The 113,589-nt window shown below is 36.1% G+C and overlaps 4 protein-coding genes across 4 annotated transcripts; 3 read left to right on the forward strand and 1 right to left on the reverse strand.

Moving 5' to 3' along the window:
- The first annotated feature begins 24,298 nt into the window (after positions 1 to 24,298).
- Positions 24,299 to 38,106, forward strand: LOC126818466 (tetratricopeptide repeat protein 4). The gene is made up of 12 exons (XM_050545893.2): positions 24,299 to 24,392; positions 28,492 to 28,700; positions 29,066 to 29,174; positions 29,323 to 29,484; positions 30,161 to 30,238; positions 30,623 to 30,690; positions 31,352 to 31,408; positions 31,960 to 32,046; positions 32,177 to 32,382; positions 32,639 to 32,729; positions 34,227 to 34,309; positions 38,007 to 38,106. Exons 2-12 carry the CDS (start codon positions 28,521 to 28,523, stop codon positions 38,101 to 38,103), a joined length of 1,218 nt encoding a protein of 405 aa, XP_050401850.2. The 5' UTR covers positions 24,299 to 24,392; positions 28,492 to 28,520; the 3' UTR covers positions 38,104 to 38,106.
- Positions 34,381 to 38,106, forward strand: LOC126818467 (protein phosphatase 1 regulatory subunit 42-like). The gene has a single exon (XM_050545895.2). It carries the CDS (start codon positions 36,141 to 36,143, stop codon positions 37,128 to 37,130), a length of 990 nt encoding a protein of 329 aa, XP_050401852.1. The 5' UTR covers positions 34,381 to 36,140; the 3' UTR covers positions 37,131 to 38,106.
- Positions 38,107 to 43,133: 5,027 nt separating this feature from the next.
- LOC126818474 (glutathione peroxidase-like) lies at positions 43,134 to 54,920 on the reverse strand. The gene is made up of 6 exons (XM_050545918.2): positions 54,769 to 54,920; positions 49,041 to 49,141; positions 48,302 to 48,449; positions 46,336 to 46,484; positions 45,266 to 45,350; positions 43,134 to 44,941 (listed from the first exon to the last, which is right to left on the reverse strand). Exons 1-6 carry the CDS (start codon positions 54,865 to 54,867, stop codon positions 44,903 to 44,905), a joined length of 621 nt encoding a protein of 206 aa, XP_050401875.1. The 5' UTR covers positions 54,868 to 54,920; the 3' UTR covers positions 43,134 to 44,902.
- Positions 54,921 to 55,124: 204 nt separating this feature from the next.
- LOC126818473 (DNA-directed RNA polymerases I, II, and III subunit RPABC1) lies at positions 55,125 to 86,291 on the forward strand. Its single transcript, XM_050545917.2, has 8 exons — positions 55,125 to 55,311; positions 57,483 to 57,571; positions 58,203 to 58,264; positions 58,808 to 58,947; positions 60,261 to 60,341; positions 60,718 to 60,776; positions 61,313 to 61,391; positions 85,178 to 86,291. The coding sequence occupies exons 1-8, from the start codon at positions 55,252 to 55,254 to the stop codon at positions 85,241 to 85,243; spliced, it is 636 nt and encodes a 211-aa protein (XP_050401874.1). The 5' UTR covers positions 55,125 to 55,251; the 3' UTR covers positions 85,244 to 86,291.
- The last annotated feature ends 27,298 nt before the right edge of the window (positions 86,292 to 113,589 follow it).

Raw genomic sequence — 113,589 nt, forward strand, 5'->3', positions numbered from 1 at the left:
ACGATCGAAACTAATTGATACTTTATGAACACATGACACAGACAGTACTCATATAACCAGACTGATTCCAGGGCGAATTGTAAGGTCATTAAGTTTTTAGGGGGTCTATTATTAGTTTACAGAGTAAAATTTCGGATTTACGCAAATATTTCCGAAGCGGCATTGCCTATTATATCAGTTAACTACATATACCGCCAGATTCAAAAATTCAATCGCCAAAATTATATTTTTATCGCAATTAGTAGAAATGGCGAGCGATAGATTATTTTAAAGGCAATTTGCTGAAAATTTCATTGAAATTGATCCACTATGAACCGAGAACTAAGCGATTGAAATTTCTACCTAGCATCGATCATCATTACTAAAGTCAGTACGATAAACAGCATAGTCTCGATTATGCATTTAATCGTTAAATCGTGAAGGAAAGTTATATAGTAAATCGGCTCATTCATAATTCACTAAAGGTCGCAAGCTAGAGATGCCACCTGGTCTGGATAAGTTAATTAATGTCTAATTAATAATTTCTAAAGTAAGGCCTGCAATAGACAGATTTAGTTCTTGCATAATGTATGTTTAATATCAATAGAATTTGACATTGTCGGCGATATCAATTCAGTGGAAGCGAACGATAAATAAAGCTAATTCACACACTTACCCAGACACACACACGCACTCAATCACACACATAATTTGACACGATATTAACGTATTTTGTTAGCATATTGATATTATATAGAGTACACGGTGCATGTGTTTCTAGCCTTAATTTTAATTGTTTGGCCTATAATGACATGGCGCTGCGTCGTAGCAAGGTGAAAAGAACTTCTTCACAGTGACATATTCAGAAAGAAACACGTTCCACGATTGCTAACTCTCAGTTAGCTCATTACACAATTTCTGGAAGTGCACCAACACTTTCGTATGTTATAAGGGGTGTCCGAGCCATTGGCACCCCACCTGACGATGTGGCGGCTGATTTTGCATGATGACTGTGACCCCGTGGGTTGCATTAAAACAATAATTATATCATCGGGGGGGGGGGGGTCTCTTCAAAAACTGTTGGGTTTGGTTAAACATGCTAGAGTTAATGTGAAGCATATATTATATCTGAGCAACAGTATCTGGTTGAGCAAAGAAATATAAGATAATGAAGATCGGAATTTTCCAATATCGTAAATAAAAACTCATTGAAAACACGTGTGGTTTTTTTCATTTGAGAGGATGCACAAATACTTTAACCCCATGACGCAGAGAGCTTCATTGTGCCCCCTACAGCTTCGACTTCAAAATTTATTCGGTATGAACTTTCATGTATCATGGTCCACCAGAACAATGTCATCGCTATTCCCAAACGTCATTATCTGGCCATAGCCAAAAAGGAAAACCCTAACGGCTTTTGGCAGGTTTTGGCCTACAACAGTTTATCTGTCATCTACTTACCGTCGTCAATTGACACCGTTTAATGTACATGTGCTGTACTTTTGATTTCGTTGAGTAAAATATTGACGTCATCTTTAACGTAATCATCCAGTTCCTAGATTACAGACAGAGAGGGACGCGTAGAAAGGTAGCCGCGGATAGGACAAGATGACGCTAAGTATTCATGCCGTGGGATTTTTTTATCTCAAAAGATACCCAGTAACCTCCATGTTTTTGTTGTCGCTGTTACCACACGTCATGTTTGTAACAGACATCAATAGTTTGATGATCAGCTCAGAAGAAAAACAACTTTGACATTAAAACAAGGCTTTGGGCAGAAACCACGAAACCAAGACGACATGAAAAGAACCTAGCGGCCATCTTGAGATCAGCAAGAATGTTAAATGTCGTTTGTTGTCCTGTTTTCTCTCTGATCGTTCATTAACATCATCCCGCTGTCATAATGTCATAAAAACATCCAATGACATCATCCATACATCTTAAGGGTGGTATCGTTATAAACTGAAATGATATTTACTCCTCTAATTGCCGTACATATTTCATTCGAATTTGTATTGTGTGGTGGTCACGGCGAATCAGTGATTAAGAGGCCGGCTAAATAACCAGGTGGTGCCGGGTTCGATCTCTAAAATTTTTAAATTTTCCGGCGTAGTTTTCCCTTATCAATGGTGCAGGGCGTGGTGGTGGTTTAGTTGGTCCGATAGGTCGAAAATCTCAAGTCCGAACAAACATCAATTGCTCTACAAGCAAACTTTGCCCCATAGCACATTGTATGGCGTATGCCCATCTTGAATATCCCGGTGTTGGTGCCGAAAAGTCGGCCAGTAAACCATTCATTCATTTATTTGTATCCAGTCGAAAATTATAACAAGAGCCCAATCAAAAGATTTTACCCAACACTTAGAGATGGCGTTTTTTTTTTATATCGCATGCAGAAGTGACAACATATGAAGTATTAAACAACTGGTTTAACTTCTTAGATTAGGATTTGAACAGCAGAAATGAGGAGAGAGAGAGAGAGAGAGAAATGGGGTTTAACGTCCACTCGACACAAACTAGGTCATTTCGGGACTAACATATGGTTCAATTTTATTTCCATAATTCGCTTGCGCGTAGGGGTCTTTAGCAGTGGGAGGAAACCGGAGGACCCGGAGAAAACCCACGAGGTTGGACAGGCGACCCTACTCCTTGTCACGTACCACCGGGGATTCGAAACCACGCCAGTTGACTCAATGACAGACTTAATGATACAGCGCGCACTTGCTAACCACTAAGCCATACAACCCCCCAGAAATGAGGAACTTATACCATTATATAATGAAATTATACAACAATGCCACCTTCTAGACCGAATAGGTAGTCCACCCATTACATATTGTGCACTTGAATGGATAAACAAACCAAAGAGTTTGGTGTGTAGTATTTCTGGCCTGTAGAATCAAATGAGATTTTCAAATACAAAATTACAATCATATAGAATGAACTATCATTATACAAGTCTCTCATTCATCAACTGAAATTGACATAAAAATTGTCAGTTCACTTCATCATATCCCGGGAAGCATTATTATATAAGGCATGCTACAGTATGATAGATTTCAATAAACTTCCAGGTACTGAATAAAGTATTCCTATATTGTGCTAATTTTACACTAATAATCTCGATAGCCGCGGTGGCGCTGTGGCTAAGGCGCTGGCTTTGGTACCCGTAGGTCTCGAGTTCGCTCCCGGTGGACGAGAAAGTTCATCGGGAGCTTTGTCAATGATGCAGGGCTGAAGGCCTGACGTGGATGAAAAACCGAGGTCCTAATTACACTTTGGCGGCCACGTAAAAGAACCCTTGACAATTTGGTAGATCGTAGCGCCGCACAATTTCCCTCCCAACCCGTTTCAATTATCCCGAATGGAGCTTAAAAGGGGCTTTAAACCCCATTTTATTTCATTTTCAATTCTGTTCGTAGTTGTACTAATGTTCATGTAAATACTCAACAACAAAAGATATTGTTATGCACGAGATAATGACGCAATGTAGCCTTATGATCGACATCTCCAACATGCATAACCAATCATAAGTTAGCCAACCATCTTATTCACACCGATCAAAATACAGTAACATATCTTCATATTGCGTGTATCTTATTTCATTTACATATTGCGTAATCTGTTATTTGCATTATAATACCATGTGCATATATAATGATTTATCTCCTTTAGTGTGAACATTATACATGTATAGAGATATAGAAATGGGGTTTAACGTCAACTCGACACAAACTATACGGTCCAAAACGGGACTTGGTTTAAATTCATTTCAATAGTTCGCTTACGTGTAGAACTCTTTAGCAGCGGGGGAAACCGGAGGACTCGGGGAAAACCCACAAGGTTGGACAGGCGACACTACACCTTGTCACGTACAACCGGGAAATCGAAACCACGCCAGTTGACTCAATAGCAGACCTAATTATACAACGCGCACGCGTTAACCAATCGGCCATCCACCGCCCCCCCCCCCATTGTGTAAATATAGATAGCATGTCTACAATTAAAATCTTTGCAATCACAAATTCTCGAAGTTTGAATTCCAGTTTCACATATTTCAGAACACAAAAACTTTCGGTATTAAATCCATAAATCTATTTTCTAAAATTAAGCCACGTACATTTATAATTATTTGTGCTCATATTGATAACATGTCTAAAATTAGGATTTACGCAATGACAAATTACAGAAACTTAAATTGAATTAAAGAACGAAAAATTAAATTCGCGAAATTCCAAATAGTTTATGTAAGTCTTAAAATATGTAACGGTAATGAATAACCATAAACAAAAGTAATGCGTTACATTTCATAAATAATTTTACATTCCAGTGGAACATAGTTTTTTGTTCTTTAATTTAATAGAAGAAACTAATTTGACCAATTTTTCCTCAATGTACATTCTCTGGATTAATGTATGAAATGTCTATGCCTCGGATTTATGAGCGCATATAATTTGGATACAGGGGCGGATACAGTAATGTTTGCAGGAAGGGGTTTGTCAATGCATGATGCCTTAATTTTTCTTTTGAATTAATAGGATCTGATGATAAAGGATAAAGCACACGATTGTGACACGTTTCTCATAAAAAATGTTGTTTTACATTTTTTGTTATGCAGCTGAGCTGAGCAGGTAGTGGTGGTGGTGGTGGTGTGTGTGGGTGTGTGTGTGTGGGGGGGGGGGCTACCTGCCCCCTTTGGATCCGCCTCTGAGATGAAATAAACTTCAAATTCTGACCGCGTCAAAATGATTTATAAACCAGGAAAAAGACCACTGCCTGTAACATTTCATGATCTAATACCGGAATAAATGAAGGACGAAGTACGAGAGAACCAGGAAGAAGCGGCTACTGCCTAACACAACCAACAACTACTAAAAGCAGAATATAGTTATCTGCACGAATGAATATTCATAAATTATTCATGTCATAAAAGTCTATGTTGATGGAACATAAAAATTATTGTATAATAAAAATCCATATAGAAACAGTAATTATATTATCTGTGATCAACAAATACAAAGATGATAAAATCCCTGCAGATATGGTGTGGAGGGGGTGGCCGAATGGTTAGAGCGTGGGCGTTGTATCATAAGCATTGAGTCATCTGACCTGGTTTTGATTGCCCGGTTGCACATGACAAGGAGTGGGGTCGCCTGTCCAACCTCCGGTTTCCTCCCACTGCTAAAAGACCCCTACGCGCAAGCGGATTATTGAAATAAAATTGAACCTTATGTTAGTCCCGAAATGACCTAGTTTGTTTCGAGTGGACGTTAAACCCCTCTCTCTCTCTCTCTCTCTCTCTCTCTCTCTCTCTCTCTGCAGATAAGATGAAAGAAATGTTTTCCGGTAAGCGGCGTTTCGCTCCTGCGTCCAGTGGAAACCATGCTGGAGATTCAAATGACGATAGTTGTTTTGGATTGCAGTCTGCAATTGCTTGTACTGCAAAAAAACTTTCAAACTTTGTATTTTTTTTATCTCATTACTGACATCATGGTGTTTTACTGTAATCTTGTGCAATATAACAAAAGAAGTCCAAGTAACATATGGGAGCCGCTTTGGTTCGGTGAGTATGGAGTTGGCTCGCTAACCTGGGGCTCCCGTGTCCGGCGTGGTTCCCCCTTGTCAGTGGTGCACGTAAAATATCCCTTGGCAGACGGAATTCGATATAAGAGTAGGCCGTAGCGCGGATGTCCGGGCAAAATTTCTCCATAATAACACACTGGATACTTCTTCCTTAGCCTAGTCAGAGCAGAACAGGAGGATGTTAAACACCATTTCATTTCCCAGTAATATAGACCCAACGAAGGCTGGCTGTACGTAATATAATAATTGTATAAAGTCACTTGAGATTGGTTTCGGTTATAGATGTCATGGAATCCAGATCCTATCATTCATATCTGTTGTTTTCAACTAGTTATCTTTAGACTTAGTTTTGACAATCGCCTTCATAACAGGATCTGATAGCATCTCCAATTCAGTAATTTAGAGATTTGATTGACGGCCTATGCGACCTATTTCAAAACCAGTAGACTCCTGTTGAAAAACACGGTCGTCAATTTTGTTTATGAAACTTTCCGGTGGGAATATCATTTTTCCAAAAATGGTCGCAAACATTGTAAATTCTTTCATAGTTCATTTTGTAAAAGACCAAACACCATCACTGGACGATAGAAAGTTTGAAATAGTCTATCCACCAAAATTTCGTACAACTCATCCCTAATCCCAACAGGTGATTCCATCCTCATGGGGTTTCTTCGGATCCTCCGGTTTCCTCCCACTGCTAAAGACCCTTACGCGCAAGCGAATTATTGAAATAAAGTTGAACCATGTGTTGGTCCCGAAATGAGCTGGTTTGTGTCGAGTGGACGTTAAACTCCATTTCTCTCTCTCTCCAACAAGTGATTATTTTGGTGTGCGAAAAGGAATTGTAGCAATGTATTTGAAATAGTGTCTTAATATGCGAGTTGGTGTTACCACCGTGATCCCATAATAGTTAACAAGATATCGGATCCCATTCTAGATCCCCGTAGCGTAAATAGTCACAAAATTAAGCTCCAGTACGGGTTCCGACACCCTTATTCTAAAGTTTACACGTATACATGAATAATACAACCGTATATATTTATTGCGAGAATTGTTTCAGTTCCCAAGGGAGGTAATACCACACGGTTAATTGCCTTTCATTAAATGGTAATATAAAGAGAAGTAATGCGGAATTTGTGCCGAAGAAAAATTATAGACGAGTTGATAGCAGTGGAAATTATACTTGGGAGAATGCTATGAATCCACAACTAGTTGTGTAGAGACAGAACGCAATATCCCCCGTAGAATTGAAGAATTGATTATGCATTTGCTATAAGCGGATTCTGTGTTGGTTTATTTTTTGTTCCGTTAAATTGTGTTATTTTGTTCAAGGAAGCAGTGAGAGAAAACGCAATAAGACTTTTTTTTATTATAAGGTAAAACTGCTGCACCAGTTCACGCAACTTGCCATTTAGCCATTTCGCTTCACTAAGCTTTCGTGGAAGATCACAAGATTTGAGGTGTTTAAAGGCCGGAATTTAAAGCTAAAAGTAAGATAAATATGAACCAATTTGTCAAGATGTTATGAAATCAATATTTCCAGAATAAACCCTGTGATGCCGAATCTACATGCAAGTGTTATAGTGAATCTTTGTATTCAGTTTTGGTTAAAGAAGCAATTGACCAATGTCCGAAGTGATATCGCACTAATGTGTCAAGTCTTTCGACTATTTGAGCAGTGACGGATCATGGCGAGGGCAACAAAGCAAATGCCCAGGTCCGGCGATTTGGTGGCAAATAAATTATGTTTTTTTATATTTTGTAGAATTGTAGAAAAAACATAATGAATACCCATTTCGCAAAAATCGTGAAACAAAATGGACCTTTTTCGATGAGTTTTGAAATTATTAGGCGAGGAAAAAAATTAATATCAACGATTCCACGTTCGGTTGGTTAGCAGCGGGAATTTGATATCAGAAATGTTTCCATAATCCGAAACCCGAAATATTATTTCTGGTTGACAGGTAGCGGTCTTGTTAACTGTCCAATATTCCGTCGCGTCCCCGTTTATCCGTTTCGACCGCCGTTTATCCGGTTCACCCCCCCCCCCATAAATATGGTCTCTCCTCTGTATGCCCCCCCCCCACCTCCCCCAAATAATTTTAGAAAATACAAAAAAGTATTTATGATATGTTTCGGTAATCTACACCTTCTTCGTTGATTAATTCCCACTCAGTCATAGACTTGCATGTTGTAGAGTCGGATTGATTCTTACCAACCCCATCCTGCTGTAACCTATAAAAAAATAACACGTGAACCACTTGCTCCTCAAAGTTTTTGGGTATAGGTTCAACGCGGCGAGAATAGTCATTTACTTTGATACAATTACTGCGTTCGGTCGACAAGGCTCTCTTTGTTCGGATAAGCTGGTGATTTGGCGACGAACAGTATCTGGTCAGTTCTATTTATCGCGACGACCAGTGTCTGAAATACGGCCAAGAAGACCCCCCCCCCCCCTCATATAACTAAATCGTAATGAAATGTTTTGCTTCTGAACTGGGCTAATGAAGACGGGCATACGCCATACAGAGTGCTATGGGGAAAATTTTGCACGGGCAGCGGCGCTACGGCCTACTCTTATTTCGAATTCCAACTGCCAAGGGATCTTTTACGTGCACGCCAATTTGTACACGGGACCTCGGTTTTTCGTCCCATCCGAACGACTAGACAGCTGTCCTTGTCAGGCCCTCCGTCCTGCATCACTGACAAGGGGAAACCACGCCGGAAAATAACTAAATCGTATTTCGGCCTTATTCCCACACGACTGGTAGCTATGCGGAACTATTAATTGTGACTAAGTTTGCAATAAAACACTAGTTTACAGAACACGTTGTATAATCCGTGCACACTAATGATCAATAATTAATATCAATGAATTAATTTGATTGCCAATGTTATTAACTAGGGTGATATTTGGTTCCGGATCGTTGGGGTATTGACGCGATTCAATTGTCTATAGATTCGGACGCCAGCTTTAATGGGCAGACGAACTGTAAATGCGTACTAACGATAGAACTGGAACCTTCAGTCATTTATTATAGATTCATGGGCATTGATCGATTAATGATAACACGATTATTATTATTGTGTCATGTAATGGGTGAAGGTGACAGTTGGAGGATATTAAGGGACTAGACGATGTGCTATGAATTATTGAACGTATGTTTCCATTGCGTAAGAATTCAAACGCAACTGATAACACCATTGTTAATAATCATGTCGCTTACATCATTTATATTATATATAGGTAATTTTATTCATGAAATACACATCCAGACAAGTAGGACCTTAAACCACATTTCATTTTGAATTACATATATAGGCTATGGGGGCATGTTCTATAATCTATGTGTATGTACTGGGTGGGGACAGGGGCTATAACAACAAGTAAATGAACAAAACAATATAGATTATTTACTGGAGTCTCGAGATATATATATATATGTATCTGTATCCGGTCAGATGCACTGGAGAGTGTATAATTGATTGACATGTAGGCTATTTCAAAAATGTCTTAGTCTGTATCCTTTTGCGCCTGTTGTATAATATGTCTGAATATTTATATAGTCAGAGAGCGCTGCCCTAATCAGAAATTAAAACCCTAATCACCTTATACCCACAACGACAGCTCTAAATACCGTCCTTTGCAACTAACCACATACCTTTTTGCTTTAAGTTGACCGCGATATCATAACCATGGAAGCAGACGTTCACATCAACTAATTCTTTATTCGTTATTACCGTCTGTGCTTTTCACTCTGACAGTCTGAGTTTCCGGCCCGAATATCCAGACGTCTAGTCAAGTTCTCGGGGCTCAGATCGGTTATTTAAATACTATAATGTAGATATACTATTCAAAAAAAGTAGGGGATATTTGATTTTGGGGGCATAATACTAAAATATGCAAATGACTACGAAAAAAGTCACTATAGAACCTAACAGAAAAAACATTTCCAGTTACATGTGACGCCCAAACGCACCAATAGCTACCGCATGGAATGCAGGTGATGCTTGGGATCATCATGGGGGTCCAACCCAAGATTTGCACGACTCTGACTTTGAATGTTACAGTCATTGTGGCACTGAATTCCAGGGTGGAAACATCAGTTTAATTGTTTTAGTGACCAGAAAACAAATTTTGATATGCGTCGGCTTACCCAAAATGAAAGGTTACGTGCCCTTGGCATGCTACAGATCGGCACAACACAGGCGGTTGTGGCGCGGACGATGAATGTTTCTCAGTCTGTCATAAGCAGGCTATGGTCCAGATACCGTGATACACAATCTGTACAGGACAGACCACGCTCAGGTCGACCAAGGGCGACAACTCAAGCCCAGGATCGATTTATCCGTACCTTGGCCTTGAGAAATCGTGTCATCACAGCAAATCAGATCAGCGCTCGTCTTCAAACAGACACTGGTGTGAGAGTGAGTGGCCAGACGATTCGGAATCGACTGCATAGGGGTCACCTTCGCGCCCGACGTCCTCGCGTGATCCCTTGTTTGAGAGATCATCACATTCAGGCAAGACGTCGTTGGTGTAGGGATCGTCAACACTGGGATAATCGACGCTGGAGCAATGTGATGTTTTCAGATGAGTCAAGGTTCACTGTTGATTTTTTTGACAGACGTAGGAGGGTGTGGCGTCGTCGAAACGAGCGCTTCCAAGACGTTAACGTCATCAGACATGATCGATTTGGGGGTGGTTCTGTTATGGTGTGGGGAGGCATCACTGTTGCTGGAAGAACGGCTTTACATGTTGTTGCAGGGCGTGTTACAGGCCAGTACTACCGGGACAACATCTTGGCAGTCCATGTTGTGCCGTTCGCACGACGTCATGGCCGCCGTTTCATCTTCCAGGATGACAACGCAAGATGTCACAGGGCCAGGATCGTTACAGGTTACCTCCAACAACAGAACATCACCACATTACCTTGGCGAGCACTGAGTCCCGACCTCTCCCCCATCGAGCATGTCTGGGACATGCTTGGACAGAGGTTACGTCAACGTCAACAACGTCCTGCCAATGTCCAAGAACTTGCTGCTGCGTTGCAACAGGAATGGGACAATCTGGACCAAAATGACCTTAGACGTCTCATTAGGAGTATGCCACGTCGGATCAATGCTTGTTTGGCAAACAGAGGAGGATTTACCCGTTACTGACTTGGTTGTGATGCTGTGGTAACTTTGCTGTTTGACCCCGGGTATCATTTTACCCTTATAATGGTCAGTCTGTGCCTTACTTAGTCTAACGATCATTTGGAATAAATCGATGAATGTGAACTTCATTTCATTTTGTCATTTGTTTCTTCGTCAGTTTCATTAGGTGACTTTAATAACACTTAAAAATCAAATATCCCCTACTTTTTTTGAATAGTATAGTTCGTCGTCTAGCCCATGTCACATGCTACCTTAACTCCTACACACAACATGTCTTCTTCTGAATAATTATTCTAACACTTCAATTGGCCTAACACATAATATTACCTCTGTTCAACACTGTTATTGGTATCTAAAATAGTAGGTATCTAACTAACCTTTATAAGTGAGGGATTTTATTTTTGGTTCAAGTGTTCGCGTTAAAGAGGCAAGGTTGATTTGTCGGGGTTTTTTAAAATGTGATTTGGCTATATATATTTACTTGTAATTGCCGAAACATACGCGTTTCAGCGTTCAGTGTAAGTATTACACAATTTTGTTTTACCGGTTTTCAAGTGTAGTGGTCACTCCTGAAAACTAGGTAGGTGCGTCTATAGTTATTCTAAATATGAAATTCTTTAATATTAATAACATGTATGTTCTTACTGAAAGCGGCACATATGACATGATTTCCCCTTTACTGTTTGATAATCTAGATGTCTAAGTTGGGTTACAATAATCAGGGGAACTCACAGTGTTTAGCTATCAGCACATGGAATTGTGTTAAAGGGGACCTTCACTTTAAACCGGTTTCTAAATACTGATGCACATTTACATACAATTTATGTCCCATTAAGGAATAAAGAAATTAATGAATTCGGAAATTAAATTAAATGGGGTTTTACATCTTACTTTTCTGCACAAACCCGAAAACAAGCATTCTTCATGTAGTCTAGGAAGCCACGGTGGCTTGCTGGATAAAACGTTGGAAGTTCTGTTGAATGTATATTGACATACACATATGATCGGACTATTATCACCAAATCACAGTGACAGGTTGTTCGGATGGAACAAAAAGATTGGGTCCCTCGTACAAGATGGCGTGCACGTAAATCAACCAATGACATTTGAAGTTCGAAATACATTCCAGATATTTTCCCCTCATTTGCGGTGTTGATTTGCTGCACTTGTTTATTGCCGTTTTTTTTCTGACGCTATTCATTATTCTATTTTAATATTACTATGTTGAACAATGCAATTGACCATGGAACTGTCAATATCCGAGAAAAAAAAATGTCGAAATTTTCCTAATTGACACTCAGCATTTGGATATTATAACAAAATGTACTAACTCACCGCGTTTTATGTTTAATTCTGTTTGAATAACGCGCGTAATAAAATATTTTCAAACGTTGTTCATGGCGTAATTATATTGTAATTTGTTAACTTGTCGATAATTTCAACGGTACAGCAGAGCCTCGGGATTTTCCAGCGTTGGCTCGCTAACCTGGAGGTCGCGTGTTCGATCCCTGCATTGGCCGAGAAAGTTTATCGGGATCTTCCGGCGTGATTCCCCCAGCTAGGACATAAGGCCTAGCTAGGGAAACGCATAGCCATTCGGATGGGACGTAAAACCGAGGTCCCGTGTACACATTGGCGTTGCACGTAAAAGATCCCTTGGCAGTTGGAATTCGATATAAGAGTAGGCCGTATGGCGTATGTCCGTCTTTATTAGCCCAGAACAGAACAGTTAAACCCAATTTCATTTCAACTGGGGTGATGAAGACGGGCATGCGTCATACTGTATGCAATGACGGCAGTCGACTAGGCAATGGCGGATTACCCATATACCGCATGTAGCATATATAAATTGTATAAACGTCCGAGTGCAAATATTCAAATAAATTTATTTATTTTAGAACATAACTATTTTTGGGAGTGATGGGGCTCGAAAGGCGACTCAATTTACTTACGTGCGCCAGGGCTAAGTCATAATCCGGCACAGCAACTAGGTACTGAAAAATAACAAGTAAATACGAGACTTGAGCTCATCTAACTAAAGTGCATTTCAAGAGTCGATTGACAAACAGAAAAATGAGTAGGCCTATCAAGTATTACGGAAGATAGGCCTACTAATTGTAGGCCGGTAGGGGGAGGTTCCGAAATTTCCTGAATCGACAATGGCCGCTGTATATAAATGAGTATTTTGGGGAATACTAATCCTAACCCTAACCCGTTTAAGAGGGGTAAAAGGTAAATTTGATCCAAGTTCAGTCTTCTAAATAGGGTTAGGGTTAGTATTCCTCAAAATATTCATTTATAAAAAGCGGCCATTGTGGACTCCGGAAATTTCAGAACCGCCCCAACCAGCCTACAATTAGCAACTCCCAATTATTACAGAACGTTTCAACTAACTGGTTAATAGGAGGTTTGACAATCTGGCTGTCGGACTACCAATTTAAGGTAAATTGGACTAATTGGTTACCGGTCTGAGACGTTGGGCAGTAGGTCAGACCTAATCGAAAATAAAATAAAACGGTGATTGCAGTCAGCGTCAAGTGACAGTAACGATGATAACATGGTGAGTAAAGGAAAAAAATGGACTGCTCCGACTCGTGGTATTAAAAAATTCAACATTGACCGATCGGTTAACCTAAATTATCAACTTCATGATGGATCGGGCTGTAAAAAGCGGAACGAAATGTGGAATATAATGGTTGTCGATATGAGCAGAAAATGAAGATAGATGGAGTTTTTATGTAAATAACGAGTTTTACTAAAGTCATTACTGAACAAAACCAAATGAAATGTTTAAAATCAACGCTATTCAGGAATACTGTGATGTTTTTTTTTCTTCTTAAAGCCTCTCTTATTGGGTGTTGCAATGATGCTTCTAAACAGCACATTTTTTAAAATCAGTATTTGGACGTTATTTTGTGTAACACGTTTAGTTTATTCGATGAACGACTAGAAAAATGGTTTTGTCCAATATTATCAATGATTTAATAAATATTTTGATTTTTTGCACGTTTTAGAAATAGAAGATAAATCGGGGACTATTCTATTCTGGGTTAGAAATTTAACAGTATTATCAAATAATTATAATACTTCAACGCTATTAATGATTTCTGCTCCGAAGAGAGAGAAGTGGGGTTTAACGTCCACTCGACACAAACTAGGTTATTTCGGGACTAACATATGGTACGATTTTATTTCAATAATTCGCTTGCGCGTAAGGATTTAGCAGTGTGAGGAAACCGGAGTACCCGGAGAAAACGCACGAGGTTGGACAGGCGACCCTACTCCCTGTCACGCACAATTGGGGAATCGACACCACGCTATTTGACTCAATGACAGGCCTTATGATACAACGCTCACGCACTAACCATTCGCCCCCCCCACCTCTGCTTCGAAGAAAAGTACAAGTCGTTGAATGAAACTATCAGGGCATGAATAAACCGATAAGACAAAGGACTGGTACATATACATTCCAAGACAAATTCGGAAATCATAGCTTAGACTCTTTGTACATTGTTATGACCCTTCTCACTTAAAAGCATTGTCCTTAATGTTATTGCTTAAAGATGATGCATTTTGTAAGAGCTAAATCGGTCTAATGCTGATTAGCCTTAAATGTTATATAAATCATTAATTAGACATTTATTCACATACCAAACCCATAATCAACTCTCTAGAACATCGAATGATTTGGTTTTCCATGGATTTAAACACTATTGCAAGTTTATAATTGAATTAAAAATGAATAATCGAGACTTTGATTATTACCGTAACAACGGTAGCAATGACAATCAAAGGTAGCAATGACAATCGAGACTACAACTTTCTTCAAACTCTCACAACACTGCTCAGAATGAAGTAATTTGACTGAAATTTTCAATATACTCCCTTTTCATTATTTATATTTTAACTATTAATGCGACAACTGTCGGTATTTTTTTCATCTAAATCTTACATAATGCATCTTTAAAAAATGGGAGATGAATTCACGATGATTTTTTCTTTCAGACCACTATTCAATAGCATTATACTATCTTGTAGCCATTCAACAAACATGGCCAGAGCAACCACCACATTGTCTAGAAAACGGTAAATTTGCCTCAAAGTTAACATTGTCCTAAACTAATCTAAATCAAGATTCTCATTTGCTCTCTAGAATGCATGCTCTAAATGCACGGACAACAAAAAGGTCCCTGAGCATTTAGTAATCAAACGAGTTAGCGTCAGTTATGGTTAAAAATCAATATTGCAGACTCAGGTCAATGGGCTGAGCAAACCAATTATCAAAAGTGTATAACAAAGAATATTGTGGACTTGTGGTCTCTATATACGATGTTGGCAAGATTTCGTCAATGAAGGGTGGTAACTGATAGTGTACTTGTTAGAAATGATCTGATCTGAAAACATCTGAAGACATTATACCTTCAATGGACTTTGATGCTATCAGTAGTGACTATATCAGTCATAAAGTTTAGGGAAAGAGCTAAACACTTGGAACTATACGAAACTAGCCCATCGGCATATCGCTAAGTGAAGCGTTACTTGAAAAGACTGTATTTATAATTTTGAAATAAAACAGGATTCGTATGATAAGTGTTGTTTTTCAACCATGATATGTAATTTAACTTTCCTTTCGATATCGGGGGATTTGGGCTAATGGTTAGCATGTGCGCTCTGTATCATAACGTCTGTCATTGAGTCAACTGGCGTGGTTTCGATTCCCCGTTTGTACGTGACAAGCAGTAGGGTCGCTTGTCCATCCTCGTGGGTTTTCTCCGGGTCCTCTGGTAATCTCCTACTGCTAAAGACCCCTACGCGCAAGCGAATTATTAATGAAATTGAACCATGTGTTGGTCGAGTGGACGTTAAACCCCATTTATCTCTCTCTCTTTTCGATATCGTCCCCAACCGATAGTTATATAAGTCGAGCATCAACCCCTCCCCCCCTCGCCCGTAAGTGGTGCAGGACGGGGTGGGTTGGGCTGGAAAGAACGAAAAACAGAGGTCCCGTGTACGCGGTTTCGTGTACGGACAAGAACAGTTGGAATTCTAAGCGCACTGCATGGTGTATGCCCGTTACATTAGGTCGGTTGGTGCTGATCAGTAGGAAATGAAATGAAATGGGGTTTAACGTCCTACTCTTCTTCTCTGACTGGGTTAAGTAAGACGGGCATACGCCTTATAGTGTGCTATGAGCAAATTTTTTCCCGGAGAGCGGCGCTACGGCCTACACTTATTTCGTCCATCCGAATTACTAGACAGCTGTCCTTATCAGGCCCTCCAAGATCAATAGGACGTTCAACCCCTTTTCATTTCATTTAGTACGACAAAGGAATATATCTTCACATTTTTCCGCTTGGACCATTTCTATGTATTGAATTAATCTTGCCGCGAATGTCCCCAGGTTACAATCATAATCTTGTCTGTTTAAACTATGGATATTGTATATTATAAGTTAACAAGCTTCCTAGAAAAATAATTACTGTATCAAAAGATGCAACCATATCAGAATTCCAAATTCTTGTTTAGCTATAATTTTCATTGTATTCTCTGATCTTTGCTGCGGGCAAATATCCCAGTTTGTCTTCCGTGAATTATTTTACGCCTTATATGACGAAATACATATATACAAACATATATATGAAAATTAAAATGTTGAGGAAAGAACAACAGTATTATGCGTCTAGTGCTTTCAGTTTCATCCGAACATCTTCAGGCCTTTAATACATATTCTCCATTAATAATTATATCTCATGTACCATTTTTGGACCAGCACTTTTAGGCCCCAACCGCTACCCATCTTCCTCTTGTTTTTCTAATTGGGGGCGATGCCCTTCCAAAAGGGCTAAGTCTCCGTCAATTCAACCAGTTCTAGGCTGGTAGAAGATCCCCCAACCTGGGAAAAAAATCCGAAACAAATGATTATTGCTTTTTTTATAAGGAGGTATGTACATAGTACTCCAAGAAAAAAATCCACTGCATCCCACGTACCTTGGGAAACGTAGTCGCGTTTATCCAGCTGCTTTCCCTTTGTGGTGATGGATCCTGTCTTGTTTAAGTTCTTTGGGGGTCCATGTTCTCCTTTAGTATGGTTGTTGGGTTGCATGGGAATGATATTGCAGATTTGGTGTCGTAGTTAGTCGACTTTACCCCATGGTGCTGACTGGCGTGGTCTCTTCTCAATACTGGCGATATAATCATCTTGGTTCTTAGGTTTGGTTTTGGGTACACACTTGAGTTCGCGTGACAATACAGAGATATGGTCAGATTGATAATATGTTCATGCTGAGGTGTTGTTAGCAGGTGAGTTTTAGTTGGTTGATCTTATTGGTTCTCTGGCTTTTCACAAGAGTGTATAGCTTGTCATTGGCTTCAATCTGTTGCAGAGAATGTTATAATTATGTATCAGAAGTTAATGTAGAAGCATGCTGGACTTCAGATAATTTGAAAATACACTACTTTTCATTCCTTAATAAGGACGAGAAAATCCTCAACGAAACGTCACCAGAAATTAACATCTTACTAACTTGTGATTTAAATGTAATGTGACATAAGGTAATTCAAGGTCAGTGAGCAGTTGGGATTCTTCTGCCCAGGGTTCATGACCAGTATCATTAAGGTCACCAGGAGATGCAGTGCTATGATCAGATAAAAGGTGACGGTGAGCGAGGTGAGACAGTTATTGTTTGGAACGGTCCGATTTACATCCTGTACGCTCCGCAAGACAGGGGTGCTTCATGGCGGGTAATGCTTTGTAGTGGCTATTTATGATTCGTTGGGATATGTTGGTGGTTTTCAGTTTCAGATACATTTTATACGTTAGTCATGTACACTAGCTTTTGGAGCAATTAGATTTCTGGCTGGGGTACCCCACCACTGAAAAGTTATGGCCATTGTCATTCTTATGCTCAGCATTTTGCAACATATTTCGTGGCTCATCTGGCTTAGCCTTTGGTGTGGGGCAATTAGGAACTTCTGAATGGGACGATAGGAATATTTTCCCAATACTAACCAATATTATTGAAGTATTATGTTAGTATTTCACAAGATGTGACCCAAAACAAAGCTCTTGCTCCAATAAAAAATTCAGCAAATATATCCAAGTACAAAGCTATAACATGGTTTAGCTTTCTCTCTCAGGGTTAACAGAGTGTGTGAATTACGTAATATCTAAGTTTATGAATATTCATTTATGGTAATTTTACAATTTAGATAACACAACAGACTTGGTAATAAATTTATCGTGTCCATAACATTTGCTTAGAATATATTGTTGAATAAATATGGTGCATTGCGTTCACACGTGCATTAATTAAACATACATTATGCAAGAGCTAAATCTGCTATTTGCAGGTCTTTCTTTAGGCCTGAAATGTTATCTAAATTATTAATTAGGCATTAATTAACTTATCCAGACCAAAATCAACTCTCGGTGGTATCGTTAGCCTGCAATATTTACTGGATTAATGACCCGGTCTGCTGCTTCTGATTAAATCATAAAATGGATAACTGAAACTATTCTACCGACTTTAGTAATGATGGTCGAGGCTAGACCCAAAATTAAATCGCTAAATACTCGATTTAGAGTGGATCAATTTGACTGAAATTTTCAGCAAATTCCCTTTACCTTATCTAGTTTTTAACTATTATAGTGAGAACTACCAGCTCTTTATCTCCCATAATGTATCTTTAATTCGAATTAAAATTTAAAAGACAGGACCTCAGGAGTAAGAGTATGCATCCCGTGGTATTTCTACTTTATGTACTAAGCAACAATTTTTATGTAAATCTCAGGCATTAACAATCTAGAGGTTCTCCATTGTCCTCGACGGAATTCTAAACTGGACACACTATGAGCTGAGTACCAGCAGTTATTTTTTTTTTAAATATGTATTCTAGTAATATGATACGTCATAACGGAGAAATAAATACATCTGTTTTCAAAAGATATTTAATAATTTAATAGTAAGTCATCTAATTTACTTAAGACTCCACTTTACAGAATATGTAGAAAGGATAGTGTATAGGTCATGTTTGTTTGGTCTGGAAAACTGACTCAATGACTATTATCAAAGGTAGAGAATGAGAAAATTAAATTGGGGTTCGTCTATACAGAATAGTACGTGGTAGATCTATGCTATTGCTGGAGCTTTTGCGTTGACTAAATCCATGGCGTGTAATCCTCCGTAAAAGAAATTATGATAAACTGGTCTTTACTAGTTTATGGAACATGTTTGCTTGGGACTGCAATGTCAATCTCTTAAGTTTACGGGGCACTATATAGAAAAAATTGATTTCAACTTGCTAGTTTTCCAATATTACTGTTTCCTCCATCGGTTCGTTCCAAATCTTACACAGTGAAGGAATATTGTCTCGTGAACAAACACAGAATAACACGCGCCAGTTGGATGTCTCTATTCTTTGTCTCCATGCATGCATGGCCCAGTGAGGTTTTCAAGGATTTCAATTCAAAATGCTACAATCAATTCGCAAACGTATTGTAGTCTAAACTTTAAAAATAAATAATTATTTCATCATAAAGGAAATTGTAACGCTTTAAACATATTTTATTACTGAGTTAGAGTTTTGGCTCCTTTAAATATAGACATAGACTTCGGTACATAATGAAGTACAAATTATAATGTACACGTTGTCATTATGATTAATAAAATATATGCTTATATTGTCGCATATATCGATCATAATTTAAGCCATCATAATGATGAACGTTACAAAATCCCATCTATGGTAATTTGAAGAAACATTGTTTGATTTACATCGCGTATGGCTCTATTCTTTGGAACCTTAAAATAAACGAAATGGGTCAAAGGGCACCGCATATTAATGTAATATGAATGTATATAAAGTGCTTTATATTCAATTTTTCAAAATTTTGTTGTAATTTCTAATCAATTATGTTCGGTGAGATACGCGAACAATCCGATTTTTTAATGTTCAATATGTCTTAAATATTTGATATTAGTATCCTGTATTGTCATAACAAGATAACAATATCAGTATTGATTAAAATGTACAAACGTTGGTTTTTATTTCCTGTTTTTAATTTCGAAAATGGAAAATATTTAACTTCAATGCATCACGGGAATCAAGTTTGATGACAAATTGCCTTTAACATTCCCAAATTGGCGTTGATATTAAAAAGTTTCCAAGTCTCTCTTAGCTCTTCATCAAGTAAGACCTGGCGATAATAATCTTAATCCCAAACTTTCTATGGTTCACAAACTGAACTAATGATTACCAAGTATCGTTTTTAAACCGAAAGGCGCTCCGGGCACAGGGTTTTTAGCGTTAATCGCGATTCGTTTTTGTATTGTTATGGACATTCTGGAATGTTTTGGTTTAATGACTAACTTTAAAAGGATAGTTAAGAAGAAGGAAGTTAGTTAAAGAGAAAAAAAAAGAATCCAGGAAGCTAAAATGGGACAGATTTGTGGAACGTACAATTAACTGTTTTTTTTAAGTGTGTAATATTTGTTGTGTGACTTTGAAATGTTAAATCGGTCTTAAAAGAAAACATTATATCACTGTTCGTGAGGCTAATTATTTGAGGGCAGAATATTCTTGTCTTTTTTTCTCTAGATACTGGATGCCTCTTTAAGTTATTACACATCATTGTACCCAAACTTCCTCTAATACAGAAAACTCTAGTCACGTCGTCTGCAAGTCAATTGACGTCTACGAGAATTATTGCCCGTGGTAAGCTCGCGCCATGACGTCTTGCTGGCAGTTCCTGGCAATCAGCTGACCGTTTGTAAGAAATCAATGAAATAAGAAAGGGAAGTCTAGAATTGTGTTGTACTACACGTCTTGGATAAAATGGAATCAATGCACGAATAGAAAGCATTTTCTCCCAAATGCTCATTTAGTCAATAAATTGAATTAAATTTTGTGTGTAGGAAGGAAACTCTTAGTATTGAAGGAGTCAAATATATTTATGTTCTGTATCCATGTGTATTGATCTAGTTAAATATAGGTATTAGCACACAATTAACGTGATTATAGGTACGAGTCAATCAGGTTTAACTAAGATGTCAATTACGTTTCAGTTTATTTTTTAACATCTGACAAATTGTCTTAGTAAATGGTATTCAGATCACGAGGGGTTCGTTTTGTGGTGAATAATGGGAATTTTAAAAAAATAATTATTTAAAAGAGGATCTGATGGGTTTGGCGGGTAGTCTGCCATATCACCAGAGGTGAAAGCGAGCGTAAACTACTAGTAGTAATAGTGTTATGTGTTTTAGTATTAATATATAAGAGTTTATTTCCATATAGTCCGGTAAACATAATAAATGACCTAGAACAAATTGCAACAGAATTTTTCTCGACGGAATCTGGTGGAGGGGTCCCTGAAGGTCTTCCAAACAAAAATCGTCCAAAATAAATAAAAATAGGTTTTCGAGTAGTTAGCATAAATCCAAAATGGCGACCATTGGCACCTTAAAAAAACTCCAATATCTCGGGAACGGTTGTGTTGGGGGGTGTTAATGTATTACGAGTAGATAGGAAAGTGGTACAGATGACTCAGAAAAACATAGCTAAATGACGTCCCTGTGACGTCATACCGTCATACGGCCAACAATTAGCATAAATCCAATATGGCCGTCATTAATTAAAACTCCGATATCTCGGGAATGGTTGAGTTTAAGGGATGTAAATTTATTACACGTAGATATAGGAAAGTGCTACCAAAGAACTAGAAAAACAATGCCAAGTGACGTCCTTGTGACGTCATAAGTCATACGGCCAACAATTAGAATAAATCCAAAATAAAAAGATAGTTTTTCGAGTAATTAGCATAAATCCATTATGGCCGCCACTGGCACCTTAAAACTCCATATCTCGGGAATGATTTATAGGGTGTAAATATATTAGAGTACACTGTAAATAATATTTGTGTATTTTTACCGTAAATTGACAGGCAGAAAGTTGCCAGTAAATTGACTGTATTTTAACACTGACTTGTAAATTTACACCTAAGTGGTAGATTTGGATTTACAAAAAAACAGCAACCGAATGACTAGACATGTATTTTGTCCGAATCAGTGGCGACCCCATTCCAGAAACCATCATCATCTGTCATTATTTAAAGATCAAAATGAGGAAACACGTCGTGGTCGAGAGAGAGGAAAGACGGTTGGCAATGTGAAGAAGCTGTATAGATCAGAGATTCATTCGCTTTTCATGAAAACAACATTTTTTCAAAAGTTTTAGAGCAGCCCGTCACGACCTCGTGTGAAAAGTACTCTGCGATCCCAGCTGGTGTGGCGACCCCGAGGTTGGGAACCCAGAGTCTAAATAGTTCCAGTTCAGTGAATGTACATATATAGTTTTTGTTTCATCCCGTTTCACTAAGTTAGTGGTGATTATTGTATCCTGTTAAAAGTATATATTTTGACAGGTCAGTGGCAATTAGTTTAAACAGATGATAATTCAACTCCGTAAGAGTCATTCTGGGGTCAATTCAGAAATCGAACTGGACTAAATTCAGAATCCGAACTGGACTGAATGGAGAAACTCAGAATTTAAGGTCATATATTTAAAATATATATTCTGGTTAATGTAGCTAAATCGCTAATATTAATTTAGGACCTAGAAATTGACCCAAATGGGTCGCAACGCATATAATAATGTATTATGAATGCATATAAACTGATTTTACATTCCATCGTTACTGTTTTACTGCCATTTCTAATCAGGTATGGCAATCAAATGGCAATCTCTAGCGTCTGGTTATTCCAGTCTACACCGATAGAATGCTCTCCAGGTAAGAATATGCCGTCGCCGTTTGGCATGACATGTGGAATATGTCTAGCCTCGTTTTTGTTACAAATGGCGCTGAAACGCATTATGGTACGCGATTCGTGTACCACTGGTAAAATGTTTATTTTGTCTTAAATATTGGATATAAGAAGCCCATCTTTTCCAGGAAAGATCACAACATCAATGTTGATTTAAATTGACACATAATTGTGTTTTCAATGTCGAAGACTTTGAATGATACTGAGTTAGAGACATGGCTACTTTAACAGATAATCCCGTGTCACTTAAAATGGGTCACATGACCGGTTTTGATTTCAAAAAATAAAACAGTCGAATTGATTACCGCACGTAATATTTTTTTAACCAGGTTACAGAAAGTAGCGCTATAAAAAATTGAATGAATCCGAAACAATGCTGGATAATAATACATTTCCAAAAACAGCATGAGATAAATGTAGTGCTTTAAAATGTGATGTTATGAGAAGTCATTTAGCCCAGTAGTGATCCTTTAACAAAATAAAAACATTTCTTAATATATACTGTGCTACCAGGCCCCTGGATCAATTTGGTTGATAGTATATGTATGTTTGTTGTTTGTTACTTGCAGGCAATGTCTGTATATTCATTATTTATCATGTCTGCGGGTTTGTCTTATGGATGTTTTCGTATGTGTGGTGCCATCCTCATGCGTTTATTATTAGCCATCAAGGTGACCAAAATGTAACTATCGCTCGAAAACTAAATATAGCCAGCTGTTTTCTCTCCGCGTTCCATGTACGCGTTGATGAGCGACTTTTTCGCTGGCGTTTTTCTATTGTGAAGTGTGCGCATGCGGATGTTTACGTTCTGGCTCACGAACACGGGTTCTCTTCCACTAAGTTCCTGATAATTCAGCTTGCAAATGGTGATGTTATTATAAATAGGCGGCGACTAAGCGTAAACAATGTCATGATCCATGCAGGACAGAGAAATCCTCACGTTTAGAGTCATTTACGTGGGATCCCACAAACTTTTCATCGATTTCTTCTGTACACATGGAAATACATGGAAAGCGGACTTCCTAATGCAAACTGTAGCGGAGAGCGTTCTTTTTGCCACTCTAGTGAATCGCAAACCACCCGCTTTCCACTAAGAGACATATATTAAAATTGTCTCTACCCATCGGGACTTCCCCCCCCCCCCCCAAGTAAATTTTTCAAAAGTATTAATTTTTACAAGGCTAAGAACAATACTATTAAGATTATAACATCTGTTTTGCTTAATTTCTTTCAAACAAATTTATCCAACAAAAAAATAATTGTCCTTTAATCTCTGGAGGTCCTACTACAGCTGACGAAGGGCCCTACTAAAATCCCTAAGGCCACCTAAGGCAGTCATTAATATTTTCGACGGTCAGAAAGTGCAAGTCGTGCGGTATTTTACACTACTCTCAAATTAGAACCCTCCATCTTCGCACACTCACACTGCAACTGCAAGGCGTTTAGGCTACCCGTCATCATTAGTCCAATTGGTGCAGAAGTGGGCGTTAAACCCAATTTCATTTGTTATCGACAGATTTTGACAACGAGATCACCAGTATCTAAACCCAAGGGAAAGAACTCTTAATCTCAAAATTTTCAGAAGAACTGCCCAAACCCCCCGTCCCTCAGGTCCTTCGGAACCAGTCGCCACCATTCGTCGAGCCCTTAATCCGCCCTGACTGGCTATTTCTCTAAATGAGAGGGTAAAGAGGTTGCTGACGGCTAATACCAGTCAAAGGGAAATAACTCCAATTAACGAGTTACCTCCACTTCATCACCGGAAGTTGTAATATCAAAATCAAAACATTCTGGAAGCAAGACACACGTGGAGTAGTGACAGTTGTAAACTGTTTATATTACTTTTTGTTTGTAAGTTTTAAAATATATTCCGGTAAATACAAATGAAGGAATGATTATTTGACAGACTGTGTTCTCTCTTTACTTTGTATTTTAAAATATTAAGTCATGATTACCCTTTCCTTTACCAGCAGTAAAAGATAAATAAAGCCAAAGGGGCCTACCCTAGGACTACTCTAATTATAATAATAGCTAGAATAATTGTTCAATGGCATTTAGTAATTGGATAGAGCAACTTGTGTATTTAAGGTCACGTTTTAAAGAGTATTTTGTCCTTTGTCTGTTGTTTTGTAACCTTGCTGTTTCGTACTTAGTTCATCAATCATTCGTACCTCACATGAGGCCATGAGCCGTTTCGTACTTCACTTCGTACCTCAAATTGATTCGTATTTTTTCCTATGTTGTTGAAATCAGTTAAAAGAAATTGAAATAAAGGTGAAACGATTTGATCAAATCCAACGGCTACGCTAAATTTATAAAAGTGGCTGCTGAGCCTTAATTAGAATATGCACGAGATTAGTTTGTTTTCCTAAACGCAGTGGATATTTAACCGTATACGGCACTTTATTTTATTTATTTACTATTTTGCCGTACGCTTCCGTTTAACATGCGCAGTTCTCTGACATAAACCCATAACCCTAACCCAAAACCTAACCCAACAGTTCTATTCGTTCTTTGTCTAACATTGGCTTGATGCTATCGATAATGGTGCGATGAGTGGTATAGTGTATCTTGATTTTAGCAAAGCATTTGATCTCATTGATCATAAGCTTATTATTGAAAAACTTCATCTTTATCGATTTGATAATAATTCACAAATTTTGATTGAATCATATCTTGACTCACGGAAGCAAAAAGTATGTTTAGGATCAATTACCTCCTCAATTACTACAGTCAAATGCGGGGTTCCACAAGGTTCGATCCTGGGTCCTCTCCTATTCCTAATTTTTATAAATGATCTCCCACTCAATATTGAATCAAGTCAGATAGATTTGTTTGCTGATGACAGTACCCTGCATTGTTCACACAAAGATATTTTATCCATCGCCAAAAATCTCCAAAATGATCTCTATTTGGTTGCTGAATGGTGTGAAAACAATGGGATGGTAATCAATCCTTCGAAAACAAAATCAATGCTGATTTCAACAAAACACAAAAGAAATCAGAAAAACCTAACTTTATCTCTCCATGGTGAGAAAATTGAGACGGTTACTACCGCAAAATTACTTGGAATTCAAATTGACCAAGACCTTAATTGGGAAGCACAGATAGCAGATATGTCTAAAAAACTTGCATCAAAAATATTTCTCCTAAATAAGATAAAAGATCATTTACCTTACGAGACAAGAATTTTGTTTTATAACAGTTACATACTACCAATATTTGATTATTGCTCTATTATTTGGGGAAATGCTACCAAAAGTAGATTAGACATTCTTTAAAATTACAAAAGAGGGCAGCAAGAGCTATTCTTGATGCACCGATTGAAACTCCGTCCACCTCTTTATTTACTAAACTCGGTTGGCTTACCCTTACACAGAGGATTCTTTACAATAAAATTGTCTTATCATTCAAAATTATTACATTTAATACTCCACTTTATCTAAATTTCCATTTTATTGAAAAATCTCTTGTTTCCAAAATGGATATCTTGCTCCGTTCACAGACCAGTAAATCTCTTTTTCTTCAAAAATGCAAAACGGAATCCATGAAACGTACTTTTCATTATTCTGCATGTCTTTTATGGAACAATCTGCCTTTTGACATAAAGATGTGTAAAAATGTTGAAAATTTTAAGATTAAACTGAAAACTCATCTATTTTGCACACTGTAGGAACCATAATATTCAACTGATGACATACTTATTATTTTTAACTTGCAACTGCATTCTATTTTATTTTGTGTGTAATTATAGTGTTCTTCCTATATTCTACTTGTATAATGTATATGTTTTGTAGTTTGGGAGTGACTTATCAAACTTCCCACTTTAAAATGCTATTGCATTTCTAATGATTTTAAATTTATCCTGATATTACATGTATATATGTCTTTGTAGTTTAGGAGGGACCTATGGAAGATTAGTTTTTTTTTTTTGCAAACTAAATATGTTGCCTCATTAAATAAAGTTTTTATTATTATTATTATTATTATTGCTTCTTTTTCCGTTTCTTATAAAGGAACGAAATAGCCATACTTGAATTTCTATGGTAGAAACTGGAGAATTATTTTTGAAAGAAAATAAGATAATAAATGTAAATTGTAGAAAAGCATTTAGAATATTATTCTATTTTGGTCGAGGGCGCATTTCTGCGGATTTTGGTTTTTAATTTAAGTACTAAGACTGTCAGTGGTTTATGTTTTTCCCGTAAAATCGTGCTTCTGCGCCGAACTTGAAAGACGACTTGCCAAAATGGTGGAATATATCTACTTTCCGCCATTTTGAATCAGAAACGATGTACGGTAAAATAGCGGAAGTAGATACTTTGCCGTATACGGTTAAATATCCACTTCATTTCCTAAATGACCTTAAAATTGAAATAAAGGTGAAATATAATTAAATGATTTGATCAAATCCAACAGCTGCGCTAAATTTATAAAAATGGCTGCCGAATGAGCATTACCTACGATGATTTAATAACAAAAAGTGAATTGTATGGATTGAAAAAAAAATTAGAAATTTCCATATTGATATTACACAGCCTGCCCAATAGTAGTAATTCACACACAAAGGATATATTTAAACTAAAATTGCTTTAGCATTCCACTAAATTTACATCGGTTACAATCGAAAGCCATTTTCATGCAATTGGGTTTCAAAATCAGAATTACCCCGTGATATAACCGTAATACGGTCCATGATATAACAGATCAAAGAAACGCGTACGCCCATCTTCACACGTAGGCACCTTTTGGAGACTGGCTGTGTTCTATTTTTAGGCTCAAATAACCCAACCGTATCAGAAACCATGCAGTTCCACCTTACAGTGAGTTAAATTGATTTGAGGTTTATTATGTAATGAATAAAATACATTACGTGTCGCATTTTGGAATTCTTAGTATATTCAATTTTCAATCGTTTTTAACCGCTTTAACAACCCTCAATCAATTATCACAATCACAACTCATTCAGCAGAATGGGTTCAATAATCAACACCGGATTGTATACTTTTTCAATCGTTTTTTAAACTGCTTTAACAATCACCAATCAATTGTCATCAATAATCACAACTCACTGAGCTGAATGGGGGATCACGTGGCTAAGTGGGTAAGACGCTAGCTCGCTAGCCTGGAGGTCGGGTGTTCGATCCCTGCATTGGCCGAGAAAGTTCATCCAGATTTTCCGGCGTGGTTCTCCCTTGTCAGTGATGCAGGACGGAGGGGCTGACAAGGAAAGCTGTCTAGTCGTTCGGATGGGACGAAAAACCGAGGTCCCGTGTACACATTGGCGTGCACGTAAAAGATCCCTTGGCAGTTGGAATTCGATATAAGAGTAGGCCGTAGTGCCCTGTCCGGGCAAAATTTCCCTCATAGCACACTGTATGGCGTATGCCCGTCTTCATTAGCCCAGGTTAGGAGCAGAACAGTAGGACGTTAAACTCCATTTCATTTCATTTCATTTACTGAGCTGAATGGGTTCGATAATCAACACCAGGTTATAGTTTATTATTTCAATTTCTTTCAACAACATATAGATTTATTTTAATTTCTTTCAATTTATTTCCACAACATTTAGGAAAAGGTACGAATCAATTTGAGGTACAAATCATGTGTGTAGTTATAAATTTAGCGCAGCCGTTGGATTTACGAAAAAGAACTAATCAATTTGAGGTACAAATCTCGTGAATATTCTAATTCTGGTTAAACATATTCAATTTCTTTCAACTGATTTCAACAACATAGGAAAATTTACGAATCAATTTGAGGTACGAAGTGAGGCACGAATGAACTAAGTACGAAACAGCCAGGATACGAAACAGCCTGCACCCTTGTCCTTATATCAAGCTAAAACAAACCAAGACATTTATGGGACAAATATAATAATATAGACAAATTATAAGAACAGTCCAACATTCCAGTGATATGAATTTTGCAAAAATTGCTTTATCCTTAGGTTTAGTGCTTGTTATAAAAACTAACAAAATGAGTTCAGGTTCAACGAAACCAGTGAAGAAAGTTTTAACGGATGAGGAGAGAGTAGCCATGTGTAAAAAAATGGATGAAGATCTGGACATATTTATTGAAGAGATGAAAGCTAAACACAAGGAAAAAATGAAAGATCAACCACCAGAAAAAGAAAAGTCTATAGACGAGATAATTGAGGTATAGGTTTATAATTTTATGTAAGTGGAATATAATTTAATTTTAAAAGAAGTCGTTAGGTCAGTGCAGTCTACTAACTCACTAAAGGTAAATGTCCATTTATGTGAAATTGTTTGGTTAGAAAATTTGGACACTTAATGTCAGAATCGATGTGCAAACAGAGAAATGATTGTAGTGAAGACAAGGATTTGTGTGTTATATGGAATAAAACAGTTCTTGTTTCCAAATTATTGAACAATATTCCTTGATAACTGGAATTTGATCCATACTATGATGGGTTTTTTTAAGTATGCATTTTAGTATATGATCTTTGAATATCATATCTCAGATTACCATGTCATTTTATGTACATTATGTATTAACAGGAATTAGAACGTCATCCAGCATTTGCAAAAGAGATTGATTTATCCAAACCTTTAACTACAGAAGTCGAAGGGTTGATGGCTTTAAAATATGAATGTGAAGATCCAACAGGTAATGTAATTATATACGTCATTATAAGCTTTATCATTGAGTTGAGTGGGGTGGTTCCCATTCCCTAAAGATAAATGAATACAAGCTAAAATTTGACTAAGACATAAAGATTGTACAATAATACACATCAGTATTTTTCTATTTGTAGCACGAGCTGATAATTATAGAGAAGATGGTAATGATAATTTTAAAAAGAAGCGTTATAGAATAGCTATATCTAATTATACAGAAGGTATAACATCTAACTGTCCTGATCGTCAACTTAACGCAGTTCTATATACAAATAGAGCAGCAGCACAGTTCCGTTTAGGTATGTCCATTTATAAGTACTAAAAGTCATTAAATTAAAGGGGAATTATGGGAGATTAGGTAAAGAGTTGGCAGTTCTCGCTATAATAGTTAAAAAGATAGATAACGTAAATAAAATATGCTGACAATTTCAGTTAAATTGCTCCACTCTGAACCGAGATATTAGCCTTTAAATTTTAGGCTAACCTCAATCATCATTACTAAAGTCGGTACGATAAAAAACAATGTGCGTTTAATTATTCTTCACAAAATGTATTCCAATCCGCTAAATATTGCAGGCTAGCGATGGCATCGAGAGTTGATTATGGTCTGGTTAAGTTAATTAATGTCTAAATAATAATCTAGATAACATTTCAGGCCTAAAGAAAGACCTGTAATATACAGATTTAGCTCTTGCATAATGTAGGTTTAGTAACCTGCATCAATAACCTTACAATCTGGCCGTATTACAGAGGCAAACATATTAATCATGTAAAGAATAAATTTTATATTCAAGCTAAGGTTGTCTATATGACCCCTGTATGTAAACATCTCAGATAGATAATATTGCAAGTCAATTTATCAGACATAATGGTTCAACTTTCTGGTAAATATTAGAACTTTTAGGTGATTTCCCTATTCTATTGTTATTGGAGTTTTTTTTAACCTTATTTTAATCTTGTGTACATGTAATTCAGGTAATTACAGATCAGCATTCAATGATTGTATATTTGCCAGGAAGTATAAAGTTGATCATATGAAGGCTATTCTAAAAGGTAGGTAATTTATTCATATTTCATTTTAAGTGTGAAATGTATAATTTAGGATTTTTAACAGAGATATTAAATATATATTATTGAAAAAAGTTCAATTATCTGTACATCATTAGAGCGACAGAATGGTAATAAACATTTGATTGAACTGTAAGGAAACACCAATTTCATTTTGTGTTCTTGGGGAAAACCTGTTAAATTATTTCTTATTCTTCAGGAAAAACACTAATTTAAAAAAATAAAAGTACTTATTGCTTTTACTTCCAGATATTTAAGTTTTCAATTGCCTGAAAATTGCAGAGGAGAGTACTTTAATTATATCCCTCGGATAATAGTTAAATGTTATGGGTTTTATTCTTAACATATTTATGTTTTTGTTGTTTCTAGGTATGAATTGTTGTTTAGAGATGAAGAAATATGATGATTGTATAAAATGGTGTGATACAGCTTTATTGGTAAGTGTCCTACAGTAACTGTTAGAAGACTAATCAAACCCTTGGATCCCAATAACCATTGAAAATTCAGTTATTTTGTAGTATCAAAAATACTCTAAATTTGTTAAATCCCTCTGATGTGATGTCATCATAAGATTCACAAACTTCATATTCTTTTTTCCCTTGAAACTTGGCAGCAGTGTTCAATTGGGCTTAAGGAGTTACGTCACTGTTTGCATTCAAATTCATGAACTCTTGTGAATTTAATATACATTTGTGAGTCCCCACCCTATTCATATGGTTTTAAATTCATTGAATCTTATGAGCATGATATTAAAGCCCATCTCACCATAAGAAACAACTCTTATGAATTTCAGGTTTCAGGAAGAAGAGGAGCTTGATCGAAATTTAATATATTTTGATGGAATATTTTAGAATTATCCCCCTGTTTACATTCAAATTCCTGAAATCACAACGCAAGGAAGAGTTATTTTCCCATTCCCATGTTTACTTTTAAGGCTTAGTACAAAGTTCTTACCATAATAATGAAAATAGATTTACCATGGACAACTTTGTTGCAAGTGGTCATTCTGGGCCAGGAAATACAATGTCTGTATAAGCTCTGTAACTAGTTAACTTATTAGGACAACAATATTTCATAATTCTTTTTTTATTTTTATAGATGGATCCTGATGATAAAGATGTCCTTGACACCAGGTCAAAAGCTGAAAGATTAAAGGTAAAGATTAAGATTCATTAAGCTTTGTATATTTTTGTCTAAAGATTAAAATGGATAAAATGATCAATCTGATTAAAAAAACAGATTTATATTTTGTTTCGTTTATTTTTTTTTTTATACTTTCGATGGCCTCCACTACATGAAGATCTGACCGGTTGTAGTGGGAGGTTGTGCCAGGAGTCACATGAGCGGCCCACAGTTCCGTGCACAGCATGCTAAGAATTCGCCGCAACATACCATTTCTATGGCTCATCCCTCAGATCAACCGTAACTTGGGTTATTTAACAACTCTTCCAAATCCTAGTGTTGTAAAGACAAGTAAAACAAAATTTTGAACTATAAACAAATGAAACGAAATAGGATCTGTGTTTTAATCAGATTGTAAAATGACTTCAATATGACACATGGTTTTCTCTTGTTTTTAAAGAGACTGGTGCACATGTGAGTTACTGAAATAAAGTAAAGATTACTATTTGATAGTTTTGAAATGACCTGGTTATTTTGAGTGGATGTTAAACCTCATTTTATTTCTTTCTCTCTGTCTATTATAGAAATTAAAAGAGCTTGAAAATCGTAAACAAGCTGCTAAAGAAAGAAAAGAGGAAGCTGAGGAGAAGAAACTTATAGAATTGATTCAGGTACATACATAGGGTACTAAGATAACTGGTTGGATATAGGTTGCTATTGACAACAAATAATTATTAACAGTGGTTATTCTTCTTTGTCCGGTCTTGGGTAATACCAATTAATTTTTGTATTGAATTTCAGAAAAAAGGTGTAAAGATTGCAGGGTTAGACAAATTAAAAAAAGAAACAAAATTATCACCCCTGGTATTAGCCAACATAGAATCCCATCATCCAGCTGGTGCTAAAGTGAAAGTAGATGAGGATAATAATTTACATTGGCCAGTTCTATTTTTTTATCCAGAATATTCACAGACAGATTTTATAGAAGCATTTAATGAAACAAATACGTAAGTCTGTTTACACAAGTTTCCACAAACAAAGTCTCAATTATCCATTTTTATGTTAAATTATTCATCACAAAATGTATTCAAATCCACTAAATATCGCAGGCTAACGATGGCATCGAGAGTTGATTATAGTCTGGATATGTTAATTAATTTTTAATAATTCAGATAGTATTCCCGGTCTAAAGAAACAACCTGCAGTAGGCAGATTTAGCTCTTGCGAGATCGGGCAAATTATTTATGATTATTTTTATTGTAGGTTTGCTGATAATATTTTACACATGTTTGGTGAAGAGGTACAACCACCATCTTGGGACACAGATAATAAATATAAACCTGAATCTATACAAGTAGGTGTATCTACATGTTACATATAATAGTTTTTCTACGCAGATTTTGGTTTTCACCCATGAAATACAGTATTGTCAAGGGACATGTCCAGTTATTCAAGATGTCATGGTATGAGGAGAATTGTCGTCCAATATTAATAAACACATACCATTTTAGTCTTTAATCGAACAAATTTCTTATATTCACCTTTAGATATGTATTTATTTAAAGTGCCCTAGAGAAGTCAGACTGGCTGAATGTTCAGCACTATAGAAAATAATTATTATTATTATTAAAGCGTATGGACCTGGCTTATTGAAAGTTACTCTCATATCATCATGCTTTACAGCGTAAAAACTGAGTGATTTGATGATATACAATCTGATTAAAACACAGATCCTATTTTCTTGTCTTTTTTTTTATATTTCCTAATTTCGTCTTACTTGTCTTTACAACACTAGGATCTGGAAGAGTTGTTATATAACCCGCGTTCTGGTTGATGTGAAGGATTAGCCAATGCAACTGTCTGTTGCAGCGAATTCTTGGCGTGTGATGCACGGAATTGTGGGTATCCTATTAGAAACATCAACGCTGATTGGTTAATCAAAAGTCGTGTGTATGACCCCTGACGCGACCTCCCACTACAATGATCAGATATTCATGTAGCATCGAAAGTATAGATCTGTATTTTAATCAGATTGTATATATATTATACAGATTAACACGTATTCAAACTATTTTATCTATCAAAGGTTTTCTTCAATTATCAAAACATTTTAATCTCAAGAAAACTACCACATGTGGCTAGAATCTATTTTAAGCTTCTTTGTCACATGACTTAATTATGCGAGAATCAATTTTCAGCTGGTATTTATTGGTTGTGGTCCATTTACCATAAATATCGAAGCATAAGTAAATTCTTGGATTATCTTCTGCCAACTTCTGTTTCCATCGTTTAATCAGAGCGTCAACTCCTACCGGACATTATTTTAGCCATTAGATCAACACATAAGAAGGCCTCCTTATGTCACCCAAGCAGACAGCCTGTCGATTACATTTTTGTCCTGTTGGCGACCGATGGGTGCTTTTCAGGGTATCCAGTATTTTTCTATTAAGATTGTCTCTAAATTCCATATATCCCATATATGCCATACTTTTATTGGGAATTATTTACCCTATAAATACTTTCACTGGAAGGTATCTTCAAATAAACTAGTGCAAAAATTATTTTCAAGATATTTTTATTAGATATTATTATTATCCCACAAAATATAATGGCAATATATGGGATGGGGCCCTTGCGAATTGCTTTACTAGAGGGAATACAACACATATATACACCATTAGTCTACAGATTGTGTTGTATACAGATTGTGTTATTAATGAAAATGTAGATTTTTGTTCTAATGATCTCCCCTTCCCTTTAAAAACCATGAAGATAGCTCTTTATAAGATAGCTTTTCAATAATTTGTTTAGCAAATACATGCTTCTAATATTTTTCTTTTTTTTTTAAAAGATATTCTTTGAGAATCGAGAAGAAGAGAAGGTTTATCCAGTAGATATTAACTCAACCTTGGCTAAAACCATGTTACATAAAAAGTAAGACTCTATTTTTCAGCACCTCTGCTCCACTGAATCAAATTTCTCCAAAACTTCCATTTATCAGTTAGACCTATGGTGATTTGATGAATGCAGCTAACTGGGATGTCCAAGGTATAATCTCGGAGAGGGAAATTGGGGTTTAACGTCCACTCGACACAAACTAGGTCATTTCGGGTCTAACATATGGTTCAATTTTATTTCAATAATTCGCTTGCGCATAGGGGTCTGTCAAAAAAAAAAAAAATTAAATGATCGTGAATACTACCTTACAATTGACTTGAAATGTTTTGTATACACTTTCAACCTAAATATAACCATATTGCCAGTTACCAGTCAGTACACCTCTTGTCTGCAGGTGCTTGTTTAAGGATCCTCCCGCTGCTCCCCACCCCTCCCCCCCAAAACAAATAATAAGCCCAAGTAAGCACACCTAAAGTCCACAAAAAAGCAATAAAATGAATAACAATCATAAAATCACATGAACTTTACGGTCAACGTGGATAAAAATTCTTTAGGGCAAGGTAACGATCAGCTAACAGCTATATAGGCAATATGATCTATATTCTACCGTTTTACCATAGTGCTCAGTGTTATTTTATCCATTTTTATATGCCCTCAATGGCTTCTGGACGCTCTAGAGGCTAAAGTTAATATTCAATTGACTTTAAATTAATACACAGTGTTTTAGGTCATGAGATGCAGAAGCCTATTGATCTTCAACAATTTCCAATGATTACTCCGTCTTCAATTTGTCAGTGGGAGCAGAACAGTAGGACGTTAAATCCCATTTCATTTCCGATAATTACTGCCAGATTGACTTTAAACTATACACAGTGTTTATGTTCATGAGACGATGAAGCCTATTGATTTTCAACGATTGCCAATAATTACTGCCAAAGTTATGGTCCTTGAACACTTTGAAATAACTTGTGAACTAAAGTTTGCGGTCATGAGAGGAAGAAGTCTACTGATTTTCAAGGATTTCTGATAATTATTGCTAGAATAAAATATTTGACAACCCTTGTTGACTGAGTGGACAACTTAGCTGCTGTGGGCGTATGTTTCGTTGTCTGTCAACCTATCTTGTATTTTGTTTTATTTTATGGACATGCATTGTGGGGTTGGATTGTGAGTGGTGCCCTAGATTCCCCCCACCCCCATTAAGAACTTCTAGATCATCTAGGCATACTGTTTGTTGTATGTATTAGTTTCCAAGTTGACAATATTGAAAGAGATTGGACAGTGTATATTATCTGTTTATTTGTTGGGGGGGGGGAAACTTTTTTTAAATTTTGAAATAGCCTGTGACTTGTTTTGTTGTTTGAGGTGTGTGTGCCTGATAATCCGATAATTAATAAAATGACAGGTTGAAGGGAGGTAACTCCATTTTTAATGCATAAAAAAATGGCCAAAAAGTAGAAAGGGGAGCAGTTAGTTATTATTTATTTTAATAATGAATAAATATTACTAAACAGTGCTATTTGTATGATCCGTACAATGTCAGTAATGTAAGTTTACCTCTTTAATATAAATGCATCCTAGTTTTTGCTTTACTGAAGAATAACATTGATTAGTGAGTTATCCCCTGCAGGCATTATGGACTGGCCCCTTTCTACTTCCTGTTTGTGTTAGAAACCGTGCTGTGTGTTTTTGTTGTTTCATGAGTTGATTATTATATGGATCTATGAAGCAAGGGGCAAGGAAGGCATTTAATTAAACGAAAGAAACAGGGCAACGTTTTCTTAGACTGTTTTAAATTATTGAGTACCAACTGCTAAAGATTCTAGACTGTATTCTGTAAGATTGTCCTATCTATTACGTCATCAAAATGGTTAAACTTACCACAGAACTTATGACAAGAGGTACTTCAGGCCATAACAAGAAAAACAGAGAAGAAACACAAAGTCACTATTTAGAACGTCTAACACATCTATATTTAGAAGAAAGGGGAATAGATGATGTAGGAGAAGAACTGGGTTTATGTAGAAATTTAGTCGCTTTATATCTTTATGACAATCAACTTTCAAGAATACCAAAACTTAGCCAAAATCCAAACTTAACCCATCTTTATCTTCAAAATAACAACATAAGAAAAATGGAGTGTTTATCCAGTCTTCGAGATCTTTCCAAATTATATATAGGTGGAAATGCAATTACTGTTTTAGAGGGTATCGAAAATCTAAAGAATTTACAAGAATTACATGTTGAGAATCAGCAGTTGCCATCTGGGGAAAAATTACTGTTTGAACCGAGGTCTTTAAAGACTATTGTATCATATGTTCAAGTGCTGAATGTTTCTGGTAATAATCTTGACAGTATAAAAGAACTCGAAAAAGCTGTTAATTTACGTCAACTTATGGCAAGTGATAACAATATTACAGATATGAAAGAGTTGTCTCATGTTTTAAGTAATTTGACAAAAATATGGCGATTAGAGTTGATAGGGAATCCTGTTTGTCACAAATCAAAATACAGAGACAAAATCATTGTCATGTGCAGAAAACTAGAATTATTAGATAGCAAGGAGATAACAGATACATCTAGACAGTTTCTACATAATTGGCAGGCATCTAAAGATGCCCAGAAAAGAAAGAAAGAAGAAATGAATAAACAAGAATTACCTGATGTATTGTATTCAGATCTTCCACCTGTAAAAGGTCCACCCATGCATGCCACTATACCTGGTTATATTATGCCAGGATTACCGAGAAAACAGTTCGAACAACTACTGGTGAAGAAAAGTACGTCTGATAATCTTATTGCAAATGAAACACAATTCGGACTAAATAAAATACCCAGAGCAAAGGTTTTCCCCTAGAATAAACAGTTGAGAGAGTGGAATGTGTGAAGGGAACAAAAACTACAGAACTGAAAGTATATGTACTAATCGCAAGGTCATTAATCACTGTAATGTTGCAGATATTAAAATTGCATGTAACCGTTGGTGATATATCAAAACTTATAAACCATATAATATATATAACTGTTTTCTGTGTTATTACTGTGGAGTTTAAGATCATCTATATTTACTAATTTCAAATACTGATGAAACCAAATTCAGAACAGATTTTCATATGTGCTACTTATATTCACTGTGAAGAAGATATTGTTAAAAAATAATCAAGTTGGGATGCCATGTCATTTATCCTCTACATTCTCCAACAAAATATAAATATTAGCATTTATACAATAAATTGAAGTTTATTAACTGGAAGTCTTTTGACAATCGGGATGTTCCAGTCTAAGTTGTTACAGTGTGTGTTGTGTTGGTTATCTGGTTGTTGTGTGCTCTGACAATTTTATTCAGTTTGTGTGTTAAAAATATGCCCCTCCCACCCAAATAATACAGTAGCAATTTGTATTGTTCTATTCCAAGTCTTGGTTCAGTGATGTTGTTTTTATTACCATAGAGAATTATAGGGTAAACTATTTTGTGAGAACTTACGGATTGTGACAACTTATGGATTGTTTTGTTTTGTTTTTACTAACAGGACACAGACTCATTCAAAGTACATGTAATAGTAGGACAAATACATTTATTAAATGTGTGTGTTTTTTGTCTGTAGTCTCGACCCAAGTTCTTGTGTTGGTATATTATTATTCAAAGTGGCACAACTGCGAAGTGAAAACCGTATTGCTTATTATAAATATTGTTAATTTATTATTTGTGTAATTATTCATTATTTATTTTCAGATTCTATGTGCATGGTGGAACTCCATATTTTATTATAGTTGTGAGAGGATCAAAATATTATGATGAATTTTTAAAACGATATAAAATTGCTTCATAATCATTATATTGTTTTGTTTTTACACATCGGTGTCATCTTGGTCATGGTAGGAAACGAGACAGTATTTATTTATACCAGGTAATTGGGTCATTCCACGTCAAGTGAACACACTTTTATGACACCGTGCCTCGGATTTTGACCTAACTTGCAGGGATTGATGTCCAGCCTGAAAGAAAACACTATACCATGTTTTGGGTCATTTGGCCTAATGGAACCCATTTTAGGGGTCACCAAAGATTTGGGTCATTCGACTGACTTCGCAGCTTCTACCAGCCATAACTCAACACACAGTTGTTCAATCTTGATCAAAATACTCAGCAGACTGAGCCCTTTCATTTGACGTAAGGCATGATGTTCTGCGATGATTTTTTTAGGAAAACATCTTTTTGTGTAACCTTTGATCTTGACCCATTACCAGGATCACAAATCGATCAGGTCATTTTTTTGCCCAAATACACACCACAAATCAGAGTGGGATCTCCATGGGAACACGGTCAAAATGATCACCAAACATGCCATCCAGTTCAGCTCTCACATAGGTGCCAACTCGTCATATACTAATTAATTCGACAATAGGCCCACTGTAACATCCCAGCTACGATAACTTTCTGGGCCCATTGATCCAACTCTGAGTTCCCATCATACCAGTCCCATGAACTCCCAGTCTCGTGCTTCCAAGTGCTACAAATGATACGATTCCAGGCCACAGAAGCTCTCATTGCGCTCACGGTAGGCAGGCAGGACTATGGGCATTATCCACACCATAATAGCTTTCACGCAAATGAAGCGATGCCGCCACCCATATGAAGTGTGGATGACACTAAACCGAGACATGCTCGAAGTGAAAAATTTGATATCTGAAGTATCATTTCTATCACACTTCCGTAACAACACTTCAAATTTTCAATGAAATAAAGAAGGCAGCAATGATATTGAAGTGAGGAAGAAGCCATGCCAAATATGCAAATTAGGCTACTTCCAAGTGTTCACTTCAGTGTTTTGCCTAATTCAACCCAGTGTTTATCGGGTGTTTTCCGTTTGCACCATTCACCAAAACGTGAAGCTGTCAAGCTGATGATGGCTGAATGGAAGATGAATGAAATAGCGAACTGGAAACGTGCAGAGATGCCATCGCTAAAGTACTCTGTTGATTCCCCGTTACCTTTAAGGCTTTGTTCAACTTCCGGAAGTGCCAAGTCTGTCGTGATAGTGTGTCTAGCCTGCAAACAGAACTAATGGAGGCCTACGATGACCACGCTGTTGATGAAGTATAATTCTAGCAGTGGACAACGACGGATAGGTCGCAACTTCACACGGTGACTATGCATTTGGAGGAATTTGTCGAAAACGTTTCTGAAAAAGTCACCAGACAACTAGACGGGGAATTTGTGGTTATCAGAGACTTTTCGGAAAACTTTTCTTTTCAGTAGTGCAGGACACGGCCCAAGGCTACCACTGGAATAATGCGCAGGCTACAATCCACCCGTATATATTACTACTAGAAGTGGTCCCACTACTGATGTCTTCCGCCTCACTGCAGCCACAGTAGTGGCTCGTCCTACAGAGTTCCTTTGCGCAAGATTTTTAATCAAATGACTAAGGATAAACGGAGAGAGAGAGAGATAGAAATGGGGTTTAACGTCCATTCGACACAAACTAGGTCATTTCGGGACTAACATATGGTTTATTTTTTTTATTTCAATAATTCGCTTGCACGTAGGGGTCTTTAGCAGTGGGGGGGGGGGATGGAGGACCCGGGGAAAACACACGTGGTTGGACAGGCGAACCTACTTCTTGTCACGTGCAACCGGGGATTCGAAACCACGCCAGTTGACTCAATGATGAGGATGAACGGATTGAGGCTGTAGCCTAACCTCCCATTATTCATCGGAAATTCAACTGGCTACGTACGTCACTGCCAAATATGGCAGACATTGGTGGCTGGGTTATATAACGGAATTCCGGCAGGTAACCGGGGAAATTAGGATTAACTTTATCATTATTATGGATCCCAGATGAATGGTACGAGTAGATAAATCGGACATATATACTGTTATCAGTCGAACAGAGACAGGATGCACCTACCCTATAGACTTTCTAAAAGTGAAATGACCGAATCAAGTAAAGCTCTGTCAAAGAGACTGTAGTGGTATGTTCCCTTTAAAGGGACAATAACACTCTTGCTGGCTTGAAAGCTCCAGAAAATAAATAATATCTCTAAGTACTAGATGTTTAAGTGTCCTACCTGTTGTGTAAATTATCCATTACATCCTATTTTACTTGTCCAGAGGGTTCGAAAATATTTTTAAATCGAAGTTTCATTTGAAAAGGTTTACGTTAGACGTTTCAAACCATTATGTTGAATTTTTCTAAATTTTTAAATAAAGTGTGTTAAGATGAAATTTGTATCATCAATTACTTGAAATATTCTAAAATAGTACAATTTGTTGACCAGAATAAAGATTGGGACATATTATTCAGCTACAATAAGAGTGGTAAAAATTGAGCCTTTAAATACCTTAAGGCCTATAACTGTCTAGATGTCATGAATATGTATAACTGGTGCACGCGCACATCCGGGTACTTGACGACGGATTGTCGTCGCATGGTACGAAGCAAAATAAACGTCTATCTACAAGACAAGTCTACATTGTCGTATCATCTATCGCTAGCCACCATGGGCAGCACTAACACAACAGAGACATTGATTACAATATTGTTCTCTTGTGGTCAAAACAAATAACTATTATGTGACGGCTTTAACAGAGAGCATGTAGGGGTACCCATCTTTGGTGATCATTTTGACCGTGTTCCCATGAAGATCCCACTCTGATTTGTGGTGTGTATGACGATTATATAGGATATGTCATTTTGGGGCAAAATAATGGCCTGATCGATTTGTGATCCTGGTAGAGGGTCAAGGTCAAAGGTCACACAAAAAGATGTTTTTCGGAAAAATCTCAGAACATCGTGCCTTAAATTACATCAAATGAGAAAGGGTTCATTCCGCTGCGTATTTTGATATCAATATCATCGAGCTGAGTTATGGCTGATACGATGATAGAAGTTTCGAAGTCAGTCGGATAGCCCAAATCTTTGGTGACCCATAAAATGGGTCCCATCAGGCCCCATGACCCAAAACTTGGGACAATGTTTTCTTTCCAGGTGAACAACAATACCTGCAAGTTAGGTCAAAATCGGTGACATAGTTAGTATCATAAAAGTATATGTAGCTTACATTTGACGTGGATTGTCCCAATTGTTCTTTACTCGTTTTGTGCAAGTGTTGTTAAATCCACTTTAGTTATAATACCTGTATTTCATGTAAATCCACCATGTAGTTTATAAAGTGCATATAATTTTATTATAAAGAGTAAGTCTGAAGGAGTTTTTAAAATGTGGGAGTGAATCACAGTTGAACTGGCAAAGCAGGCAGGTATTAATGTACATTGTCATCGAGGTTACGGACAAGAAAAATAAATCTTTGTTCTATTTAGTATGGCTGATTCTTGTTGAAAAGGTGCAACTCTGAACTTTACTTAATAGACTGTTGTGTTCATGATGTGTCCTAACTCCCCTGGAAAGTGATGTAATGATAGGTTGCCAGTGTCGGCAAAACATAAAAATTATGCATCCATTAAGAATTGCTTTTGTGGGCATAATTCGAACAATTGTCTGATGTGAAATATTTAATATATTTTTATTACCAAAATGAACTCTTTAATACACCATCAAAATTATAGAGTTCACATCACGATCCTGTTTGTCTTGACAGCAGTTTTACTACCAACATACAACAGCCATTAAGCTACCCACATCATCTGAGAAACCATCACATTTCAATGATCAGCTAATTAACTTAAAATCCCATTAGTGTTGTAGGATCGACTTCTGTCAGTACAAGCCCTAAAACCACCAACATATCCCGTCATGTCAGCAAATATTGAATAGAAGGATGGAGTTTAATATCCACTCAACACAAACTAGGTCATTTTTGTATCCATGTGGTTTATGTTTATTTCAATAATTTGCTTGCTCACTAATGTCTTAAGCAGTGGAAACCTGCAAGATTAAACAAGAGACCCTAATCATTGTCAAGTACAAGCCTGGGGCTGAAACCACAACACTAGATTCAATGATTTACAGAGCATGCGTTAAGTCAGCCCACCTCCCTTGAAAGGATACAAGTTACCATAATTGTACAGATAACTTGGATTTATATTAACAGCATTTTTTGGAAATGAAATGGAGTTTAAAGTCCTACTGTTCTGCTCCGAACTGGGCTAATAAAGACGGGCATGCACCATGCAGTGTGCTATGAGGGAAATTTTGCCCGGGCAGCGGCACTATCGCCTACTCTTATATCGAATTCCAACTGCCAGGAGATCTTTTACGTGCATTGCAATATATACACAGGACCTCGGTTTTTCGTCCCATTCGAACGACTAGACAGCTGTCCTTGTCAGGCCCTCCGTTCTACATCACTAACAAGGGGGAACCACGTCGGGAAATCTGGATAAACTTTCTTGGCCAATGCAGGGATTGAACACCCGACCTCCAGGCTAGTGAGCCAGCATCTTACCCACTTAGCCACCGTGACCCCTAACAGCATTTGGACATTTGATACTATATGTACCTGGTAATGCATTCATATCTGGAGAGAGAGAGAAATGGGGTTTAACATCCACTTGGCACAAACTAGGTCATTTGGGGACTAACATATGGTTTAATTTTATTTCAATAATTAGCTTGCACATAGGGGTCTATAGCAGTGGGAGAAAACTGGAGGACCCGGAGAAAACCCACGAGGTTGGACAGACAACCCTTCTCCTTGTCACGTACAACCGGGGATTCAAAACCAGGCCAGTTGACTCAATGACAGGCCTCATGATACAGCGCGCACGTGCTAACCATTCGGCCATCCAAACACACACACACACACACCCCCGCCGCATTCATATCTGGAACAATTATTGCTATATATCTCATGATATACTAGAAGGAAAAAAATCAACAAAACCCTTTAATCAAAAGAGAATAAAATCTGTGAAATTTATTGAAAAGATATAAAAGGGGTCCCCATTTCACTACTAAACCAGTTTCATCAGCCTTAAAAGGTTGATTTTAATGTGGTAACAACTGAAATTATTTTATTTCTTGTCCCACAAGTGAAAATATTAACAACATCCATAAACAGAACAAAATATAAAACAAACAGATTTTACTAACATGTTTACAACCTTTCCTCAATTATTTGTATATTTAAATATTTTAAATTATCGGGAGTGAAAGAAAATATCAAAGTTAAAATGAGACCAATTGGCTATCAAAATCACATCAGTGTATAATTTTCTGTCTTTGGTGCAAACAAATAAAATAGTTTCAAACAAATAAAATAGTTTATGTACCATATATTATATATATGACACATATAATAAGAAATATATAAGAACGATCAACATAATTTTCCAGCTATCTTAAAAGGAATGAAACCCTAGATTAGAGCTACATATTAAATAGTGAGAATAGTAATGAAATCGAGAAAATTTAACCTTCAACTGATGTGTAAATTTGTTATGTCTGCACAGAATGAAGATAACTACCAAATACAGCTATAGTCCTGAATCCCGATATCCTCATATGTATTGCTTATGTCGGTTTCATTTTTTTTTACAATAACATTTTGGGGTTTACATAAATTTAAATGATCACAATACTTTTCATTATACAAGCATAACATAATACATCAATTACAATTAAATTATTTGTAAGTAATGACATTTTTGGTATTTATTTGAGTAATATATAAATATGCAAGCATAAATAGTTAAATGGATTGAATCTACCTTCACATAATATTTCTACACATTAAAATTTACTAGACACAAAATCATCAATCGAGATCCGTAATACAAATTAAAACTAATGATGTTAATAAGATCCAGACTGCAGATCGGGCCTGAAGATATCCACCCCCCATTCTCTACGACAAACAGTTAATTTGCACGTCATTAGACCATCGGGATTTCTCCATCCTCAGCAAGGTTTCGGAGCAATCCGTCATCAATACTGTCCGTCACAGTTGTGGTTCATATCTTCAGGTCAAAGGTCATATTACAGAAAGTGTTCCCAAAAAATCAGATTGTTTTGGAATTTATAACTATTTAAATTACAGATGTGACCTCATCCTTTGATGTTGGCGTACCATTATTTCAAATAATGGTACAGGCAATATGCCATACTAGATTATTTATATGTATTTCATTGAAAGGCACATGCTGGATAGTGTCTGTATTTTAAGTTTTTTAATGGTCTTGTGCAAGACAATGCGTAATAGAGATATACCACTCGTGCAAAATCAATATATTACTTAATGTCTCACACTCGACCATTAAACTAAACTACACTTAATATTGTAAAAGTCCTTGTGAAATTCATTTCATATCATTTTAATTGGACCTTATAAACAGTGAAGTGTATAAACATGATGTTATATCACATTATTGTATCAAAAATATGCATAAAATCGAGTTTAAAAATTAGAGACTATGGAAGACCAAACTAATATAGTTATGTTATTGTAACGTGTAGTTGGGTGTTCCATAGTTTCATTCACTAACCCATATATGGCACTTGAAAACAAAGAGCCACTTAAATACAAACTACATGTAAGAAATGCCCTTATATAATAACAATCTTTTAGTTTATTATTTCTAAAATGTCTGTTTCCATGGTAACATAAAAATAAAAAACACTGTGTGTAATATATCCTATCATTCTACAATCCTGATTTAACACATCACTTTTCAAAATACTCCAACATATCTTTTTCTATGGACTGAAAAAAAAAAAAAAAAAAAAAAAATCAATAGCCATATGCTACAGAGATAATGAATACATTATTTATTACCCATATATCTAATACCAAGATACAGTGTAACCTTGGATTTGTTTTGTCAATTTAATGCTAATTGCTTATCATACAAATCATCCAACCATGAAATGATTTTAATGAAGCTCATTATTTAATGACACAGATGTTAAAATTTTAATTAAATGCAGTTGATTTGTTACCCCTGATAGTCTCAGGAAATTAATTCAAATACCATATTAATTTAACATTAATTCTACACTCCATATGTAAATAAATTACAGTACTTACGTTCGGTTCAACATTTGGTGCATATCTTTTAACTGGTTTGCCAGCTTTATCAACTAAAAATTTACTAAAATTCCATTTTATAAAGCTGAAAAATAAAAGAAGACTTGTATTCGATGTTTCAAAGATATTGGAATCGTCAAATGCAGTAGCGTTTAGAAAATCTGTGGGTTAGCTGGTATTTTAAACAGATAATCTATAATTCTATTTGGCCTGCCGAGAAATGGCCCAGAATTATTATTATTGTACATTTTTATAGCACACAACTTCCACGACTAAATGCTAACATGTGCTTTACAAAATATGGTACAGAAATTAAATACAAATAAGACATCCATGTAAAGATTGAAATCAACATAAAAACATATAAATTTCATTAATGAATTACATGTATGGTTATTGTCTTTTTATAACACAACATGTGATTAGATATTAGATTTCGAGATAAAGATCTTTTACATACTGTATACCTTTGCTATAGAACCAGTAGATATTACTCAAAATTATAGATACTTTCAAAAATAAACAAACACACATTTTTGTGACTTTCACCACAATCTAAATAACCGATGTTACAAAAACAAAAAATGCTCTGGGACATATTTTTGTCATCAAAGACCCAACATCACAACCTATTTATTTATCTTGTCTCGCACTTGTGAAATAAGTCCAGCCATTGAAACCAGAATAGCTCATTACGTGGTCTCAACTAAGACTGTTTTCCGGAAAATAAGTGGTTATTTTGCAAGCAACACCTTTTCTGACCATGGACGAAAAAGTCGACATTGCATTTTAATCATCTTACCCAACTCACATCAACCATCTCACATATCCCGCAATGTTGGTAATTATTCCATCAACATTCTCACATATTCCGTACTGTTCTACAATGTTGCCAATTATTTTATCCCAAATGTTCCCAAATTTTGGAAAATAAATACTCAGATATGAAATGTCTTAACAGTAAACACAACTATGACCCTCTTTAGCACAATCATTGGGATAATTCTCATCATGTTCTTAAGAATTCAAAAAAAAATGACTAGGATACATCCCCTATATTGTTGACTTACTTTCCAAAAAATCCTTTCTGTTCATTTTTCAGGTATTTAAATAATGGATGTGCATCATCCCCATTAACATTAATTTTACTAAACATGTCGAATTGAACTCCATATTTTCCTGTGGCAAATTTTTTAATTTCTTCATCAGTGCCGGGTTCCTGAAATGAATGAATAATTTGTATTAATTCCTTAAATTAATGCCTAGAATTTTTTTTTATCAAAGATTACAATATTCACTGTATTCATTGAAGCAATCTGATTAAAATACAGATCTATATTTCGTTTCGTTTTTTTATAACTTCGATGGCCTACACTACATGTATATGAAGATCTGACAAGGGGTCGTACGAACGGCTTTTGACCCTATGACGTCAGACATTGATTAATCAATCAGCGTTGCCGTCTCTAGTGGTTTACCCACAGTTCCGTGCATGGCACGCCAAGAAGTCGCCTTAACAGACTGTTTCATTGGCTTATCCCTCACTTCAACCAAAACGCCGGTAATATAACAACTCTTCCAGATCCTAGTGTAGTAAAGACAAGTAAAACAAAATTTAAAACTATAAAAAACGAAATAGAATCTGTGTTTTAATCAGATTGTCATAACCTTCTGGCTCAATGTTCCAATATACTGGTTTTGTTCATAAGACCGTTAACAACATTTTCTTAGGTTAAAAAATAAACGCAAAATACATTGTAGGCCTATGAGTGTCATTAAAGTGCAGCAGCTAGAGCTCACTTTGAAATCATTTTTTTTTTAAATGCATACATGTAATCAAAGACTTACATGTACTGAGTACCGATATTAAATAGCACTAGAGACTTACATGTACTACATATAGCATCAGAGACTTACATATGTACTAGAAACCGGTAATACATATAGCATCAGAGACTTACATGTACCAGATACTGGTAATATATATAGCATCAGAGACTTGCATGTACTAGATACCGGTAATACATATAGCATCAGAGACTTACATGTACTAGATACTTGTAATACATATAGCACCAAAGACTTACATGTACTAGATACCGGTAATACATATAGCATTAGAGACTTGCATACTGGTAATACATATACTGGTAATACATATAGCCACAGAGACTTACAATGTACTTAGGTACTGTTAATACTGAATACATATACTAAATACATATACTGGTAATACATATAGCCACAGAGACTTACAATGTACTTAGGTACTGTTAATACTGAATAAACTTAATTTAGTATTTATTCTGTCAAACCAGACTGCAAACTGTATTATCTCTTTTTTTATAGATAAACATTTTGATAATATCTTCTGTTATCTGTGTTACATGTTCAGACCTCAACATTGAAACTGATCTCCACAGCTGCCTTCCCAATGTAGATAACTGACAATCACTAATTAATTTATCTTTTGATAAAGCATCTAACAATCATATTGTTTATCACTCTCTATAACTAAAAGCGGGTTATGATCAAACTTCTATTAGTCAAGGTATTGATATAATGAATCTTTACACTAAGTCTCTGTCAATAAAATTGATAATCTCTACTTATCCTCAAGTAGAAAATGTTCTTCATCTAACTCAGTCAAGGCATTCATCTAATGAATTAAGAGAGAAATGGGTTTGACATGCACTCAACACAAACTAGATCATTTCGGGATTAACATATGGTTCAATTTTATTTCAATAAATCGCTTGTGCGCAGGGGTCTTTAGCAATGGGAGGAAACCGGCGGAGGACCCAGAGAAAACCCATGAGGTTGGACAGGCGACCCACTCCTTGTCATGTACAACCAGAGAATCGAAACCATGCCAGTTGACTCAATGACAGACCTTATGATGCAACGCGCATGCGCTAACCATTCAACTGCACCAGAGCTGAACATCTTACCTCAATTAGAAGCAAAGTGATTGTGTTCCAAAAAGTGTACATGTATCTTTAATTTTACATAGTGTATATTCCAAACTGTCCTCACCTGTCCTCCAAATTGATTACATGGGAAGCCTAGGATCCTCAGACCATGAGATTCAGCATACTTGACGTGCAAAGCCTGTAGCTGTGTATAGTTTTTTTCGGTAAAACCTCATTTAGAGGCTACGTTTACCACCAGGCAAACATGACCCCTGAAATTAGAAAACATTCACCAATTAGATCCTTATTACAGCCAATCGAATGTCTTCCAGTTTTTTCTTTCATACTATAAAAAAAAATAAACCAAAAGGCAACCATTAGGATTCCAGTCAAGCTACAAAATATAGTAAATTGTACTAATCTGGGGCCTGTTTCACAAAATTTTAACTAAGATAAAATCCAAATCTTAATAATTTGATTGGATAATATTAGATTGATTTTAATGCTTAGCCAATCAAAATTGAAGTATCTACTAAAATTTGGATTTTATCTTTAGTTAAGATTTCGAGAAACAGGGCCCTGATTGTTTAATTAAGGATATTAAACTGATTTTAAATACAGAAAACAGAACCATTAAATCCACAGTCAATCCTGTAATACTAATAGACAGATAGAATTATAATTCAAGGATTTACTTATTCAATAGGTTGGAGGGAATTATGTGTTTTTGTTGATATTAATTATCAAAATCTATACATTTCTAATTTCCAAGTTTGTTGAAAACAGGATTGTTTATTTAGTATAGCTGATATCTGTCTGTAAATCAAGACAAAAAAAAAGTATTATAATAAATATTTAAATACCTATATTTTTCTAAATCGACTTCATTTCCATCAATGTCTGTAGCCTTAAATTCATATATTGATTTGGCTTCCTTCCAAAAAATTTTATTGTCTGAGGCTGCCTGCAAATACACATGTTAAAGTTTATGAATACCTATATTACAAAAATAAATCTGCAGTTGAGAGTCAAGAGGTTCTCATTAAAATTGTTAGCCTCATTTCTACATAGCTTGTTGGCATGAATACATGTTCTAGCTGAATGTTGTTAGAAGTCAGCTATCCAGTCTCGAGACTAACAGATGAGGCCTGGTTGCGCAGGTTTAAGACTTTGAGGAATGGAATGCAGGGATCAACATCCTTAAGCCATTTTACAAGAAAGACATAACTAAGGCCATTTTATAAGAAAGACATAACTAAGGCCATTTTATAAGAAACACATAACTAAGGCCATTTTATAAGAAACACATAATTTAGGTCATTTTATTTGACAAACATACAGTAATTGTAATTTCTGTTACATGTACAAAGTGGGGAGGGAGAGAGACTTTGCCCAAAATTTTATACCCAAATTGGTCTACATGTTTACATCTAGATTAAAGTCCCACCTTGAGTCATAGTCCACCTGTCACAGGCAAGAATTTTTGCAGGAGGGGGTATGCCAGGTTCCTGTTAAGGTAATTTGACAGTTAGTTGACAATGCATGATGCCATCATCATCTCCAAATTTTGTAGGCATACATACACACTGAGCTTTTTAAAGAGAGAAATCCAACACCCCATTTGACCTCAGTTTGTATTATGAATTAATAGGATCACATTGCAATTCATTTTCATTGATGCAAAGCATTAATTGTGATATCACATACATGTATGTCTATGTCATTATCTTGCGCATTGAATATGCCCATCCCATTCCACCATCTTATGATAAAGGATAAAGCACACGACCGTGACACGTTTCTCATAAAAGTGTTGTTTTATAAAAAAAATTTATGTAGCTCAGCAGGGCGGTTTGGAGCCCCCAAACCCCATCTGAAGACAATGTTCGGCTCAAATCAGACTTTATCAACTAGACACAATTCCTATGGTACATGCCCTTTTGTCATATTTTTTATTTTATCTGTAATGCATGATTGGCACATTGTTAACAAATACAATGGTGTTTGACATTTTGGCAGAGTGCAACTAAAATAACTTTCCATGTATTTCTATGCCTAAAATAAATGCTATACAACTGAATGACTAATCTATTTAAATATGTGTCCAAGACTCAGACTAAAGTGAACATCCGGGTCACCTTGTGCTAGATAAACTAGTTTAAAGATTCGGTAATCACTCACAATAATGAAACTTCTTTTTGGCTTCCTGCATAAGTTTTATGCATTCGTCTGCTTCACCGTAAGGGAAACTAAATAGATGTAAGTTTTAATTATAAATGGACTGGGGGGGGGGGGGTCTGGCTGAAAAGTTCTAAGCCTAGAAACTGTAGAAAGTCGATGGTTTCCATTTATTTTTCGACATACTTTTGCCAACCATGTTGCAATGCCTGGATGCCGGTCAGGAAGAAATTTTCTTCAGCCACCCTAAAAAAAGTTGTTCACTGACAATATGTTGAGTGGTCATTCGTTGATAAGACATCACCATGTCGTGCTCCCGGGTGATTGTTTTCTTTAATGGTTGCTGTTTGATAGCCTTCCAGGACGCTGGTCATCGTCATGGCTCTTTGCCACACTTAATTCCACAGCCAACTTCTTTACTGTGGAAAAGGGGCATCATCACCTAAAGTGGAGACCATGTCGGCATGTATTGGTGTTGGGGTTAGTCCTTTCAGTTGCAGATACTTGAGAACTGCCCTATAGACAGTTTTGTCCATTTCTGGTGATTTCAATGGGCAGGGTCATTAGATGGTCTGATACGAAGAGAATATTATTACTATGGTTGCAGTTCTTATGTCTATGATTCATTCAGTGATTGTAATTGTTGGTGGTAAAAGTATATTTCAACCCAATTGATCTATCCTTTTCAGACTTAGAACTTTTCAGCCAGTTCTTGTTCATTGTATTTGCCGAGATCACTAAAATAATTTTTATAGGATTCAGACAGTTTCTTGTGCCAAATGAATGGGAAATGGGGTATCAAATTTTAGTATACAAATAAATGTATACAATTGTAAAATATGCTGAAAAGTTCGAAAAAATTCTGCAGAGAAGTAAACAAATACCACTACATGTAATTGTAATACTGTAAATGTACATAATCAGTCTTGTGCCATTAATTTTGCACTTTCCATCAATAACTAATCTATTTAGAAATGTCCACTGCCACTCTAATTAATGTAAGATTTTTATATGGTGCGACAATAAAGGCACCCCCACATGACTCATGTTACCATGTGTACATGTACAAGTACACAATGTATTAATACGGATATGCTATATTTATTAAGGTGGATAATATATGTATGTCAACTACATTATGAAAGGTCATGAATGAATACAAACAGTTATACTGGGTACACCCTTAATAGCATCATTATCAATTCTAGACATTCGCTTACTAAAAGTCCTTTGAATACAATCTTTACTATGTATTAAGGGGAGTGACCTATATTCATTGATGAGAAATGCCAAGTCATAATATTATATTGACCAATATAGATAAATACTGGACAAAGGATTTTACTATGCCCTTTGGTACTCAGATTTGTTGACAGAGCAAACACGTGTCTCAGTATCGTAACTTAGTACAATTAACACAATCATTATACTGTATACTACTATGACTACTTTTAATTTCAATGGTGTAACTGAAAAACAACACCAAGTTCTATTTAAAAAGTATAATATTGCTTTTTAAGCTTCAAATACATGTACATAGGTTTCATGTACCATGTTTGTGTTAGTGTGATTGTGAATACTAGTTTGATGACAGAGTACTAACATGATTTAAATTAAAATATCTATATATTTACAATCCAAAGTCCAAAGCTTTTAGTATAGAACACTACCATCATGTTTACATTCAGTTTTTTTTTAGCTCTGGAAGGGACTACAGGTTGTCTCTCCACCAATCTGCCTGTTATTTTGATATTCCAGAGGGTTTTTTTAAAATTTTATTTAAACTTTAAGACATTTGATTGAAATATAGTAATACCGTACTTAGCACACTGCCATACTGCTAGCAGTGTTTCATTTGATTAGACCTAATAGAGGGATTTCTCAGGCCAGTGCTTCAGGAATATGGTACACTGCTTGATTATGTCAATTTTCTACTGATTGATGGCCCTACTTGTTGACTTTATTAAAATCAATGGTAATTATTTTTTCGGAAATTTTCAGGTTCCGGTATTTGATTGAAATTCAATTTAGAAGGCTATCGGTACATTGTTTTACATACCAGTAAATACAATGAAAGTTCAGTTTTACATATTAATCTATTTCATCTATACGGGCCGCATCTGTATAACTTATAAGCTTACTTATTCGGATCAATTCAAAGAAATGTATTCATCATAGTATCAATCTCTTATAAGTTATAGATAATGGCATTGAAAAATTGTAGGAGCCGGTCAGGATGTAGTCATAACGGCCCTATGCCATAACGGCCAAAAACAGGTTTGGTCAAAACGGCCCTACTTTAGTCATAACGGCCAAACAGTTTGGTAATAACGGCCCAAAAATTTGGTCATAACGGCCAAACATTTTTAATTTAATGAAAAACAATATATCTGAGCAAATATATTGATGTTTAAAGATTGGTGAAAATTGGTAAAAACATACAAACGTCCGTGTATATCAAAAGTCTCCTTAAAATTGGTTTAACACACAAAATAAAAAGTCCTTGCATATTAAAAAGTCAATTTAAAGCACACTTATAAAATCGCTGTCATGAGAAAAAGGGCGGGTCATCTTCTCCCTTTGTCATAATAAAAACACGTTAAAAAAGGAGGTTCTATGGCGCCATCAGTGCGGATAGAAAAAAAATGCTTGCTTTACGTGGATGACATAAGCCACTCAAGAGCTGTGGATATTGCCTTTAATTAGTAGATGAAAATGGATATATACATGTACATATATGTCAAGAAGTCTTCAACTGGGAGACAGGAAAACAAAACATCAAGTGGTGCTACTGTTACATGTATACAAACCATGTGTCCTGAAGAATTTGTCAGTGGAAAAATAGCCCATAACCACCCAAGCCAACCGGCAAATTACATGCTGTAATTCAAAGGAAAGAGGTGAGTACTAATTAATCAACTGATTGGATAATCCCTAATTAGGTACTTCACACCCTCTGATCTGATTAGGTAATATATGATAAACATTAACCATTTATTTTTTATCAAATAAAGGTATGAGAAATGGCCATCTCCAATCCATTCAGACCAGCCAGGGTAATATTTGAAGAAGTAGCAAATAAAATTTTAGAAGAAGATTAGCCAATTTACTTCTGCCACTCCAATCTGCTCTGATGTTTGAGGGGAAATATTTGATAAAAAAAAATAGAAAAGAAAGACAAGATGAAATTTTCAATTCGTGGAACAAGTACAAAGAAGGTAGTATCAGTGTGTCGATGCTGCTAGGGATATGTACCAGAGTTCATGGTCCAGTAGTGTAAAGAAGATATACAATGTAATATCTATATTTCATGTTTTTTTAATGTACTGTATTAAATTAATGTTTATGTAATGTATGTATTTATATTATCTATTTTGCAATAAATGTTGTTTTGTTTGTGTATTAAATTAATGTTTATGTACATGTAATGTATGTATTTATATTATCTATTGCTTAAAAAGAACTTTCACTTGTTTAAAGCGAAAGCTCGAGAATTCCTTCATTCTCTTCCATGTAAACTTTTTGCATTAATAATTTAATGTAGTTTTTGGAGTGGATACCCATGTTTGATCCATATGTACATGTACAGTAGTATACTATTACTACCCTTACCCTACAAATTGAATAAGGTTCAAAGCCCACACTGACATGTAATACTGTGCATATGTACAATGTAACAGAACATAATTGTCACAAACCCAACTTAGATAGATACGGGTGGCTACTGTTACTTAATAGGTAAGAGAGAGAGCGAAATGGGGTTTAACGTCCACTCGACACAAAGTAGGTCATTTCGGGACTAACATGTGGTTTAATTTTATTTCAATAATTTGCTTGCGCGTAGGGGTCTTTTAGCAGTGGGAGGAAACCGGAGGACCCGGAGAAAACCCACGAGGTTGGACAGACGACCCTACTCCTTGTCACGTACAACTGGGGATTCGAAACCACGCCAGTTGACTCAATGACAGGCCGTATGATAACCATTCGGCCACACAACCCCCCACTTAATAGGTAAAGATTAATGTTTGTAACTTAATGTATGGAAGCAATTTCTGGTACATAATTATTGATTTAACAATATTTAGCAGTCAGTCACTACAGAGATTTCAATGTAAATGTATGAAATTTGAGGTGTGTATTGAACATAATAATAATAATAATATTCATGATATTGTTCAAAACATTTTTTAAAGATATAAGTGATAATGTCTCTTTAACTTACCGGTAAGTCTGGAACTGTGAAATTTATTTACTACACTTTGACAGTAAATTGTTTAAAAAAAACAACAATAATGGTACATTTTAGTTCAAAGTTGTAAAAAAAGTTAAGTAAATAGAGTCTAGATAACTGAAATGGCAGAAAATGTAATTAACAAAAAAAGCACTGAACAAGAAACACGCGCGTTTACCTACCATGACGGCTGTACAATAAAGACCAACAACAGAACTACTTGACACAGCAGTCAGCCGACCTACTGAATTCCACAAACTTTTATTCAGCCGTGTCAACATAATTCTAGTTTATCACGTCCTTCAAAATTAACATTGAAGGACATCAACGGCTACAGTCTGGATAAATGAATCTACAGTCGTCGATTTTTTTACTTGCCACAGTTTCCCATTTATGATTATGGGCGCGGAACTTACATAACTGTTTGAATTTGATAGGAATGAAAATTTTCGTCGTCAAGTATTTTTTCATGTCAAACAACGAAAGTAAAAAGAGATAATTTTAATTGGGCTGTTCGTGGAACATTTTAATACGTAACTATAGTTTGGAAAACGTCTGATAAACACTTCCGGTTTTGTTATTTATTTTTAATTCACGTGTTTTATTTCCAGTTTTTGTGAAATAGAACTAGGCCTACTTGTCCAGGAAGAACAGGTTTTCAGAAGATGGAACAAGATGAACAGGACACGTATAAACTCTGGAGAATCAGAAAAACGATAATGCAGGTAGATTGGATAAGACACTACTAGTCTACTGCCCATATCTTCACACTCACACAGGATTGATAATTTAGATTGTAAACAACAACTTCAAAAATAAAATCATCCCATCACACACAACTACTGTTTGCCTCAAAGTCAAAAAACGATCATTAAACTTTGTGTTTTTCCCTGTTGCATTAAATCCTCTGCACAATTTACAGTAGCTCATTCTCTAACTCAATAGTAAGTGCAGGAGGACCGCACTAGTACCGTACATGCAAAACAAAAATTTACAAGATAAACCTGCGGACAAGACAGAAAATAGACATTGCACCAAATAAACAAATATCAAATCAAGTGAATGGATCCGGGTGTCAGCGGTAAGCGTCCACTGCGTAGTACAGTCCCGGGCCTGTAGTGACACAGACTTCACTCAAATTTGTAAACAGTCAGGATAAACCTGCGGACAAGACAGAAAATAGACATTGTACCAAATAGACAAATATCAAATCAAGTGAATGGATCCGGGGTTTAGCCATAAGCATCTAATTCGCTGTACAGTCTCGGGCTTGTAGTGACACAGACTTCACTCAAATTTGAAAACAATCAGGAATACAAAAATCATCCAAATTCTTCAACATTAAAAACACAAATTATTTGTCAATCGGCCGCCTATAATAATAAATAAATTTTTATTAAAATCAAGTTATTTCACCTGAACAATTTATGAATTATTTATTGTCATTGATGTAAACGACCGCAAAAATTACCTGTGCGGTGGTCAAGGCTCTACACAGCATTTTGAACTTACTTGTGCAAACATAAGTAAATTTTCAAAACCACTAGCCAAACAAAATTTTCAGTTGCCAAGTCTGAAGATTAGAATAATTTGTCGTATGATATAGCTAAATATATTGTGAACATACATAACTCGTCGTCCTATAATAATAATAAAAAAAGATGTTTTAAACATTTTTTTCCAACTGGGACTCACTGCGAGACTAAGACGGCGGTTGGCGAAGCTTGTAATTTTGCTTGTTTGGGTGGTGTAGCGTCAGTAGCATGACTATCATCATTTTTCCCCAACTGAGACTCACAGCGAGACGAAGTTACTTTACTAGTAAAGTAAGACGATATAGGTTTGATTCGTCTGCTAGCCATGCTGTCAGCTGTCTCGCAAACTTCCGATAAATACAGCGCATGCGCAATGAGAATTTCCTCGCAGAGGACAATGAGATTGACCCAATTTCAAACCAGGAAAGTAACAAGAGTGACATTTGACTGGGATCATTGCCGATTACGTTATCTTTACGGAGAAAAGTTCAGATAGCTATAGTGTTAATTGGGGACTTCAAGATATATGTTCACTCGCCAGAAACCTAGCATTTATAAATATCTGGTCGCCATTGTCAAAATTCACTCGCAAATGCGAGTGTTTCAGTCGCATTGTAGAGCCTTGGCGGTGGTTGTACCTTAGTGTGTGTGTGTTTTTAGTTTTAAATTATAAATTATAGTAAAAACAGCACCGATTGAATGTAAATCAGTTTATATACATTCATATAACATTATTATATGCATTGTGACCCATTTGGGTCCATTTCTAGGTCCCAGATATTAGCAATTTAGCTCCTTTAAATATCCCCACAAACAATTAACAAAACAGTTATTTTTCTAACAATGATAATTTTTTTCACAGCAAAACTTCTATCTAGTATCTAATGTACAGTATGGCATTCACAATGTAGCCATTATGGAGTACAAGTCATGTATTACAACGTTTTGGTCCTGTAACATTTTGGACACAAGCAACTGGTTAGACTCTTTTTGATATCGGTTTAGACTAAATTGCAAATTTTACTTGTTGAGCCCAAAATGTGAGTCCGAAATGTCACGGAATGGAAACGTCATGTAATCGCCAATACGTGATAATGATTTACCTGCAGTGGGAAGCTAGTTAAGTTGTCCACAATCAAATTCGTCTACAGTTACATGTAAGTTGTCCACAAGCACACTGTATTGTGTATGCCCGTCTTCATAAGCCCAGTCGGTGCAGGGAAGTAGGAAATTTAAGCCCATTTGATTTTCATTTACATGTACATTCATCCCTGAGTAGTTTTTCAATTAACACAGTTGAATCATGAAGATAAATGTAATACATGTTAACTTATAATTCTATATATGATAAATACTTTCAGCTTTGTCATGATCGAGGATATTTAGTGACACAAGATGAATTGGATCAAACATTAGATGAATTTAAAACACAGTTTGGTGATAAACCCAGGTAAGAGATTTCTGTTACGATTAAATTAGAAATAAAAACAAATATTCTGTACAAATGATAATTACCTTAGGTTACATGCACTATACACAAACAGACACCTTAGATAGGTGTACTCGCTAGGGGTAAGGAGACATAATTTATAGATGACACTATAGAGCAACAGTCCCACATGAACTCATTGTTTACCTTACTGCATTGTTTTTCTGTACATTAATTACGCTCTGATGTGTTAAAAAGGTTAGTTTTTGTCGTTGAAATGGAATATAATCCCGATACACCGAAATACGATTCTCTTACCAGCGATAAGGACACAGGGAACCAAGTTTTTACTAGCGACGGCTGGTGGGAATTCTTTCAGCGAGGACGCCCATTGTAAGCGATTAGATAAGAAAACTACATAAGCACTTAATGTACATGTACATGTATTGAACTATACAGGGTAACAAACGTTATTTTTAACTTAGCGAGGGGATAAATTTGTCTTCAGATATTAAATATTTATTTTAAATTTTGTGAAAATCTTTGTGAATTCTGTTAAAAATTTCAGTTCAAGTAAAATGTACTTAAGAGGCTGTTATCTCCAACCTGTTGAGTTATAAATTTAATTCTTCATGTCATATTATCTTTACAGTGAAAGAAAACCAAGTCGAAGTGATCTGATTGTTTTAGTTGCTCACAATGATGATCCTACAGGTACATGATAGTTTTAGAAATTGTAATCTGATAGGTTAATTAATTGAAACTTAAAATTCAATGGATGTATTTTAATAAAACCAGGAATATATTTCCCCCCATTGGTACTTGTTTTGGATCCCAGTGCTGTGTGGAAATACCAGAGATAATATAAATTAATTGTCAACCAGGGCTTGTGTGTACGTAAAAGAACCCTTGGCAATTGGAATTTGATGAAGAGTAGGCTATATATACACCTTGACCATCTGGGAAAAATTCCCCTCATAGCCCAAGTAGCACACTCCATTGCGTATGCTGAACTTCATTAACCCAGTTGGTGCAGAAAGGTAGGACGTTAAACCCTAATCATTTCTTTACTCCTTTCCATTTCAAGTGAAATGTAGGGCCCTCGAAATTCATTCCCACAAGCATTGCTTTTTGAAATTACATTTGTGCAACTTTATATATGCATCATGCAGTTGGGCCCAGGTAATATAATTTTTTACATTATTTTTATTTTGAATTCTATTTTATTTATTGTTCTAAAATTATTTTTTTACACAGATCAGATGTTTGTCTTTTTCCCCGATGAACCAAAAGTTGGAATAAAAACAATAAAAACTTACTGTCAGAGAATGCAGGAAGAAAATATATCTCGAGCTATTATAGTGGTACAACTTGGAATGACACCTTCTGCAAAACAGGTAAAGTTTGCAACTGATATTATTATTTATTCCAGATGTTGAAAAACCAATGTTATAAACCATAGTAATTGTTATCATAAATAGTGTTTTATTTGATTTATTCCCAACATTCATAAGGCCATACAAAAAAAAATATTCTAGTTCTCAGAAAATCTGTAGCATGAGGAAGGTTTTTATTTTTGTGTCTTTATTTTGTGAAAGGATCACTACTTGGCTAAATGACTTCTACACACATCAGATTGTTGTGAGAGAGAGAGAGAGAAATAGGGTTTACCGTCCACTCGACACAAACTAGGTCATTTCGAGACTAACATATGGTTTAATTTTATTTCAATAATTCGCTTGCGCATAGGGGTCTTTTAGCAGTGGGAGGAAACCGGAGGACCTGGAGAAAACCCACGAGGTTGGACAGGCGACCCTGCTCCTTGTCACGTACAACCGGGGATTCAAAACCACGCCAGTCGACTCAATGACAGACCTTATGATGCAACGCGCATGCGCTAACCATTCAGCCATCCAACCCCCCTCAGATTGTTGTGTATAGGAAAGTATGCTTATCCAGTATCATTTATGATTATCATCAGGGTTTTGTATTATATTTTGGGGGGTTTAAGTCGATACTTTTTTCCGCGGAAGTTGGGCCTTCGTCTGGATGGAGGTAAAAAAATCAACTTAAAAAATGCCAAGTGATATTGTTTGCTACATATTAGCACTTGTATGGCAAAGTCACGCACAGTGTTTTGACTTTTGCTATTGTTATTCCACACGTTTTTGCTAATCTACACGTTTTCATCTCAGCACGACTATTCTATTGATGGAGGTCGGAAAAACAGTAAATATGACGATTCGACTTATACTCTACATCGACTTAAAATACGCTTGATAAATGAGACTATGGATACATTCTAATTTTTTAGAGCTAGTTCCTGTAACCGGAATAAATTATTGATGTGTGGCAATAAATGAGCCTGCTTTTAATTTTGGAAATAAAAGCAGGTCATGCGGTGGCACAGTATTATCTGAGAACCAGACTATTTTTTTGAATATGGCCTAATCTTTAAGTGTAACATTTTTATGCAATTATAATATTGTTATAACAAAGAATTTTTTATGATGTGAACTATTTAGCTGATAAACAAACATTAGAAATAATTTATTTTAAAAATAAAGAGGGTGCACAAAGTGATCAGAACTAGGAGTACAGATGACTGGGGCACATGTAGAAAAGAATTTTGTCTGCACCTGAATATGGTAATTTTATATAGAGAATCATTCAGATGACTTTTATACTGAAATCTCAACATTTTTTTCAGTCTCTTGTAGAAATGGCACCTAAGTATATTTTAGAACAATTTATAGAAGCTGAGTTATTAGTTAATATTACAGAACACATGGTAAGATTGTATGAATTAAATATAATTTATGATATTCTAAAAAATACAAAGAATTTTATGCTCAGCATTTACACACAAAGAATAATTCACCTATCTTTCAATTTGATTTTATTAAAACTTTTGTATTCTGTATATATGTTGGGGTTTTTTATGATCGAAATTAAGATGGGGAAATTGAAATGGGCTTGCATCTGTTTTGTTTCTAGAGCATATCTAATAAACCATTGAATAAAGATATCTTTGTGAAACTTTGTACACATATTACCCTATTACAGTAGTCCTACCATTTGCTAAATTCTCTGAATACTACTTTAAGAGTTTCCATGGAAACAGTAATTTTATTATGTATAAATATATTTCTTTTATATAATTTTAGTTGGTACCTGAACATGTGGTCATGACATCAGAAGAGAAAGCTGAATTACTTGTTCGATAGTATCCTTTAATAAACATATCAGTATTCAAGTTTCTATTAGAAGATTATAATTAAGCAAAAAATATATTTGACATAATAATAATTTAATTCATTTAATAGTGTGACTTAATTCCAACTACCACTTGAAGTTGACAGTGAATTCTTATAGATATGATAATTGTTGACAATTTTTCTTTATTTTTAAACTTTTATTACTCTTGAGTATGAATGAATGAATGGTAACTTATGATTAGCTTTAACACTCTGCATCATATATTGTTTAAGGTTTTTTTCATTGCATTCTTTCTTTTAGAAAAATAACTTGATATTCTCAAAGCAACCCAAATTTAGTTATGTGTAATTGGTCTGATCAACATCCTATATAGAGTTATGTCCCTTTAATGTATGGTTGCATGTATCAGATTTCTTTATACTCTCAAGTAATGTTATTATAGCTCAATTAATATATATCCTGCATATTTAATTATTTAAAATTATATACATGGATAAATGCATTTATTACCAACTAATCATATAAACCTTAACCATGGATCAGTAAATTAAAGGAAGCCATGATTCCCCGTATACAGTGTGGTGATCCAGTAGCCAGATATTTTGGTTTAAAACGAGGGCAGGTAAAATCTAATTTATTCCATCAAAAATTACATTTTAAGTCCTGGGGCATGTTTCATAAAATTTTAGCTAAGATAAAATCCAAATTTTAGTAAATTGATTGGATAATATTAGATTGATTTTAGTGTTTAGCCAATCAAAATTGAAGTATCTACTACAATTTGGATTTTATCTTTAGTTAAGATTTTCGAGAAACAGGGCACAGATGCACCATTTTAAGCAATAGTAATCATTTACAAACGACAATATGGTGAAAAATGAATCTCTAATAGAACTATCAGTCCAATAATGGTCTAATTCCGTTCAGTATATGCAGAGATATGTAGAATTGAAATTTCATTGATCTTTGTTGTAAGGCCGCCGCCATTTTGTTGTTTACGAAAAATTAATAATAGGTATGTTAAATTGAATGCAAGCTGGGACATTGTCTAGCACTGGTATTTTGATTTTGTTTGCTTAATAAAAAGTTAAACAATATTAGCTTGGATCAGGCTGTTAGAAATACGATATTTTAGCGACAAATGCCATCGATGCATCATTCTTCGTCATTGTTATTAGCTTGTCAAAAATCTAGAACAAAATAAACTTCTAATAGATCTTGTCAGAATATTTATATTCGCCTCGCATAGTCATTATTGTTTTTACCTGTGTGCATCAACCATCCACAAATTGTGGAGAACATGGTAGACTTCTTGACAGATTATTTTATTAGATTAAAACTTTACCTCTTCTCATTTGAGGAGTTCACATGCTGCACATATTTTTATTGAACTTTGGTATTGCGCTTACAGCAATTGTTTTTTGGCTTGTATTACAACTTATAACAAAAACAAATGTATTTTTTAAAGATACATTGCATTTTGATGCTTATGAATGTGAAAGTTGAAAAATTCTATGGATTATTTAAAGTTTGCTCAATTGTTCATTTAGTGATATGAAAAAAGTTGCATCTTTAATGTTCAGTTGAATGTTTTTGGTGATATTGTTTCATTACATAGGTGGAATACCTGTTTAGAAACTTACATCTCAAGTTTTGAGGTTCTCTTACTTCTATACACTCATAATTTCGTATATTTATTTGATTGTTGTCCTTATCTGTTTGTTAACCCATCTGATGGTCACTCCACACTTTCTTGAACTTGTGTTGTAGAACTTACTTTCTGTAAGATTATTTTAAAGGTACATTAGTTAAGAGTTTAATAAAGAGTTGTCCATTCTTGCTATAATAACTCAAAAATAGATGATAAAAAAAGAAAATATTGAAAATTTCAGTCAAATTACTTTATTTTGAACAGAGTTATCACTGTTGGAAGTTTGGACTAGAAATAGGCATCGACTGTATACGCACCGTCTACGACAATTGCCGATTGTTTGATTGACAGACGATAACTCCACCCACATATTCTCAATTATCAAGTAACATTCTCAATGGCAATGGTACCCTCGCTTGGCAGGCCTTTCATCACCAGTTTCTAGTAGTGACATCAGTGACTTAACGGTAAATGTTAGCTTGGTCAGCCATTTATTGATTTAATTTTGAATGGACGACTGTTAGTTTAAATCCAAGCTGTTTCCAAGCCATCTGAGGGTCTACAGAGTTAATTTTCAGCTTGTCATGTAAATAAAGGTCTAATTAATAATTTCTATAACACGTGAAACCTAAATAAAGACTTACAATAGGCAGATTTAGCTCTTGCATAATGTATGTTTTAGGAATTGTTGATATGCTCAATTTTGAGCATTTTCACAAAATTACACCTCATTGTTATAATTGTTAATCGAAATATACCATCCCACTCTTTTGAATCAGTGGTGCAGGATGGAGGGTCCCATGTACACATTGGCATGCACGTGAAAGATCCCTTGGTGGTTGCAATTTGATATAAGAGTCGAATTACCTGAGATGGTCCAAGAGCCAATAAAATAATCTCTTTTGGGTGTCAATGACAGAGAATACTACTATGCTAATAGCAAGTGTGGGGGGACTGCACCTCACACAATTGCACAAAACAAATCTACGGACAAGACAGGATACGTAGAAATCACAAACAAACGTACATATCGGATTAAGTGAATGGATCACGTCTGCTGAATTATGTGACGTAAAAGACGGTAGTTTGCCAAATGACATCAAGAGTTAAATGTAATAAAAACCAACAATTAAAAGGGCGATAATCCAGATAAGACAATGCCAAAAGGTTAATAAACTATCAATTTAGGAACTAATCAGAATTATTCAACTATGTAATTTCACAAGATATAATAAGTAATACACCTATAAGAAATGCACACTAACTAGGTATGTTGAAGAAATCAAACTATAAAAGTGTATTTATATAACGGTGATTATCCAGATAGAATTAGGAAACTGCAGAAAATTGAAATATAATTATTCAATTAGATCATTACCCAATATGTAATCAGTTATATACTTATAAGAAATGTCAAACTTGGTATGTTGAAGAAATAGAAGTTTCGAAATTTCTTTTAAAATACGTAATTGTATTCTGCCTTTGGCAGTGCTGGGGTTTATTATATTGTAGGATTCTGTTCTTGACCTATTTTCATGAAATCCTTGGGAATTTTTTATATTGGGGAGAAGAAAATTCCTGTGGATTTTAAGTGTTTTCTAAACTGTTATAGAAATATAAAAGTTGTTGTCTGACTGATATCCTAGTTAGGCAGCTGGTGAGCGCAAGTTTTCTTGCTTGGCAAGCTATATTTACATTATAAAATTAGAAATCTTTAGAGGGACTAGTAATCTCTATGAAATAGTTCAAAACACAGGTGGGCATATGTTGTTGCCTGGCAAATTCCTAATGGAGAAAGACCCATCCAGAATATAAAATTTTAGTTGTACCTGTTAAAATGTCACTCATTAATAAACCAGTATCTGACTTTTTGAACTTGGTGTCGGCATAATCAAAAATATCAATAAAAACTATGACAGGCACCAAAAGAAATATGGCTTACAAAGCCTGAATTTTTGTCTAAGTCTGTGACAGGTGCCTTATTTCATGGCATGGGTAACACATGTTTGTAGATATTGATTTATTGGAAGAGTTCATAGATCTACACAAAAATATATATAAATGTTTTAATTTTTATAATAATGCAAGACAATAGAACTGTGTACTCATGTAGGCAGGTCTATTAGGGTTGTATTGTGTTGTTATTTTGCTTGTCAACTTATTGGAATAATATGATACCTGTATATTGATGAGACAACAGGTGTTTGTATATTTAGTATGTTTGTTTTATTATTCATTGTTGTATGTATTGAATTTCAATAACATTCGTCACCTACACTGATGGTTGTTTTAATAGGGAATTGGACATAAACTAGAGAATATTAGTTTGTAGTGGAAAAAACACTAATACATTTGATAAGGGGGTCTTTGTTTGGTTATACTTCTTTTTACAAACAGAAAGGCTTCTAAATACATCACTGTTTCAGATAAGTTTGCTAATGTGTGTTAAACTAACTTATAAAGATCAAGTTTCAATTATTTCTTGCAAAATATTGACATAACTGAGCCTACCATATGTATTATATCTTTAATGCTTTTGTCTGACTTAAACTCTATAGTGTCAATTGTTAGACTGCCCCAGGATCAAAAATATATCCAAATATTTCGATAATTATGCAATCATACATGTATACAGTATATATACATTGAAATCATATGTGACAATTCAGAGCCACCACATATGTATGATTGGTTGCATGGCAACCTATCTTCATGCGAAGATTCAGTTACCTATTGTACTGACTGTTCTCCAACTGATTGACTGATTTGAACTATCTATATATAAAGCATTATAGGCGAGTACGACAAGTCAACAATGGTTTTAGATACTGTCTGAAAAAAGAGAGAGAGAGAGATTAATGTCCACTCGACACAAACTAGGTCATTTTGGGACTGACATGGTTCAATTTTATTTCCATAATTTGCTCGTGCATAGGGGTTTTTAGCAGTGAGAGGAAACTGGAGGACCTGGAGAAAACCCAAGAGGTTGGACAGCCTGTCGTTTAAACACATTACACGTTGATCGAAGTTTAACTCATTTCTGAGATTAACCAAGCATTGGGCAACATATGGTAGACCTGTATACCACTATTATTAAACCAGCCAAACATACAGTTTTATGTGTTATTTAACCCCTTTACCCTCTGTTTAAACTAACATCATTCTCTAATACACCAATAATCTCCTACTTAACATATTAATAACTTCCAAAACTTAAATATATAGCCAAATCATTGATTGGTCAGTTCAAATCCAGGCAATGTGTATAAAAATAAATACAACCGTTAAAGCCTTAAGATAAATCGAACACCCGTGTGCCGTTCATACCCTTGAGGTATATGTAGCTCCGCCCCCCAGTGATCTCTAATCCCCAACTTTTTGTCTTCTATTGTCCAGCCTCTATTATTACTTTATTGACCTTTATAGAGATGAAACAGTTGATCCAACCCTTAAATCCCCATAAACTCCCTCGGGCTAAACACAATAATAGTTAAATAACTCTGCTATTTCTCGCCAACCCAACTCTAACAATTTTTGTCGAATCTCATTTACTAGTTCTTGATCCTATAATAGTAGTGATTATTGGGGTGTAGATTTTGTCGCCTCGAGATGTAACTGTCTTTAAAGGGTGTAAATTAGGGATTTCAAGTCTTCAGATGGAGGAAATGAGATGAAGGCACAATTGAAACTGTTTTTATACAAATGTCCATCTGTCACGTCCACACTTAAAAATTAAAACAAATTGATGAAAGATTGAACTCGGAAAATTAGTTTTTCTCTTTGTGGAGAAAAGACCCTCCACTGGTTGACTCTTGAAAACACAAATCTCTCACAAAAGAAAAGAAACTTTAAACAATACATTAAATACTGAATTCGAAGAATTAGTTTTCTATTCATTAATTTGAATATTCTCTTTGCTTGAAGTAATTAAACTTCCTTCATTTAAGTCAACATGAACATATTGATGTGTTGATCATCTGATGTACTCAGATTGGTTATTTAACAATTAATTAAGAAAAAAAAATATATTGTCAATGGTAGATAATCTCCCAGCTTGGATTCATTTAGATTAAAATGAAAGAGACTAATGTGGTTCAATTTTATTTCAATAATTTGCTTGCGCGTAGAGGTCTTTAGCAGTGGGAGGAACCGGGGAAAACCCACAAGGTTGGCGAGGCACACCAGTTGACTCAATGACAGACCTTATGATACACCGTGCATGCACTAACAATTCGGCCATCCAACCCAAGATTTAAAAAGAAGGCGGTCAAGAGATTTTAGTGAAGATTATAGGTAGTGCTAGCTTATTTGACATTTCGGTTCTGCCTTTTATATTAAGCACTGCTACATGTACATATAGGTTACATAGTTACAGGCATAATAATAAAGTCATTCTCTCTAACCCACTCCAATGCAGACTCAGTGAGTCTGTGGATGGAAATTCCTACATCTTCTCCCTACAAAAACTACATGGCTGTCTCACCTAGTGCGCACATTCTATTAATTATATATTCTCAGATTCGCAGTCATTAATTATTCTATTGTCTAATTATGATGTAATTAATCATGTGATAGGTCACTCATGCCAAATATGAAATGGTAACTTTCCTATCACATGTTTTTAGACACAGAATCTATCCTTGAACTTAGAGCCCTTTTCCTGTTATTCTCGCAAAACAGTATTTTATAAACAATTTAATTTGCATTTTAACTAAACTCATACCATAGCTAATATACTGATAATAGAGAATACAAATAAAACATATGTATATATCAAATTATAACTCATGTCCTCTGGTGCACTTATATTCGTCTAATACAATTTCGCATAAATTATCAAATAGTATTACAACAATAGAATCCATATCTCTCCACTTGTAGACTTAATAAAGATTTGTTAAATGGAATATTGTTTTTATTATAAACTAACCAAGTTTACTTTAGACAAGTGCTTGGAAATTTTCTTCCATCTGAACTATTTGTCAATAACCAATATAACAACTATGTCTGGATTTCTCATTTCTTATGACAAAGGCAGCCACTGTGGATCAATGAGTTCTGCGCTGGATGACTAACAAGGAGGTCCTCCTGGCATATGCGTTTGTGTCGGGAGTAGGGGTGCGCGGAGGTGGGGGCAGATTTAGTGGACAAACATAATGTGAAAATAAATTTCATATCTTTTAGTCATTCTTTTAGTCAGTCTTATGACAAAGGCAGCCACTGTGGATCAATGAGTTCTGCACTGGATGACTAACAAGGAGGTCCTCCTGGCATATGCGTTTGTGTCGGGAGTAGGGGTGCGCGGAGGTGGGGGCAGATTTAGTGGACAAACATAATGTGAAAATAAATTTCATATCTTTTAGTCAGTCTTTTAGTCAGGGAGCCACTGTGGATCAATGAGTTCTGCGCTGGATGACTAACAAGGAGGTCCTCCTGGCATATGCGTTCGTGTTGGGAGTAGGGGTGCACAGAGGTGGGGGCAGATTTAGTGGACAAACATAATGTGAAAATAAATTTCATATCTTTTAGTCAGCAAAAAAAATGTTTTTGGCGGAAAAGAGTACAATGTACATTGAAAGCCTGTTGTCTGGAAAGAATTACCCTCATAGCACACAACATTGTGTATGTCCATTAAACCCCATTTCATTTATGACAAAAGCCTCAGGATCTTTCTTTTTCAGTCTTTCTTTGCCCTATGCCCTACTATGGTAGTTACATGTGCCCTGTAGTCAACTACCTTTGGGCACTTATTTTTGAGGTTGTATGTCTACATGTTCTACTGCACGTTTGGTTATTTAATGTCAAATGAGACCAGGACATTGACCATTGATGTCAAATGACCATTAGTGCCATCTTTATTTTTAACATGATCATCCAGGCAGTTTATACTAAAAACATGATTAGTAGAGCAACCAGTGTGGATATTTCTAGACCAGAATAATATGTTCTGATCCAGGAAAACGGTGATCTTAAGTTGGGAATAATTTACAGAAATATTTCAGGCTTGTTTGTAGGGATTTTAATAGGTTCCATAAATAGTTGAATTATTTCCCTATGCAAACCAATTTGTTTCTATTTTCAGACAAAAAATACCTTATTTTTAGAAATTCTATTTTGAAATTTAATTTTTATTAGCTTGGCATTTGCAGGGTTATTTAGATCTCGCTGACAGTTTAAAATTTAGGCTGTCTTTAAAACCTTGGCAAACTCCAATATTGTAAAAGTTGAATCTGTAAGGGGATATCAAGTCATAAGTGGTCCCTTTCCGTTGAATATGTTGATATTTTGTTTTTGTTCTTGTTTTCTTAATTAGATGTTAATCAACTAATCTGAGCACATTTTAATGTGGAATGAGCCTTTATAAAAATTCTATATTGTCCGAAACATGCAAATGACAATCAGTAGCTTGCAGTTAAGACATTTCTATGAAACATATGGCCCCAATTGTCTTCTTCAAATTAAGTTTAAGAGGACCAAAGTTTTAGAAAATAAAATAAATTGATCCTATGGTACTGAATTCAGTTTAATTTTATGACGTGCTTAACTAGACTGTGAATTGTTGCAAAATTGAATAGATGGTGCGATAATAGGTACAACAGCAGGACTATCTAATTGTTGGTCTACTACATCTTTCTCGTTAAAATAAACTAACTAATAAATCATCATCTATTTTATCATTATAACACTCATTCTGATTGGCTAGTCTGGGTGATAAATCAGTGTCTAATCTATTGTGATTGGTCAGCCTTCAGGCACATCCAGCCTATTATTATCATCGTTCACTTTCAGACTCTGTGTTTAATATTGGACTCAGAAGACAAAGGACAAGGGTTGTTAAATTACCCCCCTTGTTGGTTTTCTTGGTGTGTCTTGTATATGAAGTAGCATTGACCATTTAGAACCTGGTATTATTGTAATCCTGGGTAGAATAGTATCTTTGTTGGATACTTTCTGGCTAATATCCTATATAGGGGACTTACGGGACTATAGGGGTTAACAGATTTGAAAAGGTCAATTTAAAAGCTGATACCAATGGACAGGCGTTTTTTTTAACCTTTCAAGCACAAGAAGACTATATTTAATGGTCTTAAATTTTGAGAAATAAAATGGCTTTGTTCCATTTGGTTTCCCGTTGTCAGTGGTGCAGGACGGAGGGCCTGACAAGGACAGCTGTCTAGTCATTTGGATGGGATAAAAAACTTAAGGAACCATGTATACATTGGCGTGCACTTAAAAGATCCCTTGGCAGTTGGAATTCGATATAAGTGTTGGCCATAGTGCTGCTGTCTGGACAAAATTGTCGTCATAACAGTGTATGGCGTACGCTTATCTTCATTAATGCAGATGGAGCAGAACAGTAGGACGTTAAACCCAATTTTAATTTATTTCCATTTTGAAAAGGGGGGTTGGTTGGCCGAATGGTTAGCATGTACGCGCTGTATCATAAGGCCTGTCATTGAGTCAACTGGCGTGGTTTCGAATCCCCGATTGTACGTGACAAGGAGTAGGGTCGCCTGCCCAACGTCCTGGGTTTTCACCGGGTCCTCCGGTTTCCTCCCACTGCTAAAGACGCCTACGCGCAAGTGAATTATTGAAATAAAATTAAACCATACTTTAGTCCCGAAATGACCTAGTTTATGTCGAGTGGATGTTAAACCCAATTTATCTCTCTCTCCATGTGGAAAAAATGGTTGTACAGTACATTTTGAAATAAAATTAAACCATATGTTAGTCCCGAAATGACCTAGTTTGTGTCGAGTGGACGTTAAACCCCATTTCTCTCTCTCTCTTTCCATTTGGAAAAAATGGTTGTACAGTACATGCAATCTAAAACTCGCTTTATTATTATTAAAATATTTCTACTTGAATGTTACTGCCATCATATTCAAGCTATGATATTTCACAGGAACAATCTGTTGTGTCAGTTAGCCCTAGCTTGAATAGAGCAGACCGATGTGCCAGGTGCCAGTTACGCCAGATCAAATTTCGGTTATGAAAAAAAAAATCCTGGTTTCTGCATCTTGTGTCTCCATGACAGTCGATCTCGTGATCCAACATGTATAAATTTTTCAAGACCGGTGTAAAAACAGCCATCAATCAATAGTATATCTAAAAGTCTAAATGAAAATTGCTTTTAATTTTGATTTTGGCTTCTGCTGTGAGATCTGAAATACTGGTACTGAATTAACTGTTTGATTTTGGTGACTGTGTCAAAAAAAATTTTGTCCAATATTGGTGTTGAATAATTTTTGGGATTCATTCAACACTTGTAACAGTTCACAGAACAGTGGGAATTGTGTGATCAAAATACTCATTTTGGGTGTCTTCCATCACCGATTTCCAAAAAATCGAGCCATTATTTAATGCACTAAAAATACTATGAGACATGCTGTGATGGTCTCAAATCTTTAAGTGTGGCACTGCAGTGTAGTAGGGGTGGATTTGACATCTAGAATTCTAAAAACTGTTGCCAACCAGACAGACCATTGCTGTTTAAATATTTATATTATCGGGTATATGAAACCAACCAATTTATTTGAACAGTAATTTTTGTCTCCTCTGATCGATCACGCAAGACACGACATAAAAATTACTGTAAGTAGGGCCCGTTCAGTCAACTCTGCAGGTTGTTTATTGACAGTCATTAAGTCATAATTTTATCAAATTACTGTCGTCTGGTGCCTGCAGAGTTATTCCCAATTCACTCATTGAACTTTTCACCCTTTACAGACTGTAATAAAAAAAATGTAAAATTCATGAATAAGTTCAGCTATGGTTAGCATTTTGTAATGATTTGTCTGCTAGCATTATATACTGTTCAGACGCTTATTTTTAAACCAGTTCAAAATCGCCAGGGTTTTTAAGACAGAATCATGTTGTGTTCACACATACTATAATCGATACCAGTTTAACTATTCTGACCTCTTCGGTCGGCGCTTATAGTTAACTACTCACAAGTAGCTTCATATTCTTTATGCGGTTATTGCACTCTTGATAACACTGCCTGACCCCGATATTTTCCCAGGAATGTAACTTATTGCGTACTGCACATGCTCAAAGCAAGCTGGAGCCGTGAGATTTAAGCCAACCCATTCAGACGGCCAAGATGAACCAGTTTGAAATAAAAAGCCTTCTCAAAGACAGGTTGCGAGCTGGGTTTTTTAAACTGGTTTATTTGCCCCACATTTGTGTTCAGACAACAAAGTTAAACTGGTTTAATGATCCCCGGGGTTTTTAAACCAGTTCAACTTAAGTGTCTGAACAGGCTATTAGATTCTTTGCATCTCACATCAAAAATGTTTGACTTACGTCAGTGTAACTTACTTTCAGTCCATGAATTAATTTAGGTTATTAAGGGCTATTTTTGTATGTAGAAATTAACAGTTTTCTGCCACACTAAACCCATTTGGTTTGATTCGGTAAAATTCACTTAAATTTCAAATTATAATAATCAGGTGCCATAAAAAGAACACTCAGTGTTTAATATCAAGTAATCAGAATACTTAAAAATGATTTATATGCCAAACTGTCAACTATAATATAAGGATGGCAAGTTTCCATGGAAACAAATTATGAGAAAAAAGGTTAGTCAATGATGTATATTGTTTATGCATGGAGATGAAATTTGATCTTAAAATCTATAGTCAGTACTCTGGGGGGCTTTTTTTAAAAAATGTAAATCATTTTTATCAGAGAGACAATACATTGATCAGAATTTCCATATTCATGGTAAAAGATGGCTTTGTGATAAAATTCTATACAGTGATGAAGTTTAAAATTTATACCAAAATGCAATCATTGTTAGAATTTCTATAGAAGGCATCTGGTTTTCGAGATGGTGTTTGTGTTTTGGGATTTGTTATAAAGTACTAATTATACCATGGAAATTATTTGTTTGACCCAAAATCATTAATATATTATCGGGATAATTAAGACTGTGACAAATAAGCTTGGAATCCTTTTATAATGACAGAAATATTATTGAGTAATAAACCATGCATTCAACCAAAAACCTAGATATTATGCTACCTCAATACTGATTCTTTCCAAAATCCTCTATGAATTGAGCAGTTTCCTGGTTGTGACGTACATTATATAAATCACAAACAAAAACGTCCTTTCACACACCTTCCAAAATCTAGATAGTGATGATAGCATGAACTTTTATACGAATGTCAGTTGTGTAGGACAGAGGGCGAGGCACGGGGCAACATATAGTCCTTCGGATGGGAGTAAACTGAGGTCTTGTTTACACATTGGTGCTCACGTAAAAGAACACTTGACAACTGGAATTCAAAATAAGAGTAGACCATAGAGCTGCATTCCGGGCAAAATTTCCCTCATACTTATAGCACACTATGGCATATGCCCGTCTTCATTAGCCCATTCCTGATTTTCCGGCGTGGTTTCCCCTTGTCAGTGATGCAGGACGGAGTTCCTGACAAGGACAGCTGTCTAGTCGTTCGGATGGGACGAAAAACCGAGGTCCCGTGTACACATTGCCATGCACGTAAAAGATCCCTTGGCAGTTGGAATTCGATATAAGAGTAGGCCATAGTGCCGCTGCCCGGGATAAATTTCGATCATAGCACATTGTATGGTGTATGTGTTATGGAGCTGGGGGCAGTTTCACAAAGCAACTTACGATGAAAAATTTGCGTAAGTTTATCGTAACGTAAACTTACGTAAAAATCGCGTTTCACTAAAATTCTTAACTTACGAAATTCGTAACTTTTATCGTAAAGTCTACGGCAACTCTCACCTTGTCGTAAGTTGGAATTTTTTTCGTATCTTTGACAAAATGGCCGCCTTGTTACTTTATGCGGATCGGCAACTTCGACGAGAGAGAATATTCTGGGATAGATTAAACCCTCTTGACACCCATACCGATGAGTAGTTAGTTTCGCGGTACAGACTTGATCGGACCAATATATTACATCTTATTAACTGTATTATTATTAATAATGATGATATCGAAACCGCAACTTACCGATCGAAATCCTTGTCATCACCTGTACAAGTCCTGATTGCATTACGATACTATGCCACAGGTAGCTTCCAAAAACTCATTGCTGATGCACATGGGATGAGTGTACCATCAGTGTCTAGAGTAATTTATCGTGTTTCACGAGCAATAACAACCTGTGTTGACGATAAATTATCAATAAATTTCCCCTATTCCATGGAAGATATCAATTCTACAAAGGAAGGTTTTCACCAAATAGCAGGCTTCCCAAATGTAGTGGGAACGATTGATGGTACACAAGTTGCCATCATAGCACCATCGGGAGAAAATGAGCCGCGGTTCGTCTGCAGGAAAGGGTTTCATTCCATTAATGTTCAAGCAACAGCTGATTCTAAACTCAGGTAAACGTACGAATTATCGTCTTGTTTTAACTTTAAGCTTCAACATGACACGCGATAAGGGGAAAGCGATAAGGGGACTCGTCGTAAAATTACATAGTTCACTGCATAGTTCCTTCAGAATCCCATAATTCTGTTCAACCCCCTTAATTAAAACACCGAGAGCTGCCGGGTTCCAATTTTGTTTTCGCCTTTTTGGTTCCATTTCGGCTTTTGGCAGACTTACAGACGACGTATGGTACTATGTCACGCGCTATGACGTAGCAAACAAAAACAAGTAAACAACAGGCATGAAAATAGCATTTTATTCATAAATACACCGCTAAATCTTAGCATATATATAAGGAATATATCATTTCGTCGTTTATGTTTCAAAAGGTAAGGATCAAATCAAACATAACGGCTATAATGCCTACATTGTCAACATTCAGTCCGTGGGAATGTTTACAGAAGTGTGAATGAAGTGACGCAACATGACGTCGTATTTACGAAAAAAGATATGAGAAAAAGTTAAGAAAAAACTTACGCCGGCCTTTGTGAAACCGGCTTAAATAATTCGTATCTTTTTCGTAAGTTTTTCTTAACGTAGTTTTTTTTCTTAAAGTTACGAACTTTTGTGAAACTGCCCCCAGATCAGTAGGACATTAAACCCCATTTCATTTCATTTCATTAGCCCATTCCACTCTTTTTACATTACAAGTTCTCTAGTTTTAGGTTGTTTTTCCACTTCAAATATACTGTATCGTCACCTAGCTTGTTCAGGTATGCAAAGTATATGGTTAGTCAACTAAATCTTTGTAGCGATGAAAACCCTTGGTACAAAAGATTACCTGAAATGCTTCAAGAGCCAATAAAATAATGTCTTTTGGGTTCAGAACATTATGAGTATGACATAAAAAAACCCATTCATTTTATTGAAGTGCATTATGTTATATTGAGAGAAAGATAGTAATGAATATATTGATCATTGCTGTCAATTCACTTTATTCTCAGCAAAGTTATGAATGTTTGATGTTTTGACAAAAAAATGGCCAATTGATAGTTCATATTTGCGATTGTCAAGTACCATGGTCCAGATTTTAAACAAAATCTCAATCCTTCAATTTAAAGTCTCTCTGTGAGTGGCAGACATATTATCATTTAGCAGAGGTCTGGCATGTTTTCAACATTGTATAATCCATTCAATATCGAAGCCATTTGATGGTCAACAGAGTTGATTATGGGCTAGTCAATGTGAATGAATATCTAAATTTTATGTAACATTTGGAGCCAGAAAAAACCCTGCAATAGGCATATTTAGCTCTTCATTAATGCCTTAATACAGTGGTTCTCAACTTTTTTGCCAACGGCACACCTTGGAACACATGAAAAAATAGCTGCACACCTGGCTAAATATATGAAAAATATTTGGATTTTGCAAAATAAAAACATGGTACATGTAAGTCAGATGGAAATCAACTGTAGACAGAGACTAGTCATAGATACATAGAATGACTCAAACTAAATAAAGAAAAACACAGCTATGAACTTATCAGTAGACACCAGTGAATACTCAATTGGGATCACATGGTTTTTCACATTTTGTTAGTGTGCCGTTCAAAATTTCGCGGCACACATAGGAAAACCTTGCGCAACACTGGTTGAGAATCACTGCCTTAATAATTTAAGAATACATTCAGGACATCCTCAAACTCCATTTTGTTTTGTTTCTCTTTCCGTGTTTGTGTGGGATGCAATTTTTCTTCACTTACTGTAAGATATGTCTTCTTAAATATAAAACAACTGGAATTTGAAATAAGAGTAGGCCGTAGCACCGCTGTCTGGGCAAAATTTCCCTTATAGCACACTGCATGGCGCATGCCCGTCTACATTAGCCCTGATGCAAAACTGTAGGACATAAAACCACATTTCATTTCATTTCTTAAATATTTATACTTTATTAATGGTTAAACATACATTATTACAGGTCTTTCTTTAGGCGTTAAATGTTATTTAAATTATAATTAACTCTCGCTGCCATCGGATGCCTGCGATATTTAGTGGATTCATATACGTTTTCTGGAGGATGCAGTTACCGTAAAAATGGATAATCGAGACTTTGATTGTTATCGTAACAACAGTAGTAATGATGATCGAGGCTAGTCTACATGTATAATTCTATGCTAACCAGAGTGAAGTAATTTAAAGGAGCTAAATCGCTAATATTTGGAATCTAGAAATTGATACAAATGGGTTGCAACGCATATAATAATGTAACAAGAATGTATATAAACTGATTTGCATTCAATAGTTTCTGTTTTTACTCTAATTTCTAATCAGTTATGTTCGGCGAAATACGCCAGAAGTCTCAATCGAATTGAAATCTCTAGTGTCTGGTTATTCAAGTCTACACCGATAGTATTTATTGCGCATGCTCTCCAGGAAAGAATATGATGTCACCGTTTGACATGACTTGTTGAATATGCTTAGCCTAGTTTTCCGAGTTCCTTGTTACAAATGGCGCTGAAACGCATTATGGTACACGATTCGTGTACCAATGGTAAAATGTTTATTTTGTCTTAAATATTAGATATCAGAAGCCCATTTTTTACCAGTAAGATCACAACATCAATGTTGATTTAAATTGACAAATAATTTGTGTTTTGAATGTTGAAGATTTTGGATGATATTGAGTAAGAGAGTTAGCTACTTTAACTGAAATTTTCAGCATGTTCTCTTTTCATTATCTAGTTTTGAACTATTATTGTAGCGAGAACTGTCAACTCTTTATCTAATCTTCCCTAATGCCATTTTAGATAAAGGTTTTATTATTAATACACAATTAGTTTAGGAAGAATTAATTTAAATTAATCCCGCACCTGGCAATAAACCCAGGTTAAGTTTTTATTGGCATATTTACTATATATACTTTATATATAAATGGCTATATTCTTAATTTATAAACTAATCTTAATCTTTGGGTTCATGTCTACATTTAGCACAAAATAATCTGTTTACTAACATAATGGAAGTATAATATACATGTATATTAGATATTGATCAGGAATAAGCTGTTGGGATGGTCGCAGTCGCACCTACCCACTTACCTGTTATTGGATTGGACGGGCGTATATACTAATGTTAACACGCAAGAGTATAACTTTATGTGGGATTAGCTGCCGACTGTTTATTTGTCATAATTGTATTTAAAAAAAATATATTGTTATACACTCTGCATTGCATGAAACTTCTATTTACATATGTATTTCTCTGACAGCTTTTTGAAATAATCATCTAGTGAAAAATTACTTTTTGGGGCACAATAACTGTCCTAATTATGCTAAATGGTTCAAACTTGGTGTAGGTGTTTGTTAGGCGAATGTCTTGATGGAGGTCGAAGATTTTCTGCTTAGGGTAAGCAGAGATAAGCAATTTGATTGGTTGATGCTTTGAGACATGAAAACTTTGGTTCTTATTAAGTGAGAGTGATGGAACTTGGTGTATAGTTTCATGACATCAATACCTTGAGTAAGTTCGATAATGAGCATTTTCTGCCTGACAAGGACAGCTGTCTAGTCATTACAATGGGAAGTAAAACCCAGGTCCTGTGTACACATTGACAGTTGGAATTCAATATAAGAGTAGGCTGTAGCCTTGCTGTTCAGGCAAAATTTCCCTCATATCACACTGTATGGCATATGCCCATCTTCACTAGCCCTGTCGGAGTATAACAGTAGGACGTTAGACCCCATTTCATTTTCATTTCATATAATTAAGTGATGAAACTTGGTGTATAGTTTCATTACATAAATACCATGACTTAAATTCGATAATGAGCATTTTCTGCTCAAGGTAAGTAGAGCGATAAGCAATTTGATTGTTCAAGACTTTGGAATACCCCCCTTCGAATTCAGCTAGAGTGTTCAAACTTGGTGTAGGTGTTTATTAGGTCAATGCCTTGACGTAGTTCGAAGATGGGCATTTTCTGCTTAGACTAAGCAGAGATAAGCAATTTGATTGGTTGATGCTTTGAGACATGATAACTTTGGTTCTTATTAAGTTAGAGTGATGAAACTTGGTGTATAGTTTCATTACACCAATACCTCAACTATCTTCGATAATGAGCATTTATCAGAGCGATAAGCAATTTGATTGGTCGTAACTTTGGAGCTCGATAACTTTAATTCTAATTGAGTGAGTATGATTAAACTTTGTGTATATTTTCATTACCTCAATACCTTGACTAAGTTTGATGATATCATTTTCTGCTTAGTCTGAAGTAGACTTTAGTCACAATAACTCTACTTCTAATTGAGGTAGAATGTTAAAACTTGGTGTACATGTATGTGTCTATCAGGTGAATGCCTTGACAGAGTTTGATCATGCGCATTTTCCACTAAGGCTAAGCAGAGATAAGCAATTTGATTGATTAAGCCTTTGGAACACGGTTACTTTGGTTCTAATTCAGAATATAGATTCATTATATCAACACCTTGAAGAAGTTAAGTTCAATGATGAGAATTTTCTTCTTAGGCTAAGTAACAATAAGCAATTTGATTGGTCATGGCTTTGGAGCATAACAACTCTGCTTTTAATTGTTTAAACTTGGTTTAAATGTTTATTAGGGGCCTAAAAGGTACAATCTATACAATTGTTTGACAAGGTGAAGACTTAAGATAAAACGAAACAGAAAATAGAATGGGGAGCCATGGTGGCTAAGTGGGTGAGTGTAGTAATATGGATGGGGGATTTGTGCTAAAGAACACATATCTATAATAATATCTTGATTAATTATTCTCCATTATCAGTATATTAGCTATGGTATGAGTTTATTAAAGACGCAAATTAAATTATTTATGAAATATTGTGAGAATAACAGGAAAAGGGATTTAAATTCAAGGATATATTCTATGAGTTTATTTAAATTGCAAATTAAATTGTTTATGAAATATTGTGAGAATAACAGGAAAATAGGTCTAAGTTTAAGGATAGATTCTATGTCTAAAAACACATGATCGGAAAATTACCATTTTATATTTGGCATTAGTGACCTACATGTATCACATGATTAATTACATGATAATTAGCCAATAGAATAATTAATGGGTGTGAATCTCAGAATATATAATTAATAGAATGTGCGTTCTAGATGAGAAAGTCATGTAGTTCTTGTAGGTATGGGGGGTTGGATGGCCGAATGGTTAGCACGTGCACGCTGTATCATAAGGTCTGTCATTGAGTGAACTGGCGTGGTTTTGATTCCGTGGTTGTACGTGACAAGGAGTAGGGTCACCTATCCAACCTCGTGGGTTTTCTCTGAGTCCTCCAAGCACCAAGCACCATCACTGAACGAGAGAAAGTTTGAAATAGTCTATCCACCAAAATTTCTTACAACTCATTCCTAATCCCAACACGTGATTCCAACCTCATGGGTTTTCTTCGGGTCCTCCGATTTCCGCCCACTACTAAAGATCCCAATGTGCAAGCGAACTATCCAAATAAAATTCAACCATGTGTTAGTCCCAAAATGACCTAGTTTGTGTCGAGTGGACTTTAAACCCCCCTCTCTCTTGTAGGGAGGAGATGTATGAATTTCCATCAGCAGACTCGCTGAGTCTGCATGGGAGCGGGTTAGAGAGAATGACTTTATATTATGCTTGTAACTATGTAACGTGTATGTAGCAGTATTTAATATAAAATGTAGAACCAAAATGCGGTATTTGTTTTTCCCGTTGATGATATCATTTAAGATGCATTATATTCAATCACAATGTGAAACTGTCACTAACATGGGATGTCAGAGTGGCATTTAAAGATCCGTCCTACCAGTTAGGGAATTACATATGCGACAAGAAACAATACTAGACGATCAAGGGCTGTTCCAAAATATGTAGTAAGAAACGATGCATGGGTTATACGGTGACCGGTTTAGCGTCTTCAGCTCTCCACGTCTGACAGACAACCCATGCTGCTACAGTAAGAAGCTGGCTCGCTAGTCTGGAGGTCGCGTGTTCAATCCCTGCATTGGCCGAGAAAGTTCATCAGGATTTTCCGACATGGTTTCCCCTTGTCAGTGGTGCAGGACAGCTGTCTAGTCGTTCGGATGGGACGGAAAACCCAAGGACCCATGTAAACATTGGCGAGCACAGAAAAGATCCCTAGGCAGTTGGAATTCAATATAGCACACTATATGGCGTAGCCCGTCTTCATTATTTCAGTCGGCACAGAACAGCAGGACGTTAAACCCCATTTCATTTCATTTTCATTTCAGAAAATATAATGAAGAGAAATAATGATCCTATATGGCAGGACTATATTGATTCTATTGATGCATATATATTTCATTTTCATTATCTGGGTTTTGTATGTGGATCAATGAATAAACCAGGGTAGAAATATTAACCTGTATGACAATATTCAATTCAAACTTACATCATTTAATAACTGAACAAACTAATTATAAAACTTAATTTATATTAAAGCTACAATTTCATATTTTTAAGTTGTATTTTTAAAATTTATTAAAATAAAGCCTTAAAATAGTTGGTATCCATAAACAGTCCTACCTTGTTAAAGAATAATCCTATTAATCCTATCATTTTCAACTTCAAATTCCAAAGTTTGAACATAGCTAATGCATGGAGGCAATGGAAAACAAGGGAGGTAATTGTGTTATTATTTCCTGTGTCAATGATTTTTAAGGGTGGGAAATGATGCCCATGGTCGTATAATAGTGAGTTGATAACCTATTGAGCAAAAGACATAGAAATAATTATGTTTTGACTTTCTTGGAAAATATGAAATTCTCGCTTTAAAGGGGCATTATGTAAGATTTAGATAAAGAGCTGGCCGTTCTTGCTATAATATTTTTGAGTGAAGATATCAATGGTTATAGATGTGTGCATTGATCGTAACCATCGTACTGGTCGTTCTTGCTATAATATTTCTGAACGAAGATATCAATGGTTGTAGATGTGTGCATTGATTGTAACCACCGTACTGGTCATTCGAGTCATAGGCTTGTTTCTACATTTTTGATATAAATCATTAAATGGCCAAACCTTTCTAATCTATTTAATAACGGAGGTATTTGATGGCATCGAGAGTTGATTATGGTCTTGTCAAGTTAAGAAATGTCTAATTACTCTAATTGATAATTTATATATAACATTTAAGACCCACAGAAAGATCTGCAATTTAGCTCTTTACATAATGCCTTTTTAATAATATTATAATAATATTATACAAAGCTGCTTATTTGATACGTGACTTGAGATAAATTCTACAATGCCTTCTCAATGCATGTTGGTTTTAATACTTGAAATGAGTTACTTGTATTTTAATATTCCGTGAATGGTGATTAATTCTACAGTAAAAAATGTTTTTTAAGTCAAAGCCTATGCTGGAAATTTGCATTGATTGAAAGCAATCTACGCAGAACTTATTTCTATAAGCCATTTATACTTTTATATAAAACCATCTGTAATAAATCTATTGTATTATTTGATTTGATGACATGATTGATTGTCAAATGATAATTAAATGTGGTATCATGATGTGGATTAAACAACTGAAAAGAATAAAAAAAATTAATCTGGAATTGTCTTGTTGAGCTTAGTGCTCAAAGAGCAATTGCAGTATTTCAAAAAGAATAAAATATGGCCTCAATAAGTTGTGTTATGTCATTTACATTTACACATATAGAATTAATATAAACGAAAGACTGTAGTTTTTGTTGGTTTTTTTTTTTGTTTTACAAGGACGCCAATCGCTAGATCTGACATGTTTTTATACACCTACATTTTCATGCGGACAGATTATTCTGTCGCCCCTGTTTATCCGTCCGTCCTGTCGATATTCGTGCATATCGGATTGTAACTTCCTGAATTATGCCCCTTGATTTTACGGAAAATTGCTTTTTGTTTAGCTTGTTCTCTATCCATCTCTTGCAAAATGTGGGCGTATCCTTCCTGGCATCCGTAGGTTCTTAAAGCTGTGGTTGTCCAGATCGCATGAACTTAATGGTCAATCAAATTGCCTGTATTAGTCTGCATAGTTGTGTTTTGCTTTGAATTTTTAAAAACCAAACATACAAGAATGTCTCATATTGGGTAAATTTGACTGGTATGATATAGCTAGGATTGAAAGTACAGTAGATTACAATCTAGATGGAGGTATGCAGCCCTTATGTTTAATATTGTTTATTAATACTTCATTTTGTTTCGGTCACATTTGCCAGAGAAAGTTACCAGTGGGGGGAATTTATCTTTTACTTCATTTACATATGCTATTGCCATAAAATTAGAATTTCAAAATTTTTAGTTAAAGAAGCTAAATCGCTAATATTTGGGACCTAGAAATAGACACAATTCGATCGAAACGCATATAATAATGTAATATGAATGTATTTAAACTGATTTACATTCAATCGTTTCCGTTTTTACTCTTAATTTCAAATCAGTTATGTTAGGCGAAATACGCCAGAAGTCTCAATCGAATGGCAATCATAGTATTTATTACACATAAGAATATGAGGTCCCTTATTACAAATGGTGCTGAAACACATTATGGTACATGATTCGTGTACCAATGGTAAATTGTTTATTTTGTCTTAAATATTGAATATCAGAAGCCCATCTTTTCCCGGTAAGATCACAACATCAATGTTGATTTAAATTGAAAAATAATTCGTGTTTTCAATGTTGAAGACTTTGGATGATATTGAGTTAGAGACATATAAACACTAAAATATATTGATCAAAATTTTGAAGTGAAAGCCCTGGTTCCCTCTCTTTAAATTTTACCTATATGTCATGACCTAGTAGACCAGGTTGTTATATGCAGTAATTGATTAACTATTGTACTCTTTACGGTTATTCTTATCTGGGTGATGGCAGCATATTGTATTGACATAGCCATTATACAAATTCATATTATAATCTTATACTTGTAGACAATCGATTGAATTGACATATCATAGTGAGATATATGTTGGTTTCTGCATATTAACATAGTGACTGAAATATCATTACTTATTTATTATACACATCGATCAGAGACAAAGAACATAAAATGGGCTTGCACACAGAGAATATACTTTTGATCAATTCCTTTACACAATTCATATGGAAAACCAAAGACATACAAATATGTCCGCTTTCAAAACTTCTGATGTCTATTATATTAGTTTCTATTAATTTTTATCTCATCTTGCAGGGGCAGATCCAGGATTTTCAGAAAGGGGGTTGGGGGGCGTAGCCCGGCCCTCAGTGGGTGGACTGACGGGCAATCAACCAAATCACCAACCGGTTTGTTTCGGAGTAAATTACGATGGGGATCACTACCATTTTAAATTTTTTTGTTCTCCTTTCCCGCGAGAATATATGGAGCAAAAAATTGGTCGCCACCGCAAAAAAATAGGGGTGGGGCGTGCGCCTGTCATGTGCAATCATGTGGAATATTAAAACACTAAATATGTAGCACTGATTCCAGACTGATTATAGAACCAATCGAGCCACATCATTGATCAAAGATTAATAAGGGTAAAATTTTAATCAGCTCGCTCTAATTATTTTACATACATGGTTACATCTGTTGTTTTGCATCCATAACCACAACTAAGAAACATTGCCATTTTGTATTATGTACATTAAGGACAGAATTACTGATTGATTTTGTTCAAACCCTGTGGGGTTGTTCATTAAGAGACGAAGAAGAACCCCTATCGAGTTACGAATTTTACTGAATTATATTTCCGTTCACGTATATACTTTAATGGTTGAAGCTTGTGAACAAATACAGGAAAAACGTCTTAATAGAGGTTGTTCAGTTAAAGATCTGAAAATTAATTAGTTGCAATGGATACATATTTATATTCCAGAGTAGAATAGTTATAGTAAGATTTAAGAGCATCTTGCCTTAAGATAATCCAAGTACTTATATTACGCAATAAGTTGGCCAATTAAATTCCCAGTATCAAAATGTTCTGCCGGTGTTAGTACTTTTTAAAATGTCAAAATAAAAGTTCTTTCTTTAAATATGTCCCCAGGTATATAACCCACAAATCTTTTATAGATTTTTATTATAGGAGAGTGAAGGGCTAGACTAGGGGGGTCTTGAAACCAGTAACCATTCATTATTCAATTAATTAGATGTTAAGGATCTACGCAGTTTCCTTCAGGGATAGGCCTGTAAGGAACAAAGGATTTGATTGGCTTGTATCATTCCCCAGAGGGGGTCATTATGCTATATCTGTATTTTGATTGGTTGAGATGATGTCGCCTAGGGAGACAGGTTTGATAAATACAGATGTCAATGTCTCCTAGTTTGGTTGTTAAACTATAATTTACTTTAAGCTACAATATAACTTGAGACTTAATGAATGTATATGTCATTGCATGACCTGCAAAATGACGCACAAAATATAAAGTACATTTAATATACGGAAACCTAATTCAAATAGGATTGTGTGAAATATTAGCTTTGTTACCAAGATTGAATTGATTTAAACAACATTCTAACTATATATTTTAAATATTATGCAAAATGACGCACAAATTTTAAAATACATTTAATATATGGAAACCTAATTTAAATTGGATTATGTTAAATATTAGCTTTGTTACTAAGATTGAATTGATCTAAACTACACCCTAGCTATATGTTTTGAATATTATGGTTAACTTCAATCTGTTTGAAATACAGATCTATATTTTGTTTAATTTTTTTTTTATACTTTCGATGGCCTCTACTACATGAAGATCAATAGGAGTTGTAGTGGGAGGTAGCGTCAGGGGGGCATACAAGCGACTTTTGGCCCTATGACTTTACCCACAGTTTCGTGCACAGCTCGCCAAGAACTCACCGTAACAGATCGTTTCATTGGCTAATTCCTCACATCAACCAGAAGGCCTGTTATTTAACAACTCTTCCAGATCCTAGTGTTGCGAAGACAAGTAAAACGAAATTTTGAACTATAAAAAATGAAATGGAACAGGAACTGTGTTTTAATCAGATTGGGTTAACTTTAAAGATGTGTTAAAAAGATGTGACCTAAAATCGCTGATTGCAGTTTGCATTTTGTGGACAATATGGAATTTAGATGGCTTAAACCATACTATAATGTACTCACACATATAACATATACTGAACGGAATTTAGCCATGTTTGGACTGATGTTCCATTTAGAGATCCAACTTTCACAATATCGCATTTTCTGATGTCTGAGTGATATCATGACATTCAGATTCCAAAAGGACTTCATGTACCACAAAGCTGTATGTAGATGAGTGTGTTTGAATTGCCTGATTACCTTAAAAAGTCTGGCAAAGCTGTTTGTTGATGTACATGTAAGCCAACATTTGGATTATCTGCCATTTTAGTTTTTGTAATGTGTAATATTGTATATGTTTCAGGTTGTTAAGATTATCCGACCTAGTGAAACAGCAGGACGTTACGTCAGTTACAGGCTTGTTGTGTGACGAAAGCATCATGGCTGGGGAGGAATTATCATCACATACATCATCAATTATCATTCATTTATATCATAAATATTCAATAGTTCATTGACACTTATACAGCTGAAATTTAAATTTTCATTAAATTTGCATTTTACTTGAGTTCATCATGGACAATTCAGAACAATTTGCTACTACACAGAACTGAATATACGGTAGATTATAATAATAAGTGACATTCAAGTCTGGATATAAGGCATCTGCCACAGGTTTTGTTTGTCAGACACAGATTATCACACAGTGTATATATTATAACATATACATTATGTAATAATCGTGCCTGACAATGTCTGTCGCAGGAGAAACCACGGTGGCTAAGTGAGTAAGAGGCTGGCTCGCTAGTCTGAATGTCTCGGGTTTGATCTCAGTGTTGGTCAAGAAAGTTAACAGGATTTTCCGGCATGGTTTCACCCTTGTCAGTGGTGCAGGACGGAGGGCCTGACAAGAACAGCTGTCTAGTCATTCGGATGGGACAATAAACCAAGATCCTGTTTAAACATTGGCGTGCACGTAAAAGATCCCTTGGCAGTTGGAATTCAATAAAAGAGTAGACTGTCAGGGCAAAATTTCCTTCATAGCACACTGTATGGTGTATGCCCGTCTTCATTAGCCCAGTCGGAGCAGAACGGTAGGACGTTAAACCCCACTTCATTTCATTTCATAATGTCTGTCCAGACTTGTGTGATAATCTGTTCTGGACAAAGTCTGTGCCAGGTGCTTTATCTCAAGGCTTGGTTACATTGCTCGGTATTAAAATACAACTTTAGTTAAATAAAGATTGTTTATTTTGTATATTAAAAACATGAGTACGATTGTATTTTGTCCTCCCATGAGATAGGAATTATCATATTAAAAAAACAACAAATATTCATTGTAAATAAATACATGTAAAACCTATCAGCGCAGTTTTAAAAAGTTGGGATGAAATATCTAATTTGTAAAGAATAAGACAGCTGCTTGTCACCATTGTTGTAAATAGAAAAGTAAACAATAAATAACTAATAAAAAAATATATTTGATTTATTCTTAGCTATATTAAGATGATAGGTGACACTTCAACAAACAACTTGTTTTGATCAGATACAGTTTGTGTAAAAATAATTTTAGAACATTTTCCTAACCCTAACCTGCAGCTTTGTTAAAAAAAGGAGGATAGTGGGTGTACTATTTTACCTCAACCCTAAATTCAGATGACATATGTTGGGTGTGTGGATAGGGAACTAGGCTATCCCAGGTTTGAGAGAAATGGGATCCAGGTTTGAGAGAGAGAGAGAAATGGGGTTTAATATCTATTTTTGGAGCGGGAACAGGTTCCTTACGCTTTGTAATCTTCTTCTTAAAGATGACAAGGAGTAGGGTCACCTGTCCAACCTCGTGGGTTTTCTCTGGATCCTCCGGTTTCCTCCCACTGCTAAAGACCCCTATGCGCAAGCGAATTATTGAAATAAAATTAAACCATATGTTAGTCCCGAAATGACCTAGTTTGTGTCGAGTGGACTTTAAACCCCATTTCTCCCTCTCCCTCTCTTCTTAAAGAAATGCCAAGACTCTAACAATTTGTACATGATCTACATGAAACATACTTGTTCTTTGGACACTGAATTGTGGATCTATTAATAGACTAATAACATCATGGATCATAATGGTTGGATACGCAAGGGTTATCGACTGAGACAGAGGTCAAGGTCGACACTGATTTACACACTGGATTCTTTGTTTGTGTAAGAAGTTGAATGAGTGAATGAATATGGACGGATACGAGAGGGATCCAACTTTACCACAGGCTCTTTATCACCCAAAATTGTTTTACCAATTCTCTATCACAGGCATCGATATATTTTTATGCATGTCATATAATGTTGGTTACTCAGCAGATTGGGGAAGGTGTCAATAACCTGAATATAGCCAGTTTGTACCTGTTTATTTCGGAAGCATACAAATCAGATAATTCCAATGTCAGCTTTTTGAAATACAATTTTAAGAAATTTGGATTGGTATATAGATAAAAGTATTTTAAGCTTATTTGCTGATTTCAAGTTTTCGACGCTTTTTTATACGCCCATATGTCGTATATTGTCAGCGCCCCCGTCTGTCCGTCCGCCTGCCTGGTGTCCATGCTCTGGAGGCTAAACAATTAAGGTCATGAGACGAAGAATCCTGTTGATTTTCAATGATTTCTGATAAATACTTCTAGGTTTATGGCCCCTGATATTTAATGTTTTGTGTGCTAACCGTTAGTATAGGACAGAACTAAGCCAAACAAGTCTGACAATTACTTAATGGGTTGTTATTCGTAATTAGATTTTAGTCTGTTGTAAAAGAAAAATATGCGACACCCCTTGTTTACTGCACGGGGACTTAGCTGTTGTGGGTGTATGTTTCGTTGCCTGGCAAAATATCTTTAAAATCCACAACAGGCCAATGGATAATGTAATATTTATTTGGTTGAAGAGGGTATGCGGCATTGACTGGAATATGTTTTACATTCACAATACGTCAGCCACAGAATAAACTAACCATATACGGATGTGAACAAAATATGCGAAGGTATTTTAGTTAGAATAGACATCCCAAAGGAAAGATTAAAATTATCTAAAAAAAAATGGCCAAAGAGAAATTTATCCAAGTTCGCTAGTTTTGTGCATTTGGTTCCTTATACTATTTAATGACATATTTAGAATGATACTATTTCACAATCTACATTGAAAAAATATTTATTTATTCGTTTTTAATCAACGTGCAGTGTTTCTTGTTATTTCTAATACAGTGCACGCATGAAAATATATTTCTTTTTTCCAGTGTAGGATAAAGCACAAAACTGAGGTTATGCTGGGGAAAGAAAGACTGAAGAAAATAACCTAAGATCAGGCCTTTTTTTTTTCTTCCCCAGCATTATCTATGTTTACCTGTATGTAAAATGAGAATTTCCCCGAAATCCAGTAAGAAAAAATTATTTCATGTTTTCTTATAGGAAAAAAAACCTACCCTGGAAGAATAACCCGTTACAGGCTTAAAGAAAAACTTTCAGAAGAATAACCCCAAATTCCCTTGTATTTATCCAAACCCGGGCCCTTATTCACGAAAACTTAAACTAAGATAAAATCGAAATTTTAAGAAATACTGCAATTCGATTGGCTGACCAGTAAAATCAATTTGCATATATCCAATGAAGTTGCAGTATTTCTTAAAATTTCGGTGTAACTTAGTTTAAGTTTTCGTGAATAAGGGTCCCGTCCCTGACTTTCAGACCGCAAGTTATTTCGGGCACAGAATATACCTCAAAGATCAAAGAGGTTTACCGTTATAGGTTTATAAACTATATGAACGCCTACTTTTCCTCAAATGATCACCTGTGCAAGTGCTAAAACAACACATTACAGGTTGATCAGTAACTTGAACACCCGAGTCAGAACAAAGGGTCCAGTGTGTAATAGTTTGCTTGCTGGATCTTTAGAAGTAGTAGCAAAGTACATGTACCACAAATTTAGGCATGTGACCATACAAACACGGGAAGCAAACCCATACCCATGACATACATACATTACAGGCCAAACTTGTTTGAAAACTCAACCCCAGGACCCACCTTCACAGGTTTTATCTCTGGGGTTGAGCGAGAAGAACTTTTGACATTCAAGCTTGGTTCTCCTGGGTCTGCATGGAATGCCGCCAACAGGGATGATTCGTAAGATGTGTCTGCTTTTTCTAATGGCACCTGATAGTGCAAGAATTCAAAGTAGGCAGAAACACACAGATATTAGGTATGGGATTGAGGGGGCTGAGGCTAAAGTTATTTTTAGTCAATTATCACAGATAAAATCTAGTAGAAGGTTTACATGTCCAAATAGGGCTCCGTACACCTATGGAGACAAAAATGACATTCACCCAGCAAAGTTCACAGTCTCACATCGCAAATGTAACCAAGACAATACAATTGTTTTAACTTATGTTTTGACAAATGAGTTGGTTTTGGGAGTTGTTTATGTATATTGTTGTCACATGCGTCCATTAACAATTTTTTGTGAATGCTCTACATGTAACAGTTCTTAACAGAATTTGTAAAAATAGGTGGGATCGTTTATTAGGGTACATGGAGGAGCCGCATTTGCTTATCTTTAATAATTTTTTTTCTAAACAATATTTATTCACAGAAACTGGATTGGAAAACAGGCAGAAGCCTATAGGTGGGATCGTTTATTAGGGTACATGGAGGAGCCGCATTTGCTTATTTTTTTTATTTTTTTTTAATTTTTTTTTCTAAACAATATTTATTCACAGAAACTGTATTGGAGAAAAGGCAGAAGCCTATAGACCCCCTCTCCATAAAAGTACAAACATAAATATATATTGAAAAGATGTAAAAAAACAAGTAGAGAATGATTAAATGTTAAGATGGCTATATACACGACATGTACAAACCACTATCAAAAGATTGATGCCTTTAAATGTTGTAAACAGGATATAGATCAAATAGAATATTTAAATACTCCGTGGAATTCATCTTTGAGGCCTATATGAAGGATCCAAGGGTCCTCCATAATGACAGTATAAAAAATTCACTTACATATTCTATTCCCATGAAATGTGTAAATATGAGATTTATTTTGGTTGGGGGTGATGTAGCTGATGCAATTGAATGTTACATTCGGGTTCACCAATTGATACCCCAGATTTTCAAAGTTTTCTTGTTACTGGAATTCTGAATTATCTCTACAGGATTTGACTTATATATCTTGTGATCATAACACAGGACCAAGTTCCGTCAAAATCTTTGGATGGTAAATTTGAACACATGAACTATTTGTAAAAGGGAAACAGAACTAAGTCCAAAAAAGAAAATATCGAAATTCAGAATTGTGTTTTGACTCTTAAGCTGTCAATATGATAATGGACAGGACAAGATACATGATATAATCTTTTATGGCCATTGATCTCAAAGCTAGTGTAGACGACTTTGCTAACTTGGGGTTCTGGGAAAGCTCCAGTCAATGTCAGTGTAGTCCGAATACTAGCTCCATAAACATTTATATCCCATTTAGGTAGGTATTTATATATTTTAATAAAAGTTTATTGTTTCTGAAATGGCTGATGATCTAGTTTAAATGTGATAAAACCACATTGTAGCTACATGGAGCATGACTTTGCTACTGGTTGAGACTGGGCAAGCTTGTTAGTGTAGTCAGATTAAATACTATTAATAGTTTCATACCTAACTTTTATATGGGATATTGAATTTTAGTTCTAGTCTTTATATAATATAATAAATTTTTACTGTTTCTGAAAGGTATCTGGAATGATCTAAATGTAATAAAACGATTATGGGCAACACATATGTTCCCAATAATTGGGCCCGCCACTATTTAAGCCATCCCGGGAAAGATCACCCGCAAGAATATATTTCAACATGGATGCATATGTCAGTTGCATTTATCATGCAGGAATATTGGGCGTTTCAGGGTCATTAATTAATTACTTAATGAACATTGAAAATAATGGCATTGTTTCCGTTTCCTTGCACCCAGGACTTATCCCATATCGAATCGGTGATATGGGGGGTTGCGATGAACAAAGCTTGAATATTTTATTTTACTGCTCTAATAACATCTAAAACGGTTATGAGCAGTGAGGCGGGAATATTCATTGCCTCGTGTCCAGTAATTAGTGCGATCATGAAGATCAAAAATAAAAATATTGCTTCTCTTTGGCTATAGTTTGTTATCCAATATAATGAATTGTTTGAGGTACTTGCACAAAGTTTTGTATTTATTTTGCTGATCCTTGACAGATAAGAAGAACATTCTCGTCCGTCTTCTATTAATATTTGAAATGACTTTGGCTGATATGGGCACGGGAAAGTTTGATTGATGATTTTAGAGTCCAATTTCGTAATTACCAGTATGTTCCGCGGTCACTGGTCAGTTGAATTTAAAGTGAGTAAATTCTAAGCACAAACACGATTAAGGGTGCAGACGATGACTGACTTGTGCACGAGACAATTGTTGGCCATCTAAATCATTGAAATTTGGGAACGTCTCGTGACAATTGACGAGTTTTTGGACTTGTGATCAATGGCGGTGAGAAATGGCTGTAGAAATTGATATGGACAGTGATTTATCAAGTTAGCACCGACGTCAACATCTGACAATTATCCTCTCACGACATCTAACACGTCCTGTGTGATCATCCATGTTACCCGGCTCAGATTTTATAAATTCTTGGCGTTGTTACAGTCAACTGTCATGTTTCAGTTGAATGATGGGGGTGGTCAGTACGACATAGGGCCTTCAGCCTTCAGCTTAACAGTTTATTTGAAATAAAACATTCTCTTTCCTTAGAATTACACTAAATCAAAATATGAGCCCGAGTGAGTCGCGTGAACAATAGCGGAAATTTTAATTTACGGAGCTCAAACTTTCTTTCTGGCCTACAAATCAACCCCCGTTAATTTGGTTTGAAAAGACAAACAAGTCGCCTTCTTTGCTGAATCGCGGTGGCTCAGTGTATAAGACACTGGCTCACCAATTATCAGGTTCGGGGTTCGATCCCGTGTTGGGCGACAAAAGAGGACCACGCTGGCTAAGTGGGTAAGACGCTAGCTCACAAGCCTGGAGGTCGCGTTGGCCGAGAAAGTTCATCAGTGGTGCAGGACAGCTGTCTAGTCGTTCGGATGGGATGAAAACCAGAGGTCCCGTGTACACATTGGCGTGCATGTAAAAGATCCATTGGCAGTTGGAATTCGATATAAGAGTAGGCCATAGTGCCGCTTCCCGAGCAAAATTTCCCTCATAGCACACTGTATGGCACAAGCCCGTCTTTATTAGCCCAGTCAGGAGAGAAAATAGTAGGACGTTAAACCCCATTTCATTTCATTTCATTTTGACTGACAAAGATCCTCGACAGTTCCCAGCGTTATTTCCCGTTGCCAGTTGTGTCAGTAGCCCTATCGGAGCAGAACAGTTGCATAATGCAGTGAGTCTGGCAATGAAGTGTCTAGTCGTTCGGATGGGTCAAAAACGAAGGTCCCATGTTACATGTTGGGGTACATGTAAAGGAGCCCTTGCTATTTAAATTCGATGAAGGGTAGGCGGAATCGCCGCTGTCCAGGCCAAATGTCCCTCATACACTTCATTGACCTGGATGGATCCAGAAAAAAAGTAGGTCATTATATCCTTGCGATTTATTCAAGAAATAGTTCGGTAAAGACACTAAACCCGTTAGGGGAATTTAGATATATATTACAGAATCTGCGGGCCTTGCTTCCTGGTCTAACATAATGGTATATTTAAACAATACCAGTTTTGGTATAAACGGGAATATAACTGGAAATGCGTTAGCAAAAAAGATGTGTTTTCATTTAGTGTACAGTTACATGAAATTCACCATTGGCAAGTCCAATTCGCAGTGACAATTTTAAAGACAGGTTCAAAGTCGCGTGGGGTGGAGTGGGTGTGCGAGGGAACTATGGTTTTATTTTGAACGTGGAGGTGCTTATGATTAGTAACATATAAATATATTTCATAGCCTTACCCTAAATTTTGTTCATAATCTACAGGAAATGAAGTTTACGTCGAGTTCCTGAATCGATAACTAAAATCTCTAAAATAAAAGCTCCTATAATACCCAATTTACCGGAAAGCAGGCTATCCACAGACGCGCCATACTTATTTAACGTTTTTGTAAAATGTCACTCTATACTTTGGTTATACGTTTTAAGGAACGTTCCGGGCCCCTTTTATGGAACAGCTGTCGGAGGAAAAAAAGGTCTCAAAGTTCGAAAAATATTTTAATAGTCGATCTTCATTAGCCAAGTCGGTACAGAAAAATACGACCTTACACCCCCATTTTATTTATAATTCGTAAGGGCGAATTGGGAAATAAAAAGGTTTCAGAAAGGTGGGTGTTTTTAAAAATATAACAGATTGTTTAGTAGTTTAAAAAAGAGAGGACGTCTTATGATGGCCGAAGAATGATAGGACCATTACTCCCAGGCTACCCTTGAATGTAAAAACCACAAGAGGGCACAGTCATCGTCGAACCATTTTAAAATTTAAACACAATATATTATGTGACTTTTAATTTACAGAATATCTGAAAAACTCTGAGCGCCTTAGAATTAAATCTCTTGTAACCTGCAGTGATAAAATCCAGTTGACGTTTTGTTTCGAAACCCCCATCAATTGAAATTCTGACAAGAGATTTGGTAATTTAATGGTAAATATAAGTTGGACTCCTAGGGTTTAATTAGATTAGCACATAAAATGGCATTTATTAGTCCCAGATTATACTATAATAAACCCTTTAATCTGTGGACCAACATCCGATGGTGTGATCGTTGCCATGGATGTCATAATCTTTCAACAGAACAGACAGCATGAGGAGTTTAGTTTATCTCGGAACGAGCCGATAAACTCTAATTTTACTTATGATAAAATCCGTAATTGTTTCCCCTAGGAACAACTTAAAAACTTAACACCCTCTTTATTCTATTTATTTTCTTAATAAAAAGTGATAATTGATTAAAATCGGACGTCATTGTAAACCGATTATCGACGGCCAATTTGTGACCACATGCTGGACCACGTTGGGTGTCACGTGTATAGATGGGTGTGTTGACGTAAGGTTATCAGTAAGTGACGTAACAACATGAATACCTGACGTAATAAGTTAATCGCTAATCAAGTTATCTGAGATTGAATTAAGTTAATTTATTTATAACTGTTTATAAAATAGACTTTGGTTTCTTGATTCGTTTTTTAACCGAGTCCAGCTGCTAAAATAAAACTGCGCCGTAACAGGATAACAAAATAGTAGGCCTACTCAATATATTCAGAAAAGAATCGGTGGGTCAGAACAAAAAGTGAGTGGGCCATAATCTGATGTTAATAATAAACAATAAGTCCATTTATATCACGCTAATTCCACATAATCGTGCTCATAGTTAGAAAAAAAGATTACACTTTGAGAATACAAATTCTAATTGAAACTCATGTCCATTTGCAATTATTAATTTGTTCTGTGTACATATTAGTACATTATTAGTGGATAATGATATGATTCCAATGAGAAAAGCACTTAGAAACATATTTTTTATTTAATGATTTATTTTCCCCAAAACTTACACCAAATGACTGTTTCACCTTAATTAGATTTACAACATTATCTCAGCTTTGATTACGCAAAGTTTCCGGATTTTTTTTTTTAACATGGGGCCCCAATATCACACTTATCAGCAGTGAATTTTCGCTAGGCCGCTACAATCACTGATAAGGATGACGTCGATGCGACTTAATGAGTCCCAAATATTAACTTTTTTCTTCCGTCAAATTAAAATCTAAAACATTTTTTTTTCATTTATTAGAAAAATAAATAAAGACGTTTGAATTGTTTGTAGGTAAAAATCATTTCCTATTTAGCGTAAATAGGTATTAAAATAAGTAAAATTCACCATTTAGCCCGAATCAGTAACGTCTTATGTAAACAATGCACGCGCTATTGAGCCAATGATTGACGCCGCGTGATATGACATCACTTGTCGAAACAGTCATCTGTTACAGAGATATTAGAAGATCTCTGTGAAACAGACTGACCCAATATCGGCCAGTAACTCTATCATGGGTGAACAGCTTTTCGAAGTCAAAAGTAAGATGTAAAGTGTTATATAATTTTCACAAAATGTTGCTATTTTGTATGTCTAATATCAGGATTGAAACTATTATAAAATTTAATAAAAACAAAAAAAATCTGAGATTTCATTGGGTTAATTCTTTAGAAATAAGTCAAGAATTTATTGAAGCCGGATAAGCGGAAGCCATGTTTGAATTTATTTCGTTAACACTAGTGTTGTTTGGAGACTGTCTTGGAATTTTATCAACAGTTGAAAAAATATTTGAAGGTTTAATTGCCTTCCTCTTTGTTGAACACCTTATTTAGGTTGAAAAAGATTATCAATAGTTTTACATTACGTCACAAATACTTACTCCAACACATGTTCCTGAAGCAAGGACCGCGAGTTTTACAACATCTACACGTTGCTAGACTGTGTGTGTGTGAAAAAGCTTAATTTAACGTCCGCTTCCACCGAGGTGATATCGCAGACAAGCTAGACTGGTCTGCGATTCCCGAACTTATAACTACCTCCCTTTAACGCAGACACGTGAACGATAGCATCCAATCAGAGGTTGTGGCACAAACACACTCAAATCAAACATGACGACCTCCACGGTAACCTTGAGGTTGAACGACACTTGAACTTGCAACTCGATTATCACAGGTAGATATTTTAGCTGGAAAGCGCGAGACTTTATATTCTCGATGATCGAGGAATCTGATTGGCTCCTCAGCTGATTCAGTAGGTCTACAATCGAAATTAGTACCGAAACATGCAGGGTACTACGTGAAGGGCTTGATAATATGTACGGAGATCAAACCGTCTATTGAAGATGGCCCCAACACTGCTTTTGACGTCACCCACTGCAACGTTACCCCTACCCTATCCCCGCAAAAGAAAAACCTAAGTGCTCAATGTGCCATCAATATTATTGAAAATGTCAGAGTAAAGTATTTACAATATAACTGAAAACCCAAGAGTTGGCCGAGAAAGTTCTCGGGATTTTCCGGACTAGTTCCCTGGTACTAGTTCCCTTGCCAACAGCGTGGGGCCGTGGGGCGGTGGGGTGGGGTGGGGGGTCGTCCGGTCGTATTCTGATTGGTGGACGACTAAAAAAAAAACAGCATTTGGACAGCAGGTAAAAAATAATCTCAAGCAGTTGGACAAAAACGGCCTTGTCCAGGTAAAATCCAATAAAATGAAAATTACCATAATTTACTCCCAAAATGACCGAAGTATTGTGTGAACCCGACGTTAAACCCCATTTTATTCTCCTGTTTTTTGTTATAATTTATTTTCTTTATATAACAGCTGGGTCATGTAATAATTCGTGCACCCGAGACCTATGATACCTGACAATGGCGGTGGCTTTGAAGTTAGTGGTCACTTATTATATGTGGACAATGTCCATATTAATCTTCGTCGACACCACAGATATAACAGTCGTTGGTATACATGGTCAATTGGTTTGGACACAAGTTGTGACCAGTTTTAATCTCAACGGACGAAAAAACTTCACGAACTGACCGCGGTCACATTGCTAAATCTTTGACCCTCACTGGACTTAAAGCAAGTGGACAAAGCCGGTGAATAATAAACCCGTAAAACGCGAGATCTTGTAGAACTAAACATACTGAAAGCTCTAAGTTGATTCAAGCTTGACAGATGTTCTTTACGTTTAGGTACACTTTCTCTTTAAAAGAATACAATTACATTGTTAAACGTGCTGCTTCCGTACTTATGGGAGGGGGCGTAATTTAAAGAGATCTTTCGTTTTCTTAAAAGCATATTATTTAAATTTATATTGAATGAGCCGCGCAGGCCATAATTAAAAAGTTTGATGTGTTGATTTGATTAGGAAATGGGTTTGTCTAGATTTGAAATTGGGCCAAAAAAATCGAGGTCCCGTGTACACATTGACGTGCACGTAAAAGAACCCTTGACAGTTGGAATTCGAAATAAGAGTATGCCGTTGCGCCGCCGCGCAAAACGCACCTCATTTAGCACACTGACTGTATCACGTATGCTCGTGTTTATTAGCCCAGTCGGCGCAGAACAACAGGGCGTTGGACCCCATTTTATTTCAGATTTAAAATTCCAGAGATAGAGTCAATGTTGGGATCCTAATTATATTATATTCCACTGTCGACAGTTTAAATCGAAAACATAACAACTGACTGAGAGAATTTAATCATGTAAATTTTGTTTCATTCATCAGTAATGGAAGTAACATGTCAGACTAACCCAATTCAGTACTTTATTTTGACCTATATCAAAGAGATTTAGCTTTAGTTAGATATTAAAAATGTATCAGTCCAGTTTCTGGTTCACAGGGCAGCCATTGAGCATTAATTAACAATAGTTTTGTACTCTTAACAGATTTGTACTATTAACTTTGTATTTGGTACGACATATTTTGACAGAATTGAATCTTTCTGCTCTGTCTGATAAGTGATTTTTTTTTTTCTTAGACCGTTCGAAAAATGATCTAGATGTCGAAATGTGACATTGCCTGGGTGGCAGCAAACCGTAGCGAGAAAGGCAACTGACTGTCGAATACGGGAACAACGCTGTCAAATCCCGATGAACTTTCTTGGCCAAAGCAGGGACTGGACACGGGACCCCCGGATTACTAACTGAGCCACCGCGGCTGCTCCCATTTGGGATTTGAACGTTTTAAAGTACGGTATTCATAATACACAGCTGCAATATCCGGCAATGTCCCCATATGTCAGAATATTGATGTTAAATGCACAGGCACTTGAAGGGATTAAAATAAAACTTCTTACTACTCTTTGACTATATATTACAGTAATATATTGTCAAAGAGTAGTAAGAAGTTTTATTTTAATTCCTTCAAGTGCCTGTGATTAAATGCATATTTTGCCTTTAGATATTTTTATTACAAGTGATTAAACATACATTATGCAAGCGCTAAATCTGCCTATTGTAGGTCTTTCTTTAGGCCTGAAATGTGTTCTAAATTATGAATTAGACATTAATTAACTTATCCAGACCATAATCAACTCTTGATGTCATCAGATTTCTCCGATATTAAATAGATTAGAACAGTTCAGCCATATTTTGATTTAAGCTAAAAATGGAGGAGCGAGGCTTAGCTTCGAACAACCAGTACTGTCGTTGAAATTATTGCACATGTCTTGTCAAACCTTCAAAGGCTAATATCTTCGCTCTCAATAGAGTAATTTGAATGAAATTTTCAAATTATTCATTTTACATTATCTATTTTCGAACTATTATAGCAAGAATTGCTAACTCTTTATCTAAATCTTACATAAGGTATCTTTAATTGTGAATCAGTGAATTAAATATGCTGGGCCTATGTATATGCCAATATTTAAAAATATATTTAAAAGATCACTTAAAGATTTCGAAATTATCCAGTTGTATTGATGTGTGGCTGGGACAGTTTTCATGTCGGTCATCAAGGTCATTCATTATATAATGGAAAATGAAATGAAATGAAATGAAATGGGGTTTAACGTCCTACTGTTCTGCTCCGAACTGGGCTAATGAAGACGGGCATACGCCATACAGTGTGCTAGGAGGGAAATTTTGCCCGGACAGTGGCACTACGGCCTACTCTTATATCGAATTCCAACTGTCAAGGGATCTTTTACGTGCACGTCAATGTGTACACGGGACCTCGGTTTTTCGTACCACCCGAACGACTAGACAGCTGTAATATGTATTTATTGTATTATAAGGTCCATGATTACGTATATGAATTAAAATTGAACGCAAGAACAGTCAGAATTGGATTTTGGACATCTCACAAGCAGGTTTCAGGAGGTCCAGTGAGGTCAGTTTAATCAACGATGACCTGTCCGGTATTTGATTGACATGCCAAAGTCAACTGAGTCCAGTTTAAACACTGACCACAGCTGGCTCAAGGCTCCATACAATGTCCAGCAAGTGCTCTGGTTTGTTTGTAAGGTGCTAGAGGAATTTGCCCGGGTTATTCAAATGATTCAAACAGACGAGCACTAGTGGTAGTGACAACTAATTTACCGGTTAACGTGTATTTGTTAGAAATAAAAATAGAAAGTCGGTTGAGTCATTGTTTTAGTTTGTTTGTGATTTGTTGGTTCTTGGTACTCGATAAGACGCCAATCGGTCTCTTTGGTTCGATAAGTCCATCCATGCTATATCGGTGTCCGATCTATGCCTATTGGCTTTGTCTGCTGTCAGCCATATGTACGAGGTGCTTGCCATTTTTATAATAGCAGCATGGACTACAGATTATTTCCTTTAAAGATGAATAATTTCCCCATATTTAACCAGAAAACGTATTTGTTTGCATTATATAACTAAATTAATCATAAAACATTTAAATTTAAAATAATCGTCGCTCCATTCACAATAAAACCCAGAATTTTTTTTATTTAAAAATAAATGGTGTATGTTTTGGGTTCTTTTTCATCTGTTCGATAGTTTGCTACGGATAAGAAGATATGCTGACTACTATTGTACGTAGCGGAATACTTTTTTTCTTCCTAATCAGACGTCCAATTTTGGATCATTCATTCATTGAAGATGTGGTGGGGTCACGGTGGCTAAGTGAGTAAGACGCTGGCTCGCTAGCCTGGAGGTTGGGTGTTCGATCCCCGCATTGGCCGAGATCTTCCGGCGTGGTTCCCCCTTGTCAGTGATGCAGGACGGAGGCAGGGCCGTAACTAGCTCAGAGCAACAAGGGGGCGGGAAGTGTTCTCTGTAATATTGCCGGACAATGTATATCTATTTTTTGATGGTCGAAATTTTTTTCACTGGGGGGGGGGGGGGGCGAAACTTTTTCCAGGGGGGGGGGCAAAGCCCCCCCTGCGCCCCCCCCCCTTAGTTATGAGCCTGGACGGAGGGTATGACAAGGACAGCTGTCTAGTCATTCGGATGGGACGAAAAACCGAGGTCCCGTATAAGTTCCCTTGACAATTGGAATTCGATATAAGAGTAGGCCGTAGCTCCGCTGTCCGAGCAAATTTTCCCTCATAGCACACTGTATGGCGTATGCCCGTCTTCATTAGCCCAGTTTGGAGAAGAACAGTGAGACATTAAACCCAATTTCAGTTCACTGCTTTTCATTTCCAAATATTTAAAAATCTGATATATTATCTCGTGTAACCTTTGCAGTTGGAATTCAGTGACGGAAAGGCGAAAACGTCGATGCCCATGCGAAAATGTCCTCATAGCCAACTAGCAAACTTTCGTAGGACGTCATTTTGTTTCAGGTTCTTTGTTTTGAGCCCCTCCAGGTTTTTCTAGTAGAGTCAATGGAGCGATGAACCCACCTAAATTTCCGGTGAAGTACGCGATCTGGAGTCCTGAGAATTGACAAGGATTAATGAAAAATAAAGGTGTTGAAGTAAACATATTTCCTATTTAGTGTAAATGGATACATAAAATAGTACGCGAAGGCGTAAAATGGGTAAAAGACACCAATTTCCCACTTACCAGTTTGTGTTACTACGAATGATGTAATCAACACACGTGTTATCGAAGCAGTATATATGATGTAACACCCCACGTAGACCTATACTGCACGTAACCTTAAAGCGGAAATTGCAAATTTTCTAAGAAAGTCAAAGCGTAATTATTTCTATGTCTTTTGCTCAGTAGGTTGTCAACTCACAATTATACGATCATAGGTGTCATTCTCACACTTAAAACTCATTTACACAGGAAATAATAACACAATTACCTCCCTTGTTTTTTCTATTCTCCACCATGGAGTAGCTTTTTTTAAACGTTTGAAAATAAAGAGGAAAATGATATTTTTGCCAATTTCTCAGCTGGCAATAGTGAATTATAGGATTAATAGGATTATTCTTTAACAAGGTAGGACTGTTTATGGATACCATCTATTTTCAGGCTTTATTTTAATAAATTTTAAAAATATAACTTAAAAATTTGCAATTTCCGCTTTAAAGGTCAGTTATCTTGTACAAGATTAAATTAATGCTTTCGCATTACCACAATGAAACAGAGATCGCGTTATGATTTGAAAGTATGGACTTTTATTTAAGTGACATAACCGAACTAGCTGTAAATGTTTCCAATAAATAGGCGAAGGACAGCTGTCTAGTCGTTCGTATGGGGCGAAAAACCGAGGTCCCGTGTATACATTGGAGTGCACGTAAAATATCCCTTGACAGTTGGAAGTCGATATAAGAGTAGGCCGTAGCGCCGCTGCCCGGGCAAAATTTCCCTCATAGCACACTGCATGACATATGCCCGTCTTCATTAGCCCAGTTTAGGAGCAGAACAGTAGGACGTTAAACCCCAATTCATTTCATTTCATTCCATTTCCAGTAGGCGACACTCTTGTCATGATGAATAATTGTCGATTCATTTATTATCAGATCTTTGTATATGATATGAATAACCGTTCTGGTATGCTTACCTTTTCTATAAAGCATTTAACACTTTTAATTCATTTGGGAAATTATACGAGTAACCGTTCGTACCATGGGTCTTGCTATTACGGGTGTCATGCAGGGTGCATGGCATGCTTACCTTTTCTATAACACCATTTAACACGTTTAATTCATTTGGGAAATCCACATGGCTAGCACTCCATTGTACTTTTTCAATGGCACTATCAATAATTATTCGTCCATGGTCTCTAATTAGAGTCATAATCATCAATTATATATTTTATATCCGTTGTAAGTAAGGTTGCTATTATTGGATTCAAAGATAAATAATTCAACCGGCCCTTGATCTTGCTTTATAATATAAATTATACACATTAATTAGTCCTATAGACCAGGCAGACATTACTGACAATTACTGAACACAAAGACAATGCTGCCGACATTCTGCTTCGATTTTTTAATTTGAGATAAAAGCTAATTGGCAGATGACTGGACATCAGAAACGGTTGAATGATTAGAGGACGATGGCAAATCACTATTTGTCAACGGGATAAGAAAGTACTGATACCCCCAGATAGTGGCGTATAAGAGTGCCCGAGAGAATTATATTATACCGTTATTAGTTTCTGTTCAGGCGAAATTTCAGGCGACTAAACAGGGTAAAATTATTCCATATCTTCAGTTGCTTGCGGGTAATAATATTCCTAATTTGTCTGAAATGAATACGCGTTCGATTTTGTCTGATATGGTTATGGAGCTAGCCTGTTTGTTCATATCCCCCTGGGTCAAGCTTAAGTATGGCTCCTACTGAAACTTGTACCATCATGATTTGTCATACAACCGATTTTCGTGGAATTTCTTCGAATCGGGCTCTTAAAGGACAATATTGGTGTCAGTCATTATTACATATGTGATAGAACTGGTTAAATACATTCCAAATATAATTTTAACACAGAGATCATTGCTACTATAGCTGAGTAATACAGGTTTTCTGAATCGGAAGGATGCCTGACAATTCAATAAAGTAATTGAATGTCATTAGATAAGAGAACACGAGAAAAAAAGAAATAGTCCGTACATTCCCTTGTTTATATTCATTCTATACCTTATAAAAACATGGTAATGCACGGACTTTTTCTGTTTTTCTTTCGTGTTCACTTATCTAGTGGCAGTCAGTTCTTTTTATGAATTGTCAGATATCCTTTCACAGTCTCACACAACAACTTTTGGTCTTGGAAGGAATTATTAGTGAGCAGAAATTCGCCCGTATATCCGTTATCACTCGTCACATCAGACAATTATATAGAGAGATGACTCGTGTTTTCCTTTGGCGTTCGTCACTTCCGATCCAGAAAACATGTATTACTCAGCTATCGTAGCAATGATCTCTGTGTTAAAATTATATTTGGAATGTATTTAACGAGCTCTATCACATATTTCATAATGACTGACACCAATATTGTCCTTTAAAACCCAAATATTTATTTTCATTGATACACGAAACATTTCTCTCTTAGAGAGAGAGAGAGAAATGGGGTTTAACGTCCACTCGACACAAACTAGGTCATTTCGGGACTAACATATGGTTTAATTTTATTTCAATAATTCGCTTGCGCGTAGGGGTCATTAGCAGTGGGAGGAAACCGGAGGAACCGGAGAAAACCCACGAAGTTGGACAGGCGACCTTACTCCTTGTCACGTACAACCGGGGATTCGAAACCACGCCAGTCGACTCAATGACAGACTTTATGATACAGCGCGCGCACGCTAACCATCCAACCCCCCTTTCTCTCTTAGATATTTCTTGCTATTATATTGAAAGTAAAACCTTAAAATATTTATTTTCATTGATAGACGAACTGTTTTCTTGCTATTGTATACCCCCTCCCCCCCCCCCCCCCACGCAACTTCGTCGTTCGTCCTGGACTATTGATGTTTTGTGTGAAAGACTACCACTGCTCTCAAAACTGTTAACTAAAAAACAAATATATTTTTCCCCGTCAGCGACAACAATAATACAATTCACACGTTTTGTTTGTGCACAAAAGATTTCCTTGAATCTTAGTTGTTAACGTTGCTCACAATTGAAGAAAAAGTCGATATCCGGATAATACTTATATAGACCACTTGGCCGCCACTCCTGAGAAATGCGACAGTGGAATTAGCCCTGGTAGCGATAAGTCAGGGCCATATTGATTTTAAAACTACAAGTCACTGGTTAATTCGGCTAGGGATTTAAGCCTGATGCCTTCCTTATATATGAAGGTGTAGAGTTTCCGCTTGGGTCATTATTAACTGTTACAACCCCGCATTATGCCCGAGTTCTCCTAATTTATCAAAGTTAACCAGACTGAAATTTATTGATTATTCTGGTCAAACCAAGCTTACTGTTTATGTTGATAGTGTACATGACGAATTCGAGTCAGGGTGTCATGTAGCAGGAATACTACAGTTATCCCCCCCCCCCTTCTCCACAATGTTCTTTAGCTACCCCAATTTGTATGGACGAACAAATCAAAGGTGTTATTATCTCTCTATACAGAATCTTTAAAGGCGACATGAACCAACAAAAATCATTCGTTTATTGACGCAATCAGATTAGATGTCCTGAAATAGCAAAGACATACGAGGGCTGACTGAAAAGTTCTAAGCCTGAAAAGGATAGATCAATTGGGTTGAAACAAAACTTTTGCCACCAACAAGTACAATCATTGAATGAATCAAAGACATAAGAACTAAAAATGTAGTGTTATTATTGTCTTCGTACAAGACCATCTTGTGAACTTATCCATTGAAATCACCAGAAATGGCCAAAACTGGCTATAGGGCAGTTACCCCGGCACAGATACCTGTCGACATGGTCTCCACTTTAGGGGATAATTTCCCTTCCTTCTCCACAGTAAAGAGTGGGCTGCGGAATTTAAACGTGGCAGAGAGAGCCTTGGTGATGACCCGCCTCCTGGAAGGCCATCAACAGAACCATTCAAGAAAACATTACCCGGATGCATGACATGGTGATGGCTGATCGACGATTGACCACTCGACATATTGTGGGTATCTCTCATGAGAGGGTTAAGCTCATTATCACCAACGAGTTAGGAATGACAAAAGTTTCTGCAAGATGGGTGCCAAAGCTCTTGGCTGTGGATCAGACACGGGTCAGATTCCTGACGTCCCGTGACAATATGAGCCGTTTTGGAGCAGATTTTGATTTTCTTTTTTGGCCAGATCAAATGTCATTTTACTAGTAATGGTGACGTTATGTCAGCTGTGAACGACATGACGAGTAGCTGAAGAAAATGTCTTCCTGGCCGGCATCCAGGCATTGCAACATGGTTGGCAAAAGTGAGTACCCCTCGAAGGGGACTGTGTAATAAAATAAATGGCAACCATCGACTTTGTACAGGTCATTCACTGATAGGCTTAGAACTTTTCAGTTAACACTCGTAACAAAAATATTTCGTTTTAAAGACACAGTCACATATCTTAATTAAAGACACAGTCAGATGTCTTGATCTAACAAAAATGTTCGTGTTAAAGACACGGTCAGATATCTTAATTAAAGACACAGTCAGATGTCTTGATTAAAGACACAGTCAGATGTCTTGATCTAACAAAAGTATTAAAGAACAAGTGTGGTTGTTAATCAAGAAACTCGTCTCCAACTCTACCAGACAAATGGACTTTGGTATGTATTTCATTGAAAACTTATCACGTTATAGAGATAGTTGTTCGAGACTAGATTTAATGGAATTAACCATTTGTATTCAAGGAACTATAATATCTGGGGCTTCTGTTTAGAGACATGGTCATTTGACATCAACCCAGCGCTGCTTTTTTGTGGATTTGTTACGCCGTCGCTCACCGTTGTTTTTAGGACAATTTCCATCCCCACCCAGGCCCTTAGCTTAATAGGGCTTCCTCCTCAAAGCGCCAGATCTACTTCATCGATCGAGAAATTTTCATAAAACGTGTTGTGTTAATGTTTGCACTTCCCTGTCTTCAATGTATTACGGCAACTTTATTCTCGCGCCTATTCTATTATATTCCAATATTCGCCTTAACACAAAACTCTTGACGTTAACAGCCGTTGGTGCTAGTAATTAATTATTACTGCCTCAACAAAATATGTTATCGCTTGCATCTGACCGAATTTCTTTGTCTCAGGACAATGGCATGTCACATCTTTTTCACATGTCATAGGGAAAACACTGACAGTGCCACAACGAGAGTAACACAATGGATCGATTTCTAAATTACCTTTCTTCTGTGTCTCTCTCTGTAATGTTAGTGCTGTGGCCCCCAAGACAGGAGTCAGTCAGCTGTTTCCTCAAGGAAGAAACATGGTATGTTACGATCAATACCTTCCAGAGAAACCCGGTTAACTAACAGCATTGAACGACAGACATAACATTGCGAGCCACGGAACATGCTTTATTTTATATAATATACATGTCAGATGACTGGATCGATCAAGCTAATAAACCACGAGACGCGAACAATGAGTACAGCTGGCGTAATACCTTTAAATGACAGGCTATATTCTTGGATGGTCGGAAGAATCCCACGGATTATTTACTCAATTACAGGCCTGGGCCAGCAGTATAGGCGGTCGATGATGCCAGAACCATCCGTTTCGGGCTAAGTTAGCATCATCAGAAATTTGTCAATATTTTGCACACAGTGCAAGCCTGGAATCCTCTGTGGAGTTCTTGCTCACATTACTATCTGATATTATAAACCTATAACAGCAAATCTCCTTGATCTTTGGAGTATGTTCTATGGCCGGAATAACATGCGGTTTGAAGGTCGGGGCGGCTTTGGATATATACATGGGTATTTGGAGTTATTCTTCTGAAAGTTTTTCTTTAAACCTGTAACGGTTTATTCCATCAGGGTAGATGTTTTCCCATAAGAAAACATGATATAAGGTTTTTCTAACGGGAATCCTCATTTTCCGTACAGGTAAACATAAACGGTTTATAAGCAATTAGATAAATCACTCGACTTCGGTTATGCTGGGGGATAACCCAAGTCTAGTTCTGTATCCTACTCATAAAGAATGCATGAATTTTCTAATTTTCTTCTATCTGGTTTTTAAGATATTGTGACTTTCTAACATAATATTATCACATAAAAAATAAAACCGTACAAATATCTTTCAATGACATGGGCAAACGGCCCTTTTCTGTTTTTTCGGTGAGCGTTTTTAAAAGTCAGTGACCAATATTCTACAAATGACAAGCTCTTCTTGACGTAAAAACAAATTGACCATTGCCTAATTACAAGAGATTCTGGGTCTGTGCTTGAATTAGATAGAAAGCTCAATTCTTAGAGTTGAAAAAATGAAATAGGGTTTAACGCCCCAATATTCTGCCCCGACTAATGAAGACGGGAGAGTTAAAAAAAAAAAAGCAAATGGTTTATGATGCGAATCTATTTGATCCTCAAATTTAAGAATCGGTTTCAAGACTGCTCGATCGCCTGTAGTTCATGATCACCAAGGGATAGTTGTCCTAAACGTGAAGGGGGTTGGATGGTCGAATGGTTAGCATGTGCGTGTTTTATCATAAAGTCTGTCAACTGGCGTGGTTTCGATTCTCCGGTTGTACGTAGCAAGGAGTAGGGTCGCCTGTCCAACCTCGTGGGTTTTCTCCAGGTCCACCGGTTTCCTCCCACTGCTAAAGAGCCCTACGCGCAAGCGAATTATAGAAATAAAATTGAACAATGTGTTAGTCTCGAAATGACCTAGTTTGTGTCGAGTGGACGTTAAACCCCATTTCTTTCTCTCTCTCTCTGTCTCTCCTAAATGTGGCGCCATTTTGCTCTTATTGGACTATATTTAAAACACGCAAGAACACTGGATGGTACGTCGATCCATCGTGACATATAACCTTTTACAATATTCAAGGAGACGAACGTTTAAATATATCAAACTGAATAAAATATGTTTAATTTCTTTTAGATAAATGTAAAAGTTCATCCTCTACGTGTCGTAGCAGCGGGTAGCAGTGATATCACACAGTCCTTGCAGAAACTAGTCCTTAGCATATTGATCAACGAGATGGGGACAGAAAATTCATTTTCCCGCATTATATTTCTTTGTTGGTGTATTTTATCAATGGATGTATATTAATACAGTTATATAAAACAGTACAATATACTATACTCGTTCACTCAAACTATCAGTTGGCTGCTATTTCACTGTCAGTCACAATGATAGAATATATGTTAGAAATAATAAAAAAAACTGTCATCTATAAGTAGTTTCACATCATCCCTTCCCTCATTCGACACACAACTTCTGGGTTTAACGTCCACTCTACAGTAATCGTTTTAGGTAGAAGTTTACTTCATGACTTCAATTGGGCGTAGTGAAAGGAAACCGGAAGTACCAACGAGAAACCCTATGAGGATTGGTTGGCGACCCTAATCACGTATAACCCTTTATAGATCGAACCCACGAATGATATGCCTTAGGACCGTAGTTCACGTAAGACAAAGAACTGGATACGTCCTAAACCTGTTGGTGGGAAATGCTTTAAAATACAAAAAAAAAAAATAAAAAAATAAAAAATGGGGCTTGTTTCTACAACTTTTCGCAACCATGATCAAACCCTAGTCCTCGATTAAAATGAAATATACAACAAGAACAATGTATATACGGATGCACCATGGTGTTTTTGGTGCTTTTAGTCTCCAGGGGTCTTAAAACGGAATCAGTCCGAACATCACTAGGCTGTATTCCTATAACTATTACAATACGTATTAATCATTACCATAATTGTACTGCTGCGTATTTGACAGTTTGCGTATAGTGTTAAGGGTATCATAAAATAACTGTGAATTGTAACCTCCAAATAAAATCAAATAGACCTATATTTTATATTAGATTTTGACAGCTGCATTAATTAAATACATGTCTTGAAAACGACGTCAGCTGGAAAATCACTTTTTTCCTGTTTTCCTATAATATTAATTATTACCATATTGTTGTGTTCTTTCTGTATGTGACAGTTTATAGTGTTAAGGGCCTATATATATTTTATATTAGATTGCGATACGTCCATTAATCAAATACACGTGTGTTAAATAAAGGCTTTGAATCAAGTCGGAGGGGAACGTAAATTATATCAACGTGAACTCATTTCCCACCAATTTACCCCCCCCCCCCCACACACACACTCTTCCACAAACGCACACCTGCAACCCGCCACCCAACCTCTCCACAAATCAAAACTCAAAACAGTTGTCCAGTGGCATCATATACACTTATTTAGAATTGGACAGTCCTAGAAATTTATGTTTTATTGATTATAATAAGATCATCAATTATGTGAACATATTCACATTGCCCCCCCCCCCCTCCCCAACCATATCTCGAAAACGCCCCCTCGAACGCCTGATCATTACACAGATTCGGAATCTAAGCCAAAAACTGGTTTAGAAAAACTTGGTCTCATAAATTCACAGTTCCAGTGGCGAAACCACCGAGCCTCACCCCTTCAGCCACCGGACTATAACACGGTTATTTAACTCTAGCTGGTAGTTTTAGCCATATCAATGGACACCATAAAATGGCATCTATAATTTCTAGAGCTGCGTGGATATTGATTTTAAAACGTTATAAAGTCAGTTTTACCAGACTGTTGTCTGATCTATAGATTATATTCTATGTGAGACATCATTAAATATTGAAATGTATTCCACAGAAACATCCAGTCGCCAATAATCGAACGACGCCATTTTATTATTGCTTTCGCTCCATGACGAAATTTTAAATTAACGGAAAACTTAGTGAGCTGCTGGAGTCTGTTTGTGAGCATATCTTTAAAAACAATTGTTTTTTTGTCCTTATCGATTATAACACGATATGTCTAATAAAATTTCAGCGATATATTGTTTCGTTATAATTTATATTTTAGCATTGCTGTGATAAGGCCTAGAGAAGCCTAGTCGAAACGTCGCTTAGTAATAAACAGTAATGACGTTCCATAGAATAATTGTGACCTGTGTATTTCCAGTTTAATTAATAAATGTCATTGAAACCGTTTATTATATGACTGTAATTAGACAATACGAAGAATAGCTGAACCACGAAGACTTCGTCCCTTTTTATTCCTATATAGCCTACCATTTTAAAGGCACAAAAACCGAGTTATATGTATCCCTTAATCTGGCATGTTGCGGGTTTAGCTTTCTCCAAAGATGGTTTACGTCGCCCCTCTAACTGAAGTAGTTATGGGTGCCTAAATATATACTGGAGATGCCCAAGGTATCCAGATACGTCACACCTGTTAAAATGTAATGGCATGGCGTTACTGGGGGGGGGGGGGTCCCGGGTGTCTATCCCGGTGTTGACCGACAAATTTCATAGGGATTTTCCCATGTTGTCTTTCCGTATCAGTGGTGCAGAGGGTACGACAACCCGAGGCAAACTTTGCCTGCATGGCGTATGCCGGTCTTCAATAGCCCGGATGGAGTAGAAAAATGGGACCTTAAATTCCATTCCATTCATTCATTTTCTTATAAACAGAAATAAATTTTATTGTTAAAAGGTATGCTATTTAACTATCATTTCGAAGACGCAGATAAGTTTATATCTCAACTGTAATTATAAAGCTATTTTCATGGTCAAACTATTTTCCGCCGCGGGCTCTCATACCCGAACCCTGACTATACCCCCATCATTTATTTTCTTTCGGGAGTGACAAAATATCCCATAAACATGTCCATTTTGATAGAATATTTCAGGCCTCTTAATTAATTATTAGTGCTTTTACTTTCTTTCACAAAATACACCCTAAAAACAATATTCTAATATATTGGGTATATCTGCAAGCGTTTTAACAGTAATCTAATATGTACGCCAGTGACGAGTAAGGATTTGTTTCTATCCGGTGGGAATGGCGATCTGAAATTGGGTGCCGGACGGAGTCAGGTGAAATTAATTCTAAACTCTGTCTCCTTAAACTTTATGGCTTACACAATTGAAGAAAACTCACGGGAAACGGATCACTTGTTCATCAGACTGTCTTTGTTTTCAATGTTTTATTTTCGATTCAGCTGATGTTTAGAAGATAGCAAATGAATCTTTTTTGTAGGGGGAGTGGGTGCTCGAACACCTTGATTACCATCGCCTGTGAACGCCCGTGATTTTACTAGCAGTCAAGCATGGAATGAGAAACTAGATTACATAGACATTTTATTTGTTTGAGTCAAGAAAAATATAATGCCGTCACTTCTGGATTTCAATACGCAAAAAAAGTCGAGGATTTATTAAGTATACGGCATAATTGCCTATCACTACTCTCAAACATTTGCTGTACGAATGTCAACAGGCGTTCTTTCTGAGACTAACTGTGGAAGACTTTGTGTCTCACCAATCCTTTGTTGGGTTAAAATCGTGTCAGAGAATGTTTTCCATGCAAACTGTCCTCTTTAGGCTCAAAGGGACCTAAATTATCATACCTTTATGTCATTTATCCTTGCAAAGTGACTCATTCTATTTTTTTTATTTTCAAGGAAATTCATCTAACTTACTTCTGACATCACACGTCAAGCTATTATAATTAAAAGCTCCGGGGCTATTCTATTAAAATATTTTGTTATTCAAAACATAAATTATGTCGGAATTTAATCGAAGTACACTATTACCGCTAGGAGTGCCGTCTGTCTAACCCCATTCGTTTTCTAAAAAAACTGTTAGAGATTTAAATGTGATTAAAATCATTAAGCAGACTAAAGCAAGATGAAAATAGATATGCTTATCGTATGACTGTCCTGAAAGAACCGTTTGTGTTTGTCCCGCGTCATGAGCAACGTCAACAATTCATTCATGAACTAAATTGTTTTTATATGCTTTCTGGTGGTTTGGGTATTTTACGCATATTTGTTGTAGTTTAACGGAGTATAGGTTCATTTCAGTTACCGTTATTAACTAGATGCAGGCCTTTAAGTGGGAGTTACCATTGCAGTGGCCTTTCTCGTGGCAGTTTACGGTACTCTACATTCTTCCAAAAATGACCAGATAAATTTTGATGTGAACAGAAAAGTAATGAACAATAACATTATTGTTTATAACTTTATATTCACGGGGATATTAGATTTATTCATTCAATAAATAAAATTATGCGTGATTTAACGGTCCATCAATTGGACTAGATCAGGCTGACATGGTTGTCAAGTCACCTGTAGGCAATGATTGAGATCATCATCCTTAATATTATTAGTAGCCTACATTCTTTGCTACCATATTATATACTAGTACATCGCACATTTGGGATTTTAAACAGATATAGATTGACAGCCAACGAAAATATACATCCAACATCAGTAAAAACCTGAACAACCCATAAACATTTAAAAAAGATTGGATCACAATGGAAATGAAATAAAATGGGGTTTAACGTCCTACTGTTCTGCACCGACTGGGCTAATGAAGACGGACGTACGTCATACAGTGTGCTATGAGTGTCATTTTGTTCGGACCTCGGCGGCTATAATACGGCCTACCTTTATATCGAATTCCAACTGTCAATGCGTCTTTTACGTTCACCCCAATGTGTATACGGGCCCTCGGCTCTGTGACCCATCCGAACGACCATACCTTGTCCCTTGCTAGGCCCTTCGTCTTGCACCACTGAAAAGGGGGAACCACGCCGCCGGAAAATCGCGATGGACTTTCCCGGTCGTCACAGGGATCGAACACGGAACTTCAGCTTAGCCAACCAACGTCTTACTCACTGAGTCACTATGGCTCCATTGATCATAACACCCCCCCCCCCTCCCCCCGAAGGTAAGGTTCTAGCAAGATTTTGTAACATTGGGGAATCGGATAGATATAACCAATATAAATTTCAGAAGGATCGTTAATATTCGAAGCCAATAAAGTTCTAACGAGATTTGGCAACGTTGAAAATCAATAAGGACTCTCCGTTTCAGTGAGGCATAATTATAGGCCTATGTATTATTGTAGCCTCTAATGTGGGCTAATAACAAGAAATGTGAGAGGCAGCGAGACGGACAACGTGGTATAGGCCCAAGAGTCGAAATTATCGTCTTCTTCTATTCCTTCAAGGCGGGGGGGGGGGGGGCGAATGGTTAGCGCGTGCCAGCTGTATCATTAAGGTCTGTCTTTGACTCAACTGGCGTGGTCTCGATTCTCCGGCTTTACGTACAATAGGGTCGCGTGGATTTTCTACGGGTCCCCCGGTTTGCTCCCTGGCTAAAGTAAAGACCCCTACTGCAAGCGAATTAATGAAATAAAACTGGACCATATACTAGTTCCGAAATGACCTAGTTTGTATCGAGTGGGCGTTAAATCTCATTTCTATAGGTACATATAAAATGTACACCCCCCCTCTCGTTTCTTTCAAGGACGGGGGGTTGGATGGCTGAATGGTAAGCGTGCGCGCGCTGTATCATAAAGTCTGTCATTGAGTCAACTGGCGTGGTTTCGATTCCCCGGTTGTACGTGACAAGGAGTAGGGTCGCCTGTCCAACCTCGTGGGTTTTCTCCGGGTCCTCCGGTGTCCTCCCACTGCTAAAGACCCCTACGCGTAAGCGAATTATGTAAATAAAATTAAACCATATGTTAGTCCCGAAATGACCTAGTTTGTGTCGAGTGGACGTTAAACCCCATTTCTCTCTCTCTCTATCTCTCTCTTTCAAGGACACTTACTAAAGACACTAATTATCCATATATGGATATATGGATAAAAGAATTGACAATTACTACGGTAAAATAGGCCTAGGCCTACACTTCGACGTTTCAACAAGATTTTATAAGCATGTGTTAAGCATATAAATAAAAGAGAAGTAGGTCTATATAGGCTATTTTCTAATTATTTAGATAAAACAGCTAGTCTACTGCAAAGCTGAGTTATTAGACTATTTCAGAGCAGCATACAAAAAATAACAAAATAAAGCAATGAATTTCCTCGGGCTATTTTATATAGTCTCAAGACAAACATTTTAGTAAATTTCCGGTGAAGCATTCCTTTCTGCCAACATCAGCGAAGAAAATATATGACAAACTCCACAATATATTCACTTTTAACGTGTATTACAATCCAATTATATGTCCGCAATCTGAATAAAAAATATTTAATTTTGATTTACAGATAGAAGCCAATAAAATCCGTCTTTATTTTAACATTTGCGTCTTTATCTTCTCTGGTGTACACTAATCTATCCTGCTATCTGTTTGAACAAATTATTACGCCTATCCGTCAATTGACTCACAGAATGAAATGATTTTCCTGTCCTTTGTTGCCAATTCAACTACAAAGCCAGCCTAGATTCGCTTCAAA

The sequence above is a fragment of the Patella vulgata genome, chromosome 4, assembly GCF_932274485.2.
Source record: "Patella vulgata chromosome 4, xgPatVulg1.2, whole genome shotgun sequence".
Classification (NCBI taxonomy): Eukaryota; Metazoa; Mollusca; class Gastropoda; family Patellidae; genus Patella; species Patella vulgata.

Excerpts from the sequence above, each read along its gene's own strand:
- LOC126818466 (XM_050545893.2), top strand. The coding sequence starts at position 28,521 with ATGAGTTCAGGTTCAACGAAACCAGTGAAGAAAGTTTTAACGGATGAG. Across the intron at positions 29,485-30,160 it reads AGCAGCACAGTTCCGTTTAG|GTAATTACAGATCAGCATTC; the intron begins GTATGTCCATTT and ends CATGTAATTCAG. Across the intron at positions 30,691-31,351 it reads GGTGTGATACAGCTTTATTG|ATGGATCCTGATGATAAAGA; the intron begins GTAAGTGTCCTA and ends TTATTTTTATAG.
- LOC126818467 (XM_050545895.2), top strand. The coding sequence starts at position 36,141 with ATGGTTAAACTTACCACAGAACTTATGACAAGAGGTACTTCAGGCCAT.
- LOC126818473 (XM_050545917.2), top strand. The coding sequence starts at position 55,252 with ATGGAACAAGATGAACAGGACACGTATAAACTCTGGAGAATCAGAAAA. Across the intron at positions 58,948-60,260 it reads TGACACCTTCTGCAAAACAG|TCTCTTGTAGAAATGGCACC; the intron begins GTAAAGTTTGCA and ends CATTTTTTTCAG. Across the intron at positions 60,342-60,717 it reads TTAATATTACAGAACACATG|TTGGTACCTGAACATGTGGT; the intron begins GTAAGATTGTAT and ends ATATAATTTTAG.